Here is a 124,590-nt window from a genome sequence, read left to right on the forward strand (position 1 = left end):
TAGTTGCCCTTCTTTCGACTCTTTCCAGTTCCAGCATATCGCATCCTTTATCCTTTCTGAGGATTGGTGACCAGAACTAGACAGAATACTCCCTGTGTGACTGGACCAGAGTTTTTTATAAAGTGGTAGGAGTATAGTTTTATCTCTGGAATACATCCCCTTCCTTATGCATACTAATATTTTGCCGGCTTTGACAGCTGCAGCTTGACATTGCATGCCATAACCTAGTCTATCTTCAACTAGAACCCCCAAATCCTTCTCCATTCTGGATTCCCCCAGAGGTTCCCCCCCTAGAGCATAATTTGCTTTTGTTTTTTGCCCCCATGTGTAATACTTTACACTTCTCAACATTAAATCTCATTCGCCACACATTCTGTAAGATTTCTATATCTTGATGAGAAGGTATTGCCCTGCATATCTTTGTGTCATCCGTGAAAATGGAGATTGAGCTACTGATTCCGTCCTCTGTTATTGATGAATAAATGGAACAAAATCGGTCCCAGGACTGAGCCCTGGGAGAACCCACTTACTACTCCAGACCAGTCTGAGTACACATTTATCACCACCCTTTGGACACGCCCAAGAACAAACCTTGTGGTCGATGCCTGCAGACCTTAGTTTGTAGATTAAGCGTTTGTGTGGAACTGTGTCGAATGCCTTAGCAAAATCCAGATACACCACATCCACAGGTCTCCCCCTGTCTAGCTCACAGCTCACCTCCTCATGAAATGTTAACAGATTGGTTTGGCAAGAACGCCCTTTTGTGAACCCATGCTGATTACTGCTGATGATACTGTTGTCCTTAGCAAATTCTTGGATATAGTCCCTTATCAACCCTTCAAATAATTTACATACAACTGATGTCAGGCTGACCGGTCTATAGTTTCCTTGAATATCCCTCCTCCCTTTTTTGAATATTGGTATCGCATTAGCTTTTCTCCAGTCACCTGTTACAGTGCCTGTCAATAAACTGTCTGTGAAGATTAGGAACAACAGTCAGAATATAACCCTACTGAGTTCCTTGAGTACTCTCGGGTGCAAGCCATCCGGTCCTGGTGATCAAGTCTTTCCTTGATTTTTCCCTCTGATAGCCACTCCGGCAAGTCTTGTGATGTTGTGCTAAGCAGACAGTCCTGGTCTGTATACCCCTCCTTTTCGTCTTCTTTCTTCGACTTCTATTATATCCTGCAGGTGTGATGCATTTTCTGAAATGCACTAAAACTCCTGCATTCATAAACTGCACCAAACCTTCAGGATATAATAGAAGTTTATAGCTAAGCGCAAGAAAGCTGCAGGTACACTACACGGCATGATGTGGGTAAACCGCAGCCCATCAGTGTAAAAGCAGCCCTATACTACCATGTTTCCCCGAAAATAAGACTGGATCTTATATTAATTTTGGCACCAAAAGACACTGTAGGGCTTATTTTCGGGGTAGGTCTTATCGTGTAGTGTGCTGTCTTCTCTCCCTCCCTGCCTGTCAGGAATCCCCTGTGTGAACCTAGTAAAAGTGTTTGTAAAATCCTAGAATCCACTCTAATTACTGTTTTATATAATGTCAAATGTGTGTTTCTGTATTATAATCCCTTGGGTACATCGCCGTCGCTTTGCTCAGTATCGCCATGGTGATTTTGAAGGTTGGTATTATGGGGCGATCAGTTACTAGGAAATGATAGAAAAGAAACAGAACTTCCTAAATGGAAATCATCTCATGACTATAGATAGTCCATGGACTGCGCTCAGGGAGAAAGAGAATCCACATCTCTATTGTCTTCCCCCCCCATTGCCGGCACAGTCTTGCTGCTCCTTAAACCCCCTCCCCAAGCCTGGACAGGGAACCCTTCTACAACCTCATTTTTCCTGGATAAAGCTGAAAAAAACAATTGTGGGCTGTTTGGTGTGTGGAAATAAAGGTCCCCTTTATTTAATTTGGTCCCCACAGTACTGTAGACGCTGAACATCCAACGTCAATACCTTCATTACAGCGCCGCTCAGCTGCTCTCCTTCTCTTGTCCCAGCTGTCAGCGGGGGATCTCAGCCCCTCCCCTTTGCAATGCTCAGAGCTGGTCTGAAATGCCTTCGTTACAGCGCTCCCGTGACCCGCTGTGAGCACTGCCCAGGGTTCCTACGGTCATGAAATTCCTGGAAAAGTCATGGGATTTTGACATGACACTTTCCAGGCCTGGGAAAGTTATGGAAAATGAGTAGACCCCAGTAAGTTTTAGAAAAGTCATGGAATATTGAGAACTCGCCACTGTGGAGCAGATGATTAAGGATTTTATTGACACCTATCGTACATTGGTGTAAGCATCTATAGGACTGGTAGGCTTCCTTCCGGGTCCGCGGTTTGCCCTGAGACTGTCACTGTCCAGTAGCAGCCGAGAGATGACAACCAATTAGGCAGCGGAAGCGCATAGTCACTGGAGGGAGGGCCGGCCGCATGAACAAGATGACATGGGGGGGGGGGGGGGTTGGTATGGTAACCGATGCGTTTCCGCTGCCTGATTGGTTGTCACCTCTCTGCTGCTGCTGCTGCTGGCCAGTGACAGTCTCAGGGCAAACCGCAGACCCGGAAGGACGCCTACCAGTCCTATAGACGCTTACACCAATGTAAGATAGGTGTCAATAAAATTATTAAGTATCCGCTCCACTGTGTGGCGCCTTTCTGTTAACTCTTTTCTGCCTGTTCGTGGGACTGTGGCTTCAGCCTAAAGAGTAAGAGCTGCATTTTGTGCATCTGACTGTGCCATCCATACCAGTCCAGCTGCACCTTCATGACTGCCTAAACTGCTTTATTCCTGGCAAGCAGGAGCGCCCAGTTTAATGTTCTTTCTCCAGTATAGACAAGAGTAAGCGCCGCATCTGTGCCATCCATACCAGTCCGCCTGCACCTCCATCATGACTGTGGCTTGGGCCTACAGAGTAAGCGCCGCATTTTGTGCATCTGACTGTGCCATCCATACCAGTCCGGCTGCACCTCCATCATGACTGCCTGAACTGAAGCTTTATCCCCAAGCAGAAGCAGCCATTAATCTTCTTTCTCCAGTTACAGTATATTGGTCAAATTTTACAAGTTAACTTTATGGGGGTAATACAGTTTAAGCTAACGTTAGTGTGTTCACAGTGTAGCAATGCCAGGGAAATGCAGATTTAAAAATGTATGGCTTCATGATGAAAAGTATGAGAGGTGGCTGGAGAAAGATAAGGACCCGGAACGTGCTAAATGTACACTGTGTCGTAAAACGTTTGACATTTTGAACATGGGAGAGGCAGCGCTGTCTAGCCATGCTAAAGGTGCAAAGCACCAGTCTGCAGCTGCGTGCTCGACAGCTTACAATCCGATCGCTGGCTTTTTCACCCGTGCGTCTGAAGTGAAACCGGCTCCAAGCTGCGGCAGCGGTGCTTCCATCTCATCCACTGTAAAGCAAGGGACGATTTTGAGTCACGCTGTATCCAGAAACTAAACCCTAACTGCAGAGGTACTGTGGGCGCTAAAGGTGGCTAATTCGCACTATTCATGCAAGTCTTGTGAAGACACAAGCCAGCATTTTCAGACTATGTTCCCAGACAGCAAGATAGCGGCCAGCTTTGCATGCGACGAAAAGTGCTCATATTTATGCACTTTTGGACTGCCTCCTTATTTTAAGAAACTGACTTTAGCAGATGTATCGAAGCAAAGCGTCTATGTTATGCTCTTTGATGAAAGTCTCAATCACTATTTACAGTCTAAACAGTTAGACATGCATGTCAGGCTATGAAACAGGTCCGAGGTGAAAACTACATACATCGTCTCAGAGTTCATGGGCCATTCATCAGCTGAAGACAGCGCTGAAAAAATTAATCAATCAAAGATCGGAATCAAGAATCTTGTCCAGATCTCAATGGACGGGCCGCATGTCAACTGGAAAGTATTCAAAATACTCCAGAAGCAAGTGCAGGAAGATGCGGGAAAGTCCCTAATTAACATTTGTTCGTGTCGGTTGCACATACTGCACAATGTGTTCAGAGATGGATGTAAATCCACCGGATGGGAAGTTGAACACGGACTCTCTAGCTTGTATTGGCTGTTCCATGATTGCCCGGCAGGTCACGAGGATTTTATGACAGCAACCGGTTGTAAAACTCCCATGCTTAAATTTTGTACGCACCGGTGGATTGAGAATGTCAACGTTTCAGAAAGAGGATTACAACTCTGGCCACACGTCAAACAATACATCGAGATGATAGAGAGAGGGAAACTACCCAATCCAAAAGCAGTGGCGGCCAGTTTATAGGGGTCGCCCCCCCCCCCCCCAATGTGCGAGGAAAAAAAAAATTAGCATTTGCAATCCACTAGGGGTGCCGGACCTACTGTGTGCTATGAGGGAGTGGAGATTTGCACCCCACGTGCGTCACACAGAGGCGCCGATTGGCAGCCTTCTGGGTGTCATCGGGGCGCAGAGCAATGGGCCCCGACACTCCCCACTGTGGCGCTGTCCTGGCTGTGATTGGTCCAGACTCCAGCCTGAACCAATCATAGAGGACATCCCGGGTGACGTCGCGTGGGGGGCGGTGTGTGCGTTAGTCACGCACCATCCCAACTTCACCTTCCCGCCCGCTGTCAGAGAGGAGGGCAGCGGCGCGCATGCAGGTCGAGGAGGAAGAACATGTCCATCCAGAGACCAGAGCAGAGTCCGACCGAGTCTCCCGAGTCCCGACTCCCGTCAGCAGCAGCACGCCAGGCACGGTGACGGCACCAGTGTGAGGTAAGTGAAGTGATGCCTCAGGGGGGGGCCCACACACTGCCTTGAAGGGGGCACGCACGCACGCTGGTCTCTGCATTGAAAGGGGCATGTACGCTGGTCACTACATTGAAAGGGGGCATGTACGTTGGTCACTACATTGAAAGGGGCATGTACGCTGGTCACTACATTGAAAGGGGCATGTATGCTGGTCACTACATTGAAAGGGGGCATGTATGCTGGTCACTGCATTGAAAGGGGGCATGTACGCTGGTCACTGCATTGAAGGGGCATGTACGCTGGTCACTGCATTGAAAGGGGCATGTACGCTGGTCACTGCATTGAAAGGCGGCATGTACGCTGGTCACTGTTTTAAATGGGGCACGCTGGTCACTGTTTTGAAGGGGGCACACTTGTCACTGTGCATTGAAAGGGGGCATGCTGCTCACCGTGCATTGAAAGGGGGCACGCTGCTCACTGTGTATTGAAAGGGGGCACGCTGGTCTCTCTACATTGAAAGGGGGCACGCTGGTCTCTCTGCATTGAAAGGGGGCACACTATACCTTAATTACTGAAGCCCCTTTCACACTTTTGCGACCTCAAAGTCACGCAATTTTTTACAGCGTTTTTTGCCGCAAAGCGATGCCTTTTACATTTTTCTGTTTGCGCTCCCCCAAAAAAAAAAATTTGAGCACCAGCCGCCACTGTCCAAAAGTTAAGTCATTTGAAGAGGTGAAGATGCGCTGTGCTGATCCTCTCTTCCCAGTGAAAGTGGGAATATTCAACAGCATTGCAAGAGAAGTTGAACCCTTCCTCACCATGTATCGGTCTGACCAACCAATGCTGCCGTTTCTCTCCGGTGATATGTACAAACTGATTAAAGGTAAGAATAAACAAAAATTATGTGTTGCTAATAATGTTTATTAATATAATGATATACACTGCAGTGCAATACAATTTGGCTTGTAAATTAGCAAAAAGCACTTAATTTTACTTTTTCATAGGCATCATGGGACGATTTCTAAAGCAAAAGCATCTGGAAGAGGCCACATCCACTCTAAAGCTCCTCCATGTCCCTTATCAAGACAGCAGTCTGCACAAGAACAGTTCAAAGATTGACATTGGGTTTGCAGCAAAAACCACCCTGACCCAACTTGAGTCTTCCAAAAAAATTTCAGATAGGCAGAGACTAGAGATTAAGATGGACTGCAAGAAATTCTTGATCACACTCCTTGACAAGTTGCTGAAAAAGGCTCCAGTGCATCACATGTTAGTGAGAAGCATGCAGTGCCTTGACCCGAGACGCATTGCTGGAAGTAAGGAACTCTGCGTAACTCAAATGAGAAGGATGTTGCACATACTTGTTGAGGCTAAACATGTAAATGAGGCATTGTGCGATGATATCCTCAGAGAGTTTAGAGAGTTTTGTGATTTGGCTGCTCTTCAGGTAAAGTTCAGTGAATTTGACCCCAAAACTGCTCGAGTGTACCCCCTGCTGTATGAGACAATGGGAACAAAACCATCACTTTCCAGAGTGTGGAATGTGGTGAAGCTTCTTCTTGTCTTATCACATGGTCAGGCAAGCATCGAAAGAGGTTTTTCAATCAACAAAGAATTAATAGTTGAGAATCAGAGGGAAAGATCTCTGGTGGCTCAGAGGCTCATTGTTGACCATGTCATATCTGTAGGGGGCATAACCAAGGTAGAAATCACAAAGGAGCTGCTTCTTTCAGCTGCAGGAGCCAGGCAGAAGTACCATGGGTACCTGGATAAAGGGAAGAGAAAGAAAGAACAACAAGCTGTTGACTTATGCCTCGTACACACGCAACGATTATCGGCCGACCGATCGTCCGACTTTTGTCCAGAGTGGTGTTTTGTTGGTTGGAATGTGCCTAGACTGCACATTAATTTTCTCGGCCAACAAAAATCAACTTCAGAAGTGATGTCATGTGCTGGTTTACTTTCCGTTTGTTTTTTCTTCTCTGAGCATGCCCAGTCTTGCTCATCAGATTTTTGTCTGCCGAAATCCATACTGACTGACGGAAAATCGGCCGTTGTGTTGACGGCCAACAAAAATTTTATAGCCTGCACCAGATTTTTTTCGGCCAAAAAGTCGGAGTTGGTTGTCGGAAGCATCATACTAACAAGCCGGGGCTTTAAAGAGGAAGACTTTCACAGATGAGCTGGAAGATTTGAAAAAAAAGAGGGCTAGGATGGAGGCGGACATTTGTGCTCTCGAGAAATCAGCGAATGAAAAGGCTGGAACTTCAGGCAACCTGACCTTTATCAGCAAATTCAACAGTTTCCACCGTACTGCAAAAGAAAAGAAAGAATCTCTGCTCAGAATTGAAAAACAGATTGATGAGAAGCTTTCATGGTGTTGATTGTTTTTGGGCAATGTTTAACCACTTGCTGACCGCCGCACGTCAATTTACTGCGGCAGTCAGCCCCGTACAGGCAAACCGACGTAGCCCCCGCTCGTTCCCTGACATGTCCGCGCGAGTGACCGGCAGCTCCGATGTCCGCCGGTCACCCGCGATCTCCCGGTGGAGAGGGAGAAAGGCAGGCGGCTGATGTAAACAAAGCCGCCTGTCATTCTCCCTGATGTAACTGCAGAGATCATACGATCCTGCTATGTAGGATCGTATGTCTCTGTGGTTACATCACTAGCCACGCCCCTTTACAGTTAGAATTACGCCCCTAGGGACACAGTTAACCCCTTCCCTGCCAGTGTAATTTTTACTGTAACAGTGCATATGTATAGCACTGATTACTGTAGTTATGTCACTGGTACCCCCAAAAGTGTCAAAAATGTTAGTCAGGCATCCGATCTGTCCGCCGCAATGTTGCAGTCCTGCAAAAAAAAAAAAATCGCAGATCGCCGCCATTACTAGTTAAAAAAAAAACAATAAGAAAAGAATGACCTAAATCTTTCCCTTAGTTAGTAAACGCAATAACTTTTGCGCAAACCAATCAAAATACGCTTATTGCGATTTTTTTTTACCAAACATATGTAGCAGAAAACAAATTGGCCTTAAATGTTAAAAAATTTAGATTTTTACATATTTTTTTGGGGGTAATTTCATATAAAAAAATGTGAAAAATATTGTTATTTTTTCAAAATGATCGCTCTTTTTTTGTTTATAGCGCAAAAAATAAAAATCGCACAGGTGATCAAATACCACCAAAAGAAAGCTCTGTTTGTAGGGAAAAAAGGATGTCAATTTCATTTGGGTACAGCGTCGCACGACCGCGCAATTGTCAGTTAAAGTCACGCAGTGTCGAATCGCAAAATAGGCCCTGGTCTTTGAGCAGCCAAATCCTCCGGGGCTTAAGTGGTTAATTACCTCCAGTTTCCTTATCTACAAACTGGGGGCAATTCCTTTTAAATTCAAAAAGAATTCCAGGAGAATTTCTTTTTTTTTTCCCCATGCAGCGGGGCTATGTCTGCATTGCATGGGTTAACTGCTTAATTTTGTCTAGGGGTGAGAAAAGCGGAAATATACTTATCTAATCAGCTGATCCTTCTAGCACAAGACTGGTCCCTGCCCCTCCTTAACCTCCGCATGCTAGTGGTCTTGTGCATGGACTGTTCCTGACATCATCATGCCAATAGACCCGCTCTGGGTGTGGGGGTGGCAGGAAAAGTCCACCGCTGGACATGGGGGAGCGCTGTTCTCCAGAGAATCGAAGGATCCAGTTAGTATAGCCTTTTTAGTGCACCCCTAGATAAAATGAGCAGTTAACCCATGCAGTGCAGGCACAGACCCACTGCATAGGAGAAAAAGAAATGTCATGCAGTTCTGCTTACCGTGTAATATTGGCACTATTTTACCTACCTAAAAATGTATCGCACATTTCGATATAGCTACCACAACAGACGATAGGGATAAAAAAAGCTATACCCCTAGAAAAATATTGAATTCCCCAGATGGTTTATATTATGTGTCACTTTTACCCTCTACCTCCTGCACACTATCCCCTAGACAACCTTCACCCCACTGTCTAATATACCTTGATGACACTTTATTTAATGTCTCTCCTAATTGCCTAACTTCTGCTCAGTCTGTTCACACTGCTGTTTGCTCATACTAACCAATCTCTTCTGTACACTTTGTGCTCATGCAGCACACAGCACCTTCTGTTTGAGTGGTTTAAATGACCCTGTCAGTTTGCACTCCCTCTACCTTAATCATCTAAAACACACTGGTGTGAATTGGCCCTATAATAAATTTTGTACTCACCGAACCACTTACCCTGACTGTCCATACAATCTGCTTAGATGATCTGATCTGCCCCTTTAACCTTCTCTGAACCATGTCCACCGCCTCCAGCCCACTCGGCTTGCACTCACCCTGCTCAAATAACATTTAGTTTTGCTTTACTGTTCTCAGTCCGCCTTGCATACTTTTAGGCCCCTTTCACACTTGTGTGACTTGTCCTGCGATTTGGGACTGCAAAGTTGCATGACAAGTCATACTCCATGATATCCAATGAATACCGTTCATATCTGTACGACTTCAAGTTGCAACAACTTCAAAGTAGTCCCTGCACTACTTTGGGACGATTTTAATGCGTTTTGAGGTCCAAAGACATAGGCATTACTTTAAAGCCCCGTACACAAGTACCGATCGTCGGCCGACCGATCGGCCGTCTTTTGTCCAGGGCTGTCCTGTCCGCTGAAAAGTGCAAAAGACCGCACAAGAATTTTGTCCGCCGACTGCAGAAGTGATGTCATGTGATGGTTAACTTTCCGTGTGTTTTTTCTTTTCTGAGCATGCCCAGTCTTGCAAATCTGCTGATTGTCGGCCGAATTCTGTACTGACTGGCGAACAATTGGCCGTTCTGGTGACGGCCAACAAAAATTTTAATGCCTGCACGACAGATTCTGTTCGGCCGAAAATGCGCTGTCGGAAGCATCATACTAACAAGCCTACAATCGGCCGATCGGTCGTCGGCCGAATATTTACGGCCGACAATCGGTACGTGTGTACGAGGCTTTAGTCCAGTCAAAATCGCACAATTTTTAGGTCGCATAAGTGTTAAAGGGCCTTCGTTTTTGTAAACTGCTTCCATCAGACCTCCAATAGCCTCTCACCCAAAGAATAATTCCTGGCATCGGCATTAGATTTACCAAAACAGGAGAGTGCAAAATCTGGTGCAGCTCTGCATAGAAACCAATCAGCTTCCAGGTTTTTTTGTCAAAGCTTAATTGAAGTTAGAAGCTGATTGGCTACCATGCACAGCTGCACCAGATACTGTGTGCTCCAGTTTTAGTTAATCTTCCCCATAGTTACATTGATCCAGCTTGGACCAATGTAACTATTTACAGGGCTGCTATTGGGCTGTACAGGGCCCAGAATTCTATCTAAAAGGGCCCCCCTACCTTGCAATGCCAGGGCCTGAGCCCCACCACCCCTCCCCCTGGCCTGCAGGCAGTGTGTGACATGGAGAAGATTGGTTGTGGCAAAATTGTGGAAGGGGTTTAAAACATGTAAAGAGTATAGGGGTTAAAGTATGTAACATACAGAGTCCAGGTATCAGGTGTATAGAATGTGCATAGTTCAGGTGTCAGGAGTATGTAATGCACAGAGTGCAGGGGTCAGTAGAGGATTATGTACATAGTTCAGGGGTCAGGAGTGCGTAATGTGCATAGTTCAGGGGTCAGGAGTATGTAATGCACAGAGTGCAGGGGTCAGTAGAGGATTATGTACATAGTTCAGGGGTCAGGAGTGCGTAATGTGCATAGTTCAGGGGTCAGGAGTGGAAATTCGCATAATTCAGGGATCATGAGCAGGTACTGCGCATAGTTCAGGGGACAGAAGTGGGTAATGTGCAATATGCAGAGGTCAGGAGTGGGTAATGTGCATAGTGCAGGTTCAAGAGTGGACAATGTGCATTATTCAGGGGTCAGGAAAGGGTAATGTACAATATGCAGGAGTCAGGAGGGGGTAATGTACATAGTTTAGGGGCCAGGAGTGGGTAATGTACATTATGCAGGGGTCAGGAGTGGGTAATGAACATTATGCAGGGGTCAGGAGTGGATAATGTACATGGTTCAGGGATCAGGAGTGGGTAATGTACATAGTTTAGGGATCAGGAGTGGGTAATGTACATAGTTTAGGGATCAGGACTGGGTAATGTGCATAGTGCAGGTTCAAGAGTGGACAATGTGCATTATTCAGGGGTCAGGAAAGGGTAATGTACAATATGCAGGAGTCAGGAGGGGGTAATGTACATAGTTTAGGGGCCAGGAGTGGGTAATGTACATTATGCAGGGGTCAGGAGTGGATAATGTACATGGTTCAGGGATCAGGAGTGGGTAATGTACATAGTTTAGGGATTAGGAGTGGGTAATGTACATAGTTCAGGGATCAGGAGTGGGTAATGTACATAGTTTAGGGATCAGGAGGGGTAATGTACATTATGCAGGGGTCAGGAGGGGTAATGTACATTATTGCAGGGATCAGGAGGGGTAATGTACATTATGTAGGGGTCAGGAGGGGCTAATGTACATTATGCAGGGGTCAGGAGTGGGTAATGTACATTATGCAGGGATCAGGAGGGGGTAATGTACATGGTTCAGGGATCAGGAGGGAGTAATGTACATGGTTTAGGGATCAGGAGTGGGTAATGTACATAGTTTAGGGATCAGGAGTGGGTAATGTACATAGTTTAGGGATCAGGAGTGGGTAATGTACATAGTTAAGGGATCAGGAGTGGGTAATGTACATAGTTAAGGGATCAGGAGTAGGTAATGTCATACTTCCCAACTTTTTGAGATAGGAACGAGAGACACCTATTAGCAAAAGTATGTAGGTATAAGATACCTAACTTCAACTAAATATAGGTGAACAGCGACGCTCAAATGTATAACAAAATATCTATAGTATATGTGAAAATACATGAATGAATAAAAAAAGTTGAATGCAGAGTATAATAAACGAGAAAAAATGTATATAACACAAATAAGGTCAAAGAGAATGTGAAATCAAAGGTCCATCAATAAAGTGTAAAAAATTGTGCAATGATGCACAAAAAAAGTCCTTCAGCCTTGTGAAGATCTTCACATCACACTGTTAGTGCTCCAAAAAAGAAAAGCTCCACTAGTGTAATATGTCTCCAAAATCATAGAAAATGTATTGAAACTTCACTCATGGCACTTACATTATCCACCAGGCCCTATTTTGCGATTCGGCACTGCATTACTTTAACTGATAATTGTATGGTCGTGCTACGCTGTATCCAAATAAAATAAAATGTCCTTTTTTTCCCACAAATAGAGCTTTCTTTTGGTGATATTTGATCACCTGTGTGATTTTTATTTTTTGCGCTATAAACAAAAAAAGAGCAACAATTAAAAAAAAATAAATAAAAACACTGTTTTTCACATTCTGCTATATAACATTCCGAAAAAAAAAAAAAATGTAAAAATATTTGATCACCTGTGCGATTTTTATTTTTTGCGCTATAAACAAAAAAATAGCGACATTTTTGAAAAATAAACAATACTTTTCACATTCTGCTATATGACATTCTCTAAAAAAAAAAAAAATTAAAAATCTAAATTTTTTAACATTTTAGGCCAATTTGTTTTCTGCTACATATTGTTGGTAAAAAAAAAAAAAAATCGCAATAAGCGTATTTTGATTGGTTTGCGCAAAAGTTATTGCGTCTACTAACTACGGGAAAGATTTATGTCATTTTTATTGTTTTTTTTTTTTTTTACTAGTAATGGCGGCGATCTGCGATTTTTTTGCAGGACTGCGACATTGCAGCGGACGGATCGGACCCATAACTGACATTTTTTACACTTTTGGGGGACCAGTGACATTAACTACAGTAATCAGTGCTAAAAATATGCACTGTTACTGTAATAATGCCACTGGCAGGGAAGGGGTAACCCTGTGGGGTTCAAGGGGTTAAATGTGAGCCTAGGGTAGTGATTCTAACGGTGGGGGGCGTGGCTTCTGAAATGAGCATAGAGACATCTGATCCTATATAGAAGGATCACAGGGGCTCTATTATCATTCCAGGGAGAAGAACGGTCAGCTGTGTTTACAACACCTGACCGTTCTCTCTCAGCGGGGAGCGATCGCGGGTGTCAGGCGGCAATCGGAGCCGCCATACCCAAGCATCGGCTTCCCCGCTGCCGAGTGGTCTACGTCGGTTTGCGCAGGAGAGCCACCCTGCCGCATTAAAAAGGCGGTGGGTGGTCGGGAAGCGGTTATACAAGATAAAATTGAACCTGGGATATATACATCCAAAAAAAGACCAGCAATATAATTACAGACCAGGAGGCGTCTCACTACACTGGGAACCACGCCGGAACATCACTTCTGGTATTCTAATGCCTTCACTTCCAGTTGCTGTACAGCCACGTCCCGATGTGTTTCGTCATCACGACTTCATCAAAGGATTGGATGTACAGCACGGTAACCTTCCTTATATCAACTAGCGCATGCAAATGATTGCCATTTCGACACCCTCTATCTTGCCACTGGCTCCGTCACTACCGCACTGTTTCCAACTGGTTAACAGTACCGCAATGTGCCTAAACTAGTTCTCCCCGTGGGGATGAGACTGGACGAGAACCCGATCATCGATGAGATCACCTGGGGCGATTTAAGTGTGTAGAGGCCAGTAAACGTGCTGAAATGTAGCATGTCAACCTACGACCACAGACAAAAACATCATTTGTCACATAGGGCAGGTAGAATCCATCCTGCAAATTACACAAACACCTGCATGCAACACACATGATCATAATTACATACAATGTACATATCTGAAATGTTGAAAACCATAAAAATGAATGTAAAAAAAAATATATATATATATATATAAAACTAAGGGTCCTTTCACACAAACGATCCGATCAGATCCGCCTGTCAGTTTTTTAGGCGGACCTGATCGGATCCTCCATGCATCCCTATGGGGCAGTGGACATAAGCGGTGACATGTCCACTGACACCCGCTGCTATCCGATCCGATCCTGTCCGTGAAATCTGGATGGATTGGATCGGATGAGAACAGACAGGCGGTCCGTTCTCATCCGATTCCCCCATAGAGGACAGCGGGGATCTGACAGCTCCCTCTCCGCACACAGAGCGGCGACGGAGCTGCCATCTGCCTGCTCAGTGGGGATCGGCGGATCGATCCCTGCTGAGCAGAATAGAGTCCGCCAGCAGATGCGGACAGTGTGAAAGGACCCAAACTATTCATGAGAGATTGGTTACAAGAATGTATTCTGAGAAGGAATTACCTAATAATTACTAATAAAACAGGACACACCCCCTGTCACATGTCCTTAAAGAAGATTTTATTAACCTCTTGATTGAGTTTTACTGTGGCAAGTTGGCTCTGTCCCACTTCCTGTGACCGCTAGCAGGCTCGCCACAGGGGAAGCCAATCAGTGGGTCCGGCGGCCGCGATTGCCGCCAGGCACCCGTGATCACTCCTTGTGGAGACAGAACGGTGGTGTTATTGCAGGTCTCTGTGTTCATGGAGAAAGCCCATCCCCCTCGCAGTTAGAAAGCACCCCCAAGGGGACATATTTATCCCTTTGATCGCCCCTGGTGTTTACCCCTTCCCTGCCAGTGTCATTAGTACAGTTACAGTGCATATTTTTAGCACTGATCACTGTAGTAATGTCACTGGTCCCCTCAAAAGTATCAGTTAGGTGTCCGATCTGTCCACCGCAATGTCGCAGTCCCGCTAAAACTCGCTGATCGCCGCCATTACTAGTAAAAAATAAATAAATAAAAATTACATAAATTTTTTCCCTAGTTTGTAGATGTGATAACTTTTGCACAAACCAATCAATATACACTTACTGGGATTTTTTTTTTTAACAAAAATATGTAGAAGAATACAAATTGGTCTAAAATGATGAAAATGTTTGATTTTTTTTATGTTTTTATTGGGAGTGTTATAGCAGAATTGTCACCCCTTTTGTGCTTATCACACAAAAAATAAAAATTGCACAGGTACCACCAAAACAAATCTCTATTTGTGGGAAAAAACGTTATCAATTTTATTTGGGTACAGCGTCACACGACCACGCAATTGTCAGTTAAAGTAATGCAGTGCCGTATTGCAATAAATGGCCTGGTCATTAAGGGGAAAAACCTTCCAGTCCATAAGTGGTTAAAAAAAAGTGATTAGCTAAACCTACAAGTGTTTTTTTTTACCACTACTGTTAATTTATCATGGCTTTTAAAATTGACAAATGCAACAATTTGGAAATTGGATGAAAGATGAACACTTTTTGAAAAATCTATAGTGCATTTTCTATACAACTATATAGATCAGACCGAAATGAGGAGGAATGAGGGACAGAGGGACTTTATTCCAAATCAGAGACAGTTTGGAGCTATGGGTAATGTGCATTATACAGGGGTCAGGAGGGATAATGTACATTATGCAGGGGTCAGGAGTGGATAATGTACATTATGCAGGGATCAGGAGGGGTAATGTACATTATGCAGGGGTCAGGAGGGGTAATATACATTATGCAGGGATCAGGAGTGGGTAATGTACATAGTTTAGGGATCAGGAGTAGGTAATGTACATAGTAAAGGGATCAGGAGTAGGTAATGTTCATTATGCAGGGGTCAGGAGGGGTAATATACATTATGCAGGGATCAGGAGGGGGTAATGTACATAGTTTAGGGATCAGGAGTAGGTAATGTACATTATGCAGGGATCAGGAGGGGTAATGTACATTATGCAGGGATCAAGAGGGGTAATGTACATTATGCACGGGTCAGGAGGGGTAATGTACATTATGCAGGGATCAGGAGGAGGGGTAATGTACATTATGCAGGGGTCAGGAGGGGTAATGTACATTATGCAGGGATCAGGAGTGGCTAATGTACATTATGCAGGGATCAGGAGGGGTAATGTACATTATGCAGGGGTCAGGAGGGGTAATGTACATTATGCAGGGATCAGGAGTGGCTAATGTACATTATGCAGGGATCAGGAGGGGTAATGTACATTATGCAGGGGTCAGGAGGGGTAATGTACATTATGCAGGGATCAGGAGTGGTAATGTACATAGTTTAGGGATCAGGAGTGGGTAATGTACATTATGCAGGGGTTAGGAGTGGGCGATGTACATTATGATGGGATCAGGAGGGGTAATGTACATTATGCAGGGGTCAGGAGGAGGGGTAATGTACATTATGCAGGGATCAGGAGGGGTAATGTACATTATGCAGGGATCAGGAGGGGGTAATGTACATTATGCAGGGATCAGGAGGAGGGGTAATGTACATTATGCAGGGGTCAGGAGGGGTAATGTACATTATGCAGGGATCAGGAGTGGCTAATGTACATTATGCAGGGGTCAGGAGGGGTAATGTACATTATGCAGGGATCAGGAGTGGCTAATGTACATTATGCAGGGATCAGGAGGGGTAATGTACATTATGCAGGGGTCAGGAGGGGTAATGTACATTATGCAGGGATCAGGAGTGGTAATGTACATAGTTTAGGGATCAGGAGTGGGTAATGTACATTATGCAGGGGTTAGGAGTGGACAATGTACATTATGCAGGGGTCAGGAGTGGGTAATGTACATAGTTTAGGGATCAGGAGTAAGTAAAGTACATAGTTAAGGGATCAGGAGTAGGTAATGTACATTATGCAGGGATCAGGAGGGGTAATGTACATTATGCAGGGATCAGGAGGAGGGATAATGTACATTATGCAGGGGTCAGGAGGAGGGGTAATTTACATTATGCAGGGATCAGGAGGGGTAATGTACATTATGCAGGGGTCAGGAGGGGTAATGTACATTATGCAGGGGTTAGGAGTGGGTAATGTACATTATGCAGGGGTCAAGAGTGGGTAATGTATATAGTTTAGGGATCAGGAGTGGGTAATGTACATAGTTAAGGGATCAGGAGTAGGTAATGTACATTATGCAGGGATCAGGAGGGGTAATGTACATTATGCAGGGATCAGGAGGGGGTAATGTACATAGTTTAGGGATCAGGAGGGGGTAATGTACATTATGCATGGATCAGGAGGGGTAATGTACATTATGCAGGGGTCAGGAGGGGTAATGTACATTATGCAGGGGTTAGGAGTGGGTAATGTACATTATGCAGGGGTCAGGAGGGGTAATGTACATTATGCAGGGGTTAGGAGTGGGTAATGTACATTATGCAGGGATCAGGAGGGGGTAATGTACATAGTTTAGGGATCAGGAGGGGGTAATGTACATTATGCAGGGATCAGGAGGGGTAAGGTACATTATGCAGGGATCAGGAGGGGTAATGTACATTATGCAGGGGTCATGTACATTATGCAGGGATCAGGAGGGGGTAATGTACATAGTTTAGGGATCAGGAGTGGGTAATATACATAGTTAAGGGATCAGGAGTAGGAAATGTACATTATGCAGGGATCAGAAGGGGTAATGTACATTATGCAGGGGTCAGGAGGGGTAATGTACATTATGCAGGGATCAGGAGTGGGTAATGGACATTATACAGGGGTCAGGAGGGGTAATGTACATCATGCAGGGATCAGGAGGGGTAATGTATATTATGCAGGGATCAGGAGGGGGTAATGTACATAGTTTAGGGATCAGAAGTGGGTAATGTACATAGTTTAGGGATCAGGAGTGGGTAATGTACATTATGCGGGGATCAGGAGTGGGTAATGTACATTATGCAGGGATCAGGAGGGGTAATGTACATTATGCAGGGATCAGGAGGGGTAACGTACATTATGCAGGGATCAGGAGGGGTAATGTATATTATGCAGGGGTCAGGAGGGGTAATGTACATTATGCAGGGATCAGGAGTGGCTAATGTACATTATGCAGGGATCAGGAGGGGTAATGTACATTATGCAGGGGTCAGGAGGGGTAATGTACATTATGCAGGGATCAGGAGTGGTAATGTACATAGTTTAGGGATCAGGAGTGGGTAATGTACATTATGCAGGGGTTAGGAGTGGGCAATGTACATTATGCAGGGGTCAGGAGTGGGTAATGTACATAGTTTAGGGATCAGGAGTAAGTAAAGTACATAGTTAAGGGATCAGGAGTAGGTAATGTACATTATGCAGGGATCAGGAGGGGTAATGTACATTATGCAGGGATCAGGAGGGGTAATGTACATTATGCAGGGATCAGGAGGAGGGATAATGTACATTATGCAGGGGTCAGGAGGAGGGGTAATTTACATTATGCAGGGATCAGGAGGGGTAATGTACATTATGCAGGGGTCAGGAGGGGTAATGTACATTATGCAGGGGTTAGAAGTGGGTAATGTACATTATGCAGGGGTCAAGAGTGGGTAATGTATATAGTTTAGGGATCAGGAGTGGGTAATGTACATAGTTAAGGGATCAGGAGTAGGTAATGTACATTATGCAGGGATCAGGAGGGGTAATGTACATTATGCAGGGATCAGGAGGGGGTAATGTACATAGTTTAGGGATCAGGAGGGGGTAATGTACATTATGCAGGGATCAGGAGGGGTAATGTACATTATGCAGGGGTCAGGAGGGGTAATGTACATTATGCAGGGGTTAGGAGTGGGTAATGTACATTATGCAGGGGTCAGGAGGGGTAATGTACATTATGCAGGGGTTAGGAGTGGGTAATGTACATTATGCAGGGATCAGGAGGGGGTAATGTACATAGTTTAGGGATCAGGAGGGGGTAATGTACATTATGCAGGGATCAGGAGGGGTAAGGTACATTATGCAGGGATCAGGAGGGGTAATGTACATTATGCAGGGGTCATGTACATTATGCAGGGATCAGGAGGGGGTAATGTACATAGTTTAGGGATCAGGAGTGGGTAATATACATAGTTAAGGGATCAGGAGTAGGAAATGTACATTATGCAGGGATCAGAAGGGGTAATGTACATTATGCAGGGGTCAGGAGGGGTAATGTACATTATGCAGGGATCAGGAGTGGGTAATGGACATTATACAGGGGTCAGGAGGGGTAATGTACATCATGCAGGGATCAGGAGGGGTAATGTATATTATGCAGGGATCAGGAGGGGGTAATGTACATAGTTTAGGGATCAGAAGTGGGTAATGTACATAGTTTAGGGATCAGGAGTGGGTAATGTACATTATGCGGGGATCAGGAGTGGGTAATGTACATTATGCAGGGATCAGGAGGGGTAATGTACATTATGCAGGGATCAGGAGGGGTAACGTACATTATGCAGGGATCAGGGGTGGTAATGTATATTATGCAGGGATCAGGAGGGGTAATGCACATTATGCAGGGATCAGGAGGGGTAATGTACATTATGCAGGGGTCAGGAGGGGTAATGTACATTATGCAGGGATCAGGAGTGGGTAATGTACATTATGCAGGGGTCAGGAGGGGGTAATGTACATAGTTTAGGGATCAGGAGTTGGTAATGTACATTATGCAGGGATCAAGAGTGGGTAATGTACATTATGCAGGGGTCAGGCGGGGTAATGTACATTATGCAGGGGTCAAGAGGGGCTAATGTACATTATGCAGGGATCAGGAGGGGTAATGTACATAATACAGGGGTCAGGAGGGGTAATGTACATTATGCAGGGATCAGGAGAGGTAATGTACATTATGCATGGATCAGGAGTGGGTAATGTACATTATGCAGGGATCAGGAGGGGGTAATGTACATAGTTTAGGGATCAGGAGGGGGTAATGTACATTATGCAGGGATCAGGAGAGGTAATGTACATTATGCAGGGATCAGTAGTAGGTAATGTACATTATGCAGGGATCAGGAGGGGTAATGTACATTATGCAGGGATCAGGAGGGGTAATGTACATTATGCAGGGATCAGGAGGGGGTAATGTACATAGTTTAGGGATCAGGAGGGGTAATGTACATTATGCAGGGGTCAGGAGGGGTAATGTACATTATGCAGGGGTTAGGAGTGGGTAATGTACATTATGCAGGGGTCAGGAGGGGTAATGTACATTATGCAGGGGTTAGGAGTGGGTAATGTACATTATGCAGGGATCAGGAGGGGGTAATGTACATAGTTTAGGGATCAGGAGGGGGTAATGTACATTATGCAGGGATCAGGAGGGGTAAGGTACATTATGCAGGGATCAGGAGGGGTAATGTACATTATGCAGGGGTCATGTACATTATGCAGGGATCAGGAGGGGGTAATGTACATAGTTTAGGGATCAGGAGTGGGTAATATACATAGTTAATGGATCAGGAGTAGGAAATGTACATTATGCAGGGATCAGAAGGGGTAATGTACATTATGCAGGGGTCAGGAGGGGTAATGTACATTATGCAGGGATCAGGAGTGGGTAATGGACATTATACAGGGGTCAGGAGGGGTAATGTACATCATGCAGGGATCAGGAGGGGTAATGTATATTATGCAGGGATCAGGAGGGGGTAATGTACATAGTTTAGGGATCAGAAGTGGGTAATGTACATAGTTTAGGGATCAGGAGTGGGTAATGTACATTATGCGGGGATCAGGAGTGGGTAATGTACATTATGCAGGGATCAGGAGGGGTAATGTACATTATGCAGGGATCAGGAGGGGTAACGTACATTATGCAGGGATCAGGGGTGGTAATGTATATTATGCAGGGATCAGGAGGGGTAATGCACATTATGCAGGGATCAGGAGGGGTAATGTACATTATGATGGGATCAGGAGGGGTAATGTACATTATGCAGGGGTCAGGAGGGGTAATGTACATTATGCAGGGATCAGGAGTGGGTAATGTACATTATGCAGGGGTCCGGAGGGGGTAATGTACATAGTTTAGGGATCAGGAGTTGGTAATGTACATTATGCAGGGATCAAGAGTGGGTAATGTACATTATGCAGGGATCAGGAGGGGGTAATGTACATTCTGCAGGGGTCAGGCGGGGTAATGTACATTATGCAGGGGTCAAGAGGGGCTAATGTACATTATGCAGGGATCAGGAGGGGTAATGTACATAATACAGGGGTCAGGAGGGGTAATGTACATTATGCAGGGATCAGGAGAGGTAATGTACATTATGCAGGGATCAGTAGTGGGTAATGTACATTATGCATGGATCAGGAGTGGGTAATGTACATTATACAGGGATCAGGAGGGGGTAATGTACATTATGCAGGGGTCAGGAGGGGCTAATGTACATTATGCAGGGGTCAGGAGGGGCTAATGTACATTATGCAGGGGTCAGGAGGGGTAATGTACATTATGCAGGGATCAGGAGGGGAAATGTACATTATGCAGGGGTCAGGAGGGGTAATGTACATTATACAGGGATCAGGAGTGGGTAATGTACATTATACAGGGGTCAGGAGGGGTAATGTACATTATGCAGGGGTCTGGAGGAGGGGTAATGTACATTATGCAGGGATCAGGAGGGGTAATGTATATTATGCAGGGATCAGGAGGGGTAATGTACATAGTTTAGGGATCAGGAGTGGGTAATGTACATAGTTTAGGGATCAGGAGTGAGTAATGTACATTATGCAGGGATCAGGAGTGGGTAATGTACATTATGCAGGGGTCAAGAGGGGTAATGTACATTATGCAGGGGTCAGGAGGGGGTAATGTACATAGTTTAGGGATCAAAAGGGGGTAATGTACATTATGCAGGGACCAGGAGGGGTAATGTACATTATGCAGGGGTCAGGAGGGGTAATGTGCATTATGCAGGGGTCAGGAGTGGGTATTGTACATAGTTTAGGGATCAGGAGGGGTAATGTACATTATGCAGGGGTCAGGAGGGGTAATGTACATTATACAGGGGTCAGGAGGGGTAATGTACATTATGCAGGGGTCAGGAGGGGTAATGTATATTATGCAGGGATCAGGAGTGGGTAATATGCATAGTTTAGGGATCAGGAGTGGGTAATGTGCATTATACAGGGGTCAGGAGGGGTAATGTACATTATACAGGGATCAGGAGGGGTAATGTACATTATGCAGGGGTCAGGAGGGGTAATGTACATTATACAGGGATCAGGAGGGGTAATGTACATTATGCAGGGGTCAGGAGGGGGTAATGTACATTATGCAGGGGTCAGGAGGGGTAATGTACATTATGCAGGGGTCAGGAGGGGGTAATGTACATAGTTTAGGGATCAAAAGGGGGTAATGTACATTATGCAGGGACCAGGAGGGGTAATGTACATTATGCAGGGGTCAGGAGGGGTAATGTGCATTATGCAGGGGTCAGGAGTGGGTATTGTACATAGTTTAGGGATCAGGAGGGGTAATGTACATTATGCAGGGGTCAGGAGGGGTAATGTACATTATACAGGGGTCAGGAGGGGTAATGTACATTATGCAGGGGTCAGGAGGGGTAATGTATATTATGCAGGGATCAGGAGTGGGTAATATGCATAGTTTAGGGATCAGGAGTGGGTAATGTACATTATACAGGGGTCAGGAGGGGTAATGTACATTATGCAGGGGTCAGGAGGGGTAATGTATATTATGCAGGGATCAGGAGTGGGTAATATGCATAGTTTAGGGATCAGGAGTGGGTAATGTACATTATGATGGGATCAGGAGGTAGTAATGTACATTATGCAGGGGCAGGAGGGGTAATGTACATTATGCAGGAATTAGGAGGGGTAATGTACGTTATGCAGGGGTCAGGAAGGGTAATGTACATTATGCAGGGATCAGGAGGGGGTAATGTACATTATGCAGGGGTCAGGAGGGGTGATGTACATAATGCATGGGTCAGGAGGGGGTAATGTACATTATACAGGGGTCAGGAGGGGGTAATGTACATTATACAGGGGTCAGGAGGGGTAATGTACATTATGCAGGGGTCAGGAGGGGTAATGTATATTATGCAGGGATCAGGAGTGGGTAATATGCATAGTTTAGGGATCAGGAGTGGGTAATGTACATTATGATGGGATCAGGAGGTAGTAATGTACATTATGCAGGGTCAGGAGGGGTAATGTACATTATGCAGGGATCAGGAGGGGTAATGTACATTATGCAGGGATCAGGAGGGGTAATGTGCATTATGCAGGGGTCAGGAGGGGTAATGTACATTATGCAGGGGTCAGGAAGGGGTAATGTACATTATGTAGGGGTCAGGAGGGGGTAATGTACATTATGCAGGGATCAGGAGGGGTAATGTACATTATGCAGGGGTCAGGAGGGGGTAATGTACATTATACAGGGGTTAGGAGGGGGTAATGTACATTATTCAGGGGTTAGGAGGGGGTAATGTACATTATTCAGGGGTTAGGAGGGGGTAATGTACATTATACAGGGGTTAGGAGGGGGTAATGTACATAGTACAACGAACGATTAAAAGAGGACAACACACACAGACAAAGACAGGGGTGTTCTCGTGCTGCAGCCATGATGCATTGTGCTGTGGCAAAAATCCAGCAGCGTCCGAATGCGATCCATTCCGCTGAATGGCGCCGCCCGGCAACCACAAACAACGCATGCAGTAGTACAGTGGTGCAGTTTTTGGGGGGTAAATCAGTTGGTGAGGATGCAGTAGTATTATGCCTCCTCACTGCCTTTCAAACACCCTCTGAAAAACGATCCACAGGAGAAAAAAGCCTAAAAAAAGAAAACGAATGCAGCCACCACATCCAATGATTGCTAAATTCCCATATATATTACATTTTTTTGTTTTGGGATTAATACTTCTTTGAGCTTTGAAAATCTGTTTCCTATTTTATTTTAATTTTTTTCTAAAGAAATGCGATTATATTCATGAACAAAGTATCTTGATGAGACCGAATAATTCATAATGATTGATAATTGAACGCTCTGGCCGATTGACTCAATCCAATCTAGTTTGATTGGAGGGAAATTATTGTTGTTTTATCACTTTCTGGTTCAATAGTTTTGATTGGATGATATGAATGAAGAGTGTATGGCCATCATAAGGAGTCTAACCGATACACGTCATTCTACAGGTCACGTGTGCCTGACAGTTTAATTTCTGAGATGATTGTAATGAATAGAGAGGATAGGTGTGTCACGTGACTGTAGCCCGTACGATGTCACTCTCCATGTTACACACTCCTCCCTCTTCCAGAGCAGCCCGCCCCCTGGGACCCGGAATCCAATCAGATATCGCTGACATTGCCAGCCTACACGGCGCATGCGCACTACATAACTGGTCCATAGAGCGATCCTGGGGATCTCGTGTGTTTTTATTTTACTGATTCTTCCGCTCCTGGTGTGAGTCGGTGACAACTGTCTCCTAATTTGTTGCCCCCGAAAGAAATGGAGCAGCCAGGAGCCCCTCTAGTGCTGAAGAACCGGAGAACCACGCTGGAGAGAGTGGAGAAGTTCATCTCCGATGTGTACTTCACTGACTGCAACCTGAGGGGGAGGTGAGAGGTCCTCATAGATATGACGAGGGCTTCTATGGACTCTGCTTAGGGGTTGTCACCTCATTCCTTTACAACCCAACCCATATTAATTACACAGCTTCAGAGGCAGACTAAGGTGGTAATTACACGTAAATCAGCCCCAGAACCTGTGTAATCAATGTGTTTGGGTTTATAGGCATGAGGTGGCAGCCCTGACTCTGCTGTGTCCTGACAGCACAGCTGAAGGTGAGGAGGGTTAGAGGCTCTGTCAGGCTTTTATTGCAGCCTGTGTCCCCTTTAAGGAAATGGACTTGAATTGTTCTGATCACCGGTGTCTTCCAGAGAAAAAGTGTGCTGTAACCTGACACCGGGGCAGGAAGTGATGGGAAATCTTCTAATGGGGACATTTGTTCCTGCAACCACTGTTAGGAAAGTTAGGAAATGTTCCATTCAGTTCTTGTTTTTCCGGCTCCATTCACACCAGAAAGTGTCACAGACCCCTGCAGAAATTGCACACATTTATGAAAGACGCTTAAAACCGGCATCACACCATAACCTTTATTGTTACTGAAATGACAAACAGACGGGTGGTTTTCCCGCATAGTTTAAAACCCGCAACACAGCGACAAGCAATGTGAACTAGTTTGCTGGGCATAGGGCTGCCTTATGCACGTTGCATTAAAAAAAAATAATTAAAGTGTGAATGAGGTCTCATGATGGTAGTTTGTATAACCCCTTCTGTTCCCCCCCCCCCCTCCCTCCCTGAAGTCCATTAACTGGGTGTCGGGTGGGGGGCATTATCACTGTGATTGGCTGGGCTTACAGCGAGCAAGCTCTCAGCTCAGAAACCTCAGCCGCCATGGACACATTTTTGTGATGTGAGGGAGTTAAAGTATAAGTTCACTCTTTGGAACATGTTACATGTTCTGTCCTAAATACAGTCCTCCCTAAGTCCCCTCCCCCCCTCCGATGCCCCCCTCAGTCCCCCTCCCCCCCTCCGATGCCCCCCTCAGTCCCCTTCCCCCCCTCCGATGCCCCCCTCAGTCCCCTTCCCCCCCCTCCGATGCCCCCCTCAGTCCCCTTCCCCCCCCTCCGATGCCCCCCTCAGTCCCCTTCCCCCCCCTCCGATGCCCCCCTCAGTCCCCTCCCCCCCCCTCCGATGCCTCCCTCAGTCCCCTTCCCCTCCTCCGATGCCTCCCTCAGTCCCCTTCCCCCCCTCCGATGCCCCCCTCAGTCCCCTTCCCCCCCTCCGATGCCCCCCTCAGTCCCCTTCCCCCCCTCCGATGCCCCCCTCAGTCCCCTTCCCCCCCCTCCGATGCCCCCCTCAGTCCCCTTCCCCCCCCTCCGATGCCCCCCTCAGTCCCCTTCCCCCCCCTCCGATGCCTCCCTCAGTCCCCTTCCCCCCCTCCGATGCCTCCCTCAGTCCCCTTCCCCCCCCTCCGATGCCTCCCTCAGTCCCCTTCCCCCCCCTCCGATGCCTCCCTCAGTCCCCTTCCCCCCCTCCGATGCCTCCCTCAGTCCCCTTCCCCCCCTCCGATGCCTCCCTCAGTCCCCTTCCCCCCCTCCGATGCCTCCCTCAGTCCCCTTCCCCCCCTCCGATGCCTCCCTCAGTCCCCTTCCCCCCCTCCGATGCCTCCCTCAGTCCCCTTCCCCCCCTCCGATGCCTCCCTCAGTCCCCTTCCCCCCCTCCGATGCCCCCCTCAGTCCCCTTCCCCCCCCTCTGATGCCCCCCTCAGTCCCCTTCCCCCCCTCCGATGCCCCCCTCAGTCCCCTTCCCCCCCCTCCGATGCCTCCCTCAGTCCCCTTCCCCCTCAGATGCCTCCCTCAGTTCCCTTCCCCTCCGATGCTTCACTCATCCCCCCCCCCCCCGATGCCTCCCTCATCCCCCCCCATGCCTCCCTCAGTCCTCCCTCCCCTGATGCCTCCCTCAGTCCCCTCCCCCCCAGCGATGCCTCCCTCATGCCCCATTCACACCTCAGCGTTTTGTAGCTCAAAGCTCCCTCAGTCCCCTCCCACGATGCCTCCCTCATGCCCCATTCACACCTCAGCGTTTTGTAGCTCAAAGCTCCCTCATCCCCCCTCCCCCGATGCCTCCCACAGTCCTACTGCCTCCCTTAGTCCCCCCTAATGCCACCCTCATGCCCCAGTCACACCTCAGCATTTTGTAGCTGAAACCTCCAAAACTCTGGAGGTCAAAGAAAAATCAATTATTCTCTATGAAGATGGTTCACATCTCCGCTCCAAGTCGCCTGAGGCTCAAAAAAGTTCTGGAGATTTTTTTGTATTTCAAATCAGGCAGATTGGTGCGTTCTTTTTTTTTTTTAGTGTTTTTTTTTTTGCTTACAGATGCATGGAAATCCTTGATTTTATTGAGTTTTGTCGGCAGTTTAGTTCCTAATAATTGCATAATAGCACATTATAACAGACTCACCTGAAAACGAAGCCCTCCATGGCCAAGATGGCCATAAAGTCACTCCCGTCCGCATGTGCTGAAGTGACATCATCACCAGCTCAGCCATTCATATCGCTGAAGCCCATGAACACAGAAGGAAGACTGGGTGAAGATGGAAACGCCTTCAGCAGTGACAGCGCACCGCCGGGGGGCTTCGTTTTCTCTGTTTACGGCACGGCTCTGAAGGAACGACATTGCTATGCCATTCCTTCAGAGCATGTGCGCAGGTGATGTCACAAGCTGCATCTAAAGTAAACGGTACATGTTTAGGAGATATTTACTATACCTATAGGTAAGCCTTATTATAGGCTTACCTATAGGAAAACATCATACATGAGAGTTTACTCCCACTTTAACTCAAATAATACCTAACCTAACAAATAAATAAAGAGTTAATAAATAAAAAAAATTAACCCCTAATCCTAACAAAAAAGTAAAAAATAAGAATAAAAGCAGATGAAAAGCTGAAAGCAAAGCAACAAATGATGAAACAGATGATATTTTCTCTATTGGTTTATTAAAAAGCGCCAAAGCTCAAAAATGCGCATACAAACGCTTGAAAAAACATGACGCTGAGGTGTGAATGCAGCCCCAATGTGACAACGGGTGTTTGATCTTCTCCCCGCACCCACTGTCACAATTTAACCACTAGCTGACCCCCCCCCGCTGCAGATATACTGCGGCAGGCAGCCGCTCCTGGGCAAACTACCTTACATGTACAGCGCTCGCTCTGGGGAGTCTAGGGGGCTAGCGCACGCTCATCAGCGGGGAAGCCAGCGCATGTTTCAGGTGGCTCCGATTGCCGCCTGACACCCTCGATCTCTCCCCACTGAGAGAGGACGGTCGGCTGATGTAAACACAGCCGTCCATCCTTCTCCCTGGAATGATCACAGAGAGCATGCGATCCTGCTATATAGGATCGCATGTCTCTGTGATCATTTCACAAGCCCTGAACCCCCACAGTTAGAATCACTCCCCTAGGCTTACATTTAACCCCTTGATCACCAACAGGGTTAACCCCTTCCCTGCCATTGTCATTAGTACAGTAACAGTGCATATTTTTAGCACTGAGTACTGTAGTAATGTCACTGGTACCCCCAAAAGTGTGCATGGGTCTGATATAGCTGTTGCAGTGTATTGCCCAAACCTGCATTATTCAATGTGTCATTTATATTCAGATCCTACCCTTGTGAACCTTAATATCATACAATATTGTGGTGTCTGTGTACCCATAGCATGCATTATAAGGGTGAGTAGGCGACTGCTATTTTTTGATGATCGTTACTTCTACAGTAAACAATTTTCAGTTAAATAAAATGAATGAGTCCTTTAGTGCCGGTTCACACTAGGGCGACCTGTGAGGCGACCTGGTCGCCTCACAGGTCGCCGCAGGTCGCCTCCCATAGGGAAGCTACGGACCCGTTCAAATAGGAGCGACACAAGTCGCTCTGACCTAGAAAAAGGGTCCGGAGCTTCTTTGGGGCGACCAGGAGGCGACCGCCATAGACTTCAATGTTATGAAGTCTGTGGCGGCCGCTCCGAGGTCGCGGCGCGCTGCTCGCACCGCGACCTTGGAGGTCGCCACCTAAAGTAGCGTCGCGGTAGTGTGAACCGGCGCTCATTATAATGTAACAAACCATTTTCCTAGTAATAACCTCTTGCTCTCTGTGTAGGTTGTTTGTAGCGAGGTGTCCTGTGGATTCTCTTTCCTGCTTTTTAACAGAGGAGCGGATCTCATATGATGATGCTTTGAAGAGAGACTTTCAACCAGCTCAGGTTGGACAGACCTTTGGACCAACGTAAGTACCATAAACCCTGTAAAGTGCGGGTATTGTTTAATCAGTTAGGTATAAAACTGAATTGGATCGTGTCCATCTAAATTCCAGGAATCATCTACATTGCATACTTTTCAACTGTCCAGCTTGGCCTAATGTAAATGTGTATATCTCATACCTGAGCGGCTACTGGGGAAGCTGACGGTCACCGTAGTAGTTTGTGCTACTACAGTGAGGGCCACGATCTTCTGAATCCTGCTGGGGTTCTGAGCAAATGTCTTTCCCCCTGCACATTGACCACAGGGGATTGCTTGCTGAACACAGCCACCATTCAAAGAATGCCTTGTATTTTTTTCAGTTAATACAAGGTATTCTCTGATTGGATGAGGTGGAGAGGAGGGGCACTGAGATCATGGTCTCCATGTCTTACGATCAGAGAATGACTTGCATTCATTAAAAAAATACAAGGCACTCTGTAGATAGTTACATTGCTGGGCGAGAAACCTCCTATGGTCAAAATGCAAATCGGAAACCACTCACACAGAACCTGAGCAGGACCCCGGCACTTGCGGCGATCACTGTAGTAGCAAAGACCCCTACAGTGGCTATCAGCTTCCCCAGCAGCCCCTCAGGTATGAGATATACATACTTTCATTGTGCCAAGCTGGATGTAACAATAGGACACAGATAAACCCTGGAGTTCAGCTTTTATCTATAAAGAGGTTTTATGCCTAAAGCTTTAGTTCACCTCTTCAGAAAAATGAAACTGGAGAAGTAAAAAGGGAAAGTGGTACACTGTACCCATGTGCCGTTTTTTATTATTTTTTTTTTTTTACACAAAGTGGAGCTTACTTTTGGTGGTGATTAATCAGACCGGTGTTGTTTTTTATTTTTTTTTGCTAAACAAACAAAAAAAGACAGAAAATTAAAAAAAGAAAACATTTTAATAGTTTGTTAATTTTGCAAACAGAAATTTTTTCTCCTTTATTGATGTGCGCTGATAGGGTGATACTGATAGGGCGGCACTGATCAGGAGGCACTGGTGTGGCGGCACTGATAGGCGACACTGATGGGTTGCACTGGTAGGAGACACTGATTGCCAGCACTAATAGGTGGCACTAGTGGGCACTGGTTAGCAGAACTGGTGAGCAAATGTTTTTGGACCCTTTTACAGATGCCGCTAATCGGCTTTATTATTTTCTCCTCACACTGTCAGTGTGAGAGAGAGAAAGAAAAAAAACAAAAAGCCGATAACCGGCTTCTGTTTACATTGTGTGATCAGCTGTCATTGGCTGAAAGCTGATCATGTGGTAAAGGGCCATGATTGGCCCTTTACCCCGATCTGTCATCAGCTAAGTCCCAAGAACTCAGTGATCACAGAGCGCCCCGCCCGCACACGAGAGGATGTCCATGGATTCTCCCCGCCATTTTAAGGCAGGAAGTGGTTAAATCCCATATCCCTGTATGTTGCAATCGTTAGGATGCGCGTCTGAAAGTTTTTGGAAACTATCGACACTCCCTGCTGATACCTCTGCTTGTGGAAGGGACTTCCAAATCCTTGCTCTGACAGTAAAGAACCCTCTACGCAGTTTAAGGTTAAACCATTTTTCCTCCAGTTTCATCAAATGGCCGTGTGTCTTTTAAACTCCCTCCCACTGAATTTTTTTTTTTTTCCTATGCTGGGGTCACCAGTACGGTATTTGTATATCGCTATCATATCTCCTCCTCTCAAGCATCTCCTCTCCAGAGAGAATACGTTTAGTGCTTGTAGTCTTTCCCCATAACTGAGGTCCTCCAGTCCCTTTATTAGCTTTGTTGCCCTTCAATTATGATTTTAAAAATAAACGTCTGTACATACACTGTCACCACAGACAGGTATGGTTAGGGATTTATCAAATATGATATATTTATCATATAGCGCTCTTCAAGAGGCAGGGGTTCTTTTAGTTTGCATTTTAGTTTGCATTAAAAGCTTCAGAGACATTTTAACACTTTTCAAAATATGGTTTAATAGTGAAAAGTTCAAAGTGGTGCAAATAAAATATTTACAGAAAGGGTGTTAAAATAGAAAGAGACAAAGAAATAAAAAGGAGTTGAAAATAAAGAATACTTGCAAATCCTGGTTTCAGCCGAGTCCAGCAAGTCCCAAGTCCTAATAGGTGTTTCTCTATCGCTCATTGACAGACGTAGTCTTCTTGATTCTCAAGAGCTGGGTTATGTTGTCTCCGCAGGAGTAGGACTAGGCAGAAAGACAAAACGTTCTGGCTCCACCTTAGGGGCAGTCCCTGAGGGTATATCCTCCCTCTCTCTGCTACAGGGAATCAGTTTTTTTCTGTCTAGTCAGGAGTAAGGACCTAAGTTCCTTGCTGGGATCTTTTGGTCCTGGCAAGACTTTTTTTTCTTTAAGAAAAAGACATTTTTTAGGTAGTTTTTCTCCAGTGTTTTTCCTGTGAGATCTTCAAGCAAAAATGCCGGACTGGGCGACACTTGTGGTCACCCCAGCCGGCCTACGAGCGTGCGCAGACCATGGCATTGCGCTTGGTCGGCCGCGACACATTCAAGTAAGTATGCGGGGCCGGGCGACGGGCTGGATGTTGAGATCCAGTGGTCACCCCGGTTTCTGCCTACGAGCGCGTGCAGACCAGAGCTCCGCGCTGGGTCGGCCGCGACGGAGTCCCAGGGAGGGACTGACCTTGCGAGTTAAAAGTCTCGCTTGGACGCCAGGAACCAGAGAGTCGAGGCGTCCGGAGTGGTCCACAAACCCCCACCCCGGTGGAGAGGGTATTGTGAAGAGAGGGTGCCTGTCGGTTCAGTATGGTGAGTAAACGTTCCTTTTTTTTCTTTCCTCGTTATGAGGCAGTATGAATTATGGGCCCCTCCATATATGGTCAGTATATATCTGATACTTACAAGTCCCCCCTTGTAATACAGCATGTGTTTTTGGGAAGTGGACTTGGTTTGAGAGCTAACACTCTACCCAGCAGACTGTAACATTACAGCAGACATAGGAGGTATAATCCTACCTTATTTGTAGTGTATCTCCTGTAGATCCATATATCGCCTCTTAGCAGAGATGCAGGTGGATGTGCTGGGAAAACGATTTCGGCGGTCCGCCGCCATTTTGCCGTAGACCAAGTGCATGTATGTCCTCAGGTCACGCCGGCCGCCATGTTTTTGGAGTCTTATGTCTCTTCTATGGGGGCGGCCATGTTTCGTGAGCCCAGCTTCCTCGTGGAGAGCTGGGAACGCCGGAAGGCGTACACAGGGGGCGGAGCCACGTCCTTCTACCCGGGAAAAGCAACAGCTCCTTCCAGTCTGTGTAAGACAGACGCTGACTGCAGTTGGTTGGAAACTTCACTGCATCGGTTGGTGAGCCTTGGGGGTCCCTCTCTCTCTCTGTGGGATCGAGAAGCAGGTACTCTGAGGGGCGCTATTGCGCTAGGGGGAGACACACAAAAAAAAAAAAGAAAAAGTTTTTTTGTTTTTGCTGGCAAAGGTGTCCTGAATTAACATGGACCCTGCCACTCATGTATCTCCTCCGGATCCCCTCGAGGGGTCTGCGGGATCCTCCAGCACCCCACTGACAATTGAATCATTGTCAGCTATTATGGAAACTTTTGTGTCCCGGGTGGAAGTGGCTTGTCAGGGACAGGGCGCAAGAAAGCGACCCCCGCCTAACCCCTTATTATCTGAAACCTCGGATTCAGACTCTGAGCCTATTTCTGCAGTTGCAGGTACTTCATCTGGGATTGGTGTCTCGGGTCCTGTCTCTTCAGACAGCGAGGAGGATGTTTCGGCATCCGCCATAGCCCGAGAGGAAGCGTTGGTAAACGCACTCATTGTATCTGTTCAAGAAACCTTAAGGTTACAGGGTATTCCATCGGAAATAGCTGAAACTGAAATCCCTTTTGGGACTAAAAAACGCATCAAAGTGGCGAAGGTTTTTCCATTGCCCAAATGTTTTGGCAATCCAATCGAAGAAGAATGGCGTCTGCCAAAACGCACTTTTACTATTTCTAAACGCATTGACAGGCGTTATCCGTTTGAGGAAACCCTCATTAAGAAATGGACAGAACCACCTGTGGTGGATTCATCAATTGCTAGATTGAATAAAGCCACGGTTATTCCTCTAGAAGACGCTCCGTCTTTTAAAGATCCAGTGGATCGCAAGATAGAAGCTATGTCTCGCACCATGTTTTCCTTGATTGGATCAGCTTTCAGACCTATAATAGCTATTGGTCTGGTTTCGCAGGCTGTAACTGAATGGACCAAGTGGTTACGCCGGGACTTAGAAGAGGTCCCTCAGGCGGTATCAGATTTGTTGGAACAAATGATACAGGGGTTACAGTTTGTGTGTGATGCGGCGTTAGACGCCACTCCATTATTGGCGCGAGCATCAGTCTCAGCAGTGGTTCTCAGGCGTACACTGTGGCTAAAAGGTTGGTTAGCCGACCAAGGTTCCAAAAAAGCATTGGCTAATATCCCCTTTTTAGGAGAGCGTCTATTTGGAGCCAACTTAGATGAGATCATTAAGGATCTCACGGGTGGAAAGAGCACCTTTTTACCGCAAAATTTTAAAGGTAAAGGAACTCGTCAAAGACGAGGGCCTTCTTTTTCTGCTCACAAGAGGTTTTTTCGTCCCGCGGGTGAAAAAACTAAGTCCTCCAAAGCTCCTGCAGGAGGCGTCAGGGGTCGTTGGTCGGGCAAGCAAAAGCCCGCCCCCTCCAGACCTGAAGATAAACCGTCCAAAGCCTGAAGGTGCGCCCCCACCCATAACTGGGGTGGGGGGACGTCTTCGCCGGTTCCCGGATCCATGGCTTTCCAGAATCCCGGACAAATGGGTTTGCAAAGTCATAAGGTCAGGGTACAAGATCGAGTTTCGATCTCTCCCACCGGCGCGATTCTTCCCTTCCAATATCCGACTATCCCCGGATCGTTTAGAAGATCTGCGGAGAGCAGTCACAGATTTACTACAACAAGGAGTGGTAGTCCACGTTCCTTGGACAGAACGGTTTCAAGGGTTTTATTCAAACCTATTTACAATACCCAGGAAAGAGGGCAAAGTGCGTCCAATTCTGGACTTAAGGGCACTCAATTCTTTTGTCAACATAAGAAGATTCAGAATGGAGTCCATTCGCACAGTAGCAGCCTTCCTGCATCCAGGGGATGTCCTAGCGTCCATAGACATCAAGGACGCATATCTTCACATTCCCATTTTCGCAGGACATCAGCGGTTTCTACGCTTTTCCGTAGAAGAGAACCACTATCAGTTTGTGGCGTTACCTTTCGGTCTCGCCACGGCTCCGCGGGTCTTCACGAAGGTGTTGGCCCCAATGTTGGCACTTCTGCGCCAAAGAGGCATATCGATCCTTGGTTACCTAGACGATCTTCTGCTTCATGCAGAGTCTCCTCAGATCTTGCTACAAAACATAGAAATTACTATGATTTCTTTACAGGAATTCCGGTGGCTGGTGAACCAGCAAAAGTCATTTCTGGTTCCCACCCAGAGGCTCGAATATCTGGGTCTAATTCTAGACACAGTCAGGACAAGAGTTTTTCTTCCGGTAGGGAAACTCCGAAAGATTCAATCAGCAGTCCAGTTGTTACTATCCAACAGCTGGTCTTCTCTTCGAACTTGCATTAGGGTTCTGGGGTTGATGGTGGCTTCCTTCGAAGCAGTCCCAATTGCCCAGTCCCATACCCGAATTCTTCAGCAAGAGATTCTTCTCAGATGGAATCGGAATCCGGAATCCCTGGACAATCAGATCCGATTGAGCAAACAGACCAGAGAGTCTCTGGTCTGGTGGCTTCGGTCTCCGATGCTCAGCCAGGGAAAGTCATTTCTGCCAATATATTGGACGATAGTGACCACGGATGCCAGTCTATCCGGATGGGGAGGAATTCTCGGTCAGTTATCTGTCCAGGGACTTTGGTCCCCGGAAGAATCCAGGTTACCGATAAATGTATTGGAACTGAGAGCGATCAGACTTTGTCTGATTCACTGGACCGAGCAGCTCCAGGGCAGCCCGGTTCGGATCCACTCGGACAATGCCACGGCCGTGGCTTATGTCAATCACCAGGGGGGCACCAAGAGTGTCCGAGCGGCCAAAGAAGTGGCTTGCATTCTTCGCTGGGCGGAACGATTTGTTCCAGCAATCTCTGCGGTGTTCATTCTGGGGGTGGAGAATTGGCAGGCAGATTATCTCAGCCGTCAGACTCTGGATCAGGGGGAATGGTCCCTCCATCCAGACGTTTTCCACCAGTTGTGCCTACGGTGGGGCACCCCGGATGTGGATCTGTTGGCATCACGATTCAACAGGAAAGTTCAGAGATTCGTGGCTCGCTCCCGCGATCCTCTAGCAGAAACCGCAGACGCACTGATCGCCCCGTGGGGGCAATACCAGCTAATGTATGCCTTCCCTCCTCTCGCGTTACTGCCAAGACTTCTTCGCAGGATAGAGGAGGAAGGAATTCCAGTAATTCTGGTAGCTCCGGACTGGCCTCGTCGAGCTTGGTACGCCGACGTGGTCAGACTGGTGGCGGACGTCCCGTGGAGACTTCCTCTCAGGGAGGACCTACTGTCTCAGGGACCGATCTTCCATCCTGCTTTACGATCGCTGGCTTTAACGGCCTGGCTATTGAGACCCAGGTGCTGAAGGACAAGGGATTGTCAGCCTCAGTTATTCCTACTCTAGTTGAAGCAAGGAAAGCGACTTCCAGAAAGATTTATCATCGCACATGGAAGTCCTACATTGCATGGTGTGAACCTTTGGGGTTCCGTCCTCGGTCTTATTCGATTAGTCGAATATTAGCTTTTCTGCAACAAGGGGTTGAGCAGAAACTGGCCTTGAGCACTATCAAGGGTCAGGTCTCAGCATTAGCTATCTTCTTTCAGAAGCCTTTGGCTACTCATTCCTTGGTGCGGAATTTCATCCAGGGGGTGCGACATCTGGCTCCGCCAGTGCACGCGCCGTTACCCCCCTGGGATCTTAATTTAGTGTTGTCGGTTCTTCAGAAACCTCCCTTTGAAGATATTAGGGAGATTCCTCTACCTACGTTGTCCCAGAAGGTGGCCTTCTTGGTGGCTATTACTTCTGCACGCAGGGTGTCAGGACTGGCCGCATTATCTTGTCGTTCACCATATCTGGTGGTTCATAGAGATAAGGTGGTTCTTCGTCCGAATCCATCCTTTCTACCAAAAGTGGTTTCAGAATTTCATCTGAATGAAGAAATTGTGTTACCTTCCCTGTGTCCTAAGCCCAGTCATCCTCGGGAGGTTGTTTTAAACTCCTTGGATGTGGTCCGGGCGATCAGGGTATACTTGAAAACGACAGACTCGTTTCGCAAGACGGATTCACTTTTTGTGATCCCAGATGGACCCAAAAAGGGGTTGCCTGCATCTGCCGCGACCATTTCCAGATGGATCAGACAGACGGTAGTACAGGCTTATTCTATTAAGGGTCGGGAGCCCCCGTTCCCTGTTAAGGCACACTCCACTCGGGCACTTAGTGCGTCATGGGCCTTTCGCCATCAGGCGTCAGTGGTCCAGGTGTGCAAGGCGGCTACCTGGTCGTCGGTGCATACCTTTACTAAACATTATAAAGTTGATGTAATGGCATCGTCTGATGCCTCGTTTGGCCGCAAGGTTTTGCAGGCCGCAATTTGAGGAGACCAGTGGTCTACCTCGAGGGTTTTTTCCGTTGGAAAATTTTTCTTTAGTCTCATTCTTTGTTTATAATGAGCCTTTAAAACTTCTAGTTTGGCACCGGTTGGGCCTTCTAGATTGGATTTGATTTTGTCAATCCCACCCCTCATTTGTGGCACTGCTTCTGGATGTCCCAGCTCTTGAGAATCAAGAAGACTACGTCTGTCAATGAGCGATAGAGAAAAATGGATTTTTGTAAGATCTTACCGTAAAATCCTTTTCTCTTAAGCTCATTGACAGACGTAGTACCCGCCCCTCTATCATTGAGTTGGGTTGGGTTAAATTCTCTGTTACTGCTTTAGAACAGAACTGATTCCCTGTAGCAGAGAGAGGGAGGATATACCCTCAGGGACTGCCCCTAAGGTGGAGCCAGAACGTTTTGTCTTTCTGCCTAGTCCTACTCCTGCGGAGACAACATAACCCAGCTCTTGAGAATCAAGAAGACTACGTCTGTCAATGAGCTTAAGAGAAAAGGATTTTACGGTAAGATCTTACAAAAATCCATTTTTCTTGGTTTGAGGTTAATGAGAGCTGTCAAACTGTCCTGCATTCCCCTTTTTCTCTGGTATCAAAGGAGTGTTGACCGAGGCCATCTGACCAATTAAGCATCTGAGGAGTGGTTTCTGAGATGTCTCTTTGACTATGTCCCAGATACAGTTTTTTTTTTATAGCTATTCATATCTCTGAATGCCTATATCGCACTTGGATTCTAACATCGGTCTATAAAAAAAAAATCGGTATTGCGCCACCTGGTGGACGTGGCTAGGTACTGCATACCGGCAGTATGAAAATCCCCTAATCCATTGATGGTCTGACAATGGATCAGATGGGTGGAGGATGTCAGGGTGATGGAAAGCCTCACAAGTTCAATAAAAGACATGCATGATAAATTGAGAAACACATGGTTCTACTAGATTGTGTTTACCTGCACTGACAAATTTAAACACCTATTGGCAACTTTGTGATCTGCTAAAGTTTGCTTACCTTTCTCTTAATACCCCCCAGGAGATTGAATGATTATAGTGTCTTTTTGCTGAGTGCCACCGGTGTGGGCACCCAGTGGTTGCACCCTTCCCTTTGCCCCATATCCCCCCCCTCCCTTTTTTTTTTTTTTTTTTTTTTTCTTCTTTACTCTTCTTTTAATACTTTCCTCTATATATGGACAAGGTTGGAGATAACCTTCTGTGACCATTCCATGGGATATCTAATCTAAGCACTCCCGCCCGCCATTGTGGCCATGGATCCTTTTTGCCCACACCACTTCTTTCATGTCACCTTTTTGGGTACTGTAGTCTGATTTACCCCTGGCCTCCTTTGTGTTTTTCAAGGATTTCCTAATTGAGTATTTTTTTTGCTCTGTTTGTATGGTTTCCCATTTTGTTGTTTGCATATGTGCTAAAAAAAATTGTATAAATAAAGAATGCAAACCTCAACCCATGAGGATAGAAAAAGTTTCAGTACAAACACTTTTACATTATGCAACTACTTTTGTAAATGCCTGTATACTGCGCAAAAAACAATACCTGTTTTCAGTTGCTATACCTACCCTATGCCACATGTAAATTATGTCATTTCTTACTTTTACAGACTGTTTGGCACCTGGCATTTGTCTTTTTTAAGTTAAAAAAAAAAAAAGCAATAAAAAAAAAAAAAAACTCTTCTGTTTCTTGCAGTTGGTGGACTTGTTGGTTCAAAGTGCAGCTGAGCATACCTAAGAAGTGGCGTGGACAGGAAGTCCATCTAATATGGGAAAGTGATGGTGAAGGGTTGGTGTGGAAGGATGGCATACCTGTCCAGGTAAAGGATTATTCCAGGAAAAAAAGTCAAACGCAAGACCTGCCAACTGTACATACTCAGTTGCTCTTCCATGAGCTCATGTGAAGTAGCTACTCCCATGACTGTCACCAATTTCTGCTACTAATCTAAATGGTTCTTTCTGAACAATGTTTTATTTCTGAATGGAATGTTCAGAAATTGCCAACATGGTAAAAATATTTGAAAGATTGTATTTAAAGGGTTTGTTCTCACTAGCTTGTACGCCAACATTACCCATAGTATCTTTAAGCGTACAGACTTGTGTCCATTCTCTGCCAGAAGTGGAGGGCGGTTGCATTTTTACATTAATTTCTATGTGCAGTGCAGAAAAATGCAGACATTGTACATTTTACCATACCTCACCTCTCTGTTCTATTGTAGTATCCTTTTCATACTGTGATAGAGCGGAGAGGTGAGGTATGGTAAAATGTACAATGTCTGCATTTTTCTGCACTGCACTGGAGCTCACCTGAAGTCTCCATCCGACCGTCTGTTTTTATGCACATAGAAATTAATGTAAAAATGCAAGGAACTGCCCTCCACTGCTGGCAGAGAATGTACACAAGCCTGTATGCTTAAACTTTCTTTAGGTCAGTGATAGTGAACCTTTTGAGCCCAAGTGCCCAAACTGCAACAGGTGTACAGAGCAGCGTGTCAGAGGTCATGTGACTGCATCCAGAGGAGGGGTGGGTGAATGGAACTCGCCCCACCATATGTCTGATCCCTGGTAGGAGATCACACACAGTCCGCTACAGTAATGGCTGCTCTAGGAGTCCCTGCCCTCCCCAGCAGGTGCAGTGCCCCCTCCCACCTGTGCACCTCGCTCTGAGCCCCCAGTAATATCCATCCTCCAGGGGCAGCAGTGGCACCCAGAGAAAAATAAAAATAATGGGGGAGATAAGAGAGCAACTGCTAGCTCTGTCCCTATCTGCAGTGCCTGCTCTGCCCTCCTGTCCCAGTCTCTGCAGGTAGGTCTGTGTATGATCGTGCCTGGTACCTTCCATGTCATTCTATGTGCTCTCTTTGATCCAACCGCTCCCTCGCAGCCTGCGACCCCCCCCCCCCCCCGTCCTCGTCTTCGTGGCCCCTGTCAGCTTGTTTGCCGGGCCTCACTGTTGATGTTGTAGTGGAGGGGAGGTTTGAGGAGTCCAGGCTCTGGAGGGCATCTCTCCCTCTACCTGCGATCACCGGGCTGCTCACGTGCCCACAGAGAGGGCTCTGCGTCCTAGCTGTGGCATGCGTGCCATAGGTTCACCATCGCTCCTATAGGTAAATGAAAAACGCTAATGTAGTAGAATCTAACAGGTTAGATTTTGTACAATCCACTTTTTTTTAAATTGGCTTCAGAGGTAGGTAGGTAGCACTATGAGCTAACCAAAGGTTTTTTGCTGTATGTAGTCTTTATCCGCCTTATACTGAATTTGACTACAAGAAGGGCGAGCACAGGGGGACCTCATCAGTGTGCTGTGGTTCCTTCTTTACCCAATGACCGTAGTAGGAGGAAAGGTGACTAAAGAGGCAGAACCTCATCAGCTATTTTTTTTTTATAGTCACCCCTGACTCTGAGGACTTGGTAATGTGACTTCGGTATCTGATGGGTGTGTTTAACTGGTTATGTTTCCCTGATGTAACTACAGGAAATGTACACTTCTGTGGTTGTGATGGGTTACTGCATATTTCACATAATATTTTTAAACTATTTGTAAAGATAGAAGTTTTTTTTCCTTAATGCATTCTCTGCATTAGGGTGAAAAAAACTTTTAATGATAGCACAGCCCTCAGTCCCCCTAACTAGTTACCTGAAGCCGATCTGCATTCAGCACTGTGCACGTGTGCAGCAGCTCTTCTCCCTGGTCCCTACGCTCAGAGGCTTGGCTGAGAGTATTGGCAGCATTGGCTCCTGTTGCTGTCAATCAAAACCTGTCAGCAGAGAGCAGAGGTTGGGGCAGAGCCGGGCTGTGTGTCTGAATAGAAGCAAGCAGCCCGGCTTGGGATCGAGCACGCTGAGTGCCCCCATAGGAAGCAGCTTTCCCCTGAATTTCATTAGCTACATTCTTGTATCAGGTATTTGGTTCTGAAGTAGTGAAGGCAGACAATGCAGCCAGCTACCATTTCCAGAAGTAGGGAAGGAATGTAGGCTTCCTGTTCCTCTCTTGTTAGGTGTACTTTAACAGACCACACAGTTGCAACCTTGAAAGTATACCTAGTGCAAAAACCTTAGATTTTTTTTTTTTTTTTTTGGATGGAGTAGGAAATAGAAATAAATGTATTCTTTTTCTTTTTCCCCTCACTATCAGTCTCTGTGACAATGGTCATCAGGACAAATGGAGAGGATGTAGCCCCCTAGCACAGATACATAAAGCAATAAAACCGAACAAGGTACTAATCCTTACCTACTTTAAACAAAAAAATGGCTTTAAATACACTTTTGACACAAAGTTTGGTTTATTTTATACTAATTGAGATCTTTTTATGCAGGGCTTAACAAAGGAGGGTGAAAAAAACAGCTACATTTTGAATAGACATTTAAAGGAAGGGGATCCACACAGGTAAGAACTCTGCAGTACATAGAAAAGGTTTTCCCAACAGTCATTTGTTTTCCACCATCACTACCTTTGTAATGTCCAAGCATCCCCGATTACCTGTTTCCACATGTATCTCCTGTCTATTCTGATCCATTATTGCAGTTGATGCACGGACTACATCTGCAGATTCTTATCTAGGAACTTATTCCGTTATACAGTGTGCAGAGCAAGGTTCAAAGTGCAGTATTCACAGCAGCAGGTCAAGATCATGGCTTCAGTAAAAATAACTCCAGTACAAAGTGCAGTAACCCACTGCAATAAAACTAAACACTGAGCAAACATGTTGCCAGTGCTCAAATAAACTAATAGTGCAAACGTTAATATTAAAGGGGGCTTATAAAAGAGTGCAAGAGACAAAGGCAGAAACACAAGGCAATCAATATAATCCATATCATGCTAGTCTAGCTTTAGAAATGTGTAATTTGGTTGCTATGGGTTACTGTATTTTGCTCCACGTATTGTTTATTGAATTAGAACAGTGTTCTATTTTATATGGGTTCATAAGTCTGTGGCTTCAACCCCCTGCTCATTTAAGGTCTAGGCTCCTGTATTCCTGAACAGATCACAAGTACTGCATTCCTTCAATAACCTAACCATGAACTTCAGCACCAATTTACATGTGTGTGAATTGGTAGCATGCATTTCCTTTAGGCCCCATTCACACTAGTGCGACTTGTCCCGCGATTTTGGACCGCAAAATCGCATGACAAGTCGTTTTCCATTATTTTCAATGAGCCCCATTCATATCAGTGCGTTTTGAAGTCGCACCAACTTCAAAGTAGTTCCTGCACTACTTTGCCACGATTTTAATGCATTTTGAGGCATATAGCCTTGCCCATGCTTTCAAAATCGCGGCAAAAATCGCGCGGCAAAATTGCATTGCAATAGTGTGAAAGGGGCCTTAATCCCATTCCAAGATGGCTAACACTTCAGTCTCCAAAAGGGCTCAACATCCAATCAAATTATTTTTCCTGTGCAAGATTGTCACTGGAATCCAGTTCTGCTCTACAGATTGAATGATTTATTCATTCTGCCACTAGCTGTTGTCATAATCTGCATCTCATTTGGTGACCATACACCTTTTGATAATTTATTATTTTTTTTTTTTTACAATTGATCTCTTCCAGTAGGAATAATTGTTCTGTAGTCAACAACCTGTTTGATCGATATGCCATACACAGGGAGGTGGATTTTGATTGATAGATTTATTTGTAACCTACAATCGTAAATCAGCTGCTTTCCTGTTTCTAACATGTAATCTCATCTGATCATTGAAATACAATCGTGAACAAAGTTTCTCTGTGCTGCCTATTGATGCAAAACAAATTTCCACACAGGAAGTCACCCAGTTTGATCGAATCAGATTGAAAATGAGTCTAAATCACTCTGAAGCGAAGTTGGGGCTATTCAATTGTTTGCAGATTTGATGGTTTTGTACAAATTGCACATCAATTGGATAAAAACAATTGAAGTATGTATGGCTATCAATTCTTCTACAAGGCAGTTTTGCACAAACTTTTGAACCCTCACCAAGATCCTCCAGTTCTGATTTCGAGACCTACCAAAAAATATTATACTTTGGTTATCTCTGCTGTTTATAGATTGTCAAAGCATGCCATGGGAGACAAAGGCCGAAACTTCCAGAGTGACACTATTCTGGAGAGCCTAGGCTTGCCTTAGGCTTTCCTAATTCATTTTTGTCCACTAATGCAGTCCATAGAGGAGTCAAGTTTTTTATTTTTTTTTATTCAAGCAGCAGGTTGAACGAAAAAAGACCCGTTTTTTTTTTTTTTTTTTTTCCCCCCCATCCACACATCCCCATCCAAATTTTCTGCTGAGATATTGTATTTTGACAGCAGGGAGACTTCCCTACCATCAGAATACACAGATCAGCATTGCAGACTATAGCCTGCAGCTCTAATCGAGCAACTCAAATCCGAGGGGGTGGATGTACAGAAGTCGATCGTTAGAGCGACTTCTGTGCAACCATAGGGCCGATACATTGATCAAAATTCAGCCGGTCAGTGCTGAATCGGCCAAATTTGGATCCATACATGGCCGGCATAAGAGGGAGAGATAGTACATTGTCTTTAGCCATTCTGTGAATAACATATTGCTGACATGCCTAAAGTTGTGGCATTGAGTCTTCAAAGTCTGTTTACATGAGGTAGTTTTTTTCCATTCAAGATATTTCCTCCTTTATGCTTTCTACTTGGCTTTTCTATTACTGTTTTCATGACTGCTGATACTTTATTTCATGTTTTTTGTATTTAAGAGCATGGTGATGGACGTACATCCTAATCCCCTGATAATGTCACATCCGATAAAATGCATAAAACATATGTCCCCACGTATGCATGAGTGTTGGCCATCTTTGATGTGGGCAACATAGCGATTGTGCGTACACAACGTTGTTTTATGCTCTGCATTTAATAAATTCAGTTGTTTTATGGTAATGCACTATGGGAAGTGTGCTTCCCATACCCTGGATGTTTAGATGGTCATATATCACAGATCATGGAGGAGGATTGCGGCAGTTGTTAAAGACTGGGTGCCATCTGCTGTGGGTTGCTTTCTTTAAAGTAGAGAGAATCTTCAGAACCGACACTGATTCGCAGGGTTTCCCCATTGCACCAGTATGAACCGGGACTAAATCTGGTAGCTGTGGGCCAACAACATTTTCTTAGTACTATCACTTTAACCAGGAGGCCCATCTGTTCCTTAGGTCTTATAATTTGTCATATAATATTTAAAGTGTTTTTCTCATTTTTGAGCTTTCTTCTTATTTTCTCAGCATGACCCTCTACATTGAGATGGCTTGCAATGGTCTATTTGGAGCTGGTCAGGGAGGAATGATTGCACCTGTTGATCTAAACAAGACATGTACTCTACAGAAAGCTGAACTTGCTGTTTACAACCGCAATGTAGAAGAACTACTTCTGGATTTTGAAATTCTCTATGACATGGCCAGGGTAAGTAAAACCTGCTGGATGTTTTTTTCAGTGTTATAGGAAATGTAAAGGGGAAATTGTGAAAAAAGAAATCTGTTTTTAATCGCAGCAGTAAGTGGTTTACTCCCCTTTAGCATGCAGGCAGAGCAACTGGTATACACACCCATACACATTGTTTATACATGCCTTCCTCTCGCATCTCTTCCACTCTGCCTACTCTGTTTTCTCCAAATTCAGAACAGGCTGTGGAAATCTCTTGCTGTCGCCATATAACAGTGCTGGGACCTGCCAGTTGGCTGCTCAGACACTCATCTCTGAATTATGAGAGGTAGGGGGGAGACTCTCTCATGTGGCTTGGCCCTGCCCCTGATCACTCGTCCTGTGAGAAGGGAGAGAGCAGTATTTTGGACCAAGTTGGAAGAGCTGGGATTCCCTTCTGACTTTTGGAGGATACATCAGAGAGGAATCTGTGCTCTCTGACCTTGTGCTAGTGCAGCGCCGATTGGCGCCATGGCGGTCATATGTTTTTAGAAAAAAAAGAAAATAAATATTAAATCAAAATAAGTTCTGAACACCTCAAATTATTTCAATCTTATACACCACATACATTTGTATTTCAAACTATTTTTTTATTGCTTAATAAAGAGTTGTGGGTGGGAAGGAGATCGTATTCAGAAGTGACGGGAAGAGATGCAGAGACGCACAGGAGAGAGCTGGAATGCTCAGCAGCCATGATAGACGTGGTTACCTCACAGAAGGGAAGACCGGATCAGGCAGGATCAGCCAGGTACAGAGAGAGAAAAAAACCATGTGGGTAATAGGACTTTAAAGGCAGCCAGGTACTGTAGAAGATGGGAAGGGACAATTGACAATGCAAATGCACTATACTATAGCTTGTGCCTTAATGGGACAGGAGCATCATCTTCTTTTTTTTTTTTTTTTTTTTTTTTTTTTTTTTTTTTTGGGGGGGGGGGGGGGGGGTTACAACCTCTTTAAGGTAAAAAAAAACTTCAGTTTTTACAACTACTTTAAATCATTTGTGACGATTTGCCCTAACCTTCAACCTCTTACCCATTCCACTAAATATGTGGGCCTACTGGTCATTATTTAAAGTGGTTGTGAAGCTTTGCGTTTTTTTTTTTTTCCATAAAAATAACATAATGCCTTATACTTACCTGCTCTGTGCAATGGTTTTGCACAGAGCAGCCCCGACCCTCTTGTTCTGGGGTCCCCCGCTGGCGCTCCAGGCCCCTCCTCTTCAGCGGCTTTCCTTGGGGGCACCTATTCGTATTTGCTCTCGAGTCCTGCTGTGTCTATTTCAACAGACAGCGGGACTCGGACTCCCCTCCCCCACCCGCTCCTGTATTACTGGATTTCATTGACTGCAGCGGGAGCCGGTCACTCCTGCTACTATCAGTCTGTCCAATGAGGAGAAAGACAGCGGCGGGAGTCGCTGCGCACGTGCACATCGCTGGATTGGACTTGCTCTGGTAAGGAAAGGGGGGGGGGGTGTCTGGGGGGCAGCTGCAGCACAGAAGGTTTTTCACCTTAATAAATGGAACGCATTAAGGTGAAAAACCTTAAGGCTGTAGAACCACGTTAAACCATACTTGGATTCCTTCCTTTTGCTGTTTAATTTTGATAATTATGAACTGTAGTATGTCACCTTTTATATTTGTTACGTTCAACCATAACACATTTCTTCCTGATGTATTTTTCCTAGTTGCTTGGTGAAGATAACCAAAGAAGCTATCAAGCTCTCTATGTGGCCAACCAAATGGTGAACCTGTGTGATGTAAATGACCCCGGTACCTTTGCTGCTGTTGCCAAGTTGGCTTCCACATTTTTCTGCCAGAAGAATGGAGACAGTCAGCACATGATTCATGCCATGGGACACTGCCACATCGACTCTGGTAACTATTGTTATATGGCAGGCCTGGTTATAACAAGTATATTTCTATAAATGAGTCCATTGAGTCTCTCATCATAATATGCTGATCAACAACCATATGGCTTTAGAAAAACAGCTGCTATGCTATTCTGATGTGATGTCACCACGCAGCCATGTCCGCACTCGCGACCTGGAGTCGGCTTGGATGCATGATTGTATCTGTAATACTAGTGTCAGTGGAGACACGTATAAATGTGAGAGCTTTTGGCATTTTTTTTTTAAATAAAAGTTTTTAGATGTTTTTTTGCACTTCTCTTTCTCCTTTGGATGATATGATAAGATAATGCAGAATAGAAAGTCAGCGTAAAGGGGTCCTTGAGAGAAATTTGCTGAACCTGGATAAACTGCAGATCCTGACTCCCAGAGTCACATGCACTATTAGCTGGTTTACACAATTCCCAGCCTCTTTCTCTGGAGAGTTTATTTGGTGGTTGGAGAGCACTGATTTGGTGGAATAAAGAAGAAGAAAAAAGAATTGTTCATTGTCCTTTGACACATCTTTCCTGTACGGAATAGTTTTACTTTTATATTGTTTTTTAATACATTATTTATTATTTTATTTCCTTTTTGCACTAGATACTTTCTTACACGTTTTTTTCTTATATTGAACATTGTATGGGACACTTTTTTAAGTGCTATTTATTAATACCAAATATTTACTGCATGTTCTTTATATTTTTATTATTTATATGTAATTTATTGATTGTAGGATATACATTGCACTTTGAAATTATACTTACACTTTAGATTAATTTAGTGGGTAAGATGAGGTAGTAGCACTGTACACTATTTTCACATCTTGAACAGATAAAATGTTATTTGCAGAGTTGGCATTATTTATTGTGTTGCCACAGTTTTTTTTCCCCTTTTCTTTTTCTTTTTGTACTATGGAGAATGATAGACAACATGATTTTATATCAAACTTTGGGGCTCTAGTATCATACTAAACCAGCAATGGGATGATATTACAGGTACCTGCTAGTGCCTATACCTGTGCACTGGACTCAGAATCCTGAAACAGTACTACTTGCTTTATTAGGCCAGCTTCGGGTTTTCCTGGCTTTACTATATTTTCCTCTTTCTACACTTTTTTATTGGCTCTTGAGGCCACTCATCCAACTTTGTGGCTGGTATGGTGGGGTAAAAAGAGGAAGGGGAGGACCCCTGAGTGGATAAAGTCAGCATAGTAGAACAATCTGAAATTTCGATTTCTGAGGAAGATCTGAGAAAGTAGATGTTATTGCCCTGATGCTGGTTCAGTATAGTGCTGATGTCTACAAATACATTTTAAATGTTTTAAAACACATAGGGTCAATTCACTAAAGGCTACTGCATGAAAAATGAAGGTCATGTGAGCTTTTTTTTAATTATTTTTTTTGATATATTGCAGGAGATAATGAGAGTCAATTCATCAAAGTAAAATATTCAATGTGAGGTAAATACTGCCGAAAAAAAAAAAAAAAAAATAAATCATTAAAAGATAAATCATTAAAGGGTAAGTTCAGGCAAAACCTAACTAATGCTAAACCTGCTCTTTGCCACATTCTAAAGTTAATCTATCTAACCCTGTAAAGCCGAAATCGCTGTACTTACTTATTCTGCACCCAATTCGGTTCCGGTCTCCAGCGACGGAAGCTGTGTGCATGGGAAGACCGACAACGGCTGTGAAATGAATGGCAAGTGACGTCACCGGTAGACTTACTATGGGGCTTCCGTTGTCAAGTGCCTCTCCTGCACCTGCCACCACAGCAAAGCCGCCGCTGAAAGCTCAGCGTGGGACTGGACCGGATCGGGTGCAGAAAAGGTAAGTTCTTTTTTTTTTTTTTTTTTTTTTTCTTTACAGTCTTAGATAGGTTAGGTTTTGCCTGGACCTCTCCTTTAAAGTGAATTCACTAAAGAACACGCACATTCGTTATTTATCACCCGCCAGTAGGCAGCGGTAAAAAAATACCAATAAGTGGAACTCTGCACTGGCCAGTAAATGAAAAGTATACAATGTATCCATGTGGAAATGTTCTGCTCAGGAGAGAAAATAAATTGTAACATTTCACCAGAGGGAGATGGTTTTTAGTGAATTGACTACTTTTGAGATAAATACCGCATGCGTTATTTTAACTCAAAAATTCATGCAGTATTTATCTCTTTGCGAATTGACTCCTATATGAAGTAATTGTTCTACTTCCGTACTATGGTTTGCTTCTTCTTATGAGATAAATCAGTATTTGGAGAATTAGTGAAGCACATATTAAAAATCCTAGTATAGAAAGAACTCACTGGAGCCATATGGGTGAGTTCATTGCGAACCTCTTATGCCAAGATAGACCTGACCCAAAAGAACAGATGTTCCAGTATGAAGAGATCATCCTGGATGTGATGTAAAATGCAGGGGGGGGGGTTGGATAATTAGTATCCACCGAAAAAGTGACAGCTTTGTAGCCATATGCAGATGACTCAAGTAGTCACATTTGCATAGTTTGGCAATGTAGTTCTAAGTGATTTTAGCATTTTGTATGTTTTTGTTAAAATATCGGATTCTTTATGTGCTTTCTATTCTCATAACATTAACTTACATTGCTACAGATCTTTGTTTCCTGCATTGAAGAATGAAAATAAGTGGTTGTTTTAAGTATACCAGAAGACTCTATGGGCCTTGTTTACTAAACCTGGAGAGTGCAAAATCTGGTGCAGCTCTGCATAGAAACCAAAGACCAACCAAACCTAAGGCCCCTTTCACACTGTCCGCTCCATTGGCGGATGGCAGCTCCGTCTCCGCTCTGTGTGCGGAGACGAAGATGTCAGGTCCCCGCTGTCCTCTATAGGGGAATCAGATGAGAACGGACCGCTTGTCCGATCCCATCCGATCCGCCAGACGGATGGAAAATAAGGTTTCCATCCATCCGGATTTGACGGACAGGATCAAGTCGGATGGCAGCGGGTGTCGGCGAACATGTCTCCGCTGACATCCGCTGCCCCATAGAGATGCATGGGGCATCCGTTCAGATCCGCCAAAAAAACTGACAGGCGGATCTGAACGGTCCGCATGTGTGAAAGGGGCCTTAGGCTTCATGCTTCCAGATTTTTTGTCACAGCTTAATTGAACAAGCTGAATGGCTACCATGCACAGCTGCACTAAATTTTGCACTCTCCGGTTTTAGTAAATCCACACCACATCTCTATAATCTTTCCTATACTATGCAGGGAGGAATTGTGTTTCTCGTTCCTACAGACCAGGAACATCATTGTGTTCCTATACACACTGCTTGAAAAATTTGTTGTGAGCTGATCTGTGCACTATATACATCTTTTTCTTAAATTTTGTTACAGCATGGCTGTGGCCGTATAAAGAAACCATAAGAAAATGCGCTCGCAGCTGGGTAACCGCAATACAGCTGATGGCATCCAATCCAGACTTTACGTTTACTTGCTCTCAGGTATATCTCTTGGTTTTATTCACCAGCCATCTGTTCAGCTGTTATCACTGCCCTAATCTATCAGTCAGACTCGTTTGTACACCTGCTTCTCCACATATTGCCCATCAGCATTAACTGTTTTTATATGGTTATTGTACTAATAGGACAATTAAAAAAAAAAAAAAAAAGATAATCGAACGTTAAGGCTCATTACACACTGCCGCGACCCACAGTGCGACTTTGCCAGGCAACTTCCTTGCAACTTGAATACTACTTTAATAATGTGAATTGATGCGACTTTCAGGAATGCCTGGGTAATCTTCCTGTAATGTCAGATCCAAATCACATCAATATAGGTGAGGCAAAAGTCGGATAGAAGTCGCCTTGAAGTGGTACAGGAACCTTTTCTAAAGTCGGAGTGACTTCAGTAGTGCTAATTAAGACTGCTCTCATTGATTAACATGGGATTTCACATGTCATGCGACTTGGGGTCTCACAAGTCCGATCCCAAGTCACGAAAGTGTGAACCGAGCTGAAGGCTTCATGCACACAGACTGAAATAGGCATTTTTAGGCCTGGTTAACATGTGCGACTGCGGTTTCGTGCCTGGGGTCCGGTGCGTTTCTGTTCACTGATTAAGGTGCGATTCCCTCCACGTATACAAGAGTACAGCCATTCACCTGTATAGTAGGCTGTATGCGAGTCTCCAGGTGGGGGAGAGCACTAGGAGAATTCTGCTAGGCATAATAAATGCTTATTTTAATCCATGTTCATGAACCCTAAAGGTGCTTGTCAACAAGAACCTCAAACTTTATATGAATATAATCATTGTTTAAATTTTTCTACTAAACCCATTGGTTCTAAAAAGTCTTTGTCCATCATTCCATTTACTTGTCAACTTAAACTTCTAACAATACCCCATGATGTACTGTATATATAATCATACGCGCTAATAATGAAAGCATCAGCGATTGGATACTTTGCTTGCTATGTGTTTCTTAGACAAAGTCCACTTTGGATGTAAACCGATCAGCCATAAGTTTATGACTACCAACCTAATATTAACTAGGTTTCCCCTTTTGCCACTAAAACAGCTGTGACTTGGTGAGACATGGTTACCACTAGACCTCTGAAGGTTTGCTGTGGTATCTGGCACCAAGCCATCAGTACCAGATACTTAGGTTGGGATTTATCAAAAGTGGAGCAGAAAAAATCTGGAGCAGTTGTGCATGGCAACCAATCACCTTCTAACTTGTGTTTTCAAAGTTCAGCTGTACAAGCTGAAGTTAGATGCTGATTGGTTGCCATGTACAGCTGCTCCAATATATGTCTACTCTAGTTTTGATAAATTCCACCCTTAGTCCTGTAAGGCCTTGTTCACACAGGTCAATTTGATGTGTGCCCCATGCAGGACTGTGCTTTACTGGCATGGGGATACACAGATGTTGCGTGTATCCCCATTTCAGCAGTCTCTTTGCTGTCTATGCAGACGCAGCAACTGCAAGGACACAGGCGCTGCACACAATGTGACATCCGAGCAGGTGCATTACGTATGGGCAAGTTTTGGGACTTTAAATGAGACACCAGCTGGTTAAGGCTGTGCATCTCCATCCATGAGATGAAAATTAAAGAGAAAAAGTTGGGACTTTGAATGAGGTGCGTGAGAACAACTGGCCCTAAGAAGACCATACTCACCGACCAGTCTGCTAACAAACCGAATCAGCCTGTCTAACAATGTAGGTTAAAAACAGGGGTTTAGTTAACATGCATGTGTAAGCTGCAGGCCCTAAACCCACTCAAGGTAAGTTCGGGAACATGCATCCACACCCATGCAGATGTCCTATTTCAAGCAGCAGCTGTCTGTGCAGCTGCTGTATCCAAATACACACGCACATTCCCGTGCGGGTAGACACGGCCCTGAACAGAGCAAAGATCAGATTGACCCGTTGAATAAAGCCTTGGTTGTGAGATAGGGTCTCCCTGGATTGAACTTGTTCTGCGGTCAGAGAACTGCTTCCATAAAGGGATGTACTTGGTCAGTAAAAGTCATAGCACTTTCCAGAATACATAAAGTTAAATTAGTGTAATAAAGAAGTGTAATGTGCAGTAAAATGTATCAACCCTAAACAGTGACACTATTATTATTTTTCCTATTTCACAGGCCCAGCAGCTGCAATGGGTGAAAACACACTATCCAGGGTTATACTCACAGATTAAGGAGTATGTCAAGCGTGGTCAGTTCATTCCTGTTGGTGGTACATGGGTGGAGATGGTAAAATCATGGCTTGTTTCATCACTTTATTCATAATGCAGAGTACTTATTCTATACATACATATATGGAAAAGCTGTAAATGTGGAACATGAGCTTTTCTAAGATCATATAACTTCTAATCTGTGCAATTGACCACCTAGAACTGCTCTGTCACCACTGAATGTTACTATTATTATTGTCGCCACTCAATGTTACTATTATTATTCCATTTTCTAGATTATTTCAGTGCTTGTACTTCCTGTTAAATTGTAGCTTGTTTAATCTTGATGCCACTATGTGCTGTTTCTCTATGAGTAGGCCAATAGGATTCATTAAAGGTCAAACCTATTTGTCACAATTTTATTTATTTAAAACAATAATTCTGAGTTTTGCCTCTTAATAAAGAGGATCTTGGGAATTGTTTTTGCCCACTTTTGCCATTTTTTGAGAGAGGTGAAATTATTCCAGTGTATTTTGTTTTGTAGATAGAGTTCATCAGTTAAAGGGAACCGGTCATGAAAAACCTACCTTTTGCTGATGCCCTTTTTAAAAATGTAATATTAAAGAAAAAGTTCACCTTTGGGAACATCTTCCGCCCATTTTTAGGAAGGAACATGTAACATGTTCCCACTGCTGCAGCCACCGCCTGCTTCCCTGTACTAGCTGTCACTTGTTAAAAAACATTGTGCCTGTGCGGGGCTCTGCCCACATGGCTGAGTCATTCATTCACACAGTTCTGTGAATGAATGAACTACAAACATTCTTTTGCAGCTGCCAACTTGTAGTTCTCAATGAACTATCATGGCGCTTTTGAGCGCTGGTTATTCATTGTGTCTTCCTGTCTGTAAATCTGCCTGCCCGTACAATGTATGGACAGACGGCTTACATTCACAGGGGTTGATTTACTAAAGGCAAATACTGTAGAATGTGCACTTTGAAAAGTGAAGTTGCAGTTGCTCCAGAGCTTAATAAATGAGCAGAAGCTTTGCTGACTTCCATCATCTAATCATGTGTAAGCAAAAATGCTTTTTTTTTTTTTTTTGTTTTCTTTTCCTTGCAAGTGATTGGGTATTCTTTGCAAAGTGAAGCGTTACCTCATTTAATATTCTATGGAGCAACTGTACTTGCAGAGTACAACTGCACTTCGCAAAGTGCGCAGTCTATTTGCCTTAAGTAAATCAACCCTATTCTTCTGGAGTCATGCATGCCACCAGCAATCTGCTGACCGCTGGTGCAATGCTTTCCAGGCTCCAAAAAAAAAAAAAATAGTAAATGCACATTTATTTTGCAGGTAAAAAAAAAAACAAAAAGGCCATTTTTTTTATAAATTTTTTTTTTTCAAAAAGTGATCCTTTAACCCTTTGGGCATTTGTCTTTTCTGAGTCATTTCTCTCGCACTCTTGCTCCAGGTCAAGGGCTAAGAATATCCTGAAGCCAGAGCCAGGCAGTTAGCATTTCTAAGGAAGTCAAGGATGGCAGCCCACATATGTTATGACAGCTTTAATAAAAACTTCCTCAATAAAACATTGTCACTGATATTTGCACCATCCTATAAAAGAGGTTATTTTTCATGCAGGAAAGCAGGAGAAATGCCTTATTTCAAGGTGGGCTATTTGTTTTTTTTTTTTTTATTACATATCATTTTGTTTCTCCAGACTTTCGAAATACTTTGCAACAATTTTAGTATTGCACTTCAACATTGCAACTTTTTTATGTCATACATTTAGAGAATGGAAAGACATTCTCTAAAGCCTGGAACACACTAGTGTTTTCATGCAACCTGCTAAAAAAAAAAAGAAAAAAAAAAAACTATCCACTCCGGTCGTACTAACCATCCAACATTAGTACAACGATCTACCCCGCTGAGCTAATATGCTTTGACAGGGGGATGCCCCCCCAGAACACTCAGATCAGTGCTCTCTACCATTGGTTTTCCAGCATTCTCGTCCAACAGAAGCCGGTCAAACTGCCAGCTTCTGTCGCACACACCGACTTGCATGGCCTTTTTTTTTTGAACTGGCAAATGTCTCCTGACATTCGGCCTGTATGTACCTGGCTTAAGGCTGGGTTCGCACATGTCCGGTGCGAATTGTAGGTCTGTTTTCACTACGAATAAAAAAAGCATTTGTTCAGCAGTTCAGATGGTTCTGATGCAAATTTGAAAGTCTCCGGACCAGATTTTGTCACAGCTGCCATTTTAGTGCTGGCCAATACATAGAAGATAAAGGGTGTCCACTTCTGTAGTAGGAGAGCAATCCGTGCTGAAATCCTGAACTGAATCCTGAACACGTGTTCCTATAGCACTCAGGGAGCCTGGAATTTGCACCTTAACCGCACTGCAGTGCTCAGAAAACACACAAGGACTCTTTTCAAATCTGCACTGTGCATATATGTAAACAGTTTTCATTGGATGTTATTTTACGTTATGCAAATCGGATGAGGTTCAAAACACATCCAATTCGCATATACTGTATATGTGAACTGAGCCTAAAGATGTAGAGGAACAAAACACAATAAAAAAGTCCCCTTTGAGTATCACTTTCATGTAGCTTTTGAAAACCTGCACTTTTTTACTACTATTGGAGTTGTAGAGACGGGCTGTTAATGACATAGGATAGTGTAATTTATTATCATATGCACAGTATGTATAATCACTGCATACATTTCTTTTTTTGCTCCCATTCTCTGTTTTTGAAGGATTCCTTTATTGCTTTATATTCCGAATGCATGTTTTCTACATAAATTGCCAGGGATTAAAAGTTTACTCTTATGTTCCATAGGATGGAAACCTTCCCAGTGGCGAGTCAATGGTGCGCCAGTTCCTGCTGGGTCAGTACTTCTTCCAGGAGGAGTTTGGCAAGATGTGCTCAGAGGTTAGATGGATGTCATGGGAAAGTGGTCTTTATATGTGGAATGTTAGCATGGTGTTGCCTGGAAGTTTAAAACTATTAGTGTTTGAACATGTTAGATTTGCCCTAAATATATGGAGGGCACTGTTTGTTGTTTTTGGAAATCCCCTCCTCAGAGACATGCCGTGGATGTTTATTTTAGTTTTACATTATTTATAGTCTCTGCAGGTAGATTAAATGGGGTTAAAAATTAAATGAACTAAAGGCCAACTATTTCATAAGCTTGCTTACAGTTATGATCTGTGATTGGGCCACGGCAATCACATGGTACCTGGCTACCTGTACCATGTGATTAGCCGTAGCCAATCACAGATCACAACCATAAGCAATCTGTTTGTGAATGTTAACTTATTCATAACAGCTGAGACTATTGCTTAAACAGTGATCATCATTGGATAAGCAATAAGTGTTTAAAAATAAATCTCTGATCCCTCTTCAGAGTAGTACCCTCCTGAATGACCGGATGTACAAAATAATTGTAAAAAATACATTTTTTTTTTTTTTTTACATACTGTCACCAGTCAGTATCCCTGATCACCACCAAACAAGTCATATGATGTCGCTGTATTGCACTGGTGACAGTATGTTTAAAAAAAAAAAAAAAAAATGTGAAAGGAAACATTTTATTGTCTTCATGATCTAAAAATGTAACAAAAAAAATTAAAGCTTCACAAAACACAAAAAGGGGTAATTTGGCGTGTATTTGTACTGTCCTACATGTCCTGATAGGGTTGGTCAATTTTCAAATATATGTGTGTGTGTGTGTGTGTGTGTGTGTGTGTGTGTGTATATATATATATATATATATATATATATATATATATATATATATATATATATATATATATATATATATATATATATATACACATACACACACACACACACACACACACACACACCAATATACCGTAGCTTGCAGATGCTATAACTTTCACACAAACCAATTAATATACCCTTTTTGGGATTTTTTTTTTTTTGTACCAGAGACATGTAGCAGAATTCATTTTGGCCTAAGTTTTTTTATAAAGAAATTTTGATTTTATTGGATATGTTTTTATAACCAAAAACCAAAAAATACTGATTTTCTTAATTTAAATTTACATTTTCTGTCTGTCTTTTTTTTTGTTTATATAGCAACATATAAACAATCCAGTGGTGATCAAATACCACCAAAGTAAACCTCTATTTGTTTGAAAAAAAAAAAAGATATAAATCACAAATTGTGTACGTTTTGCATGACCACGCATTTGCTAGTTAAATTAGCGCAGTGCTGAATAGCAAAAAATGCCCTGGTCATGAGGGGGGTAAAACCTTTCCGGAGCTCGAACGGTTGAATAAAGTGATCCTTTGTTAACCTAAAACACTCAGTGATATGTGGGAAGAATTTTTTTATTTATGGTTACCTGGCATGAAACACAGGCTCACTACAATTCAGCACCCCTGTGGCATTTTTCTATAGTTTTAATACTCTTACCAGATTTGTGTTTCTTTTTGTTTCTTGTTAGTTTTGGTTACCGGACACATTTGGATATTCTGCTCAGCTCCCTCAGTTGATGAATGGCTGCGGGATCCACCGTTTCTTGACTCAGAAGTTGAGCTGGAGTCTGGTCAACGCTTTTCCTGTGAGTTATGATGTATAACATAGTTACATAGTTGGTGAGGTTGAATAAAGACAATAGTCCATCCAGTTCAACCTGTGTAGGTGTGTGTGGCCGTAATCCTCTCTCATACCCCTGAATGTTCTGATCCTTGAGATGTACGTCTAGTAGTCTTTTGAAAGCCACCATACTTCCCGCAGAAACCACCTCTTGTGGTAGAGAATTCCACAATCTTGTAGCCCTAACAGTAAAGAACCCCCCCATGTTGCCCGAGGTTAAAACGCTTCTCCTCTAATCGCATTGTATGCCCTCGAGTCCTCATGCAATCCCTTCGACTGAAACATTTTTTTTAAAAGCTGAGATCCCATTGAGATATTTATAAATTGCTATCATGTCCCCCCCTCAGGCGTCTCTTCTCCAGGGAGAATAAATCAAGCGATTTTAGACGCTCTTCATAATTAAGGTCCTCCAATCCCCTAATCAGTTTGGTTGCCCTTCTCTGGACTCTCCAGCTCCAACACATCCCTCCTGAGGACTGGCGACCAGAACTGGACAGAATACTCCCAGATGTGGTTGGACCAGAGTTTTATAAAGTGGAAGGATTATAGTCTTATCTCTGGAATACATCCCTTTCTTTATGCATGCTAATATTCTGCTGGCTTTGGCAGCTGCCGCTTGACATTGCATGCTATTGCCTAATCTATCATCAACCAAGACTCCCAGATCTTTCTCGATTTTTGATTCCCCCAAGGGTTCCCCTCCTAACGTGTATTGTGCTTTTATGTTTTTAGTCCCCAAGTGCAAAACCTTACACTTCTCCACATTAAACCTCATTTGCCATGTCATTGCCCACTATGTTATTTTGTCCAGGTCATTCTGTAGGATATCTGCTTCATGCTGTGCAGTTATTGCCCTGCCCAATTTTGTGTCATCTGCAAAAACTGATATCGAACTACTGATCCCGTCCTCAATGTTGTTTATGAATAAATTGAACAAGGTTGGTTCCAGGACTGAGCCCTGGGGAACCCCGCTTGCCACCTCAGACCAGTCTGAGTATGCGCTATTTATTACCACCCTTTGGACACGCCCTTTTAGCCAGTTCCGTATCCAAGAGCAAACCCTGCAGTCGATACCTGCAGACCTTATTTTATTGTATTGCCATATCAAAAGTGATTTGTATAGTCTATTTTTTTTTTTTTTTTTAATAACAAAACATTCTTATGGTTTTGCACAGAGCAGCCTGGATTCTCCTCTTCTCGGGTCCCTCTTTGCTGTTCCTGGTCCCTCCCTCCTATCGAGTGTCCCCACAGTAAGCAGCTTGCTATGGGGGGGCCCGAGTCAAGATGCAGCTCCGTGTGTCCATTTAGACATGGAGCTGCCGTTCAGCCCCACCCCCTCTTTCTCCCGATTTGGCTAACTGACTGACAGCCGCCAGAGCCAATGGCGCCACTGCTATGTCTCAGCCAATCAGGAAAGAGAGTCCCCAACAGTCGATGGGACTTGTGAAAATCGCTGGACAGAGATGGGGCTCAGGTATGTATTAGCGGGTACTGGAGAGGCTGCTGCACACAGGTTTTTTTTATCTTAATGCATAAAATGCATTAAGATAAAAACCTTCTGCCTTTACAACTCCTTTTAAAAATCATTTAACTTGTGAGTTACAGTCACATTGAGAATGAAAAGAAAAACTGTGTTCCCTAAAAACTGATCACATTCATTTTTAATGTTAGTTTGGGTTAGAAAATGACAGGTAGAATCTGGTTTCTGTGTGCAACAAGGACTGTTTGTCTTTCAAAAAATGTATTTGCTGTGGCGATGACCCAATATTGCATTACTTTATACTAAATTAATATTCATAAACTCCCCCAGCCATCCATGTCTCTAAGCTTAATTCTGTTGAGAGAACACTTTGGAAAACACTCCCCTCCCTCCCTCTAGCATTTATTTTATGCTTAGTTCTTGGAAGAGTTTTTTTAAGATGAAGAAAACAGGGTTTGTATGACCAGTCGGAGACTGGCAGTACGTATGAAAGAAAAACCGTAACGTTATTGGTAGTTAAAGTAAAACTCCAGGGTGGTATATCCAAAGTATGACCCCCAAGTTACAAAACATGCAAGTACCACCGTAAGAAAGAAAATATTGGAAATTCAGAAACAGAGAATGGGGAAAAAATAGTAATAGTATAAGCCGAAGAGGGAAAGAAAGTGGAGAAAGTATCCTTGTTCAGCAGATCCCCAGCCTATTAGTTTACTTGTTCAGCAGATCACCTGCTCAGTAGTAGCCCCCAGCTCTGCTGATCCTCTGATTTACTGTTCCTCCTCTCTCCCTGATCCCCACTCCTGTTTATTTTTCCCACACTGTGCAGCACGTGTAACATTGCTAGTTTCTCCTGCTCTGTTCCCCCAGCTCTGCTGACCCTCTGACACTCAGTCCTTTCTCTCTGGTCCCCGCTGGTAAAGCCACAAAGCAGGGGTGTGGGGGTGGGTTAGTGGCAACATGCCTATGATTTGGAATGGAATGTGTAAAAATTAAATCTAATCTAGGTGTTATGGTAAGGAGTCCTCAAATCTTTAACTATATAGTATATGAGTTAGAAATAGGATATGTTGCTTCTGAAAGCATAACCTGTTATCAAGTGAAAAGGGAGACAGAATGCACATAACAGTCTTTATATAAAATATATATACACCGTATCTCACAAAAGTGAGTGCACCCCTCACATTTTTGTAAATATTTTATTATATCTTTTTATGTGACAACACTGAAGAAATGACACTTTGCTACAATGTAAAGTAGTGAGTGTACAGCTTGTATAACAGTGTAAATTTGCTGTCCCCTCAAAATAACTCAACACACAGCCATCTAAACCGCTGGCAACAAAATTGAGTACACCCCAAGGCCCCTCACACAGGCGGACTGTTCAGATCCGCCTGTCCGTTTTTTTGGCGGATCTGAACTGTCCCCCCATGCATCTCTATGGGGCATCGGATGTCAGCGGAGACATGTCCGCTGACACCCGATCCGATCCGTCAAATCTGGACGGATGGAAACCCTATTTTCCATCCGTCCAGCGGATCGGATGAGAACAGACCGACGGTCCGTTCCCATCCGATTCCCCCATAGAGATGTATGGGGCTGTGACAGCTGTGTCTCCACATGGCAAAGAACTCTCTGAGGATCTGAAAAAAGAATTGTTGCTCTAAATAAAGATGGCCTAGGCTATGAAAAGATTGCCAAACCCTGAAACTGAGCTGTAGCATGGTGGCCAAGACCATACAGCGGTTAACAGGACAGGTTCCACTCAGAACAGGCCTTGCTATGGTCAACCAAAGAAGTTGAATGCACTTGTTCACCTTCATATCCAGAATTTGTCTTTGGAAAATAGACTTATGAATGCTGCCAGCATTGCTGCAGAGGTTAAAGGGGTGGGGGGTCAGCCTGTCAGTGCTCAGACCATACGCCGCACACTGCATCCAATTGGTCTGCATGGTTGTCATCCACGAAGGAAGCCTCTTCTAAAGATGATGCACAAGAAAGCCCGCAAACAGTTTGCTGAAGAGAAGCAGACTAAGGACATGGGTTAGTGGAACCATGTCCTGTGGTCTGATGAGACCAAATTAACCTTTTTGGTTCAGATGTTGTCAAGCATGTATAGCGGCAACCAGGTGAGAAGTACAAAGACAAGTGTGTCTTGCCTACAGTCAAGCATGGTGGTGGGAGTGTCATGGTCTGGGGCTGCATGAGTGCTGCTGGAACTGAGGAGCTACAGTTCATTGGGGGAACCATGAATGCCAACATCTACTGTGACATACTGAAGCAGAGCATGATCCCCCCCCCCTTTACTTCAGAGACTGGGCCGCAAGGCAGTATTCCAACATAACGACCCCAAACACACCTCCAAGACGACCACTGCCTTGCTCAAGAAGCTGAAGGTAAAGGTGATGGACTTGCCAAGCATGTCTCCAGACATAAACCCTATTAAGCATCTGTGGGGAATTCTCAAATGGATAGTGGAGGAGTGCAAGGTCTCTAACATCCACCATCTCCGTGATGTCGTCATGGAGGAGTGGAAAATAACTCCAGTTGCAACCTATGAAGCTCTGGTGAACTCCATGCCAAAGAGGGTTAGGGCAGTGCTGGAAAATAATGGTGGCCACACAAAATTATGAATCTTTGGGCCCAGTTTGGACATTTTTACATTGTAGCAAAGTGTAATTTCTTCAATGTTGTCACATGAAAAGATATAATAAAATATTTCCAAAAATTTGAGGGGTGTACTCACTTTTGTGAGATACTGTATATATAAATATTGCATTTGTTTCCACTATATTATTTTTCTCAGTAGTATACCTATTCAGTGGTGTATTTTGGTTTTGTGCTGTCCTAGGCAAGACTAAAATTGGGCGCCCCCTCCTATGTAAATTTTCCCCACTCCTTCCTTTTTAACAGATGTGACTCCCTCCAAAATTGAAGGACTCCAAGTGCCAGCATTAACCCCTGAGATCTCACGAGAGGGGGGTGAGAGGGGGTGGGAGAGAGAGAGGGGGGGTGGGTGAGGTAGAGGGGGGGGGGGAATGAGAGATAGAGGGGGTGGGTGAGGGAGGGAGAGAGAGGGGGGTGAGAGGATAAGAGAGAGAGGGGGGGGGAATGAAAGGGAGAGAGAGAATGAGAGAGAGAGGATGAGAGGGGGGATGAGAGAGAAACATAGAAACATAGAATGTGTCGGCAGATAAGAACCATTTGGCCCATCTAGTCTGCCCAATATATCTGAATCCTATGAATAGTCCCTGGCCCTATCTTATATGAAGGATAGCCTTATGCCTATCTCATGCATGCTTAAACTCCTTCACTGTATTTGCAGCTACCACTTCTGCAGGAAGGTTATTCCATGCATCCACTACTCTCTCAGTAAAGTAATACTTCCTCATATTACTTTTAAACCTTTGCCCCTCTAGTTTAAAACTGTGTCCTCTTGTGGTAGAGAGAGAGAGAGAGAGAGAGAGACAAAGAGAGGGGGGATGAGAGAAGAGGGGTTGAGAGAGAGGGGGGTGAGGGAGAGAGAGAGAGAGAGAGAGAGAGAGAGAGAGAGAGTGGAGTGAGAGAGAGAGGAGGAGGTGGGAGAGAGAGAGTGGAGTGAGTGAGAGAGAGGAGGAGGGGTGAGAGAGAGAGAGAGAGAGAGAGAGGTGGGATAGGCTCTAGCAACCAGTGGCCATAAGAGTCCCAGGTGGAGGGGGGGGGGGGGCAGCTTTTTTGCTGCCCCCCTGCAAAGTGCCGTCCTAGGCCTGGGCCTTGTCGGCCTAGGCCAAAATACAGCACTGCACCTATTTTGAAATTAAAAGTCCATCCGCGGCTTCATTAGCTTTTTTGTTTCCCAGTACTTCCTGGATATCTCATATCTGCAACACAAGGCAAAGCCTCTCTAAAGCTGCAGATGTATGAAGCGAGCTTTGTCATTAACTTCTGTGGAGGCTTCGGAGATGCTTTGAAGCACCAAGAAAGTGTCGTGGGGTAACATTTTTGGAGCAAAGCAAAAGCAATGTGTAAACTGACTGTAAGCTAACCATTTTATTTAGTGACATGGGCTTTGATTGGCATTCAGAGCGCTTTAAAAAAGTGTGTCCGAAGCAACATTTTGAGGCAAAGTGTAAACGAACACTAGAACTAGACTAGCCCTAGAAATGCATTTTCCACTTTGTGTTCACCATGTATGGGTAGGGTAAATGACCAGCAGTGGATGCTGGATAAATAAAGCTATGGTGTCGATGTTTGTGTTGTATTGTTTATGCACTTTCATACCTTAAATTGCTCATATTCAGCTCTGTGCTTTTTTCCAGCATCATACCTTTCATTGGACAGGAATTGATGGTTCAAAAGTTCTGGCTCACTTTCCCCCAGGGGATTCCTATGGAATGAAGGGCACAGTGGAGGAGGTAAGTAGTTGCATTTCTGTATAATGCCATGTACATACATATGTTGTTTGACAGTGTTGATGTAGCTGGAATTGGGATTGTTTATAATGAAATGCTTAACCACTTCAGCTCCCATACCTCTTATAGACCAGAGAATTTTTAACATTTTCCCTATGGGCCTGTTTATTTAATGATCACTTTGTCATTACTTAAAGTGTATGTAAACTCAAACAATAAATATCACATACTTGCTGGCTTCTGGTCTGTTAAATGTATCACTGAAAGCATTTTTTCGTATCTGTTTAACAAGGGCAAAAACAAAATAGCTGCTTATCCAGCCAGAAATCTTGTGAGCTGATAACTTCCTGAGCTGTTTGCCTTTGGACCACCTGTTAGCAATGCTCCCAGTTACCTCCATGAACTACAAAACACCTCCTTTAGGGGGAAGAGAGGAAGTTATGTAGTCCTAATACAGTTTTATATTGTTCTGACACACTCCATTTCGTAGGGTGACAATGCTGCTCAGTACAGTTGTCATCGTAGAATGGGAAGTGTCATTGGCAGGATTATTAGGTTGAAATAAAGGGAAAAAGTGTGAAGAAAAACGAATCCAGCTACCACATCCAAGGACAGATGAGCTGCAATATCAGTTTTTTGTTTTTGGGTTTAGATACAGTTTAAGACCGAGGTAGGCAATGAGGCGGAGATCATCCTGAACAACAAGAAAGGGATCAAAGATCATCAGGGTGCAGTGCACTTTTTTGTAAAAAAGATAACCTAGCATACCAGGATAACCAACCTAGTAAAGATGGTTTGAGATCAGGGCTCAGAAGTAAGGAACATTGAGATCAGGGCTCAGAAGTAAGGAGAGCAAAGTTCAGGGGGCGAGTAGTTTGTAGCGCAGAGTTCATGGGTCGAGTAGTTTGTATCGCAGAGTTCATGGGTCGAGTAGTTTGTATCGCAGAGTTCATGGGTCGAGTAGTTTGTATCGCAGAGTTCATGGGGCGAGTAGTTTGTATGGCAGAGTTCAGGGGGCGAGTAGTTTGTAGCGCAGAGTTCAGGGGGCGAGTAGTTTGTAGCGCAGAGTTCAGGGGGCGAGTAGTTTGTAGCGCAGAGTTCAGGGGGCGAGTAGTTTGTAGCGCAGAGTTCAGGGGGCGAGTAGTTTGTAGCGCAGAGTTCAGGGGGGGCGAGTAGTTTGTAGCGAGTAGAAAGAAACCGACACTAGACGGACTTTACAATAGCACCATGCTCTTCACAAAAAAATAAGCCTGAAAAGAAGTCTTAATTCTTAGGGACATGCGTTGCATTGACTGGTGTTTTTCCGCACTGAAAAACGACAGTCACCACTAGGACACAGAAAGCAATTGTTTTCCATGTGTCCTATTCACTCCGGACTCACAGTCCAGAACTGTGCTGCAGTGATCTGCAATAAAATACAGACCGGACCGCATGCACCGCACAGCGGTACAGTGATAGGAATGGAATGTCACTTTTGTAAAAAAAAAAAAAAAGTAGCTGTGTGATGTTCTTAAACACTCACCACACTGCCCTCTACTGCCGGCTCACTAAAGCCAGAATGGGCAGCTGCTGCACCGTAAACTGCTGCGATTCAATGTGCAGCAGCTGTACGTTTATATGTGAACAGGCCCTAAGTAACGCAGAGTTTGGGGCTCAGCAGTAAGTAATGCCAAGTCCAGGGTTCAGTAGTATGTAAGCATGAGTGCAAAGTTGAAGAGTAAATAATGCAGAGTGCAGGGGTCAGTAGTATGCAGTGTAGAGGTCAGGAGTAACTAATACATCTCTCCTCCACAAGCAAAAATTCCTCCATTCAAAAATAAACATCTACTCTCATGCCTTTACTCACCAGACCTCAGATGCAGCGCTGCTCAGTAGAGTAAGGGAAAGCCTCCAGGTCTTCCTTTCAATGTGTCATATGACATGTCAGAGCCGCAGAGGAGCTAGGACTTACGTCAGCTCTGCATTCACATGGCCACTCTGATCTTAGTCTGAGCAGCTTTATTGCTGGGTCAGCCATACTGTAGAAAAAAACAGACAGGAGTGCATTACTGAAAACTTTTATTAAAGATAAACGCATATGCCAATTTCATACTCACAAAAAATGATAAAAAGCAGGCGGTATAACACATGAAGCTTCGGTACAGACAGTGTTGATGATCAATAGGCCTACCGGCTTTCCCATTTATGGTCAAATATACGCATTTAGTCCATAAGAGTATTATATACACACTCCATCAATCTGACTCCTTATGGAAAAGCACTTGCGACCAAGGTACTGATGGGGACCGCCAGTTAAGGGCTATAGCCAATTGGATGGCACTAAATAGTCAATGTGCCAGTTTTTGACAAGGAGGCGGGACCCCTGGGAGGTCCGCAAAGAAAATACACATCTGATAAGTTAAGAGTTATAGGGATGCCTGTAATTTGAAACACCTTCATTGATGAAGAAACTGCAAATAGAGGGAGTACATTTTTATGCATATTGGCAAGCATGTCATGCCAATCCTCCGCTGAGAGCTCCTGGCCTGTCTCCACCATAACCGTTAGCTATAGTATCATGATCATTTAGGTATTTATAGAAGATGGAGATAGTCCCTTTGTCTCGAACTCTTGCCGCATGGACATTCAAAAGGTGACTTGGCCTCTCCCTAATCCCGTTCTAGAATGGTGGGGAAAAAAGTGTCTGACTTGCAGATATTTAAAAAAATCGGAATGAGGGAGAGCATAGTTCTGTTGAAGATACTCAAATGAGCAAAAAGAGGAACCTTGTAATAGCGAGTCCAAAGTCCCCAGATCTTGTGCAATCCAGTTAGCAAATTCCAGCCTTTATTGAAGGCTTGGGAGAACTTGGGCTCACCTAAAAAAGAAGTCAAGCGGGAGGGTCTAGAAAGCAACTTGAATTTCTCTTTATAGAGAGACCAGAGACAAAGGGATTGGCCCCCAATACCATTGAGTGGTGCAACATATTTTGGGTTAATGGAGTGTGACCAGAGGAGGCCCGGGAGATAATATGGGGCCACCAAAATCCATTCAAACTGTAACCAATGGTATGAGGGATGGGAAGGTATGCCTTTGTGCTAATTGTATAAAGCGTGCGGCCAAATAGAATTTCCAAAGGTTTGGACAACCTAGGCCTCTAGATTGGGCTCTATACATCAGCCAACGACCCATACGAGGCTTCTTGTTTTGCCAGATTTTAAGATTTTGGTCTGGATTGACTCCATTGTTGAATTTGATACAGAAAGGGGTAAAGACCTAAAGTAAAATAACAACTTAGGGAGGACAGACCTTTTCACTGCCTGTATCCTACCCAAAAATTATATACTGTATGATGACCACCGGGAAACCAAACGTTTAACGCAAAGAAGCTTGTGGGTAGTTATGCATGTACACCAGCTTGAGGGAGGGAGCTAAGAGAATCCCCAGGTACTGTAAAGTGCTGTTGCTCGATGAGAACTCAAATTTGTCTTTGATGTTGTTCAATAAGTGTTTTGGGATATTTATGGGCATGGCTATGCATTTAGATAGGTTTGCTCTGAGGAATGTAAGGTTGTGAAAGGTAGCAAGGGTGGAGAGGAGGTTGGGCAGGGAGATTAAGGGGTCAGTCACAAACATAAGGACGTCATCCGTGTATAGGCTCAATTTAAATTCATGATTATTTTTAACATATCCTCTATTAGGGTTGGAAGTCATTTTATTTATTTCAGGTACTTATATAGCGCTGTCAATTTACGCAGCGCTTTACATATACATTAATAAAACATACAAGTGGCTCAATTGCCAGGGTAAATAAAAGGGGGGAGAGGGGGCATCCTTGTCTTGTTACACGGCCCAGGGTGAAGTAATTTGAGCTGCAACCAGGGAGTTTAATGCGAGTCTGAGGACAGCGATATTAGGCCCCAAATCCTTTAACAAATTCACCATTGAAGCCAAATTCGGACAGAATAGAATCTAAGTAGGGCCAGAGGATGCTATCAAAAGCCTCATTAATGTCAAGGCTCAAGCGTAGGACCTTGTGAGAGTCAATATCGGCATCCTGAATAACATTCAAAGCCAGACGTATATTATCTGTAATTTGTCGGGAGCTGAGGAGTAGTGAGCCTTGTAAAACTATTTCAAACTTTCCACTTTAAATGATATTATAGAGCTGCAGTACCTAATTTCACCTGCCGTTGGAACGAAAGATGAAATTTGCAGATTCTGAGGATCACGTAGGAATGCAATCCTACCTTCCTGTGCTTCTCTGCAGTGCAATTTTCAGCCCATTCATAGTCACATAGTTAGTCAGGTTGAAAAAAGACACCAGTCCATCTGGCTTAACCAATAAAAAAAACAAACAAAAAAAAAAAAAAACCAGTAATGAAAACCCAATCATACAATCCCATATACATAATCCGATATCCCCGCAGTTGATCCAGAGTAAGGCGAAAAAACTCCAGCAAAGCATGATCCGATTTGCTACAGCAGAGGAAAAAAATTCCTTCCTGATCCCCCGAGAGGCAATCTGATATTCCCTGAATCAACTTGCCTATAAATTTTAGTACCCACTTATATTAAGTACACCCTATTTGAATAGGCTGAAATCACACCTGATCGGACAAAAAGTTGTGCATGCACTGCTTTTGAAAAATGCGCCGCACCGAATCGCATGGTAGCGTTTGTAACACCGTGTTTGTGATCTGCATTTGGGGTGCCATTAACCATGTATTGACACCTGCAGTTGATTGCAAAGGCAGTGCGTTTTGAATACGGTGCAGAAAAGGGCACATAACAAACTTTTCCCAGACCGTGTGATACGGCTCTAAAACCCAGTGGGTTGCAAGAAAAGGAACCCTCTTCATGTTAGCAGAGACAGCAACAATAGGAAAATATAGTTCTAGTTTTTGTAGTAGTAAAGCTTTTTCCTTCTAATCCTTACTATTTCTCAACAACCTTATACCAACATTTTGGTAAGAGTTACTAAATTTGAAAGCTTACATTGTGTGAAATAAACATTTTTTTTTTTTCTCAAGTCGTCTTCCAGGGCAGCATCTGAGAGATAGGTCTCCTCCCACCTAAAACAGAAAACTCATCATCCAACATTTTAAAAGGCCATCACATACTTCAGTTTTTGGTGTTTCCTCCGGGCCAACAGGAGATACAAGCAGTTATTTTCTTCTAGGCTCTGTGCTAGTTGCAAGGACCTCCTGGCCGACTGCCTGCACAAGCCTCTAGGGAGGTTAGGCAGCTTCAGGACAGTGGCAACTAGAGGACCCCCCTGGGCGCGTTACTCCCTCCTTTTTTGCCCGAGGTTTCACTGCCACTGGAGGGGGTAAGCAACCGTCCCCCAATCTGCAAGCATTGAATGGATAGCTATGAGTGTGTCTCACTCATAGCTGCAGGGCCAGGAGGCAGAGGGGCACTTGCTTTTTTTCCCCCAGGCACTAGCTCCAACCTGCTGTCATCTGGAGCACAAGGTGGACCAAGATGGCAGTGTCTTGCTCATGGGACGTAGTGACATCATCACTGGCGCCATCTTGGTGGAGGTATGAGCTGATGTGTGGTACACCACACTTCTAGCTGTGTCACTTGCAGGTGCATCCTGATTGGTTGCAGCGAGTGACATCCCTTCAGGTTTCGCCAAGGCGGCGGTTTTTGGAACATGCAACCTCAATCTTACGGAGCCGGACACCTTCTGGAGCAGGGCGGACAGAGAACACTATCAGCAGGTATGTGTCCACCAATACTTCTGATGGGGCAGTTGGGGGTGGGGCCGGAACAGAGGCAGGAAAGCTTTCAAGGAACACGTGTTGGATGTTTGCTTGAAGCTGACCATATTGGACGCTGCACCATCCTGCCCTGCAGAGCCTGCAACCCAGGACCGCTCCAAGGTAAGCCAGAGCATGCAGAGACCACCTCTGTACTTGCCAAACCATTATGCACAAAATGTTATTTAGTGGTTGTAACGGCACCCCGGACACAAAAGGGTTAAAACCGTTTAGGAGATCTTCCCCCGTCCAGAGCTACAGGCACAGCTACTTGCAGGACACCAAACTCCCGAACTGGAAACCAAGGAATGATGCAACCAGTGTAGCTGGAACCTTATGAATGCTGCATACAGCTGAATAGGAAAAACCATATGAAGGGTTTACACTCCGGGCAGTCAAACTGGAACAGCATACAATAAATCCCCCCAATAACGAGACAAGGCTCCGCGTTGAGGTTAAAACAGGAACAACATTTATTGGAAGAACACAGCACACTTTTATACCGAATTTGGAACATCCTTCCCCCAACAACCGCTTTCCCATTGGTCAATTGCACAGTACCTGCAGTTCCCCATAAGGTCCTCTCCAGCCATACAAATGAGGGCTTGAAAATGAGTCAGCAGTGATTGGTCAGATAGCTTGACCAGAAGGACTGCCATGTGCAAGGAGACAGAAGCCCCCAGGGGGTAATCAATGTACACAATAGCCAGACACAGAACAATGGTTCCCTAACGAGCCCTCAATACACATTACTCTGAGTGTCAATACATCTCTTAGCAGACAGCAGGCAAGTTCATTAGCACACCCGACAATAGGTGAATGGAGAGCCACCTCAGACAGACCGTCTCCTCATTGAACTTCCTGGAATGACCATATTAGGAGTGCACTTCCTGTGCCTTACAGTTTACAGGAATAAGGTTTAGCTTCCAGGATAGAGGCAAGACTCCATTAGCCACATGGTTAAAGAAACACAAAAAGACACAAAAATGCATAACTCCCAGTCTACTGAACAGAACCCCCACATTCAACCCATCCCCAGATAGCCTGGATCTGAGCGCTCAACATATCCAAACAGCGCTCAGATGCCACAAACACAGTCAAATCGCCATGGGGTTTACGTTTAGAATGGGCTGATGAGAGGGTCCATAGTCACATTGCAGGAGGCGAGCAACCAGGCTTCTCCAATGCCCAGTGGCGAGATTGTATCGTCACAGTGGTAGCAGCGATTGTGGCTAAGACCAGCAGCGGGCATTCCCTCCCTAAGCATGTGCTTCTTAGGAGGTGAATTGGCAGCCAGCTGGGCCAAAAATCTTTGCCAAAAGTGGTGGAGAGAAGTTCAGCGCTTAGGCTACTGGCAGAGTATATAACAAATATATGTGCTGCACTAATATTTATGACTGTAATTATACATACAAAATTCCAATTGCAAAAAAAAATGATCTCCTATAGTGATTAAAGTGTATAAAAAGTCTACAAGTAAAATCCAAAGGTGTATGTAGCGATCAGAAGTTGATTGCCTGGTTTATGATATTCAAGAAATTCCTCCAATGACAGAGATAGAGTGCCAGAACACTTACCAGACAAAAGCCAAAAACCAGCCGTGAAATACAGAAAGTGAACCCCTCATGTTACCAAAAGGTTTCTTCACTGTGCTCTCCCTCCACCGTTCAATGCACTCACCAGATACTGGGGTAAAACAATTCTTGTAACCCTGTCAGTCAGAATGCTGAAAGTATAACGTGCAATGGCGGCCCCAGGGCTCACCAACCAGAGCCAGAATAATGCTGGTGATCCTGCCACGGAGTTCGCTTCCTGTTATGGTATGACCACTGACTCCCAGTTGTGTTCCTATGTAGTCACCCTGTCACAAGTGTCTGTGGGCATTTGTAGGAGATCAGCAGCACACCTTGCTGCAGGGTTCTGCTAGATCTGTGACGCTATTTCACATGTGAAGTTTGGCTTCTCTGTTCACTTAATGGCAGAGTGGTTTGGTCACTCCTCACAATGTCCTTGTGGAAGGTCTGAGATTAAAGCCAATGACTGCTTTTCACAAAGTATTGCTTGAACCAAGCAAGTGGGGTCCTAAAAAGGGCTAGTCTCCTCTGTAAAGGATGTCCGATACCTTCCTCTCCCTTCAGTCTGGGTGCAATCAGGTCTTTGTGATTGACTTTGGTGTGGATACTGCAACATATAATTGACTGGATCGTGGACTAGTATGCTATGCAAGGGCTGAATAGATAAACCTGTGCCTAATGACTGCTCGTTATCACAGGCAGGTAGTGTACTTCTGACTGCTCTAGCCACATTTCCAGACTCAAGGGCCATACACACTATAAGATTTTCTGAAGACTTTTTTTCCTTCAGATTTACCTTTTCTATGTAGTGCAAGGGCCTGCCATATTGCATACAAATTGAAAGTGTTTAGGTTTGACCTCATATTATATGGTTTTGGTAAGTCTAAGGCTCCATTCACACCTGGGCGTTTTCAGCTCCAAAAACGCTCAAAAGAAACACTTCCAAAACGCCCAACAAGTAAAACCCCATTCATTTAAATGGCCCCTGTTCACATCTGAGCGTTTTGCAAAACGCCTGTAGCTGAAAAAAGTACATGAGCTTCTTTTTGGGCTGATTACCAGCGTTTTTGATTGATGTCAATGAAAAACGCCTGAAAAAATCGCGGTAAAATCGCGGTAAAAAACGCTACGCTCAAGTGTGAATGCAGCCTTAAGGAAAAAGTCTTCAGAAAATCTTATAGTGTGTATGGCCCATAAGGTTGTCAGCAGCTTAAGGGTCCTTTCACACGGGCTTTCCTTCCGGCGAACTCCGTTTTGCTCAGCCAATCCATGCTGAGCAGGCGGATGACAGGTCCATCCCCGCTTATTTTGCAGAGACAGACCAGTCAGATCCCTGTTCTCCTCCATAGGAGATCGGATGATAACGGATCGCCTGTCTGTTTTCATTTGATCCTATCTGATCCGATCCTCCAGACTGATGGAAAATAGGGTTTCCATCCATCTGGATTTCATAGACCGGATCGGATAGCAACGGTTGACAGTAGAGAAATCACATCTGACATCCGCTGCTCCATAGGGGTGCATGGAGCATCCGATAGGTCCGCCTAAAAAACTTAGGCGGACCTGATCGAAAAACCCGTGTGAAAGGGGCCTTAATCTACTACTATTCCTGACCAAGTTAAGACCTCAGGAATTGAGAGACTTTGAAGTAAACATGAATATCACTCAGGTGAGAAGCACCCTGTGTACTTTTCTCTATGGGTGACTCATTCCAACTAAACATTTGGCCATGGTCAGGGAGGAGTGGAACCTTTACCTATTAGGGGTTACTAGTATCTACTATACACACCACTTGGTGCACTCACCTTCACTCTTTTTACCTGAAGTCCCCCAGTACTTCCACTGGATAGATATATATAATGCATTGGTAACCTCAGAGCCTAGGTCCTGGATTCTGCTAACTGCTTGATGCCATAAACCTCATTTGCGTATGCGTTGCAGATCAGGGGGTATCTTAGTTGACCTCAGAGTTCTGCAGTATGCTAGTATTTTATGTTTATCTTGAACATACACACATGAAGTGGATACATTGGGGGCAAGATCTCTGGTGGCTGTAGTTCAACTCGATTTCCTTTGTTTGCAAATTAACAGTTCATGTGAAATTCGCCATCGGTGACTCTGCATTTCATAAACTATTGCTCTATATATGCCTTTTATCTAATAAGCCTTCTTTTTAGAAGCAGGTTTTTTTTTCCAGAAGTTTCCGTATGACGGTACACTGCACAACAGATTATTCTTATGTGTTTTATATAATGACATGGGGGTTCAGTTGTTTCTACTGCATCCCTTTTGAATATATTCAGATGGTAATTACACATGGAGGGCCCAAGAGTCTTGGCTGCTGAGACTTCTCTGATGGATCTGCAGTAAGCTATGTCTCCAATATGTTATTTTGTCTACATATATGATATTGTTTGGATATTAACACGGACATGAAGTAGACTATTAGGTACTGGACATCTAGTTGCGGATGTTCAACTAAGCCCTCCTTGTCCCAGATCAAGGCATTTGCCAATTATTTGTGACTGTTTTTATTGGATACTACTGATAGTCTACTTTGTGCATGGGCCTCAACTACAAATGGGCCATGATTTGGGAAGCTTTGTTATATGCACACTGTTTTAACTCCGACTATATGCAGTTGGCTATATGGTTGTCTTCATACATAGACAACGTGTTTGGTGGATCAAACCTCTGGGCAAGAGCCTTACCAGGGTACCTTTTTTTTTTTTTTTTTTTTAAATTTAGGAGTTCACAACCGGTGACTCTATATATTGGTGATATCTCTACACACCTTCTGTAGGAAATAGGCTTTGTTGCAGAAGGTTCACCATGATTAAGCACTACTGAGTTATTTTTACATGTATCTCTTCGATTATACTCCAGTTGTATCTGTGCTTGTATATGGATTGCCCAGGAGACCGAGCTCCCGACGCTTCATCCAGCAGACAGTCATATCTCACATAATCAGGCATTACCAGACACTTTCTCTGGGCCTGACACTGGTAGCCTTATAGGACATGATTCCTCTCCTCTAGCTTCAGGGGAATATGGTATATCCATTATCTCCTCCAAAGCAATTTTTGCAGACATCCCTACAGTAGAGATGGTCTTCATGTTATGGCACTATACAAGAGGGTGTACCTACACTAAGGACAAGGGGCCACTACATTATATTATAGTGTCTATGTTCTATACAGTAGTATATTGCGGGCCGGGGCTGCAGAGGCAGCCAGGTTTTTCACATGATAACCTGCAGCACTTTTTTGTGCAGTATTTATGGGCGTTTCAGCCTATCATTATTTGCTATCATTCGGACCTTATACCTGGCTTGGGTTGTTATGGTACTATATTCAAATATAGTCAATATGTATCTTTTTATGAGGCCCCTGAGCAGAAGTGAATCAGAAGGCCCCTTTCACACTTCTGTGACTTGTCCTGTGACTTGGGACTGCAAAGTCGCGTGGAAAAGTCATACCTGATATTTTCCAATGAGTACTGTTCATATCTGTGCAACTTCAAGTCTCAACAACTTGCACTACTTTTGTCTTTGATGCATTTTGAGATCAATAGACTTCAAGATTACATAGGCATTGCCTCAGTCCAGTCAAAATTGTGCAACTTTTAGGTCACACAAGTGCGAAAGAGCCTAAAGTGGAACAAATACAATAGATTTAGGGCTCTGAAAAGGTACATTCCTGGAATGTCTGGATTGCAAACTGTCGCTTGCACTTGTTGCATCAACCAAACTGTTAAACCATCAAATGACTAGTGTCATGACTGATCACGTGCAGCACCATGATGGTTGCAGATCAAACAGAACAGCTTCTTTGGGGTTAAAGGATAATGGGGTTTAATTCTGCTTTAAGGCTGTCAGCAGATCGGTCTACAATCTCGGCATTGCCTAAAAATGCCTAAAATGGGGAGCAACTGAGCATGTGCAAAGCAGGATGATTCAGTGTATTACTTAATTTTAAACAGTATAGACCCTTGTTTTTAGCGTTTTACATAGCTATAACTGCAGAAGTGGCCAGCCTGAAGTTATAAGGCAGGACTTAGTTTTCTGACGTTCCACTTTAACAGAAAGTGGTGTAACAATCAGCACGAACAGGCTATCCTGTTACTGCTACAGACTCGGTGTCTTTAAGCAGGGATCTACCCAACTCTACTCATACCAATATCACAACTAGCACCAGAGTCCTTGGGGGGACTCAGACTTAATACACAAGAAGAACACCTGACATTTGCATTCAGATGAGAGGACAGTTGTATTGCGTATGCAAGATTGTACTGTATGATTGTCCTTACATATTGCACATATGCGTAGTAACTGATTTGGCAGTCTAGCAATTTCTGTGTATTTCTTTCTTTTGTGGTCAGAGTACTTTCCTGGTCACCCCTTTCTACACTAATGTTCAAGGGTGTTGTTTGTTAGTCCACGCTTTAAGTAGCTATTTGGACAGGTCAGGAGTTGCAGTGGTAATTAGGGTCTAGGTATCATAGAATTCTACTATACTGTTTTATGCTCCAGTCTCTATAGTCCTTACAGTAGTTCAGTCCGACTCGGGTATGGGTGATCTCTTAGCTATTTTCAGACCCAACCAGGGATAGAAAGTAGCGTCTCCAGACTTACAGTGCATGGTTGGCTGCTCATTGGATGGTGCTTGGGTGGTCCTGGGGCCATTGACACTTAGCAAGCCAAGTGGCATCACAGCAATAGTTTTTTGTGTCTACTTATTAGGGTGGCATTCTGATCCTTGCTGTAGGGGTTTTTGGTTCCTATTGTCTCCAGTGCATGGAGCATTATTCCCATGGCCCACAGATTCATTGATTGATTTCAGTATGATTCCTAAAACCTATTTAATTGGGGGTTCCCTGCTATTCTTCATAGTTATATGTAGAACTTCACAGTGGAGTCAGAGGTCATTTTCCTAATCTTCAGCATCAGTATGGACAGAGGAAGGGGTATGCCTCAAAAACTCCACAGAGCTGGCTGTTAGATCAGACTACTATCTCTTACATCTACCAATCTCAACCAGGTACCACCCAAGAGGATCACCGCCCATTCTACCTGGGCCTGACCATCTTTAGATGTCAACAAAGTAGGCGCTACGTCAAACCAGATCTGCCAGGTGGCAACCTGGTTGAGCTTCAGTACCCTTACAAAACATTACAGGATAGATTTCCTGTCCAGCCAAGACCAATCTTTCAGCGGAAAAGTCCTTCAGGCTGTAGACCCCCCCCCCTCCCCCAGTAGTATTACTTGCTAAGTCCTCTCAGATGCTGCCCTGGAAGACGACTTGAGAACAGAGTTGGGTACCTGGTAACTCCTTTTTTAGGAAGTCTACCAGGGCAGCCCCCGTACCTATCTCTATTTTTTTTAGGCAGACGTTTTATGGAAGGATCGTGTATATTTGCCTGTTGTTCCTCTGGTACTTTTATATTACTGAGGCACTGATGTATGTGACGGCCTTTTTAAAATGATGGATGATGTGTTTCCTGTTTTAGGTGAGAGGAGACCCATCTCTCAGATGCTGACCTGGAAGACTTCCTAGAAAAGGAGTTACCAGGTACCTAACTATGTTTTTTTCAGATGCTGAAAACCGTGAAGAACAACCGCGATAAAGGCCGAGTGAACTGTGGCATTGTCCTTTATGGGTTTGGTGATGGCGGTGGAGGTCCTACTGAAAAGATGTTGGGAAGATTTAGAAGGATGAAGGACACAGATGGCTTGCCCAGGTCAGAGTGAAAATCAAGTAATGAGTGACAAAGTCCTTTTTTTTTTTTTTTTTAAGATTACATACTCAAATATTCAGTATCTATCTTTCTCTAGCGCTCATCGACAGACGTAGTCCTCGGTGATACACCACCTTCGGGTTATGTTACCTCCGCAGGAGCAGGACTAGACAGGAAATTAAAAAGCTCTGGCCACACCCTAGGGGCAGTCCCAGAGGGTATATCCTCTCTCTCTCTGCCTCAGCAAATCAGTTATTTTCTGTCTAGTTAGGAGTAAGGACCTAGATACCTTGCTGGGATCTTAGGTCCTGGCAAGAATTTTTTTCTAAAAGGATTTTTGGACAGCTTTTTTTTCTCCAGTGTTCCTGTGAGATCTTCAAGCAAGAAAGCTGAACTGGGCGACGGGCTGGATGTTGAGATCCGGTGGTCACCCCAGTTCAGCCTACGAGCGCGTGCAGGCCATAGCTCCGCGCTGGGTCGGCCGCGACAAAGTCCCATTAAAAGGACTGAACCCGCGAGTTAAACGTCTCGCTGAAACGCCAAAGACCATGAGTCACGGCGTCCGTATCGGTTGACAGCCCTCCCGCCCCGGTGGAGAGGGGTACTGTCAGGAGTTGGTGCCCGCCTGGTTCCGGTATGGTGAGTAGTATGTTCCCCCTTTTTTCCCTGACGGGTTTTGTGGTGAACGCGGGCCCCTCTCTGTATGGTAAGAAAGAGTTTCTTTCTATCCTATAACATGTCACAAATCCTCCTATTTTGAGTGTGATTTTATGTGTGCAAAAAGCCAGGAGGCTTGGTTTGGGAGCTAACAATCTATTGTATACATGTTTTAAAGATGTAATCTGTGGCATTCTGGGAATCTTATGGGTTAAGTATAAGCTACCTACCAGTCAGAAGCCATGGACATGTAGACTGCCTTCCAAGTCAGATCTCCAGCTAATAGCAGGCCTCCCGAACGGCCATGCGGTCCGCCAGGGCCGGTACCGCCAACCACGCCATATCCCCATGCAGAGAGAGTGTTGTGTGCCTGCAGCACACCGCTAGTCAGCACAGGCCGCCGCCATTTTTTTTGCTGGATCGCACGAGCCGCCATTTTGGCGTAGCCTCGTCTCTCCAGCATGGGGGCGGCCATGTTTGAGGTGATTCTACACCTCGTGGAGCTTGGGGGAGGCGCCGGAAGGCGTGCAGAGGGGCGGAGCCGCCTCCTTTCTTCCTGGGCAGCCAGCCAAAAGACTTCCTGTTTGTCTAAGACAGCGCTGTAAGCTGTTGCAGTTCAACTCTGAACATCAAGTGGTGAGCCTGGGGGTCTATCTCTCTCTCTCTCGATCGATAGGGATCCCTAGCAGGTAACACTAAGGGGTTTTTTTGTGGCGCTGAGGGTCAAAAAAAAAAAAAAAAAAAAAGTTTTTTCTTTACTTTGAATTGTATCATCCAGGAAGTAACTGGAGTTATTATGGACCCTGCCACACATATTCCCCCGCCTGTTTCCCTCGAGGGGGCCTCGGGACCCGCCGGTGCACAGAGTATAGAGTCATTTACAGCAATTTTGGAGTCTATGGTGGCTCGGGTGGAGGCGGCCTGTCAGGGACGGGGGTCAAGGAAGCGACCCCCGCCTACCCCTATACCATCTGACACCTCTGACTCTGATTCAGAGATGGTCACTGCAGTTGCAGGTTCCTCTGCAAGGGCTGCTATCCCAGGTAAAGCCCCCTCAGACAGTGAGGAGGACGCTTCTTCTCCTGCTATAATTCAGGAAGAAGCATTGGTGGACGCACTAGTTGTGGCAGTGCAAGAAACCTTAAAACTTGAGGCTTTACCGGCAGAGGCAACTGAAACAGAGAGGCCTTTTGGGACTAATAAGCCCATCAAGACGGCGAAGGCTTTTCCTGTACCTAAATGTTTTGGTAATCAGATTAAAGGAGAATGGGAGCATTCTAAACGTACCTTTACTATTTCCAAGCGTATTGCTAGACGCTATCCGTTTAAGGAATCCATCATTAAGAAATGGACGGTACCACCAATCGTGGATCCGCCTATTTCCAGGCTGAATAAAGCCACGGTTATTCCAGTGGAGGACACTTCGTCCTTTAAGGATCCGGTGGATCGAAAGATAGAAGCGGAGTCCCGCACTATCTTTTCTCTGATAGGGTCAGCATTTAGACCAGTAATTGTTATTGGTCTAGTTTCCCAGACACTTACAGAATGGGCGAAAATGGTACGCCAAGATCTTAGGGGAAAAGATATTCCCCAGGAGACATCTGATTTGATAGAACAGATCATACAAGGGCTACGGTTTATCTGTGACGCAGCCTTGGACACTACTCCCTTGTTAGGGCATGCATCTAAGTTAGCAGTGATTCTCAGACGTGTGCTGTGGTTAAAATGCTGGTCAGCTGACCTAGGTTCCAAAAAGACTTTGACCAATCTCCCTTTCCAGGGGAATCGTCTATTTGGAGCCAACCTAGATGAAATCATTAAGGATGCCACCGGGGGCAAGAGTACTTTTTTGCCACAGGCTGCAAAAGCTAAGGGACCTCGCAACAAGCGAGGACCTTTCTTTACCGCCCATAAAGGGCGCCCGGCTGGTACTCCCGGGAAAGGCAAGACTCCTCCAGGAGGGTTCAAGAAGGGCTGGTCGGACAAGCAGAGGACCAACCCAGCCAAACCCGAAGTAAAGGAGTACACAGCCTGAAGGTGCGCCCCCACCCGATTTCAGGGTGGGGGGACGTTTTCACCGGTATTCAGGACATTAGATCGAGCATCAACCACTACTACCGGTGCGATTCTTCCCTTCCAACATTTAAGTACAGGAAGCGGTAGTTACCGTTCCCTGTATAGATCTTTTCCTTTACCTTTTCCTAAGATTAGTCCCGATACCTCACAGGAATCAGATCTGATTGACCAGATAGGCCAAGTAGCCTCTAGTCGGGTGACTTCGGTCCCTGAGGTTCAACCAGAAAAGATCACCTTTCCTGATAACTATCAGGTATCTGATAAATGTGTGGGAACAGAAAACGACCAGACTTTCTCGGATGGTCGGGGCCAGATAGCTCTAGGGACGCCTGGTTCAGATCCAATCAGCGCCAGTGGTCCTAGAAATTCTAGGCTGGCCTCTTCAAGCCGGCCTGGCCGACTTGGACATGTTAGCCGCAGACGTTCCGTGGGAACTTCGTCTCAGGGAGTGTCTGTAGTCTCAAGGACCCATTTACCTTCGTGCTTTACAGTCGCTGGTTTTAATGGCCTGGCCATTGAGACCCAAGTACTGAAGGACAGAGGTTTGTCTACTTCAGTCATTCCTACCCTTATTAAAGCAAGGAAGGCGACTTCCAGCAAAGTCTATTATCACACATGGAAGACTTACATTGCGTGGTGCGAATCTTTAGGATTTCCTCCACGTACCTATTCGGTGTCTCGAATATTGGCCTTTTTGCAACAAGGGGTTGAGCAGAAGCTAGCCTTGAGCACCATCAAGGGTCAAGTTTCAGCATTAGCAATCTTCTTTCAGAAACCTTTAGCTACCAAATCCTTGGTGCGGAATTTCATCCAGGGGGTGCGGCACCTGGCTCCTCCAGTCCGCGCGCCCTTACCGCCCTGGGATCTTAATTTGGTTTTGTCGGTTCTACAGAAACCTCCCTTTGAAAACATCAGGGAAATTCCCTTGCTTACTTTATCCCAGAAGGTGGCCTTCTTGGTGGCTATTACTTCTGCTCGCAGGGTGTCAGAACTGGCTGCATTATCATGCCAGTCCCCATACCTAGTGACTCATAGGGATAAGGTAGTACTTCATCCTAAGCCATCTTTTCTTCCTAAGGTGGTTTCAGATTTCATCTGAATGAAGATATTGTACTACCTTCCTTGTGTCCTCAGCCCAAGCATCATCGGGAACATGCGTTGCATTCCTTGGATGTGGTTCGGGCAATCAGGGTATACCTGAAAGCTACGGAATCATTCCGTAAGACGGATTCACTTTTTGTGATCACGGATGGCCCCAGAAAGGGTTTGCCTGCATCTGCCGCGACCATTGCTAAATGGATTAGACAAACGGTGGTACAGGCTTATTCTATTAAGGGTCAGAGTCCTCCGTTCCCTGTTAGGGCGCACTCCACTCGAGCGCTCAGTACTTCCTGGGCCTTTCGCCATCAGGCGTCAGTGGTCCAGGTATGTAAGGCGGCCACTTGGTCGTCGGTACATACCTTTACTAAATTCTATAAAATTGATGTGACGGCATCGGCGGATGCCTCATTTGGCCGCAAGGTTTTGCAGGCCGCAATTTGAGGAGACCGGTGGTCTACCTCGAGGGTTTTTTTCTGTTTGAAAATTTTTTTGTTGAGTCTCATCATTAGGATGAGCATTGTAAACTTCTAGTTGGCACCGGTTGGGCCTTCTAGATTGGGATTTGATTTCCATTTTCCCACCCCTCAGTTGTGATACTGCTCTGGGACGTCCCGAAGGTGGTGTATCACCGAGGACTACGTCTGTCGATGAGCGCTAGAGAAAAATGGATTTTTGTAAAATCTTACCGTAAAATCCTTTTCTCTTAGCTCATCGACAGACGTAGTCCCCGCCCCTCTGTTTTGGAGTTGGGTTGGGTTAAATTCTCTAAGCACTGCTTTTTCACATAACTGATTTGCTGAGGCAGAGAGAGAGAGGATATACCCTCTGGGACTGCCCCTAGGGTGTGGCCAGAGCTTTTTAATTTCCTGTCTAGTCCTGCTCCTGCGGAGGTAACATAACCCGAAGGTGGTGTATCACCGAGGACTACGTCTGTCGATGAGCTAAGAGAAAAGGATTTTACGGTAAGATTTTACAAAAATCCATTTATTCTGCTGCATGTTCTGAGGATATTGTTCATGTAATCTCTTGAGAAATTAAACTGTCCCTGCAACAGCCATACAAATATACCATAGGGCCTATTTAGGTTAAGACAGACCAGCTGTTTTTTCGGGTTCAGTAAAAAACAGCACATGCAGAGGAAACCCACACAAAATATGTGTATGCAGAATTAATGTAGAACTATAGGCAAAACTCCTTTTTTTTTTTTTTTTCATTTTGGATAGAGTAAGGGAGGGTCATAACCCCTGTCAATTTATTTTTATTTTTTTGCCATCTGCATCGCATTGGGGAGATTCCCGTCTTTTCCTGTCCCATAGCCAACACAGGAAGTGAGATGGAATCCCTTGGGGACCTCCAGGTCATCAGAACTATTGTATAATGCATACACAAAATAGAAATTAAAACCCTTATGTGAACATTTCCACTAGAACAGAAATGCAACAATCTGCACCTATTCCCAAATTAACTTGTTTTTCATGTACTAGCACACAAATATTAACTTCTGTATTGCAGAGTACAGCTATCTACCCCTGACCAATTTTTTTCTGCTTTGGAGATGAACCCTTCTCAGCTCTGCACTTGGGTAGGAGAACTCTTCCTAGAGCTGCACAATGGGACTTACACAACACAGGCACAGGTATACCATTACTGCATGTTATTTTATATATCAAACCTTATGTAAAACAGAGAAGTTAAAATAGCCTGATAAATCTGAGACAATAAAAAGAGCAAGGATATAAGCTGTGTGATGTTTATAGATCAAGAAGGAGAACCGGGGATGTGAACAGCTACTGCACAATGTGGAATTCCTCAGCTCTGTTGCCCGGGCAAAAGATGAGCGTTTCATCTATCCAACTTCTAATCTTCAGCAACTTTGGAGGTATGGCAAACTTTATTGGGGGATGCAGGGTGTTGTGCCATGGTGAAATTATACAATTTTAAGTAAAAACAGTGCCTTTCCTTCCTTAAATAAAGCCACTGTATTTAGTAGTCACAAGATCATATATGGCTCTAAATGTTGAAATCTAGTATTTGCTAAATAAAAATGTACATCTGAAAGATACTTGTGTGATCTTTCAAAACTGCTGCTTTGAAGAGCTGCTAGCACTGGGGGGGATTTATGAAAATCACTCTTAACTCTGTGTGGAGCTCTCCTATGTGTGACTCCCCTAAGATCTTCGATTGTGGGACCTCTGGGTGGAGGATCTTCCGACCCTGAATAGGGAGGACTGGGAGGACGGTCTTGAAAAATGCTCTAAGATGTTAATCTCTTCCAAAGATAAATCTATTCAAACAAAATTTTTACTTAAGATTGTGCTACTGAAACATTCTATGAAATCTCAGAGTATAGTACACTCTATGTTCCCACAATGCTGTTTTCACCTGGGTTCCTATCTCTACATGTTCTAAGATTGTCGCAAACTCACTGCCTTCTGGTTGGATGTTTTTAATATGATTAATCTTTGGCTTCAAATGTCTATTCATGTTTCCCCGGAATCAGCCTTTTTAGGGATACATGACGACACCCAAGAACCACACCATACTAAATTGCTTATTTCTTATCCCCTGTATTATGCTAAGAAATAAATTATTGAAGTGGACCTCCACTGTTCTTCCTGTGGTGTCATCCTGAGAAGACATTGTGGATGCAGTCCTACCTTTGTTTAAGCTCACCTACATGAATCGGGGTTGCCCCTGCAATTACAAGGTCTGGCTTCCCTGGACGTCACAGTAGAGGGTGTGTGACATTTCCCCACATTGTCATAGTTTGGAGGACTTACCCCCTGCCCCCCAAGCCCTCCTGGGTTGCTCTGGCATTTATAGTATTGAGTGTTCTTGCCCCGTATGACTTCCTATGACTTGTACTACCTTGGTATGCAGATATTGCTTTGTCTTGTTGGACTCACTATTTCTTTTATGATTAACTGTCAGCTGTGTGTTGCAGTTAACCATGTCAAGTTATTTCTGATACCTAATGTATTGCTTTTATGCGTTCAATAAAGCAATCCTGTTTTGTAAAAAAAGTAAAATTAAAACTGCTGCTTGAGATCTTCCTGCACTGCAGAACATTACCAGAGCCAATCTCACTTGGTAATTATTAGTACATTGGAGTTTTCTTTAAGCTCCACAGTTTTGTGATGTTTGCGATACAGATCTAACCATCCAGCCACTACTAGATTTCATATTCTTAAAGTTTTAGACCCCTCTATAGAATTGGTTGTAGGATTATTAATTACTGTGTTGTGTAAATTCACGTACAGTTCTAAGAGAAACAAATGAGAATGTGCAATGACTGTGCCCTTATCAATGCTTTCTACTAAGGTTGCTACTGTTGAATCAGTTCCATGATGTGCTACCAGGTAGCTGTATCCAGCAAGTTGTAGAAGATGCATTGCACTACTATAAGGGTAAGGTGATATTATGTTTCTTTTTACAGGCCTGAATATTGCATAGTGTTACCCATAATTGAAAGTGGAAAGTTTAGAGTTTACGCGTTACTTTCATTTGCTGACTTAGGTTTCTTCTTAAATGGCGGTTCACACCAGGAATTGCACAAGAATGTGCTCTGTGTTCCTGTACAATTCATTGCGATGCAATTTTCACCCCATTCATTTTAATGGGACTGAAATTAAAAACGCATTGCACCTGGTATTCATGGTACTGCAGTACCATGAAATTTGGTGCAGGCAAATGCAATGCCTTTGCGATCTGCGTTTGGGGTGTCATCAGGAATCTATTGACACCCGCAGCAGATCGCACCCCCAGTGCGTTTGGGGGTGTCATCAGGAATCTATTGACACCCGCAGCAGATCGCACCCCCAGTGCGTTTAGAACGTGCAGGGAAAGTGGGTTTCCCGTACCACATTTTGGTATGAACTGGTGCTAAGGCATAACGTTTATTTATCTTTAGAAGCTGTCAAATATAAAATCGTGAGTTGGCCAAAAAATTTGTCATCTGAACTCCAAACTTTCTACATTTTACATAAGCTAATATTTTATTGGTTCTCTGAGCACTTTTTAAGGTTTATGATTTGTGGTGTATTTCGCTTAAAGCAAACTTTTTCTGTGAGAATTACAGGACCTGCCATTGCTTACATGTAAAACTGCTAGTTCCCTTGTTCTCATGTAGATCCGGAGGATTCTATGGCTCTGCCTTACTGACCTAAAACAAGCTTGTGGATTAGGGGTTTTAAACAAAATCTTTATTCTACAAAAATAATCCCTACACATCCCTTACTTAATTGCTCTGTAATTTATCTTGAAATTGTTTTTACTGTGTTTTTCTGCCTCCTTGTAATGTTCTCTGTGAGATCCTGAAACCTCTCCTTTTCCCTCTTCACTTCTGTTTGTTTGGAATGATCAGTGCACATTAGTTGTTGTCACAGTTACTTTTTTTTTTTTTTAATCAGAGTTTATTGCCACTTAAACATTTTTTACCTGTTTGTTTTGTGTCAGTGACTCAGACCAGGAAACTATCTTTTTTTTTTTAATTTTTTTTTTTTTATAAAAGATTAGCAACAGCAGTTTGCCTATTTTCTCTTCACTTGTTTCCTTTTCCTAATTCTTGTGTATCACTCTAACTTTTCAGTTATTTTAAAGTGATTGTAAAGCTTGGCTTTTTTTGAATAAATAAAAACAAATATGTCATACTTACCTGCTCCGTGCAATGGTTTTGTTCAGTGCAGCGCCGATCTTCCTCTTTTGGGTCCTCAACCGGCGCTCTTGGCGCCAAATTCCTCCCCCCTCCACTCTGTATGCTATGAGGGAACTCGTGTGACTCGCTCCTAAGCCCCCACAAGACATGCAAAATGGGGCTCAGCCCAGTTCCTCGTCACTGACTCGAATTGTCAGCAGCAGGGGCGAGCGAGCCAAGAGAGCCTCAGTTCTTGTGTACATCGCTGGATTACGATCAGGCTCAGGTATGCAGGAAGGGCAGAAGTTTTTTGTTTTTTTTTGTTTTTTTAACCTTACTACATAGAACATAGGATGCAGTTAGCTAATAAAACCTTTTGCCTTTACAACCACTTTAAACGTAACCCCCTCACGCTGGTGGTACGCATATATGCGGCCTCTTGGCAGGTGGGCCTTAACGCAGAGCGGCTGCATCTATACATACCAGATCGTAAACAGAGCTGTGCTGAGCGTGCAGCTAACAGTAAAATGTCTACTTGCGATGGGGAGCTTTCCAATCATGTGATTGCTGTGACAGCCAGTCACGTGATCACAAACCCCCGCCTCCCAGCTTCCGAAACCTTTTAAAGGGTCCAGAGGTGTCGGAGTTGGGGGTTAAAGTAGAATTGAACTTTCAAGCAGAATTATATTTTTTTGGAGCAGGCTAAATAAAACAGGATAATGTATACTAATAAAAGGACTTTAAAAATAGAATATGAACAACATTTTTGGTTAAGATTTTGGTTTTTCGTTTTCTCTAAAAAATGATTTATTAATAAATTAAGTCTTTTAAGTTGTTTAACTGACATGTACGTATATTAAAAATATTGTTTATCAACAGAAATCCGAGAAGGAGGAGCAAAACTTCTTGTTGAAGCTATACAGTCTTTACTAGGAACATTGCCCCAGTCCCAACCCAGTCCGGCTGTAACAGTAATAAACACTTTGCCTTGGGAGCGCACCGAAGTTATTTCTATGTCTGGACCATCAGAAGAGCAGAAATTGGGTAAAATTATTACTATAAATAGAATAAGTCTGCTACTGTATGATTTGTAAATGTGTGTACAGTATCTCACAAAAGTGAGTACACCCCTCACATAAATTTGCTGTCCCCTCAAAATAAATCAACACACAGCCATTAATGTCTAAACCCCTGGCAACAAAAGTGAGTACACCCCTATGTGAAAATGTCCAAATTGGGCCCAATTAGCCATGTTCCCTCCTCAATGTCATTTGACTCGATAGTGTTACAAGGTCTCAGGTGTGAATGGGGAGCGGGAGTGTTAAATTTGGTGTTACCGCTCTCACTCTCTCACACTGGTCACTAGAAGTTCAACATGGCACCTCTTGGCAAAAAACTCTCCGAAGAAAATAATTCTTGCTCTACTTAAAGATGGCCTAGGCTTTAAGAAGATTGCCAAGACCCTGAAACTGAGCTGCAGCATGGTAGCCAAGACCATACAGCGGTTTAACAGGACAGGTTCCACTCAGTACAAGCCTCGCCGTGGTCGACCAAAGAAGTTGAGTGCACGTGCTCAGCATCATATCCAGAGGTTGTCTTTGGGAAATAGATGTATGAGTGCTGCCAGCATCGCTGCAGAGGTTGAAGGCGTGGGGCATCAGCCTGTCAGTGCTCAGACCATACGCCGCACACTGCATCAAATTAGTTTGCATGGCTGTCACCCCAGAAGGAAGTCTCTTCTAAAGATGATGCAGTAGAGAAAGCCCGCAAACAGTTTGCTGAAGACAAGCAGACTAAGGAAATGGATTACTGGAACCATGTCCTGTGGTCTGCTGAGACCAAGATAAACTTATTTGGTTCAGATGGTGTCAAGCGTGTGTGGCAGCAACCAGGTGAGGAGTACAAAGACAAGTGTGCCTTGCCTACAGTCAAGCATGGTGGTGGGAGTGTCATGGTATGGAGCTGCATGGATTCTGCCGGGACTGGGGAACTACAGTTTGAGGAAATCATGAATGCCAACATGTACTGTGACATTCTGAAGCAGAACAAGATCCCTTCCCTTTGGAGACTGGGCTGCAGGGCAGTATTCAAACATAATGGCCCTGAACACACCTCCAAGATGACCACTGCCTTTCTAAAGAAGCTGAGGGTAAAGGTGATGGACTGGCCAAGCATGTCTCCAGACCTAAACCCTATTGAGCATCTGTGAGGCGTCCTCAAATGGAAGGTGGAGAAGCACAAGGTCTCTAACATCCACCAGCTCCATGATGTCTTCATGGAGGAGTAGAAGAGGACTCCAGTGGCAACCTGTGAAGCTCTCATGAACTCCATGCCCAAGAGGGTTAAGGCAGTGCTGGAGAATAATGGTGGCCACACAAAATATTGACACTTTGGGCTCAATTTGGACATTTCACTTAGGGGTGTACTCACTTTTGTTGCCAGCGGTTTAGACATTAATGGCTGTGTGTTGAGTTATTTTGAGGGAACAGAAAATTTACACTGTTATACAAGCTGTACACTCACTACTTTACATTGTAGCAAAGTGTCATTTCTTTAGTGTTGTCACATGAAAAGATCTAATAAAATATTTGCAAAAATGTGAGATACTGTATCTGTTATATGATGCATTAGCAATGTCAAGTATGTGTCTCACATTGTGAAATAATGGAAAATGTTTGACACAGTGCTTCTATAGGTCCGAGACTGCAGACCTACTACAGGAGACGGTCAGACTGCAGACCTACTACAGGAGATCCATCCAATTACTTCAGTATAACCAGCCTTTCGGGCTTTTTTCACTTGACCACTGGTGGCCGTGATCATTGTATTTACCAGCAGGCTAGGCTCCCAGAACACAGTAATGCTGCGGGATAGATTCACAACCCTGACTGTTGATGGAGAAATCAAGCAATTTTCTTTCTTTTAACCCGTGGTCGAAGGAAAGAAAATTGCATAATCATTGGCCTGCTGTACTTTCACTCTCCCATGTTTACAATTCAGCTGCCAGGAACAAAGGAAAGTCTTTTGCAAGGTTTGAATCCGTAGAGTCATAGCTTGCACAGGGCAGGGGTATGGACTCTCCATGTGACAGTACTGATTGGTCCAGTGACAACACATACCTGTAAGTACCATATTTATCCTTTGGCGCCCAGCTTCAGTATCTGAAATCACCTACCTGGAACAAGAGATAAAGAATTTTGATTTTTGTCTGAGTTTATATGTTTGTTCTGGGTCTGACCTGGGATCTCTTGAAGTTGGAAATAGACAGCTAATATTTGTAGAAGTTGGCCACTGAATATATTTCTCGAATTACTACTAATAATAGTGTTCATATTAAACCATTTGAATGAAAGTATTGAGGCTGTTCATATCAGATTGCAATATATCGATGTAAGAAAGTGACCCACTAACATATATGCAGGTATAATCTAGCAGTTACAGTATGCACTGTAGAAGAGATAGGTAATAGATGCACAGTGCTTCGTATATAGAGTCTTGTATGAATGAACCTATTGGAGGGAGCCAACTAAAATACATCTGCAAAATGATGGCCTGCTTAACCATCAGGGGGTCAAATAGCTGTCCCTTACTACCATATCATAAATCTTCTTGTAAACTTCTCATTTACTTATGGTTACATCTGTACACTGTTGCCATTATTTTATGTGATGATTATTTTCCTCAAGGTCTTGTGAAGGTGCCCAGTATGGGTTATGTTGTGATGCCTGAAATCATTAATTCTTGTACTCCAGTGACAGTTGTCATGCAGGTATGTACAAATGAAGAATATATAATTCAAAATTAAGTATGTAAGGGCTCTTTCATACTGGCGCTGAAAATAGGCAGTTGGGTCGCGTTAACACTTCCCGAATGCCTATCAATGCCATTCAAAATTGTTACAGGGAGTGGATGGAGGTGTTTACACTGCAGTATTAGCGATGCTTAGTGTTGCGGCAAGACAAAAATAATGCTGCCTGCAGAGTTTGGCAGGCATTGACGCTTTGCAACTGCCTCCATTCACTTCTATTGAAACGCACCTTAACTACACTGTAAATGCGCCTATGGCATTTACCATACAGTTGCAAAGCGTCAAAAGTGAATATTTCCTATTTTAGCCTTGTAAAAAAAAAAAACTAAAAACACCCTGCATTTGAAAAGTGTTACCGGATGCAATATGAATGCCTGTTAATGCGCTTTTAGGCTGCTTTAAAATTTAACGCAATTGTGAAAGAGCAACAGACTAATATGCAGCACAGCTGATTGGCTCCTTGTGCTGCTTGCCCACCTTCAAGTCTTATCTTTGCTGTACAGATTCTGCAAGAGGCTAAAACCAGGTCAGATCTAGGTACTAAAACTGATTGTATTAAAAAAAAAAAATGGAGGATCTGCTCTAATTTGTGCTTTTTATTTTTTGCCTTCAATTTTAAAGTGGTAAACCCAAAACCAAAAATTAAATATATTGCTGTTTAGTATTTCTTAAATGTGGTGGCTGCATTCGCTTTTTTTTTTTCCTTTATTTTCACCTGGTGATCCAGCCAGTAATACACTTCCCGTCTTTGGGTGTCTCCACTCTGGATGGAGGAGCAGTGGGACACCCTTGGACAGCAGCAATGTCAATTTTGGAAGAGGGTAGCGTTATATGTACTAGCAAGATGGACTTGACTATCAAACTAAATTCAAACTCCAGTTAATACTTTTTAGGCAGTTAGAGGAAATTTTCTTTTTATTTTCTTCTTGGGATAAAGGCTTTACATACATGAAAATATCTGACCATTGTAAGCACCCCTGTCAGTGTTATATTTTTAGTCTCAAAAATCTAACTGGCATTTTTTGCTGAACAGCGTGGTCTGTTAAGTTATTAAAGAGGTTAAAAAATAACTGATTTACTGACTGGATCACCAGGGGAAAAAAAAAGGTAAAAAAGAAAGCTAATGCAGCCAGAATTTATAAGCTGCAGGATATTATTTTTTTTGCTTTTGGGTTTAATACCGCTTTAACCTTTTAAACCTCTGCTTCATGTGTGAGTAATATGAGCAGGGAATATCAAATCACTACAACATCTTCTGTCTCCTGATATTTCTGTACATATAAAGAAATGTTAAATATTTAGACAGAAATCAATGTGTCGCATAAGTATTGTAGGTTCACTTATATTTATTTGGCTATTGGTTGCTTTCATCTTGTATGAAAATTTTCCAAAGAAAGTTATATTCTTGCTCACAGAAACCAATCTTACAACTGTCATTTTTTATTATCCAGTTTTGAAATAATAGAACTGCTTTTTTTATACATAAAGCTCACTTTGTGAGTAAGCATATGTTTATGTGTGTGCTATTTTATTAGGATGATGGCTCGGTAGTCATGAAGAATGAAATACTTGCTGCCAACTTTGACTCTTTGGGACGTCTGACATCTCTGAGACTGTTATCCTGCAACAGGTATAAGACCTAACTAAGCACCACATTGAAATGATATCCACTTAAATAGAGGCTCAAGCTACATGGTCCGACCATGTTTTCCCAATTTTAGAATTGCAATTTATGAACAAGACTACAGTGTTAAAGCGGAGTTCAAGTCATTTTTTTATTAAAAGTCAGCAGCTACAAAAAAGTGTAGCTGCTGACTTTTAATAAACAGTCACTCGCTTGACCACGATCTAGCAGTGCACTCACCCACAGACGGGTGCCCACTGCGCATGCTTGAGCAGGGTGCTGCACTTCACTCTGACTGGTCCCAAAGTCTTCTAGGACCTGCCATGTGTCCTTGAAGACTTTGGGAAGGAGAACTTCCGCTTCCAATTACCTAAGACCGGAACTGAAGTGGGAGCAGGTACATGTCAAAATCGGGTTCCTGCACAAACAGGAGTCGGGGAGGATACATAAAAGTGGAAGTTGCACTTTGGGTGGATCTCTGCTTTAAGGTATAGTAGTCCTTTTGATACAGTAAAGCATAGTAAAGAGGTTGCTTTTTTGGTAATAGCACCCAAAAGTAAGTTAAACCAGTTTTAGGCAACGGCTAGCAGCTGATGGAATGGTGTAATACAATGACAATTTATTGGATGAAAACAAGGATAATTATGACATCTTACTGGAGAAAAACTGTAAGTTGTTAACCTGAGCAGATATATATAACACAGACCACAAGTAGATGGCAAAACATAATTCCAAAGAATGGCACCATAGCATACATTGGATCAAGGTAAAGCATATAGTAGTGTTATGGCTGCATCAGTAAAAACTTGACGCGTTTTGTGCGCTAAACGCACTTCCTCAGGAGTGGATGCAGGACATAGGTCTGCAAAAAAATGTGTGTATGAGTATCTAAGGAATCTCACAATTATCCCAAAAATAAGGGAAAAAGGGAGAATGTATGATGACTTGCAGATCAGTTCAGAGTTTAAAATGGTATTGAAGATGGAAGGTAGCTGAAAAATCTATATCCAACCCAGGAGCTGTGGGAGCATAACGAACGGCGGTCCAGGGCACAGCCCAAGCCCACTCCAAAAATGGGAGGTCCACAAAAGAAGTAGAAAAATATTCATACAGCAGCTACAAGCATTGTCTGTAAAGAAAGTAGAATAAACAATATATAAGAAGTATTGGAATATTGCTGATTGCATGTTAATATAGAAAAACCTGGGAAACCTGATCCAACCACAGAAAAGGTAGAAACTTCTTAAGAAATAGAAATTGGAACATAGGATCAGCAACCAAGAAGATGGGAAGTGGTGAGGTGAAAAGAAAAGAATGATTGGGAAAGCAAAAGAAGTTGACACCAAAACGACACCAACAATACACCATCAACAAGTGATAAGTGTTGGGGCTTAACATGTGAGAAGACTTACACAATTATTGATGGCTCTTTAACTTTGGTCGCAATAGACTCCATGTTTAGATGGGCCTTCTTTGGCTTTGTCTATTGTTGGTGTCTTTCTTTTTTTAACCTCACCACTTTCCGTCTTCTTGGTTGCTGAACCTATGTCCAAATTTCTATTTCTTACTAAGTTTCTACCTTTTCTGTGGTTGGATCAGTTTTCCCAGGTTTTTCTATATTAACATGCAAGCAGCAATATTCCAATACTTCTTATATATTGTTTATTCTACTTTCTTTACAGACAATGCTTGTAGCTGCTGTATGAATATTTTTCTACTACTTTTGGGGACCTCCCTTTTTTTGAGTGGACTTGGGTTGTGCCCTGGACCGCCGTTTGGTTATGCTTCCACAGCTCCCAGGTTGGATATATATTTTTCAGCTACCTTCCATCTTCAATACCATTTTAAACTCTGAGCTGATCTGTAAGTCATCATACATTATCCCTTTTTTTCCCCTTATTTTTGGGATAATTGTGAGATTCCTTAGATACTCATACACACATTTTTTTGCGGACCTATGTCCTGCATCTGCTGAGAGAGTGCGTTTAGTGCACGAAACGCGTCAAGCTTTTACTGATGCAGCCATACCTCTACTATATTCTTGATCCAATGTATGCTATGGTGCCATTCTTTGAAATTATGTATTGCTATCTAATTGTTGTCTGTTTTATATAGGCTCATGTTAACAACTTACATTTTTTTCGTCTGTAAGATGTCATGATTATCCTTGTTTTCATCCAATTATTAATAAATTACACCATTCCATCAGCTGCTAGCCATCACCTCATTTAAAGTCTCAACCTCTTTCTCTCATTTACTCTATATATAAGGATGAAGATGCCTGTCCGTTTATGTACCAGGTGTCTCATTTCAAGCCCCAATCCCCCCCCCCCTTCCTAATTAAACCAGTCTTTTAGTTTGCACGCTTGGGGAGTCCGAAAGTGTTTCTTTAGCATATTGCCATGACTACAGTTGCTAAGTAGTTAGCACTTAAACCTAGCAGCACTAGGTTTGTCTGTTTGAATCCCTACCACGGTACTACCTGCCTGGAGTTTGTATCTCCCTGTGCCTATGTGGGTTTCCTCCCAGGTACTCTGGTTTCCTCCCACACTCCAAAGACTTGCTGGTGAGTAATTGGGTCCTGTCTAAATTGACCCTAGTATTGCATGTATGCATGTGAGGTAGGACTCTTAAATGTAAGCTCCTTGAGGCCAAGGGCTATGTATGTGCAATATGTAAAGTGATACGTAAATTGTCAGCCCTATATAAATGTCTGTAAAATAAAAATAATTAAATGCATTGGGATGCCACACAAAGTCAGGGACCGAATGTGCATATGGGATTCATTTTCTTTATATGTTTTTTGTATTGTTCTATTTGACTGATCTTTACATAGTCTTGTGTACTAAGGGAGAAGGCTGCCGTCCTCAAACCTCATGTTACCAGGCACCACAGTGGTGGCGGTGGGGGGGGGGGGTCAGGACAGTGACTTCCTCAGTTCATTATGGTACCTGCCTATGTGATCTGTACCCCTTCTTCTTTTTTTTTTTTTTTTTTTTTGCACAAGCCTACTCGTTTAAGTTGATTTAAATATGTTCTTGACTTTACTCTGCAAAAGTTTGTAGTTGTATTGTACACAAAAAAAGGTTCTAGAGACTAAACATTTCTTACCTTAATGCATTGCCTGCATTAAGGTAAAAAATGTTTAGGCATCGTTGTTTGGAACAAAAAAAAAAATGTTGAGGCATCGTTTTTTGCTCCTCAGCTCTCTTTCACTTACCTCAGCCCTCATTCGATCCAGTGCTGTGCACGTCTCTAGCTCTTCTTCTCTCCCCTTACTTCTGTGTCTCACTGGCTTCGATGGGGCAGCAAGAAGCCATTGGGTCCTGCTGCTGTCAATTAAAGCCAATGACGAGGGGGGGGGGGGGCAGAGTCCTGCTGTCTGTGTCAATGGATGCAGCAGTGGGGCTCAGGAGCGAGTACGCACAAGTGCCCCCATAACAAGCAGCTTCCCATGGGGGCACTGGACAAAGATGGAGCCAGGAACACCAACAGGGGACCCGCATTGCACCAAGCAGGTACGATTAGAGATGTTTGGTATTTAAAAAAAAAAAATCCTTTACAAAAACTTTTATAAAAAATATTGGAAAACATCATAATAAAAATGGCATTACTTGCCAATAGTGCTCATGATGCAGGTTGCGTTTGGGCCAGAGCAGAAACAAAAGAAGCTAGCTAGTAATTATATTAGAAGAATGCCTTGGGTTTTGGGGTACTTGGTTATTTAGTAGGGGCGCAAAGATAAACTGAAGGTTTTATTATGTATACGGTGAGCAAGGTTTTATAATCTACCCACAACTAATGATTCTTTACCTACTAAATGCTTATTGTTTCAGAGAATCTATACCACCAAACTCCTATGGGAATCAGTTTGTGATGTTTGATGACATTCCTCTGTACTGGGATGCTTGGGATGTGATGGACTATCACCTGGAGACCAGGTAAATGGAAGTAATGTATTTCAGTGTCAGACTTCAGTATCAATTCTACATTATTATTTTCCATCTCATTTTTTGATGGCAGGAAACCAGTATCGAACCTCTTAAATAAACTCCAGATCAGCAGCAGTGGAGGACTAAGAGGAGTTGTGACATTCACTCTGCAAATCAGTGAGACTAGCACTATAGTACAAGAGATAATCCTGGAAGCTGCAACCCCATATATTCGATTTAACACTAAGGTATACAACAAAACAAGATGGACACCTAAATACTGTGTAATAATAATGTTTACTTTCATGTGGAATATCCCAGTGAACCATTGTTACTGTCGGTAACCAATCTTGGTCCTCCCTCCATAATCAAAATAAAAGGGACAGCGTGATCCCCATTGGGGGTGTCCGCTCCCCAAGGTACTCATCCCCCGTTACATTTGCCTTACCTTTCCAATTTCTAGCTCTGTTTGTGATAGTTTGGGTGGGTCTACCCCGATCCCCCCGTGGGCATACCTATTTTTCAGGTCGTGTATGATTATAGTACATCTAAATGGCCTATGTTATGTTCAACTCACACTAGGTGCCTTTATTTTCCAGACCTTAGGCGTGAGTCTGTTACTATTCCTGTAACTGTTTTTTTTTTTTTTTTTTTTTTTTCCATTCATGCAATTGTTGTGTACTATTCTGTATGCTTGTAATTTTTTTCAATAAATTGTTATTAAAAAAATAAATAAAGGGTATACAACAACCAGGGCAGATAGCTATAAATCAGAATATGTGTGTTCTAAAACATTCCAAAGGTAATTTTTAATCTTTGTGATGCAAATAATGGTCAGAGTATTACATTGGTAACACAAATAACATACAATACAAGTAATACATCTTGCATTGAAGCAATTGAATCGCGCTATGAAAGTTAAACATTTTATCATTACACTTTGTACTTTTTATATCTTTAATCACAATCATGTTGGTTAAAGAATTGGACTAGCATTCTGACCATTACAATATGTTATGTTCAGAATAACCAATTCATTCTGATTGAGGTTTCATTTTATAGGATATTGTTTAAGTAGAATTTAGCCTTTTTAATGTGTGTTGTAAACTCTATTTAAAAACAACAAAAAAAGAGGAGCCCAAATATAGTAATATAAACTGGTTATCTGCAAGCATGCAGTTTAATATCATTTTTATTACATGAGTTCCAGTTTAGCTGCATGGATATGCTCTTACATGAAATCATAACTGCAGTGATGTGATCCAACCAGGTATAGGTGTAGAAATTCTGTACAGATGTCTTTTAAAACGTGTTTAAAAATATTTTATAGTTTTTAACCGGATCAATAGATGTTTTGCCCATGGCTTTAGTTCATATTTAAAAGGCTTTTTCTTTTTTTTTTACTATTCAGGGGGCTGAGTGCCTATGGGTTGTCCTCCCTTGAAGTGAAGTTCTATTTATTCTGTAAAAGCAAATATCAATCAGTAACCTGTACCCCAAGCAAGTTCAGTGCTTCTTCAGATAAATTAAACTGTTTAAAAAACTAAAGTGGTTTTAAACCCACCCGTACTTGAAGATATCTTCAACCTCAACCCTTTCATTGTATAGATGGGATACCCCACCAGCCAAAGAGATATACAAAAGCACTTCAAAATGATATTGTTTGTACCTATTGTACCATTGGGGTGAAGCATATTGTTAACTGACAGGAGACACTGCTCTAAATGGCCTGGAAGAGAGGTTGTGAATTGGCTCAAGTGACATCCCAGGACATGTGACACATTTTGGCTTAGCTCCAAACTAGGCTTTGCTGCAACGAAATTATGAACAGCAAGTGCATGACCTAGGAAAAGTATAGTAATACACGATTTACCCACCTAAAGAGGAGCATGTCCACTGCAAGGGCAACACAGCAGAGGCTCTTTAGGTCTGCAGATCGTTGCCACCAAGAAGGAAGAATGCAAAAAGAACTTAAGGCTTAACGGTCATTTCTTAGAAGAGAAAGCATATGTGGAAAACTAAGGGCACAGATAGATAATAGATGTAATTAGGAAGGCTTAAATTATTTTTGGGATGGTTGGACCACTTTAAAGGGTGAGGTCACCTTTTGGGGAAAAAAAATAATAAAGCACATATTTTTGCTGCAAAAAATGTGTTTTTTATTATTTTTCCCTAAGGAGCCTGGAAAGCATTGCCCCCGTGATCAGTGGATCAGGGGTGCACTGCCAGACTCCTGCAGGCAAGCCCTGCAGCTTTGTGCCCGTAACTCCAAATGGAGTGACTTTTTACAACCTACAAGGCTTGTGGATGAATTCCGAGGCCGCTCATCAGCAACCTCGCAGTCTATTCAGAACTACAAGCCATCAGCCACAATTGATGAAGGTAGTTGTAGTTCACGCATTCACAGGAAGCCGTGAATGAATAATGTGGCTGTGTGGATGGAGCCTAACATGGCCGCCTTATTTTCAAATGGTGACAGTGGCCGCAGGGAGAAGGTCCCCCGCTCACTGTCACAGGGAGGGGAGGCTAGTTACATGTTCCACCCTAAATACAGTTGGAACATGTGTAACAACATTGTTCCAAAAGATAAACATATCCTTTTAATGTGATTATAAAGTCTTTTTTTTTTTATTTGCCTCAGGGGTACTTGCTGTGAGAAAGGGGTTCTAAATATCAAGTTATTAGGAAACAATGCTCTATAACATGAAATGTTTACAAAGTTATCATATTTTCCAGTAGTGTGTGATTAGTTCTTCTGCTTATTAGGAATATTTGCTTCATGTTTTCCAATAGGTGGCATGGAACGAGGCTCATAAGTTCTTAAAAGTTGAATTCCCAACAACTGTTCACAATGCAAATGCTACTTACGAGATCCAGTTTGGACACTTGCAGAGACCCACTCATCGAAATACTTCTTGGGACTGGGCCAGATATGAGGTATGACTCTTCTCTCTTAAAGCGGTTGTAAACCGCTGGTTGTTTTTTTTTTTTACCTGCAAGGTAAAGGCATAATGTGCTAGTATACAATGTATACTTGCCTGAAAACGAAGCCCTCCAGCGATTGGATGTAATCGCTGGAGGCAGCGTCCATCTTCTCCTAGTCTTCCGTCTGTGTGACAGACCAGAGCAGCGATGACATCACTCCCATGCATGCATGAGGGAGCCTTCATTCACCGCACAAGTATCTGAAGGAATGGCACGGGTGGCCATTCCTTCAGAGCGCATACGTCAATGATGTCATCGGCTGCATGTAATGTAAATATCTCCTAAACGGTGCATGTTTAGTAGATATTTACAGTACCTATAGGTAAGCCTTATTGTAGGCTTACCTATAGGTACAAACTATGCCTTGGCGTATACTTCCTCTTTAACTAGTACAACAAAATTATTAATGGGGTGTCCTTGCCAGAATCTAAAGTCAGCGAAAAATCTCTTAACCTTTAGCTTTCTTATAGATCAGTTCTATTAAATGTGTGGCCCTCAGGTCGCATGTGGTCTGTGAGGTAGGTGGGCGGGCTGGAAGAAAGGAGGAGGTGGTGAGCTGGCAGAGGAGATAGAGATTGGCTGTGGCTCCAGGCAAGAAAAACGTCAGGCAAAGCGCATTCTCCCAGGGGGTGGGTGGGATCAGTTAACAGCATGACAGCGCGGTTGCAGCTGTAGATGGCGCTAGAGCAGTCCTTAGCCCTGCAAAGCATAGAGGACGTGCGAAACTTTCAATGTAGAGAGAAAGTAGAGTGGCATACACAGATATAAAGAGAGCTTGATTGAATGGGCATGGGGTGGCTGCAAGGCTATCTCAAGGTGGGGGGCAAATGAAGGACACAAAAAGCAGCATTACGCTGCCTTGGAGCTCCCTAAGCCTGTCTCTTAGATTACCATTAGTAGTGTTCGTTTTCATTAATTCTGTTGAAGTGATTAGAGGAGCATAAAGCGTTCCATAATAAATGGGAGCTGCAGGATTTTTACTCACTAGTATCTGACAAAATCCATTGTTTAATATGCAATAACTGCTTAGCTACAAAAAAAGGAATATCTGTCAATGTGTGACCCCCATAGATCGAGGTGTGACTGCCTTTGTGGTGTGTTCTTTCACTTTATTTTTAAAATACCTGTAGTAGATCATTTTAGTTGCAGGAAATCAAGTTTCCTAGTAATAAATTAATAAGGCAAACATTCACTAATCTTTCATATATGAATAAGATAAGCATGTATAACCTGATCTGATATTTGACCACTATTTTGGCAGTCACAGAATATCCTATAGCAACTGTTGCTTATAATGGCAGGTCTTGTTATTTCTTATGACAAGATCCTTATTTTTCACTTTTGCTGTCAAAGTTAAGAAACTCTCCCCATTTGTTTATTATGTGTTCCTATTCACACAGCATACCTAAAATAAATATAAAAAAAAGCAAAATAAACGATTCTTACTTTATCTATTTTTTTTTGACACGGGTATATACAGGAGCGCAAGCTATTCTGAACATTTTCAAAGTGTAGACAGACACTTTCGTTACTGAAGCCTTGAGATAGTTACCCTGTGTTTGTACAAATCTACTTTGCAACTGATAAAGGAGATCTGCTAGCACAGTACAGATAGGGTTAATTATGCTAAACATTACTCCTTAAAGCTGCACTCCAACTTATAACTGAGTGGAATGGTCAATCCCAGCATAGATTATACCTCTGTACCATGTTGCCCTGTTGTCTGTAGATCCCCTGGTATCAGGGTTTAGTTGTGACTTTGTATCATGTGACACTCTGTATATCCAGCTGATAGACTCTGTCCCTTCCACAGTCACTTCCTGAAGCACCTAGTGTTTGTAATAGTCCCCTCTTTAGTCTTTCAGACTCTGCAAAGGATGTAACTTCCTTCACAGCTCTGATGGTGGTTGGAATGGAATATATCCTAATTAGCATTCAATCCCGCCCAGTCACACCTACAGGAAGAGTCCAAACCTCCCAAGTCCCACTTCACGGATCACAGCATTATTCAAGAATGAAACCCCTTCATATACACAAATACACAGCCTGCTGTGCCGCTGCTGGACAGGATTGAATGTATTTGAATTAAAATTCAATCCTGCTCAGTTAAATATGCCAACCAGTGTGAATAGGAAAAAGTCCCACCCTCCTAAAGCCCTGCTCTCGGTGAAGCAATTAATTTACATATGAAGGAAACCCCTTTATTATAACCCCCTATAGCTTTTCCTCTGTAGTCTTGCAGCAAGCAATTATTCTTTGGCATGCTGCAAAACAGGAATGACACAGGAGGTGGTATGAATACCTTTCACCACCCACAGGAAGGCCCAGAAACTGCCATGACCCACCCACATCAACTCCCAGAACTGGTACAAGTGACTCCCATAGTTCGCCCTGAAGCTACAGAGGCTTAAAAGATCATGGGACATGTAGTATCAGGATTGGAAACGGAAGGAAACAGGAAGTTGGAGAACTTTGAAATTCAGCCAGGGGGACTGACATCACCGACACAGAAACCTGCTGGATCCAGCTAAAGGAGGTGCATTAAACGATTCTAGGACAATATCCTCCCTAGACAATATCCCCCCTCTAACCCTAACCCTATGTCCAGGGGGATGTTTTCCGGGGGGATTATGTCCAGGGGGATGTTGTCCCGGGGGATAATGTCCGGGGGGGGGGATATTGTCCTGATACCGCATTAAACCTAAACGGACAGTGAGGTTGTGATTCATTTATATGCATATTGCATCTGTTTTGGGGAGGAAAGCTGGAGTTCTTCTTAACCATTACATAGAAGAGGAAAACCAGCTAGGATTTTCTAGGATTTTAAAGCATGTTACAAAGGTAAGCAGCAATTTCTTAAATCGATTTTTTTTTTTTTTTTTTTAAAGTTATACTATGTGAATAGGAACATGTAATAAATACAAAGTGGGTGTGATACAAATTTGGCTGGAAACGTGGAAATACATTTTAAGACACATTTCTACCCCCTCGTATACCAATTTCAGCTTAATGTTTTGATCTTTCAAAGCATCTCAGCCATGTTTTCTCCTGCAGGTTTGGGCTCACCGCTGGATGGACCTGTCTGAGTACGGTTTTGGAGTTGCTGTGCTAAATGACTGCAAATACGGTTGCTCTGTACTAGGCAATGTTCTCAGTCTCTCTTTGTAAGTTTAAATGTTTCAATAAGATTTCTTATCCTAATTTATTATTAAGAATCACAAAGCAATGTAATAGAAACCTGTTTAACCATCTAAGTTCTAAGCACTATTTTAAAACGGCACAAGGACAGCAGCTATTTGTCCCAGAATTATTTTATTCCAGTGCCCAGACTTGCCAATTTCTCTGAGCCATCCCATGTGGCACTGACACTTGAATTGTCAGCTGCCAATGACAGCCAGGGTGCAGCAGTAAGCCCAAGAGCTGAAATAATCATATATATCCTTGCAACAATAACCCTGGATGATCTGGAAGATGTAAGTAAACGCAATAGCATTCAAATCTTAAGAGGAAACCTATAAAAAAGTTGTCATCTTTATCATTTGTGCCCTCATCAGCCTGTCTTAGTGTTATGCTAACATTTTACAGAAACCATGTAGTGTCAAAAAGCAAATACAATGTTTCTAAAGTAAAACCATACATTCGCTTTGAGCTTTATCGTTCTGCTTTGTTACAAAAAAGTCGCACCAATGTGATACATTTTTAATCAGATGACTTGTTGATTATATTTTGCTGTAAATATATAGGAGTGCAAAAATTATGTAAATATTGCGTTGAGAAACATTACAGGAAATGTATTTATTAACAATTAAAAACCAAGGAAATAAAAAAAAATATATGTATTCAGATTTGCTATCAAGTTAAAGCTCTATCTGTTCTGAAAAAAACAAAACAATGTATAATACGTTAAAGTTCACCACAAACACTAAATAAAATATAACGTGTGAAACCGAGACCTTGCCAAAATGAAAAGAAATACTCCAACTCCAGATAAAGGCTCGGACACTCCGAAAATTGATTATATTTTAATTGGGTTTTCTATTTCAAACAAAAAGTGGGTGTCATTCTGTAGGGATACCAAGTGGTGATTTCTCCCCCCTACTCCAACCATGTGAGCTTGTAGTAATAACCTAAAGCAAATCATGGAGGTTTAGATGTCTATCTGTAAGCTAATTATAACTATGTTAGTATTTTTTTCTGACATACACATACCTCCCTAAAGTGTTACTAAACCCAGGACCCTGCATGCACTATATCTGGTCTCCCACAGTGCACAGAACATGGAAATGCAATTATTTTTGTAAATATAAACTGCAATATTCCTTTTCTCATCAGCAATATATAGCAGTCTTGTGATTTCTATTAGTGTCGAGCACCGGTTAAAGCTTTTAGGAGCAGTTTTCATTGTCCTTTGACTGTCCTATGAGGCTGCATGACCCCTGACCCTTTGTCTGGACAGTGCTGATTGGCCCTATGCTGATCACATGCACCCCCCCACCTCAAAAAAAACAACTCTCTAGCAATACACACCAAACTGAGCATGTGCAGAATGCCTCCTAGGGCTCAGTGCTATCAGCAGATGGATTGGGGACAGTAAAAGATAGGGAGGATCAGCGAAGAGAGGATCAAGCAGCCTTTTTTAAACAATATGGAGGATTATCTCTTAGGTTCAATTTTCCTTTGGATTTACCAAAAACCATTTAATATGTGTTCAAGATTAAACAACTTTCAATTGTATCCAATCAGGCAGGATTCTAGGACAATCTCCCCCCCCCCCCCCCCCGGTATCAGGACAATATCCCCCCGGGACAACATCCCCCCCGGGCAATATCCCCCCCCCCCCCCGGGCAATATCCCCCCGGAAAACATCCCCCTGGACATAGGGTTAGAGGGGGGATATTGTCCGGGGAGGATATTGTTTGAGGGGGGGGGGTATTGTCCGGGGGATATTGTCCTGATACCATTAGGCAGACCTCTGCACTACATAGTTTAACTATCTCCCGTCTGATGTAAAGTAAAGTAAGATGACAGTGGATGGGATCCCCTCCCATTCTGGGGCGACGTCCTATGATGTCACCCAAGTGTCAACGCTCTTTTGCGCCCACAGGGCAGCGATTTTATTTATTTATTAATTTTTTCCGGCCGAAAAATGGGTCATATATGCTGAAAATCATAGCTGCCAACTGTCCCGTTTTTGACAGGATAGTCCAGCAAATAGGACCTTGTCTCGGCTAAATTTGCCAGGACTTGTCCCAGCCAGTGGGGGAGCGTGTCTCTCTGTGTTCTCTCCCTGTTCCTGATCTTTCTCTTCCAGACAGAATTTTTATTTTATGGCACTGCTGAGACTAGTCCCTCTCTAGCATCCCCTTCTTTTCTCCAATATCTCTCATTTGTTCCCCGATGTACTTGAAAAAACTATTTTAGAATCCTTTGGGGGGAAAAAAGTCATTTTCGTTTTCGGCCAAGGGCATCCTGAATTTTCTATTTCTGTTTCGGCCCAGAATTTTCATTTCAGGGCATCCCTACAATTTAGTTTGGGTACAGTGTTGCATGATAACACAATGGTCATTCAAAGTGTGACAGTGCTGAAAGCTGAAAATTGGCCTGGGCAGGAAGGGGGTAAAAGTGCCCTGTATTGAAGCGGTTGAGGTAAATCTAAAGGAAAATTGTACATGTATGGCCAGCCTAAGATTAACCCCTTAGGTTCCACCTGCCAGCATGCTTTACTGCATATACAGACTGATTTTACTGCTGTGGGTTTAGTAACACCGGACCCTTGTACAGTTAAAAAGAAAAAAAGGAAAAAGCATCCAGAAATGCCTTTAAAAACGCATCAAAAAGCGAATGCAGAAATGCATCCGGAACGGATCTGGAGGACGTTTTTGTGGTGTGAACTAGCCCTTAGGATGTTAGTTGACTTTAAAATCACTTTACAATATGATTTAACATATTAAAAATTATATGTAATATGCCTGTTTTATTTTTTGTAACTAGACTAAGAGCCCCAAAATCTCCAGATGCCACTGCTGATATTGGACTTCATGAGTTTTCCTATGCAATAATGCCTCATGAGAGTAGGTATCTTTTTTGATGCATACCATTGATTTAAAAACTCCATCTAAGCAAAAACGATTTTCCTTCAACAGAGCTTCTTAGATAACCTAATAACTACATGATCTCATTTTCCGAAACTAGGAGAACAATTTAACATTTCTTAAAGAGAAATGCCTAAAAAGAGGTCGCTGCTGTGAGAACAGTGGGCTTATTTCAGAATAGGTTAATATAGATATAGATATTTTTTTTTATTTTTTTTTACAAGCATGTTATACTTACCTGCTCTGTGCAAACAAATTGCTTAGAGCAGCCCTGATTCTCCTCTTCTGGGGTCCACCGCTGGTGCTCCTTGCTCTTCCTCCCTGTGTACCACCATGGAAGCAACCTTAACCACTTCCCATCCATGCCAGTTCTGACACTTCTCTCCTACATGTAAAAAATCTACATTTCTCTTTCTTTCATTGACTGACACGGCTCCTTATCTTCTTTACCATTGGGTTATACTGCCCCCTACAGGAGTAAGACACTAGGCAGAAAAAAAGTCTGGCTACGCCTATGGGCAGTCCCAGGGGGTATACTCCCTCTCTCTGCTCAGTTTTTTTCTGCCTAGTCAGGAGTAAAGACCTAGTTCCTTGCTGTGATCTCTGGTCCTGGCAATGTTTTCTTTTAATTAGAATTTTTTCTCCTGGATTTTTTCCTGTGCGATCTACAATCAACTGCTGGACTGGGCGATGGGCTGGATAATTTAGATCTAGTGGTCACCCCAGTCTGGCCAGCGTGCGCGCAGACCTCAGCTCCGCGCTAGGTCAGCTGTGACATAGCCCCACCGGACAGGGGCTGGCCTGTGAGTTAAACATGTCGCATATGGAGAGGAGGTTCTGTCTGGAGCGGTGCTCGTCTGGTTCCTGGTATGGTAAATAACTGTCCCCCCCCCCCCCCCAGAAGGGTTTTGGGGTGGATGTGGGCCCCTCCATGGGACGGTCGGGACCCCTGAGTACCCTTCCTTCCCTTTAGGCACCCCCATCAGTCTCCTTCACTGATGCTAGGGCTGTTGGGTGGCCTGGTTCACCGCCTAGGATGGGGGCAGGGTGCTGCGCTGGCGATGGGGGGGTTGCACGACCGGGCCATCGGCTGTAGGGGGAGGCTGTACCACCTGGTGGGGGCTCCTATCAGGGCCCCCCCCTTCCTGCCTGTGTCGTTTTTCTGAGGCCTAGGGATCTCTCTAGGGTTCCTTGAAGCCTCAAGGGGCCACCATTTTCTTGTAGCCTGTGTGCTTAATGCACGGTAGCCATGTTTGTGTAGTCTGGTGGTCATTTTTTGGTGGTTTGCCATTGAAAATAGCGGCGGCCATGACAGTGGAGTCCTCTGGGTGGAGATTTCGGCAGTGGGAGCCACTCTTCATCCCCTGGTGCTGACTCCTGGGTCTTTTTGTTTCCTGATCGCCGTTCGTGCAATGCAGATTCTCCTGGTAGCTGCAGTGCCTGGTTTCTGCAGGTGGGGATTCTGGTGGGGTCCTCTCCTTCTCTACTAATGTTCAATTGGTGCTCTGTGGTTGGCAACCAGGTGGACTGCCAGAGCGGTGGGGGTTGTCCCTTAGCAGTGTTTACACTTTTTTGTGGGGTCCCCCTGGTGACTCATGGAGTCTTTGGAGCACATCTCCCCACCTGATCCCCTCTCTGAGGCTGCGAGGCCCTCCGGGTCCCATCCATCCATGGATGCACTGACAGCGGTCCTGGAGTCCTTGGTGTCCCAGGTGGAGGTGGCTTTTGGGCGACTGGCTTGCATAAAGTGCCCCCCGCCTTCCCCTGCCGTATCGGTCTTATCAGATCCTGAATCGGATTCGGCTGCTGAAAGTGTGGGTAACCCTGCTGGGTCTGCGACCACGCACCCTGAATCCTCAGATAATGAGGATTCCTCCACTTCTGCAACCGCGTATGAAAAGTCACTGGTGGACGCACTGATTGTAGCTGTGTGTGAGACCTTAAAGATGGAGGATGCAGCTGAAGCTGCGGCGGAGGCGCAGGTTCCCTTTGGCATTCACAAGCCATCCAGAGTGGAAAAGATGTTCCCTTTCCAAGGCAACCATGATTCCGGTTGAAGAGTCCCTGGCCTTAAAGGACACGGTGAACAGAAAGGCAGAGGCCGTGGCCCGCAATATGTACACCCTGGCTGGTTCGGCCCTGAGGCCGATATTCACCATTGCCCTGGTGTCGCAGACTCTGACTGAATGGCCTAGGCTTTTGCGTCGTGACCAGCTGGTCCAGGGGCTGCAGTTTATCTGTGATGTCTCTTTGGATATGGCTCCCCTAGTGGCTCTGCTATCTGTTTCAGCAGTGGTCCTTCAGCGTGTCTTTTGGCTCAAATGCTGGTCTGCGGACCAGACTTCCAAAAAGTCCTTGACTGATCTTCCCTTTTCAAAGAGATCGCCTGTTTGGTGCTACCTTGGATGACATCATTAAAGGTCTCACAGGGGGGAAGAGTACCTTTCTTCCACAGGCCCATTAGTTTTATTCGTCCCTCAGGGTCGATTGACAAGGGATCACAGCCCTTCGGGGCCTCCTCTGGATGATCCAAGTGAACTTGGCCTGGCAAGTCAAGAGCGGGCTTCTTCAGACCCGCAAACAAGGCCCCTTCAGCATGAAAGTGCGCCCTCACCCGTATCTGGGGTGGGGGGATGTCTTCGCTGGTTTCCGGACCCGTGGACTCCCCTGGTACAAGTCAGGTGGGTCCACGAGGTCATTCGGTCTAGCTACAAGATTGAGTTTTGTTCTTACCCTACGGTAAGGTTCTTCCTTCCAACATGTGACTGTCCTTAGTCCGCTTACAGGCTCTTTTTGGGGCGGTGCAAGTCCTTTCACTTTAGAGGGGGATGGTCCTGGTTCCGACTTCAGAATGTTTTTAGGGGTTTTTACTCAAACCTGTTTACAGTCCCCAGGAAGGAAGGCAAGGTGCTTCCAATTCTGGACCTCAAGGCACTGAACTGCTTTGTGCGGGTGCAGAAGTTCAGAATGGATACCGTTCGCACTGTGATGGCTTCCTTGCATCAGGATGATTTTGCTTTCCTCTATCAACATCAGGGACGCTTACCTTCACATTCCAAAATGTGTCAGTCTCAGCTCTTCCTCCGCTTTGCAGTGGGAGAGGAGCATTATCAGTTTGTGGTGTTACCCTTTGGTCTTGCTTCTGCTCCTCGTGTCTTCATGAAAGTGTTAGCCCCGGTGCTAGCATTGTTATGCCAATGGGAGATCGCAGTACTGGGCTACTTGATGAGTCTCCTACTGCTCTGGCGGAAAACCTGGAGATCACCATATGAGCTTGAGGGTGATTGGCTGGATTCTGAATTTTCAGAAGTCTGCTCTGGCTCTGTCCACAAAGCTGGGCTATCTGGGCCTTACTGCAGTCTCTGGACCATACGATCCGGCTAAGCTGGGGAGCGAAAGAGTCCCTGATTTGGTAGCTTCGCGCTTAGGCTGGGAAAATCCTTCCTCCCCTTGTATTGGACAGTGGTCACCACGGATGCCAGCCTGTCCGGCTGGTGAGGCGTCTTCGAACAAAATTTCTGCTTAGTTGGTTTGGACACTGGAAGAGTCCAGACTACCTATCAATGTCTTGGTACTCCGAGTGTTCAGACTGTGCCTGTATCATTGCATGGATCATTTTCAGGGATGTCCAGTGCGCATTTAATCAGACAATGCAAAGGCCGTGGCTTATATCAATTACCAGGGGGGCACAAGAAGCTTTGGATGTAGCTGGAAATTCTAAGGTGGGCAGAACAGTTTGTTCCAGCCCTCTCCGCTGTACACATTCCCAGGTGGAAAACTGGCTGACGAATTACCTCAGTCGGCAGGTGTTGGATCATGGGGAGTGGTCCCTTCATCCGGAGGGGTTTCATCAGTTGTGTCTCTGGTGGGGCATCTCCGAGGGGGATCTGTTGGCGCCCCGGCCTTAACAGAAAGGTGCAGAGGTTTGTGGCTTCGTCACAAGATCCTCTGGCGGACGCCAGAGGGGTCAGTTTTATCTGATTTACACTTTACCTCCTCTCAAGCTTCTGCCAAGACTTTTACGCAGGATTGAGGAAGAAGAAATGAGCGGAATCCGGTCATCCTAGTGGCCCCAGACTGGTCTCATCGGGCTTTGTACGCCGATCTGGTGTGTCTGGTTGCCGACGTTCCTTGGAAGCTTCCTCTCAGGGAGGATCTGCTGAACGCCTGGTGCTGATGGAGAGAGGTTTGTCTGAGTCAGTGATTCCAATGCTGTTAAAAGCTAAGAAATCTACCTCTAGGAAGATCTGCCATTGTATGTGGAAGACGTACATGGCGTGGTGTGAGTCTATTGGGGTTCATCCTCGCTCTTTTTTTTTTTTTTTTCAGCGGTTCGGATCTTGACCTTCCTTCAGTGGGGGGGGGGGGGGGGGGGTCTGTTGCAGCCTTGGGACCTCAATTTGGTGCTCTCAGGGCTCCCAAAGCCTCCTTTTGAGAATCTTCGGGAGATTCCCCCCTTCTTACGCTGTCCCAGAAGGTGGGCTTTTTGGGGGCTTTCACCTCTTCGAGCAGGGTGTCGGAATTGGCGTCATTACCCTGGTGTTCACCTTACTTGGTGGTTAACAGTGATAAGGTGGTTTTTCGCCCCTTTCTGTCGTTCCTTCCTCAGGTTCTCTGATTTTTATTTGAATGAAGACATTGTGCATAAGCATAGGGGGGGTGCGCTTTACATTTTTTTTTTGTTTTGTTTTTTGTATGAACTCTATTGCTGTCACAACCTCAAATCCCTCCTCTAGCCTCCAATGCAGCCGATCGTTCTGATTGGCTGCTCTCCTAGCCGCTAGCGGCCAGGTAAAGAGGGAGGTGGGACAGGAAGTGATGAAGTTCTCGTCGCTTCTGGATTCCAGGGTCACAGAGAGGGAGGAAGGATGTCGGTTCCTCCCTCTATGCTGTGCAGTCGCTGCTGTCGGTCGGATTGTTCCTGGGCTCTGTGGCCAGATGGCAGAGCCCCAGAGGGGGAGGGGTTCCGCCGCCCGCAGAAGTGATCAAGTGGTTGTTCAACCACTCAAATAACTTCTGCTTTAAAGGGAATCATTAGCTGCAAAATTTTATATCCGGGTGATGCCTGTAACTGCAGGCATCATCCCGGTATAACTCCTGTAAACTGAGCATGTCCTATGATGGCCTATGGTCGGCAAGTGGTTAAAGTGCATCTATAGCTATTTTTTGTAGTTTTGGATAGGGTGAGAAAAGGTTAAAACCTAAGTCAGGATTGTATTGCTGTCTCCACTAAATAGATGAACCGTCTCTCAGTCCCAATAGTAAAAAAAAAAAGCTTCTCCAGCACCCTTCCTTTTTTCAATCCTTTTTGGTGACCATTAATATCAACATTACTATCATACAATTATATCTATTACTAGTTTACTACTACTATTATTATTACTATCACCACCATTATCATTCATTCCTATCGTATTGTCATTTACATTTTTAAATTGGTCATTGCCAATAGATGTGCATTTTTTCATGATGCGCTATGATTCATATTGCACTGGGTGTATTGCTTTCTGTTTGTCCCAGTGACCATTGTCACCAAGCCAGGAGGTGATAAAAATCGGATTTGTATGGTGGTCACTAGAACTAAAAAAAAAAAAAAAAATGCATAGTTTTAGTTGTACATACAATTTAAAGTAAGGGTCATGTTGTTTGCTTGTTTTTTTTTTTTTTTTTTTTTTTTTAATCCACCTTGGGTTAACTGGCTGTTAATTACCATTTTATGACTTTGTACCCACTAGGATCATTTCAGGAAGCAGGAGTTGTCCAAAGTGCATATAACTTTTGTATTCCTCTTCTGACAACCTCATCACCAATTGCACAGCCCAGCTCCTGGAGTGCTTTCAACATTTCTTCTCCAGGCGTGGTGCTAGAAACAGTCAAACTGGTAAGTCTTCAACTTTTTAACACCAAGCTATTGTTAACCACTTAAGGACCGGGAGGTTTTATCCCCTTAATGACCAGGTCATTTTTTTGCAATACAGCATTGCGTTACTTTTAACTGACTATTGCGCGGTCATGCGACACTGTACTAAAAAAAAATCGATGTCCTTTTTTCTTTCGTTCATTGACTGACACAGCTCCTGATATTCATAACCATTGGGTTATACTGCCCCTACAGAAGTAGGACACTAGGCAGAAAAGAATTCTGGCTACACACATGGGCAGTCCCAGCGGGTATACTCCCTCTCTCTGCTATAGCCACCCAGTTTTTTTTTTCTGCCTAGTCAGGAGTAAGGGCCTATTTCCTTGCTGGGATCTGTGGTCCTGGCAAAAAATTTTAGATAGATTTTTTTTTTCTCCTGGAATATTACCTGTGAGATCTACAATCAACTGCCAGACTGGGCGACGGGCTAGATAATCTAGATCCAGTGGTCACCCCAGTCTGGCCAGCAAGCGCGCGCAGACCTCAGCTCTGCACTAGGTCGGCCGCGACATAGCCCCACTGGACAGGGGCTGGCCTGCGAGTTAAACGCCTCGAGAGGTTGCATACGACCGGGTCTCCATCCGAGTCCCAGCGTTCCTCCTGCTCGACAGCCCCCACCCGATTTAGATGGCGAGGGGTTCTGTCTGGAGCGGTGCCCGTCTGGTTCCTGGTATGCTGAGTAGCTGTCCCCCCCCCCCCCCCGCCCTCACCCCCTGGAGGGATTTTGGGGTGGACCTGGGCCCCTCCTTGGGACGGTCGGACCCCCAGCTTCCCCTCCTTCCCACAGGCACCCCCCCCCTGCTGAGTCCCTCATCCTGCACCCCCCCCCCATGCTGGGGCTATTTGGGAGGTCTGGCCACTTCCCTGGGATGGGGGCAGGGCGCTAACTGGTGATGACGACCATGAACGATTGTTCAGAGGGGGGGGGGGGTTGTACCTGGTGGGGGCTCCTGCCAGGCCCCCCTCCTGCCTGGATCTGTCCTTGAGGCCTGGTCTCCCTTCTGGGTCCCTGTAAACCTTGTGGTGCCGTGCGGGGCCGCCATTTTGCTGTAACCTATGTTTCTATACATGGTGGCCATGTTTGTGTAGTCCGGCGGCCATTTTCTTGTGGTTTGCCATTGGAAATAGCGACGGCCATGACAGTGAAGCCCTGTGGGACTCCTAAATAATTTTACTTCCTGATGGCCGCACATGTAGTGCAGATTCTGGCTGCAGATGCCTGTTTCTGTGGGTGGATCGCTTGGTGCTTTGTGCCTGGCGACCTGGTGGTGCTGCCAGCACGGTGGGGGTTGTCCCTTAGCAGTGTTTTACACTTTTTGTGCGGTCCCCCTGGTGACTCATGGAGTCTTTGGAGCACATTTCCACACCGGATTCCCCCTCTGAGGCTGCGGGGCCCTCCGGTTCCCAACCATCCATCCATCCATGCACTGACGGCAGTCCTGGAATCCCTTGTGTCCCGGGTGGAAGTGGCTTTCAGGCTATGGGCTAGCAAAAAGCGCCCTCTGCCTTCCCCTGCCTCATCTGTCTCATCAGATCCTGAATCTGATTTGGCGGACGTGGGTCACCCTGCTTGGTTTGCAACCACGCGCCTGGAATCTTATGATAGTGAGGATGATTCCTCTACGTTTTGCGACCGCGCACGAAAGGGCACTGGTGGATGCACTGATTGCATCTGTCCGTGAGACCCTGAAGATGGAGGACGCAGCTGAAGCTGCGACGGAGGCACAGGTGCCCTTTGGCATTCACAAGCCATCCAAAGCAGCAAAGGTGTTTCCTTTCCCTGCCTACTTTAACAGAAATGTCGCTAAAGAGTGGGGGCAACCAAAGCTTCCCCCGTGGGGTCTGCGCTTCACTAGGTGTTACCTCGATAAGTCCCTTCTTAAGAAGTGGACTGTGCCACCGGTGGTGGACCCTCCGGTTTCCAGATTTAACAAGGCAATCATGATTGGAGAGTTGAAGTTGAAGAGTACCCGGCCTTTAAGGATCCGACTGACCAGAAGGCGAAGGCTGTGGCCTACACTATGTACACTCTGGCCGGTTCGGCAGTGAGGCCGGTATTCACCATTGCCCTAGTGTCCCAAACTCTGACCGAGTGGGCTAAGCTCCTACACCATGACCTGGAGGGGGAACAGCTCCCCCCTGCCTTTGCCAAGCTGTTGGGGCAGCTGGTCCAGGGGCTGCAGTTTATTTGTGATGCCTCTTTGGATGCGGCTCCCCTGATGGGTCGCCTCTCTATTTTGGCAGTGGTCCTTCAGCGTGTTTTTTGTCTCAAGTGCTTGTCTGCGGATCAGACTTCAAAAAAGGCCTTGGCTGATCTTCCTTTTCAATGGGATCGCCTGTTTGTAGCTACCCTGGATGACCTCATTAACCACTTTACCACTTACGTCTGGGCCACTTTTTGCGATTCGGCGATGTACGACTTTAACTGACAATTGCGCGGTCGTGCAACGCCATACCCAAACAAAATTTACGTCCTTTTTTTCCCACAAACAGAGCTTTCTTTTGGTGGTATTTGATCACCTGTGCGATTTTTACTTTTTGCGCTATAAACAAAAAAAGAGCGTCAATTTTGAAAAAATAACAATATTTTTCACATTTTTTTTTTATATGAAATTCCCCCCAAAAAAATTTAAAAATCAAAATTTTTTTTAATTTTTGGCTAATTTGTTTTCTGCTACCTATGTTTGGTAAAAAAAATCACAATAAGTGTATTTTGATTGGTTTGCGCAAAAGTTATTGCGTTTACTAACTAAGGGAAAGATTCAAGATTCCTGTCATTTTTGGTGTTTTTTTTAAAAATAATTTTAATATTTTAATATTTAAATATTTAATATAATATTTTTTTTTTAGTAATGGCGGCGATCTGCGTTTTTTTTTTTTTTTTTTTTGCGGGACTGCGACATTGTGGCGGACAGATCGGACCCTTGACTGACATTTTTGACACTTTTGGGGGTACCAGTGACATTACTGCAGTAATCAGTGCTACTGAACAATGCACTGTTACTGTAAAAATGACACTGGCAGGGAAGGGGTTAATTTTATTGGAGAGGGAGGGGTTAATGTATGCCTGGTGCTTACTAACGTGTGTGGGGAGAGGTGACTGAGTGACACAAGGACAGATCGCATGTTCAGCTATGCTGAACCCTGCAATCTGACCCTGCCTGTCACTTAGGAGATCCGCCCGCTTGTGTTTACACAAGCAGGCGGATCTCCACACTCGATTCCCTGACGATCGGGGAAGAGCAGCGGCGATCGCCGCCGCTCCTCCTTTGGCCCGACTCCCGATGTGACTGAATACAGTGGGAGCGAGCCTCCGGCGGCGTGCGCGCGCCGCCAAGAAAGGGGAGTGTCTGGCGACGTAGGTCTACGTCGCCAGATGATAACGAACCACTTTGCGTGAGCAGACGGCAAGTGGTTAAAGGTTGCACAGGGGGGAAGAGTACTTTTCTTCCTCAGGCTACTAAGAGCAAGGAACCTTGTTAGACGTGGGCCTTCCCTCTCAGCTCATAAGAAGTTTTTTTGTCCCTCAGGGTCGACTGACAAGGGCTCGAAGCCTTTCAGGGCCTCTTCTGGAGGATCCCAACTAACATGATCTGGCAAGCCAAGATCAGGCTTCTCCAGACCTGGGGACAAGGCTCCTTCTGCATGAAGGTGTGCCCTTATCCGTATTGGGGAGTTGTGAGACATCTCTGCTGGTTTCTGGGCCAGTGGATGTCCTGCGTGCATGACAAGTGGGTCCACAAAGTCATTTTGTCTGGCTACAAGATTGAGTTTCGCTCTTGTCCCCCGGCAATGTCTTTTCTTTGGAACTTGTGCCTGTCCCCAGACCGCTTACAGGACCTGTTTGGGGCAGTACAAGACCTGCTCTATCAAGGGGTGATTGTCCTAGTTCTGACCTCGGAACAGTTTTCAGAGTTTTTACTCAAACCTGTTCAGAGTTCCCAGGAAGGAAAGCAAAGTGCATCCAATCCTGGACCTCAAGTTGCTAAACTGCTTTGTGCGGAGTTCAGAACGGAGTCTATTCGAACGGTGGTGTCATCCCTGCGTCGGGAGGATTTCCTTGCCTCTATCGATATTAAGGATGCCTACCTTCACATTCCTATATGTGCCAGTCACCAGCATTATCTCCACTTTGCTGTGGGAGAGGAGCATTATCAGTTTGTGGCATTACCCTTTGGTCTTGCATTCTTGCTTTGCTCTGGTGGAGAACCTGGAGATCACAATACAAACTCTGCGAGAGTTCAGCTGGATTCTGAATTTTCAGAAGTCTGCTCTGGATCCGTCCATAAAGCTGGGCTATTTGGGCCTGACTCTGGACTCTGCCTTAGCCAGAGTGCTCCTTCCTCTGGACAAACTCCAGTAATTGCAGGCTGCAATTCGCCTCCAACAAATTGTCATCCCTCCAGACTTGCGTGCGGGTGCTGGGCCTAATGGTGTCTACCTTCGAGGCGGTTCCGTTTGCACAGTTCCATATGAGGTCCCTGCTATATATGGCCTTGGGAGTTTTTTGTTCATTGACGGAGACAGCTCCTGATCTTCTTAACCATTGGGACGTCCCAAAGCAGTGTTAAACATGAATGGGATTTTTGACTTACCATAAAATACATTTTTCTTATGTTTACTGACAAACACAGAACCCACCCCTCTGTGAAGTTGTAATTCATCGGACACTGCTTGTAACAAAACTCAGTACCTATAGCAGAGAGAGGAAGTATACACCCCTGGGACTGCCCATAGGTGTAGCCAGACTTTTTTTCAGCATGGTGTCCTACCCTGGCAGGGGGCAGTATAACCCAACGGTTAAGAAGATCCACCAATGAACATCCGAGAAATGGATTTTACGGTTAGTAAAAAATCCCATTTTTTTTTTACCTTCTCCTATAAAACATTCCCAATAAAAAAAATTTACAAAATACATTTTTTTTCATCGATTTTAGGCCAATATGTTTTCTGCTACATATTTTTGTTAAAAAAAAATCCCAATAAGTGTATATTGATGGATTTGCGCAAAAGTTATCGCATCTACAAACTAGGGGAAAGATTTGTCATTTTTTATTTATTTTTTACTAGTAATGGCGGTGGTCTGCGATTTTTAGTGGGACTGCGACATTGTGGCGGACAGATCAGACACTTTTGGGGTGGACTAGTGACATTACTACTGTAATCAGTACTAAAAATATGCAGGAAAGGGGTTAACAGCAGAGGCCATCAAAGAGTTAAATGTGTGCCTAGGGGGTGCTTTCTAACTTTTTGGGAGTTGGACTTGCTGGATGAACACAGAGACCTGTGTTCCTAAATAGGAGGAAAACAGGATCCCTGTGTTCATCACTGACAGAACAGCGGTGTGCCGCGTTTACTTTGGCAGACCGGCATTCTGTCTCGGGGGAGTGATGGCGGGTGCCTGGCAGACATCGCGTCCCACGGACCTGCTGATTGGCTCTCCCTCTAGCCAATCGGCGCGTGCACGTGCCCCAACTAACTGCTACACGAAACGACGTACAGGTAAGTCGTTTCGCATAACAGAGCCGACCTGCCACCGTATAACTACAGGGGCAAGTGGTTAAACCATCACTTAAAAAAAAGATTGTAAAGGGAGTCAGTAGTACAACTTGCAATGAAATAACAGGCATGGGATGATAAACAACATTAAGAGTTTTTTTAGTCCTTGAGAAAAGTCCATATAAAAACACTGTTGTACATTATGGCAGCATCAGCATTCTCTCTTCCAAGCAGGATCTGGGGAGGCTCCCACCAGCAAACCATGTATAAACAAAAATAAGGAGGAAAAAGCACCACTACCTAAAGTGTAGCATTTATTAAAACATATTGGTAAAATGAAAACCAATAAATATGCACTCACATTTTCAAGATAATAAAAAGTGTATCTCTACGTCTCCAGCAGGTGGCGACCTTCCGGGTGGTTGATGGTGTGCAAGTGCCTCCAGGTGGATGTGATGTAAAATGCTTGGAACCAGGAAGTAAACAAAGGGAACACCGGGAAGAGCCAATAGCAGCAGACTGTGCATATCACATGGATGAGAAACACTGTGGACAGCAAGGAAGTGTTGCAGGCCCACAAGATGGTCGTGATGATGTTAGATTTGACGTAAATGGGCGTGGTTACGCATTTTAGGGCGTGTTCTCTTTGCCAAAACTTCTGGTTATCTCACTGGTTCCAAGCTCCTTACATCACATCCACCCAGTGGGGCTTGCTCACCATTGGCCACCTGGAAGGTCTAGATTCATCCTTGGGTTGTGGAAGAGATTTAAGCTTTAAATCCACTGAAAGGCATCACAGACTTTGGTGTCACTATTTTAAATACAGTCTGTGATGTAATGTGATGTTGAATGGTCACTGGGACAGGAAGTGAGGAGAGTTACCCTTTTTGGTGACAAAGAAATATCAACCCGAGAGTTTGACACTTTCCCATTCTATACAAAACTAGAAAAGAAAACATTTGGACGAGAGTACCACTTTAATGCTGAAAGTGAAAGTCGTGGGTTAAAAAAAAAAAAAATCTATGGAATTCTTACAACATGTCTTATGTGCTATCTCTACCATTTTCTCCTAGGCTGAAAAGCGCCCAGATACTCTAGTAGTGAGGTTGTATGAGGCTTATGGGAGCACTGTGGACACCCAGCTCCAGACTTCACTCCCTGTAAAAGAAGCTTTCTTGTAAGTATAGACATAATTTGTAATGTGAATAATGCTATATTAAACCCCTTTACATCTAAGGGTAAAACAAATGCTGAGCACAATTTTGCAACTTTGACATGTGTTAGTAAAACAGTACTTATCATCACAACTAATTTGTGCATCCAGGTGGATTATACTGCTTTTGTTTTTTGTTTTTTTTTTTATTATTATTTTAGGACAAATTGGGCTTTCATTTGTTGATAAATGGTAATTAATATCTCCTTTTTTTTTATTTTTTTAATTATCAAAGGAAAACTCCTCTGAAATGGTGAAATATTTTTCTCTTTCATTCTTTGACGGACACAGCTCCTGATTCTTCCTAACCATTTGGTTATACTGCTCCCTACAGGAGTAGGACACTAGGCAGGAAAAAGCTTGACTGTGCCTATGGGCAGTCCCAGGGGGTATACACCCACACTCAGCTATAGGTACTCGGTTTTTTCTGCTTAGTCAGGTGTGAGGACCTAGCTCATTGATGGGATCTCTGGTCCCGGCAATTTGTTTCCTTTTTAAATGTATTTTTTCTTATCTTTGTTCTTTTGTTCCTTGGAGAATCTACTATCAACTGCTGGACTGGGTGACAGACTGGATAATCTAGATCCAGAGGGTCCCTCCAGTCTGGCCTTTTGCCACATGCTCTTAAGGGGGGCTTGTTGGAGTTTCTGCTGACCGGGTTTTTCATGGTGCACAATGGGTGGTTGAGCAGGGTTCCCCTGCTACCCTGGGGGTTGGTGAATAGGGCAGGGATGTCCTCAGGGCTCCCTGCTGCAGTTGTTAAGCTGGGGGAGCAGATGGTTTGGCATCCGCAGAGGGCGGCCCGCTTGTTTTTTTGCAGGCTCCAGTCGGAGCAGTGTTTGGCCTTGTGTACCATCAAGGGCCAGGTTTCAGCCTTGGCAGTTTTCTTTCAACGTCCATTGGCCATACTTTCCTTGGTGCGTACCTTTATCCAGGGAGCTCGAAACTTGGTTCCTCCAGTGCGGTCTCCATTACCGCAGTGGGTCCTCAAATTGGTTTTGTCAGTTATCCAGAAATCTCCCTTCCGAAATATCGGGAGGTCCCCCTGCTTACGTTGTCCCAGAAGGTGGCCTTTTTGGTGGCTATTACTTCTGCGTGCAGGGTGTCGGAGCTGGCGGCGTTGTCTTGTCGTTCACCTTACCTGTTGGTTTACAGAGTTAAGGTGGTTCTTCATCCCTGTCCGTTGTTCCTTCCAAAGATCATCTCTGATTTGCATTTGAATGAAGACATTGTGTTGCCTCCCCTATGTCCCAGTCCAAAACATCCTAAGGAAATTTCTCTACATTCCCTGGATGTGGTTCAGGCAATCAGGGTGTACCTGGCAGCTACGGAGTTATTTAGGAAGTTAGACTCACTATTTGTACTCACGGTTGGATCTCGAAAGGGTTAGCCCTTTCTGCTGCGACCATTTCCAGATGGATCGGAAAGACAGTGATTCAGACCTATTCAATTAGGGGTCAGTTTCCTCCTTTCCCTGTTAAGGCGCACTCTACTCAGGCACTTAGTGCCTCCTGGGAGTTCCGTCATCAGGCATCAGTGATGCAGATTTGCAAGGCGGCCACCTGGTTGTCTGTGCACACTTTTACAGAGATTTATAAAGTAGATGTGTTGGCATCTGCAGATGCTTCTTTTGGCTGCAAGGTTTTGCAGGCTGCTGTATAGAGGACCTGGTCCTATTTGAGGGTGTATTGTTTTTTTTCAGGTGAGCTCCAATTGTTTTGGTTGAGCTCCATGTTACCTGGTTGGCTATGGTTAGCTTTGAGAATTTATTTTTTTCTGCTGTTTTCCCACCCCTCATTTTTAACACTGCTTTGGGACGTCCCAATGGTTAAGAAGAAATAGGAGCTGTGTCCGTCAATGAACGAAAGAGAAAATGGGATTTTTGACTTACTGTAAAATCCATTTCTCTGATGATCATTGACGCACACAGCACCTACCTCTCTGTGGATTTGGCTTTCCTATGACACTGCTTGTAACAAAACTGCTTATAGCTGTGTGTGGGTGTATACCCCCTGGGACTGCCCATAGGCATAGTCAAGCTTTTTCCTGCCTAGTGTCGTCGTCCTCCTGTAGGGGGCAGTATGACCCAATGGTTAGGAAGACTCAGGAGCTGTGTCCGTCAATGAACGAAAGAGAAAAATATATTTATTTCTTTACCATTTCAGGCAGGCCAGTTTTCCTTTGATGATAAAAAAAAAAAACCAAGAGATATCTATTACCATTTACCTACAAATGTAAGCCCAATTTGTCCTGAAAAAAAAACTGCTTAAGAAATATCAAGATCTGTGTCTATCAATGAACATTAGAGAAATAGGTTTTACGGTAAGTCAAAAATTAATTTTTTTAAATTTAGCTGTATATTTCTTGTTATTACCATAACCTACCACCATAGAACAACCCAAAATAAATTCTCCCACTTCTGATGATCATAGCCATACCATATATGGGTATGTTGTTTGTACCTGTAGTACAGCCCAGAAACAAAAGTGCGCATTTTGCTTCTTTTATTTTTTTTTTTTATCCTACCCAAAACACACTGACCCACAAAAAAATAATAATAATCCTGCCCAAAATATACTAACCCTGACCTTTGACCCAAACACTAACCATAGCACTGACCTAGATCAAACATTGATCTAGGTATTTTTTCTTTATTTTCTTAATTTTTTATTTGTTTTTTTTTTTTTTTTACACACAGCTGTTTGCTTCTCTCTCTGCCAGGAGAGCAAGAGATACAATGTATCTTTTATTTCCATTCACAGAGAGAGAAACACAGGGGCGGGCTTCACAGTGACTGATCAATCAGAGTCTATCACAGCGATCGGGTGACCTGGAACTGGGAGTTCCGGGTCCCAAGTGTTAGTATGGGATCCGGGGGCTCCCGCTGAAACCATGGTCTCCCGCTCCCATCACAAAGACCGATACACATATATGTGGCCCCATGCAAAATATATTTGCGTACTGTTGGTGTCAAGCGGTTAAGGGACAGTGCAAATTTCTATAAAGAGAGCTACGTGTACCTCTAACCCTGCATATTAAAATATTTGTAACATATGTCTTAGACCAGACCTTTTGTGGCTTCTCACTGCCTCCGCTTACACAAGGATGGGCAGCACTTACATTCTTCCAAAGCTGGAACTTAATCAGCGCTGCACTTGTGCCAAAGACTGCAATGTATGGAAATACATGCCTTTCTCCCTTTACTGATCAGGATCTGGAACCATAAGGACCTTGAAATCTGCTTCTGAGTCAAAGCATTAGATCTCATTCATACTGACACTGCTTTTTTTCCTTTCTATATGTAATAGAATGTGTATGAGAAGTATTGCATTTATACAGTATTTGTTTAGAGGTGTCCTCTAAATGTATAGAAACACAGGTTTGACCATGCTAGTGTAAATGAGGCCTTACCTTTCTGTATGCTGGTTTTCCTAATGCTATGCTGCCAAGATCATCTGTGATTAAACCTATCACTATTCTGTCACTGACCCCATGACACACAATATGTAATTTTAGAAAATGCAATATTGGATAGCTGCCATTACAAGCTGGCGTAGCCTCTGTGGGGGGACCTCAGATTATTTGTTTGCTTCAGTTTACTTAAGCAAGCCATAGACAGACAGACAGACAGTCACCAGCAGTGATCATTGTATTCTGCTGGCGGGGATCTTACCCCACTAGCAGAATGCAATAATCACTGCTGGTGACTGGCTTGCTGTCTATGGCTGGCTTAAGTAAACTGAAGCAAACAAATAATCATAGATCCCCACCACTCCATACAATGGCGATGTGGGAAGGATTCTCCAATCAACACAGTGGCTCAGTGGTTAGCACTTCCACGTATCAGTACCAGGATTGTTGGTTCGAATCCCAACCACGGCGCTACCTTCATGGAGTTTGCATGTTCTCTCTGCTTGCGTGGGTTTCCTCCGGGTACTCCGGTTTCCTCCCGCAGTACAAAGACATTCTGGTAGGTTATTAGCTCCTGTCTAAATTGGCCCTTGTATGTATGAGTGTGAGTTAGAGACCTTAGATTGTAAACTCCTTCAGGGTAGGGACTGATGTGGATGTATAATAAATATGTAAAGTGCTGCATAAATTGATAGCACTATATAAGTACCTGTAATAAATAAAATAATAAATAAATCAACACTGACTGTGTTGATGGGGGGAATTGAGCATTTTTTTTCCCTTCAACCCGTTGTTAAAGGAAAGAAAATTGCATATGTATGGCCTGTTTTTAGTGTATTCCTTAGACTAGGAAGAATGGTGAGCAATGTTTATCCCATTCTTTCAGCAATATAGATTGATACCCTTTAGCACTAAAATCCAGTGAAGATATATTCTACAAAAACCATGTGCACCTTAAAGTCCCATTTACTCAAATTATTTTCTTTTAGTTTATCTTGTTCTTTGTCAGTGATCCTTAGTCTTACTAAACCCAGGACCCTGCATTCACTATATCTGTTCTCCCACAGTACACAGAGCATGGAAATGCAATTATTTAAGTAAATATAAATGGCTAAATACCTTTTCTCATCGGCAGTATATAGCAGCCTTGTGACTTGATCAGTCTCTGCTTAAAGATTGTAGGAGTTTTCATTCTCCTCTGATCCTTTGTCTGGACAGTGCTGATTGGCCCTGTGCTGATCACATGCACCCTTCCCAAGAAAAAAAAAAAAAACTCTCTAGCAATAAACACCAAACTGAGCATGTGCAGCCTGACTCCAAATGCTCTGTTCTATTAGGAGATGGGTTGGAGTCAGTGGAAGAAGGGGAGGATCAGAGAAGACATGATTACACAGCCTTTAATACACAATGCAGAGGATTAACCCCTTAGGTTCCACAGTGAGTATAACAAGCATGCTTTACTGCAAATACAGACTGATTTTACTGTTGTGGGTTTAGTAACACTTCAACTCAATGAGCATAGCACATGGATGCCGGATCTCCTGTATTGTATAATAATAATACTGTTGTTCTTTTCAGATGTGATCTCCTTGAACGGCCATATGACTTGCAGAACGTTCTGTCTGAGGATCAATGCGTGAAGCTTTCCTTTACGCCATTTAAAGTGCTGTCTGTGCTCCTAGTCCTGCAGAGATAGCTTATTTTCATACACAAGGATGTTTCCTGCTAATACTGTACTTAGATCTGATGAGATTATGAAAATGGTCCAAAGGTGTCTTCTGATTCTGTGATGATCACTAATTGTTTTCATTGGAAAGTGTTTAGAGCACCCAATTTCCCTTATGACTGGAACCCCAGATCTGGCATAGGTTCCTCTGTTGCTACACTTCACATGATACTTTGGTTATTCATACTGTTCTTGTCCATCAGGTCTATTTAACCACGTAATGACCAGCAATCGTACCCGTTTGTCGCTGGACTTTCGGTGGTTATACCAGGATGATGCTTGCAGCTGCTGGTACCATTTTCTTAGAGCCAGCGGTCAGGTCTCTTGTAATAGCAATCAGGGAAGCTAACTAGCCATTTATTTGCTACTACAAGCAGCGGGAGAGGACGTCCGTGGCTTCCTTGGCCTCTCCCATTCCACTAGGACAGTGTTTCCTAACCTTTTTTCAGTCAAGGCACAATTTAAAAATCTGAACAATCTCGAGGCATCCGATTCTAAAATGTAAAAACAATTCTAATAGTTTTACATAATCCAACAACATCCACACAAGTAGGACATCCGGAGATCGAGGTGATTATTCTTCCAAAGCAAATACACTTTTGTAAACTGGTACTGACTGAAACACCAAGGCACTCTGGTTGAAAAAGGCTGCACTCGGAGACCCAAACGACCAGTCGGCACGTCTGCCGGCTGGTTGGACAGCTGTACAAAGGCGGGATTGGCTTTGATCGGCTCTGGGCTATAGTAACCTTATCTGAATGTCAACAGCTTCGTTTTTTGAAAATCAAAACTATTTAAAAACACAGATCTTGGTCTTATTGACCCCTGATCTATCCATAAAGAGTGCCTGTCCACTACCTTTTTGCTATGACAAAGGATGTTTACGTTCCATGTGACCGTAATAAAGTGATAAAAAAAAATAAAGTAACTGTGTAAAAAATAAACAAATATATAATTAAAAAAAAAAAGCCCCCTGCGCGTTGGTCCTGCATGCACGCAAACGGTTATAGCCCCACACATGTGAGGTATCGCTGTGAAAGTCAGATCATAGACAGTCATTTTAGCACTAGACCTTCTCTGTAAAGCTAAAGTGGTAACCTGTAAAGGCGTTTAAAGCATTGCCTATGGATAGTAAAATGTACGGTGTTTGTTGCCATTGCACGGGTGTGTGCAATTTTAAAGTATGACTTGTTTGGTATCTATTTACTCGGAATAAAATCATCTTTTATATTTTTGCGAAAAATTAGATTATGTATTGTTTGTGGGGTTTTTTTGCATTAAAATTAAAAAAAAAAAATTCCCAGCAATTTATTATTTAGGGCTTCTGCTTAAAAAAAAAAAATATATATATATATATATATATATATAGAATGTTTGGGGGTTCTAACTAATTTTGTAGCAAAAAATACAGATTTTTACATTTAAACAAAAGTGTCAGAAAAAGGCCTGGAGCTGAAGTGGTTAAAGAGGCAGAAAACAAAGTGAAAAGCAAGTACAGTACTGTGAAATCTGGCTGTTATGAAGTTGAAAAGTTTTCAAGTCATGATTACATTCTACATTAAAACAACCTGTGCTTATTTTTTTTATTACATTGCATCTTATATAGACGTAACATGTTTAAAAAATCTAGTTTCTGAGGGCAATTAAACAGTTTTTCAAAGCCGCATTTCAGTCCAACTTCAGGGGCGACTTGAAAGACATCTGTGCGGGTTCATGCACAGATGTCTTTAGAAACCGCCCCCAAGTCGAAAAAAATAGTGGAGGAACTACTTTTGGAAAAAGACTTTGCGGCGCCACACTGATTGGGAACCGCTCTGATTGCCGGCATTAGGCTGTGATTTGACCTGTCAAATTGAATAGCCAATTGCGCTGATGTGAATGGGGGCTTAAGTCTGTATGGTTGTGTGTCTTGAGTTAGTCTGCTGACTTGTGCCCTTCACTACTGGCAACATTCTGAAGTGCATTCACCACCATCTTTAACAGTAGAGCCTTCAGGGAAGTGCCATTAGCAGCGTACACACCCACATTCTCTTTTCTACAACTTTGAGAAAGGTCAGCAAGTTCTTTTAGTTCGCTAGTTTAAAGTTCACGTTTCTCAAATGTTTAAACTGCTATACTCTAAATCACCACTAAGTCTAGTGTGCCATTAAAAAAAAAAAAAAAGATCTTTCCTAGTAGTATATTTTCCTATAACTGAGATGAAATGCACTGTGTGAACTCTCAAAATTGCCAAATAGGAACATTGATTAACGCCATTGTATATAAACAGACCCTATTGTATTTTATGATAAAATGTACCTGTCATTCCCTGTAGGCTGAAGGAAGCAGAGCTTGCATTAAAAAAAATCAGCACATTTGACTCCCCCAATGTACATTCATAAATACAAAGTATACATAGAAATAACATTTTAAATCTAAACTCCAAGAATGATCTTAATTGTGTGGTTACATTGGTCCAATTTGGACCAACATAACTGCATATGTCTTTTAGGCTCGGTTCACACTTGTGCCTTGCGGGAATGCTGCGAATATGCAGCGTGTTCCCACATCACATCCGCACATCTGGCAGTTCACACTGCCATATGCGATACGCAGGGGGTGTCAATTAAAAGTTAATGACACCCCCAGTTTGATTGCATATCGCAGTGCGATCTGCAAGTACGCACAGAATCTGATCGCACAAGTGTGAACCACTGTGCGATCTGATTTTTATGCGGCTCAAAAAATGGCTCCTGTGCGTCTTTGGTGCGGATGCAGTGCGAATTCAGCCATACAAAGTGTATGGCTGAAATTCGCACCGCACATGAGATCGCATGTAATAAAGGAGCAGTGCGCTCCGAATTAAATGCGATCTCCGCAGCCGCACAAGTGTGAACCGGCACTCATACCAAAGGCAACGCTGTGGAAGCTGACAATCACAGTTGGGATCGGCACTACTACAGTGATAGCAGTGATTTAAAAAAAATAGAAGGCGTCCTGTGAATGACAGCAGTGCTGAGTGATCCCCTGTGGTCAGCATGCAGTAGGGCACTTGCTTGGCACCAGTGTTCATTTCATCAGGGAAAATGTTTTAGTCAGGGGCATTTTTACAGTTACGAAAACGAAAAGTACAGCACATTTTCGTCCACTGGCAAAAACTATGACGAAAATCGAATCCATTTTTTGTTGATGAACAAAAATGTGAGGCACGGACGTTTACTAACTTCCGGTTTTCACTGAGCTTCACTTGCTTCTGCTCCCAGCAAGCAAGCGAGTTGAAGCAACTGTGTGCACCATCCGTGACGACTGCCAGAGACCAGAGCAGCACTGTGCATTACAGGCCATCCCTTAGACCTGAGACCACCATCCAGCACTGTGCAGCATTAAAGACCACCTCTAACCAGTGACCACCGGCATGGTGGCATCAAGAGCACTGTGGATTACAGGCCATCCCTCAGACCCGAGACCACCGTCCCAACACTCTGCAGAATTACAGGCCTCCTCTAACCAGTGACCACCGGCATGGTGGCATCCAGAGCACTGTGGATTACAGGCCATCCCTCAGACCTGAGACCACCGTCCAGCACTCTGCAGAATTACAGGCCTCCTCTAACCAGTGACCACCGGCATGGTGGCATCCAGAGCACTGTGGATTACAGGCCATCCCTCAGACCTGAGACCACCGTCCAGCACTCTGCAGAATTACAGGCCTCCTCTAACCAGTGACCACCGGCATGGTGGCATCCAGAGCACTGTGGATTACAGGCCATCCCTCAGACCTGAGACCACCGTCCAGCACTCTGCAGAATTACAGGCCTCCTCTAACCAGTGACCACCGGCATGGTGGCATCCAGAGCAGCACTGTGCATTACAGGCCACCCTTCAGACCTGAGACCACCATCCATCTAGCACTATGCAGCATCACAGGCCTCCTCAGACTACCGTCCAGAGTGGCTAAATCTGTCTCTGTGAGTTCAAACCCTAATACCATAAATAATAACCTATTCAATTTTTTTTTTTTTTACTCCAGGAGTACATAATGAGTTTGGAAATTCTAAAGAAATGCTTAAATAAGGCATTACAATTTAACTAAACACATTTGATTTTAGTTGACTAAAATGTACTGGAGATTTTAGTCGACTAAAATGGGACTAAAACTAAAATGGCATTTTAGTCAAAAGACCAAAACTAAATCAAAATTCAATGCCAAAATGAACACTGCTTGGCACAAAATCCAGAAGATAGCAGCACTCATTGTAGTAGCACCGATTACAGCAGTGCATCATCAGCTTCCACAGCGGTCCATGAGGTATGAAATATGCCTACTTACAATAGTCAAAGCTGGACCTGTGTAACTCTGCCATACAAACCATACCAGGAGTTCAGCTTTACATCAAATTGGCTTGTTTTACAGTTTTGTCTGAAACTAATTGAATGAAAAGTCAATATGTCCCTTTAAATACATCTTCGATTTCCATTGATAGTCTTTGCTACCATAACAGACACAATAGCCGTAGCAGCGTGAGAAAGAAATCAACAGAGGAACTTTATTCAGAGTTCCATTTGAAAAGTTTCATGTTACCCTAATCACTACTGAGAGCTAACTGGATAGCATTGGCTGACATTTTTATTTGTTCTCATTTTTTTTATTTGGCAGGACAATTATAAAGGGCAGCTGTCATGAACAATGCCATTGTAACTCAGCATAAATATTGCTGAAAGGGAGCGTATTAAATCTGTTATACAACACTGGTTAATTTTACTTCTATTTAGATGTGCTACTTAAAGTCTAAAGCTGTCCATAAACTGAGCGAATTTCATTAGGAACTGGCTAAAATTCAATAAATGGGTGACCCTGTTGGCACCACTCCACCCAGCATTCTTCAATTGAAAAATCAATGCATCCGATTGGTGATGCTGGCTGTCGGACCACAATAGCAGCAGTAGATTTTTCCATGCATGCTGTTTAGCACAAATGGAGAACTCTGTTAGATTTCTTTTACTCAGCCTCAGGCTGAACAAAAGCAATCTGTGTGTGTGTGGCCAGCTTAACCACTTTCCGACCACCCTATGGCAGTTTTACTGCTACAGGGCTGCCACTGTGTATGGGATCACGTGTATATATATATGTGATCCTGCACTCCCAGGTAGGGGGTGTGCATGTGCACCGCCAACCACTCGCTCCCGCTGTAATTATGGACAGCGGGTACCGCGGACTCCATGTTCACTGGCACCTGCCGATCATCAGCCACAGAGACAGAGCTGCAATCTGCCAAAACAAGGCAGATTGCCGTTCTGACAGGAGAGAAGGCATGGATCCTGTGTCTCTGCAAAGCAGGAACAAGGATCCATGTCTTCCCCTAGTAAAAGCACCTACCACACTGTAGTAAAACACTGGCTAGGTACACAGTTAACCCTTTGACCGCCCCTGATATTAGCCCCTTCCCAGCCAGTGTCATTAGTACAGTGACTGTGCATATTTTTAGCACTGATCACTGTATTG

General features: G+C 44.1%; 1 protein-coding gene across 1 annotated transcript; it reads left to right on the plus strand.

Annotated features, from left to right (window-relative positions):
- Positions 1 to 23,932: 23,932 nt before the first annotated feature.
- On the plus strand, positions 23,933 to 119,319 carry MAN2C1 (mannosidase alpha class 2C member 1). The gene is made up of 26 exons (XM_082256823.1): positions 23,933 to 24,062; positions 28,167 to 28,292; positions 37,647 to 37,770; positions 40,267 to 40,337; positions 43,168 to 43,345; positions 45,048 to 45,237; positions 48,600 to 48,706; positions 50,847 to 50,957; positions 53,718 to 53,810; positions 55,355 to 55,471; positions 61,282 to 61,377; positions 74,289 to 74,434; positions 79,778 to 79,901; positions 80,023 to 80,144; positions 81,587 to 81,672; positions 83,778 to 83,942; positions 86,585 to 86,667; positions 88,242 to 88,336; positions 92,167 to 92,271; positions 92,354 to 92,510; positions 95,056 to 95,199; positions 98,302 to 98,411; positions 101,239 to 101,318; positions 107,075 to 107,220; positions 113,832 to 113,935; positions 118,961 to 119,319. Exons 1-26 carry the CDS (start codon positions 23,953 to 23,955, stop codon positions 119,076 to 119,078), a joined length of 3,108 nt encoding a protein of 1,035 aa, XP_082112949.1. The 5' UTR covers positions 23,933 to 23,952; the 3' UTR covers positions 119,079 to 119,319.
- Positions 119,320 to 124,590: the final 5,271 nt, after the last annotated feature.

This window comes from Pelophylax lessonae (assembly GCF_965119305.1).
Source record: "Pelophylax lessonae genome assembly, chromosome: 4".
Classification (NCBI taxonomy): domain Eukaryota; kingdom Metazoa; phylum Chordata; class Amphibia; order Anura; family Ranidae; genus Pelophylax; species Pelophylax lessonae.

What these genes read in the sequence shown, in the direction of transcription:
- MAN2C1 (XM_082256823.1), top strand. Translation starts at nt 23,953, where the DNA reads ATGGAGCAGCCAGGAGCCCCTCTAGTGCTGAAGAACCGGAGAACCACG. An exon ending in GACTGCAACCTGAGGGGGAG is followed by an intron (nt 24,063 to 28,166) that starts GTGAGAGGTCCT and finishes CTCTCTGTGTAG; the next exon opens with GTTGTTTGTAGCGAGGTGTC. An exon ending in AATCTTCAGCAACTTTGGAG is followed by an intron (nt 80,145 to 81,586) that starts GTATGGCAAACT and finishes CTTTCTACTAAG; the next exon opens with GTTGCTACTGTTGAATCAGT.